The 119,189-nt window shown below is 38.2% G+C and overlaps 7 protein-coding genes and 1 long non-coding RNA gene across 8 annotated transcripts; 6 read left to right on the forward strand and 2 right to left on the reverse strand.

The window, feature by feature from the left end:
• The first annotated feature begins 1,655 nt into the window (after positions 1 to 1,655).
• Positions 1,656 to 3,302, forward strand: LOC139735776 (ileal sodium/bile acid cotransporter-like). Its single transcript, XM_071646530.1, has one exon. The coding sequence runs from the start codon at positions 1,656 to 1,658 to the stop codon at positions 3,300 to 3,302; it is 1,647 nt and encodes a 548-aa protein (XP_071502631.1).
• Positions 3,303 to 9,315: 6,013 nt separating this feature from the next.
• On the forward strand, positions 9,316 to 13,248 carry LOC139735787 (sodium-dependent organic anion transporter-like). The gene is made up of 5 exons (XM_071646541.1): positions 9,316 to 9,898; positions 10,167 to 10,458; positions 11,141 to 11,255; positions 11,833 to 12,092; positions 13,059 to 13,248. Exons 1-5 carry the CDS (start codon positions 9,316 to 9,318, stop codon positions 13,246 to 13,248), a joined length of 1,440 nt encoding a protein of 479 aa, XP_071502642.1.
• A 4,621-nt stretch (positions 13,249 to 17,869) lies between these two features.
• Positions 17,870 to 19,355, forward strand: LOC139735798 (ileal sodium/bile acid cotransporter-like). Its single transcript, XM_071646552.1, has 2 exons — positions 17,870 to 19,171; positions 19,248 to 19,355. Exons 1-2 carry the CDS (start codon positions 17,870 to 17,872, stop codon positions 19,353 to 19,355), a joined length of 1,410 nt encoding a protein of 469 aa, XP_071502653.1.
• A 13,169-nt stretch (positions 19,356 to 32,524) lies between these two features.
• On the forward strand, positions 32,525 to 33,844 carry LOC139735809 (ileal sodium/bile acid cotransporter-like). Its single transcript, XM_071646561.1, has one exon. It carries the CDS (start codon positions 32,525 to 32,527, stop codon positions 33,842 to 33,844), a length of 1,320 nt encoding a protein of 439 aa, XP_071502662.1.
• A 13,701-nt stretch (positions 33,845 to 47,545) lies between these two features.
• On the reverse strand, positions 47,546 to 53,344 carry LOC139735820 (ileal sodium/bile acid cotransporter-like). The gene is made up of 5 exons (XM_071646571.1): positions 52,744 to 53,344; positions 51,353 to 51,647; positions 49,816 to 49,930; positions 48,501 to 48,760; positions 47,546 to 47,693 (listed from the first exon to the last, which is right to left on the reverse strand). Exons 1-5 carry the CDS (start codon positions 53,342 to 53,344, stop codon positions 47,546 to 47,548), a joined length of 1,419 nt encoding a protein of 472 aa, XP_071502672.1.
• A 5,950-nt stretch (positions 53,345 to 59,294) lies between these two features.
• On the forward strand, positions 59,295 to 69,542 carry LOC139735829 (ileal sodium/bile acid cotransporter-like). Its single transcript, XM_071646582.1, has 4 exons — positions 59,295 to 59,901; positions 60,612 to 60,906; positions 67,650 to 67,764; positions 69,066 to 69,542. The coding sequence occupies exons 1-4, from the start codon at positions 59,295 to 59,297 to the stop codon at positions 69,540 to 69,542; spliced, it is 1,494 nt and encodes a 497-aa protein (XP_071502683.1).
• Positions 69,543 to 73,841: 4,299 nt separating this feature from the next.
• Positions 73,842 to 92,210, reverse strand: LOC139736659 (2,4-dienoyl-CoA reductase [(3E)-enoyl-CoA-producing], mitochondrial-like). Its single transcript, XM_071647411.1, has 7 exons — positions 92,084 to 92,210; positions 90,792 to 91,000; positions 84,236 to 84,531; positions 83,492 to 83,591; positions 82,175 to 82,247; positions 79,215 to 79,424; positions 73,842 to 73,944 (listed from the first exon to the last, which is right to left on the reverse strand). The coding sequence occupies exons 1-7, from the start codon at positions 92,192 to 92,194 to the stop codon at positions 73,885 to 73,887; spliced, it is 1,059 nt and encodes a 352-aa protein (XP_071503512.1). The 5' UTR covers positions 92,195 to 92,210; the 3' UTR covers positions 73,842 to 73,884.
• An 11,314-nt stretch (positions 92,211 to 103,524) lies between these two features.
• On the forward strand, positions 103,525 to 105,626 carry LOC139736669 (uncharacterized). The gene is made up of 3 exons (XR_011711269.1): positions 103,525 to 103,598; positions 104,573 to 104,598; positions 105,531 to 105,626. It is a non-coding gene; the product is annotated as an uncharacterized lncRNA (long non-coding RNA).
• The last annotated feature ends 13,563 nt before the right edge of the window (positions 105,627 to 119,189 follow it).

Consider the following 119,189-nt stretch of genomic DNA (forward strand, 5'->3'; position numbering starts at 1 on the left):
TGTTTCACCACCTGCAACGTACCGCGTACTACTGGAACGAGCCAATCACGGTGTAACAGATCTCAACTAATTTTGCTACGAATGAGAAATTGGCGTATTTTGATACATTCAACACAATTGACGGTGGGCTGAACCTTTTATTTCTCTTTTTAATACACGATGAATACTCATGATATCCCTTCCCATTCATTGAATGTCATTGTGAAATTCTTTCTTTACTCTGTTCGTGTCGGAATTTGCGAATCATCAGGAATGTTTGTTCTTCCGCAATGAAACTTGGAAAACTGAAAAAATAGCCCCAATTGACACTTTTTGATTATATTGATGAATTTTAACAAAAAGTGAATAAGATGCAAAATGCGACTTTCGTTCTTATGAGTGCCTTATATTTCCCAGAAGTTATGCATGGGTAATATAAATTCTGGGGGACGACGCTAACTCTATATCATATAGTTACTGACAATTTGTCCGTTTAAGAATGATATGCGGTCTGCGATATAGTGCCTTGGTAAGATGCCAGCCTTGATGCTACAATCTTCCGGCGAGCCCAGAAAACAACAACAAACAAAAACAGTAAGAGTCCGAGACACGGTTCGAGGATTTCAGAGAAAAAAAAATCGTCAGCCCTTTTTGAACAAAACATCAAGAGGCATGTATTATTGCTTCTATTTCCTTCTCCCTTTCTACGGCAAGCACATTTTCACAATAGCATTCCGTGGGGCTAAGCCGCCAATGGAACAGCCCAAATACCTACATCCCACCGCACTATGAGCGTAGCATATCCTGCTTCTGAACGGTGGTTAAGAGTTCGTTTGGAGGGATTCACCCGATGAAAACTGCCTCTTTCACTGGCTCTAAAACCTACGAGTTTCAGCAGTTATCGATCCGAGATACTTCAGTGAGGATTTGCACCGTGTGTAACCATCCTCAGCCTTGCGTTTTGTGTGGTACATTTTCAGTCATCGTCGTATAGGACTAAAATATACACGTGCACGAAGCAGACACTGGATAAATACATGCTATACGACGAATATGATGACCTATAGGTGGCAAACAGGTGTGCAACGTACTCGACTGTGGCTTAGTTGTTATACTTTTTCTGATTACCAGAGTTTTTCGCACGCGTGGATATAGAATTTATTGTGACCTGGTAAATGTTATCCTGGATATCACGCAAAGGAACAGTTAACACTCTTTCATTCATTTCCAGTCCACAAGGATGTGTGTGAAATTTGTGTACGTTTCCCATTGGCACAGGAAGAGTTAATAAAACTGTAGACTATCTTCGCATCGTAGCTTCTCACAGGCGCTTAAATGAGTATTGCTCGACAGGATTCAGAGGACCTGCGCATGGTAGATGTTACTGATTGATGCATGGAGAAAGATTGAAGCACAATTTGATTCATCGAAAAAATAACAACTGTGTACTTATATTGTCTTCTACTTGGAGATTACTGGACCGAACGAAGGAGAGCTACAGCAGTGAAGCATGAATGACAGGACTTTGTCTGCGTCATAATCAATCATTCATTTGATAGGAAACGACTTTTTTAGTATTGTCGGACGAGACAAGTCTTTGATGTCGTCTGTTTCCTATTTTAATGACAATCTACCTAGCTGTTGATGGACGCAATCATCCAAACATCATGAATTCGATGCAGGTAAATCTTGGTACGATAATGCTTCTTGTGCTAGCGGGGGTCAGTTCTGCCGAATTTAACTACACAACTCTGCCAAAAGACTTCTTGTTGATTTCAAATGGAAAAGTCGACACATTGCAGGTGAATCTGACAGGAGTGACGCAGCCGCTAACTGTTGAAGTTTCCAGCAGTAATACACGTATATTTACCTTGGATCAGGATGTTTTCGAACTAGATGTGGTGGCTTTGCAGACTATAGCGATTCCCGTTCGGGGAATTTCCCTTGGTATCGATGCCATTCAATTTACAGTACGTGGGAGCACTGGCTTGATCGATCCAAGATTCGATATTCAGCCCTTCGTCGTGAAAGTGAAGCGAAATGCCGGCCCCATAAACACCATCTTTACATACGTGCTGTTGATCTGGCTTATGGTAAGCTATGTTACCATGGGCGTGAAGCTGGAATGGAACCTGATACGGGGAAAGCTAAAAAGACCATTTGGCGTCGCTATCGGAGCCCTTTGCCAGTTCATCATCATGCCCGGCTGTGCGGCTCTCTTGGCCAGGGCCTTGAGACTCGACGCCCCTACGGCTGTGGCATTGATTATCGTGGGTTCATGTCCCGGAGGATGGTTAAGTAATGTCTTCACGCTCCTTCTCGACTGCGATCTCATATTGAGTCTGACGATGACTTTTTGCTCCACCGTGATCGCCCTAGGACTCATGCCACTAAATCTTTTCATCTACGCCAGACCTTACACCAGCGGTAATAGCAGCATCCGTATACCTTTCCTCCAGATTTTCCTTCAGCTCATCACCCTGGTCGCTCCACTCTCAATCGGCACTTACGTCGCCCATCGTTACCCTAAGGCTGCAAAGTGGTTCCGTCGCCTGCTCAAACCCTTGGCTTTCATTCTCATCGTTCTTGGTTTTGCTGCAGGTTTGTGGGCAAACTACTACGCATTCGCATCTCCGGTCGAAGTCTATCTTTGCGCCATCCTTCTGCCAGTAATCGGAGCTGTCCTCGGTCTGCTTGTTTCAAAAATGACTTGTCTCTCAAACCACTCCGCCATCACAATCTGCATAGAAACAGGTGCTCAGAACGCCCTCCTGGCAACCTCTGTCATTGCTCTGTCGCTTCCGCAACCCGAAGCCGACCTTATGACTAGGGTCCCGGTATTATTCGTCGTTATGACATTTGTTTTTCTACTCACCATGACCGGCATCTATGTCATCATGAAGCGATATCCTGGTCGATACGAATTGCCCGAACACGAAGAAAACGGCAAAGACGTAGCCGTCAATGGAGTCGAGGCTACTACTGAATCTTCAGGAGGCGCCATCACCAGTTTGTCGGCCAGGATCCAGGGAATAGGTCCGGCGAAACTTCAGACTAAATCTCAGAGAAAAAAAGGAGCTCCGCCGAAGGGAATGTTTTCGAAGTCTACGCAGGTCGATTTCGAAGAGGTGCGACGGTCTAACCGGGATGTTTCGTTGGTCAATTACGGTTTCGTTGCCGACTCGGGTAGATCCAACATACGACGATCTGACATTGTAAGACAGATGCGATCAAGTCAGTCGTCTATTGGTACTTTTGACTCCTTGGGAAGACCAGACGGTGTCGATGTTAGAAACCCAGCTGCGAGGCAGGTTTATTTATGAGGACGTATACATGAGCATGACAGTGTGGAGCTTACGCCTTTACACTAATGACTCTTTGAACCAACATAATTGAGAAACTCCAATCTCCTTTGCAGCTGATATCATCAATATAGCCGTGTTTCTGCAGATGATGCGCGTTTAGTGTGCATGTCTTTTTCATTGTCTCATCTCGTCATTCGTTTGTAGCAGGTTTAAAGCAAGATAAATCCATTTAAATGTGAGATCTATGCCATGCTTTCGGAAGATAAAACTTTTAGACAAAGAAATGAGTCTGATGTCATTTGGTTCATATACATCTGATATTTAGTACAACCTGCGTGCTTTGTATACTCTCACCATTCGCTTGCTCACGAGTTTTGAAAAAGTAGCATGTATAACTTAACCATTTTTTCTTTTTCCTTTCACCTAAGTACTGTGAATATATCTCTGATAATTTTTTATATGATTACTCATCAAGTAATTTTGTTTGGTCACGATATATTTCAAATCTATAACTGGATAATTAGGTGTGAAGTTCATATGGCTCTATTGATATTTTGTACATGCCCTCACGTGAAATGTGTAGATTACCGCGTACGTTTTACTAAAGAAGCAGTTCACTGTCACTGGTGTTGGTATTTATGCTGATACTTCTACTTCGCAAACAGTGACTTACATTATTTTTTTTTTTCAGGACGAATACTCAACAAATATTTCTTGTATACTGAGTCTACGAGACAGTAATAGGCAGTCTCAGTCAGAGAATACAGCTGTACTTCTTTATGGGTTATGATAACAAAGTCGTGATTGGTTGTCAAGTCACAGTGAGCTGTGTGACAATGAGTTGGACGGTCAGCATATCCGAATCAAAGAGAATTAAATATTTTACATAACGTTTGGTTTCGCTTAACTAAATAGAATAGCATATGGTATCTTTACGCAGCGTGAGGCTTCATCTAAACCAGACTTGCGATAAGAAAGGTATATGGAATTGTACAAGTTTACATGAATGCACATCTCATTCGAATGGTATTATTTGTCTCAAGCACAACCATTCTTTTGGATTTTTGGCAAATGATGATAAAGCAGCTGTGTTTCATTTCATTTCATTTCACTTCATTTGTTTTCAATGCCAACAAAGAAACGTGTACAAAACATACCATGCCCCCCCCCACACAAAAACAAAACAAAACAAATCAAAACAAAACAAAACAAAACGAAGCAATGTACGGATTCTACATTGCTCGAAACAATGATATAAATGCATAACAATGCATGATATTTATTAAAGAACTGTTGAAAATGGAGGGGAAGCTAAAAAGTTCCATTTCTCCCTAACATGAAGTTTTTGCGAGATCATCACCAGCCTACAATAATTCAATCCAAAAGCTGCAATTTATTCTTATTATTGTAAGTAAAAATAAAGGAAATTTTATCATCAAACTCTGTGTACATGTTAACAGGTCAATGGTAGACAAGTGAGATGATGATTTTTATGTAATCTGTTAATTCTGACTATTCTTCATAAGACCATAAATAATTTGTCTATCAGAGGATTGAACTAAGTGAGCATACTATCACTGAAGGTAACTGATCTGTCAGACATCCTTTATTGTCAACCATAATTCTCATCTTTAACTCTCTAATTCAATGCAGCTTCGCCAACAGATACTGTACATATAAAACTTGGAAATATAGTACCTAGCAATGTATATATAAATCTTTCCTTTTGTGACCATTAAAGGTTTAACTTATGAATATAATTCTATTCTGTCGTACAAATTTTTGTGCACTACTACTTTATCAGAATGTTTAAGATTGTCGCTCATTCTCAAACATGATGACCGGCACATTACAAGCATATTCCAGTTACGCCGATGATTTAGAATACGAATTACTGATGTAATCTCAATAAATAATAGAACCATGTCAATAGATAACATGAAATCAAGAAAAGGTAATATTTTTATTACTTTTTCAATTTTATGAACTTTTTATGTTTTAATGAAACATTATCATTTGTCGCAATGGCATTTGTATGATTAATGATACAATGGTATAATCTATATATTTTCCCACACACAAACCATCATTAAATTAAATGTAATTATGAGCGATGAATTCAATCACTTTCCGTTAAATTACATAAGAGCAGTCCATTACTTATTGAGAAAAAGCACCGTTTTCAACACCACCTTCTCAAAGAAAAAAATGAGATAGTTAAGAGGCGATGATGAAATCATCTCATTTATTTCACATTTGAGATTGCGATCAATCTCACTGCTCCATGACAACTTGGAAACCTTTAGAAAGTTTATAACTTTCATTCAGATTGACAGATTTTTATGACTCTGCAAAGATAGCATACTGTGTAGCTGATCTACTTTGGTTATTCATAGTCAAGTCAAACTTGGGGAGTTATTTTACTATAGTAAGTTCTAGGAAACACAATAAAAGTCACATCGACGTTGTATAGTCTGTGCACAAGTAGTACAATCATCAATCGTCAGCCAAAATTTACTTTATTTGACGATATGTATGTTAAGATAACATTATGTATACAGAAATAAAGCATTTTTGTGTGTAGCATGATTTCTAAGCCGATATATATTTTCTTTGTATTATGGGACCACCATCCTTTAGTTAGAATCTGTTTTATGGTGGCGGTTATTTGAATAATTTTTCTCTCCCTTCGCTGTAATGTGGAAGTTCCCTTGTGATTTTGGACTGTGGTCACCATGGCAACCGATGTTACGAAAGTGGCAATTCCTGTATTGTTTTGTATCGTCTGCTTCACTTTGGTTATGGATTATTCTCTCTCTATTTGTTACGGAACGTGAAAGATAAAAATGAAATTATACCAAACTGAACCAAAACCAAACCAAAGCTATAACCAATCATTCCTGATCGGAGGGTCTTGCTCAGTGCATGACAGTGAGATTACAATGAGAGAAAAGAGTTTGCGTACGTCATGAAAAATTCTAGATCAAAATGCTTCGAATGAAAATAGGGAGCGTGATGATTATGAATAATCTAAAACACGCTTAAAATTGACAACGGAGACAGTCTTGAACAAGACAATAGTATGCTAATTTGTGTGTGTGTGTTTGTGTTTGTCTGTGTCTGAGTGAAAAAAAAATCTTGCGAGGTCATAGGCTAATTACTGATGAACACATCAGACACTAGAATAACTTTTGCTCATACAGCGCATGACTGTTTACAAAAACTGAGTAAGTCAATATTTGACGCAGACGCCGAAAATTACGTGATAATAATGATGCACTAATTTAGCGGGGGGTGGGGTAGGGGGAAGGCGGGAGATGGGGTAGATACCGTCTTCCTAAATTACAAGCAAACATTAGAATGAATTGCTTGTTTTTAATTTGATAAGCAACACATTTTTAAGTAGGCCTATACTTCATCTGTTTTGCTGAAATCGTCTATCCTTAAATCAATCATTGGGAAATAACATATTATGACGTTGACGTTATACTAAAAGCCGACTATTGAAAGGGCCGACTTTCATAACCCTACTGTCGATCACAATTGTTGACACAATATCCTGAAATAGCACATCGGCAAAACGTGTGATCATCGTTTTGATGCTGGAATTAATTTAGAACATGCAGTCCTTGCGACCAAAATTAGATATGACGCAAGACACCTTGAAAATAACGAATGTGCCAAACATGATTACGTAATGCATGGAAAAAATCAAACAGGGCGTGTTTGACATGTTCACAGCGTCTTTGATTACATTTGAAAATGAGAATCAACATTATGATCTCCTAGAGTCTAGACCGCATCGAACCGACGGCAGACGAATCTGTCCTCATGAATAAAGACAGAGTAAACAAATACATGTCTTTGTGCAAATTTACATAGTCCGTCATAAGCTGGCTAACACCTTTCGCCTATTTGCCGATACTTTCTCACAAGATAATGAGTTGCCCTCAGTGGGAGCCATCGTAGCTCACAGGACAGACGTGATTCACGGGGTCTTACCACGACGGCGCATCTTTCGTGCATGACAATGTATTTTGTACACGGACATCATGCAAATGGTACCCATGTGTTACAAATGGAGCCTACATAATACACCCCACACACAGACACACACACAGACACACAGACACACACACACACACACACACACACACACACACACACACACACACACACATATATATATATATATATATATATATATATATATATATATATTTGTTTTAATCACGTCTTTATTCATAAAAAAAACAAAGAACATGTAAACATAATATGCAAGGTCCATGGTCCTATTCTGGACACATGACAGGTAATGACAGACTTATTTAAAAATAGTGAGCAAGTTGTAATAAAGTTATATGTACAACAAATTTTGGTTAATTTTTTGACAAAACTACCAGACAATAATCTATTTGATCATACATATATACATATATATATATATATATATATATATATATATATATATGTGTGTGTGTGTGTGTGTGTGTGTGTGTGTGTGTGTGTGTGTGTGTGTGTGTGTGTGTGTTCATATATGTAAGCCTACAATGTATATGATGGATTGGGCAGTCGGAATGGCTTTTCATAAAAGGCACGTTTTCAAACTTTATTGAACTTTGAATTTTCCGTGGAGAGGTTTTCCAGATTCATTTAACCATCAATACATCACTACGATGAAGGAATTCATTGCTACCTTGTCGACTACCGAAATTGTCTCGTGTCGATAGTACTCATAAGGCTGCGTATGAAAAACGAATATTGCAGGTCATTAAGACTTTCTTAAATGCTTCGAACCTCAACACTTATGCATAAGGCGTGAGGCCTCAGGGGTTCTTTGTCATACTTACACGGGTAAGGATGACGAGTTTTTTTTTTTCAGGTCTTACAAATGATAACCACAATGGATTTTCAACCATCAAAAAGTCTCATTTAGGATCATTTCTTTTTTGTTTTAACTGGAATAAGTCAGATATTATTTTAAGCAAGCTCCAGATCACACGATGTTCAACTAAAATATGTTAAAGCTTCGTGCTTCACATCGTCTCCATTGACCCTCAAGATGTAGGCGCAATGAGTGGGTCCCTGCATCGTCCTTTCCCTCCGGCTGTTGGGCACGGACCAGACAGGTTCAAACTGCACCTCAAACAAATGCAAAATTTGGCAGTCACAGCGTTTATACATGTATATGCTCATCAGCCGAATAAAGCTTGCAATGTGTATGCGATAATATTACCGTTGACCATGGCAGACAAAACTAAACGGCGGTATCATACATAGTACTTTTCTACACCTATACTGTTACTGATCAGAAGCCCATTAGTTTCTTACAAAGGCAATTGATTGCTTAAGGTTTGGACCTTTGTCAATTACTTATTAGAATCATCCCCAACCCCCTAAAAAGTACACGCGAACTCGTTATCTACTTATCAATTCTAAATTCGCTGAAGCTTTAAATTATTTGTAATCACTGTGAAGAGTTCATGCAGAAAAACCTATACAATGTAGGCCGTGATAAATACTTGGCAGAGATTTTCGTTACCTATGGTCGGTCTATCACATATCCTCACTTTCTTCATGGTAGGTGGAACGAAAGCAGCTTAGTTCATATGACAGGAGAGTGTCAAACAAGAATGTGGGAAATCCCCGAATGCAATGACACCTTTCTGCCTATAACACAAATGCCATGCTGAGTTTACAAGCATCCAGCATCCAGTTGGAAGCACGGAAAATATAACAAGGACACATGACTGTGCAATTGATCTTAGACTGTTAAGCTTTTGCCGTCACTTATTCAGCTGGGCTCGGACGCACGACAAGCAGAGACTGTTTAAACATTCTCATCATTAATAATGTGTCTTACATGAAATGACAACATTTTTAAAATTTCAGTCTGGAAAGTCATAACATTTTGACATTCTTCGTAGTACTTGATGCGTTATACAATTATATAACAATCATTTGTTAATGTTTGCTACCTGATGAAATATATTTTTGTAACTTGTGCAGAAATATGGCTTCCCAAGGTGTGATGAGGACAGTCGTCATCCTGACATCGCTGATGGTCCTATTTTCGACTGTCAGCGGTCAATGCGGCACGTCAACCTCCGTCAACATCACCTACGCCGAGGATACCGTCTATGTGTACGAGGGCTCCGAAGCCAACGTGACCTTGTTTGTCACAGAAGTCACGGAAAACGGAATTTTGACCATGCGTTCAGAAAAGCCGCGGAACTTCGATCTGGTGGACACCGACTTCAGCGAAAACCTTACGACGGGGGACATCTATCCGCGCAACATTAGTGTAACCATCGCGGGGAAGTTTATTGACATTGGTGATCTGGAAATTCTGTTCACGACCGAGGGCGGCCAGGACGCCCTCTCCGTCGGATCTCAGACAATTGGGGTCAGGCGCGTGCCTCGCCTCATTCAGGTGGTCTATATCTGGGTGATCCTCGCTTGGGTAGTTATCAGCTACATCTCTATGGGCGGCAGTATGGACCTCAAAGCGATTTGGGAGAAGGTCCGGCGTCCATGGGGCGTCCTCATTGGCATATTCTGTCAGTTCATCATCATGCCAGCTATGACCTACGCTATTGCCATCCTTGTCACAGGTAACACCTTCATCCTTTCTGTCTTTTAGTATGTCATTCCCAAAAATCTTTGGAAACAAGAATATATTGAAATATATTCTTTAATTAATGAATCCATTTTCATATGTCTGAGATTAGAAAACCTTCGACTTCTAGCCTTTTTTTTTACTTTAGAGAAACATAATGATTATCTTTACCTTCCGACATTAAATGAACCTAACAATGGTCACTTCTATTATGAAAATAAACTGTCAAGAGATTACAAGCAAATATTTTCCTTTCCCTATAGATGAGCCGACGGCGGCTATCGGCATCGTTCTCGTCGGCACCTGCCCAGGCGGCTGGCTCAGCAACATCTTCAGCGTCCTCCTCGACGTCGATTTCGTACTAAGTGTGACGATGACCTTCTTCTCCTCCATCATCGCCCTGGGAATGATGCCGCTGAACCTCTTTATCTACTCGACGCCGTTCACGCGGGGAGACTCTCGGCTGAGCACGCCATACGTCGAACTCGTCCAGCAGCTCGTTATCCTTGTGCTACCCGTGTTCATTGGCATCGCCTTATCCTACAAGTTTCCAAAGCAAGTCCAAACACCACTAATAAACTAAGCACTCAGTGATTAGCTTGCGAGAATGCATTTATATCTTCATTTCTGTATGCCTCCTAGATTTCGTAATAGACAAAGCGTAAAGTACATACAACAGGTAAAACGTGCCATCGCATATTAGTATTGGACATTAATAACGTAGCGATGAAAGCCGTTAATTAAGATATAGTATGATGAATCTCAAGAGTTAGGTGATAATTTTTATAATCAATAGCACCGTCGAGATACACCACTAGATAGGTCTACAAGACTTGAGATGTATGAGAGCAGTTATAATCTTCTACTCTCAGAAATATGCACGATGTTGATAGGCCCCCTTTTTGGATGAAGCCAGGTTCCCGCTATTGTAGATGGTATCTTGTAATTTTTACCTTATCCCATTTCATCGATGAGACGACACGACTTACATTCTTTTCCTCTGACACCAGCATGTAATTTCCTAGCTGCTACGCTTAAAACAGGCCAAGTAAAAGCAAAACACCAATTAGAACAACAACCCCACACAAATGAAAGAAATCACTTTAGTTACACATTTGGTTAAAGTTGTATACAGTGACGTCCTATCATTATGCATGGTAAATATAAAGTTTGCAACTTGATGTCCTTTATTTTTCCATCATCTTTAATGTCTACTCATCTCTATTTGTTCATAAAGGTTCAAGAAATTTTGCGCCAAGGTGATCAAACCGGTGTCAGCCCTCCTCATCATAGTCGGTCTCTCGCTCGGCATCCCGGCCGATCTCTACGCCTACACAACCTCTCCTCTCAGGGTAGGTCGATCTAAATACTCAAGTCTTACTGCATGGCCCGCTGCCAAATCTTTCATAGTTATCACGGCTATCTAAAAAGATTGCAATGATGTTAAAAATATATCAATGTTTTCAGAACCGAAGAAGCACTGCGTTGCCACCATGAGTGAGATCATAGAGATTGCGGGCATTTTTATTCTTTCGTCTACATATTTGTGAATTTATTCATCTTACTTTTCTATGTTTTTCGTAATGAATCATTATATACCTATAGATCAAACCCAACTGGTTTTTTTTTTCTACTTACCTGATGTATGCAACGTTGAAACGGCAAATATAAGGGCAACAGCAGCTCTTGTAAACTAAAAGCCCTACATTTATTGTGGCTTAAATGCCGACTGTTATCAGGCTCATTAAGCCATCTTCAAATATATCATATCCTCTCCTATTCCTATCCACCCCTAGAGAGTGAAACAATAGAAAAATATGACATGCAAGTTTGAATATGCAAAAATATGCAAATGAGACAGCTATTGAGCAGACTAAGAAGCGTGCGAATACCCGGAGGTTGCTAAATCATCTTTTTATCTTTTTGTAGAACTGGATAGCGAGCATCATCACGCCTGCCTGTGGTGCCTTCTTCGGGCTTGCCTTCGCGCGGATCTTCGGCCGAAACGTGCGCACCTCAATCACCATCGCTCTGGAGACCGGTGTGCAAAACGCCCTTCTCGGCCGCACCATCGTGGCGCTATTCTACCCGCAACCCGAGGCCGACCTGATTGCACGCGTCCAGCTCACCGTTGTCCTGGTAACGCTCATCGAAGGCACTCTGGCATCCATCCTCTATTCATGTTTCAGGTATGACGTCAGGGAGTTTGCTTCATGGCAGAGATATCGAGACCTGCATTGCAGCTCTTCCTGTATTTTTTGTCATCTCTTTTCGAAGTCACAATAAGACGAAGCTCATTTATCTATTTTTACATGTGCTCTGCTATCATTAACAATAGATCTCTCTTTCTCTCTCTCCCTCTCTCTGACACATCCTTTCAGTATAAAACATATTATAATGCGACATATCATATTTGCATGTGTAACATACACAAGCATCAAATTAGAATACACTCGGATATATAAACTTTGAATTAGGTATATACAAGCTTTAAATTAGAATACATTCGAGCAAGCTTAGCATAATCGTTAGAGTTTTACTTTTTTTAGTTTGTTTTAGGATGAGACCACTCTAGGAAAAATAAAAGAAAATGGTCGATCGCAAACTTGATATCACTGCGTCAGCCATGGCGAGATTTATCATGATGCTCGATCGTGTGACTGTTAAAGTTTCTTCATTTCTACAATCAAAATCAACAACACTTTGGTTTTTTTTTAACCTGATGGTGAGTTTTTAGGCTAAACAGAGTGCAATATGTTTATTTCTATGACAACAGGAACTGGCACCCCATTAGTTTTGTTGTCGCATTTGTATTTTTTTTCTCTCTCTTTCTGTTTTTTTTTAAGGGGTGTAAGTTTGAATGTATATAATCTTGAATGTTACATATTCTCTATTTTTGTTGTCAGGTTTATATTGTGTACTTTTGCTTTGATTGCAGTTTTGTGTAATTGAATATATGTTTGTGCAATTTTTTATTTTTTCTTGCAGGGCCCCTCGGTAGAGCAATTTTGTAACTGTAAGGACTGCCCTGTTGAAATAGAACGGAAATAAATAAATAAGCGAATAAATGAATAAATAAGGATATAAATAAATACATAAATACATTATTTAATCAATTTACTGATTAATCAATTAATAAACATTCAATCATTCAGGTACCTCATGTGTCGTAGTTGCTGCGAGAAGATGATGGCGCCAGAAGAGGACGAGAAGCAGGAAGAAGCCGCCGTGGCAGTCGATGATGTCGAACCAAAGATGAACTACGAGAGCAACGGGAATACCGGTCATCCGATGTCCGACACCCCTGGGACGGACAACCCGGGTTTCGAGCTCAAAGAAGCATGAGGAAATGTTGACAAATTGACTAGCTGGACATCGCCCTCACGTTTGGCCATTCTGGTGTCCACTGACAAAACTCGCTAGTTTCTGAAGACTCGCTAGTTTCTGAAGACTCTTAAAAAGTCCCGTACGCACTCATGATGGCTAGTAGTGACAGAATGTGACTATTGCAGTATTCAGTATATAATAGGCAGATTCAGTATTGCAGCACCACAATCCTGGAATAGTCTCTCCCCAAATATCCAATCAGCAGTTAACAGAGATCAATGAAAAAATGTTGGAAACTTATTTGCTCCAAACTTTAGACCTCAATGATAGTTTGTACTAAATTGAACTGCTGGTGATCTAACAGGTTTAAGGTCACTGTTAATTTGTTTTGTCTTGTAAATATTGTCGATATCTTGCATTTTGTTGAAATTGTTTAAGCGCTTTGAGTCTGTACACAAAAGGCACTATATAGATATTGGTTATTATCATTATTATTATCATTATTATTATTATTATCATTATTATTATTATTATTATTATTACAATTATGGCAGATGACATCCAACATTAGCAAGCCGTGAGTTTAATTAACCCCAGATTTTTAGAAAAAAAAAAAACATATTTCGCCAAATTGAACCATCAAAGCCAGTGAGAGTATCTTGAAAACTTGAACGGGTGTTTTCTTTATCACTGTTTTATGGATTCCACATTATTTTGTATGCGTGTGTCATACCAATCATAAGTTTGAATTGTTACCATGTGTGCCTGGGTTCAAGACTTTGTTTGAGTTGGATATAGTTTGTAAGACAGTCACTGTTTGCTAAACGTTTCATCAGGTTAATTGTTGACCACTTTACCTCATTCAACGATAACTACGATATAATTCATAACCGGAAAATATGTAGATAGTGATGTGTGTGTATCTGTGTATTTGTGCTTGTTCCCTGATGTCTATGTACAATTTTTGTAGAAAAGAACGTCCAATGGCATTTTTTATACCATTAAGGTTTTTTATAACTGAGTAAACGCATCTATATCTCATTCTTGGTTTAAAAAAAAGTACCTTACTGTTACTCTACGTAGGACCTATGTTCAAAGTCGTCTTTATTACATACGTGTCAGCACCTTCATTTGTCAGAGAATAAATAAACAAGACTTTTTGTTGCACTTTATATAAAGGGCAACAGAGAAGTGTTGTTGTGTCTCATTACAGAGACCATCATTTTCAGGATACACAAAAAGCATTTCGATATGTTTTGCTCAGATTTGGGTTTTTGTATGTATTTGCTGCTTCACCCTCTAACACAAAGCGATCTGTTCGTTTGTTTGTTTGTTTTCAATCACATGACCTCCTTTGGGCTCTCATTGAATTGAATTGAATGCATCAATACCTTAAGAAGGAGGAGAACATTGATATGAATGGTCTTTCTTGTGTAGACTGATGGCATGATGCGTTCTAAATCGTACATGTGGTAACACCGGCCATTACTTTAAGAAATTATAGTTTATGAAATGATGGTTCACGAAATGCTGGGATTCGATTAAGTCCTCTTTACGTCATGACATCCTTGGACGATCCTTGGTTAATATTAGGACGCCAATTTACCTAGAGCTTCGAGTTGAATATTGTGAGATTTATTTGCTATGCCAACAGTTATGTCATAGTAGCATGTGTTAAGTAGAAACAAACGAAATCTTCCATTATCATCATGTTCATACGATTGTCAAATGCCTCTGTTGTAAAATATTACTGACGCATATATTGAAAATGTAGAGGTATGTAAAGTAGGTCGATTTTTTTTTTACAATAATGACTTCATGAGGAAGAATTGTAATAAATTATATGATGAATGTTCATCTCAGTATATCCATCAGCTCATAAAGCTTGATTTTAATGCATCTTTTATCAGATTGCCTTATGAAAAGTACAAACTAATGACAATTTTTCTTTCATATTTTGTCATTGATTTTGTATCAAGAATGCATCATCTTTCCTTCTATATAGATTAATCTATAATCAGCTCAGACATCAAATTACTCATTACGAATTAAGAATTATGCCATGATATTATTCGCATGTTCTCACATACTAGTATAGACAGCGGGGAAGGGAGTTTTATGATCTGAGAAACAATGAAAAAATAGGGGAAAAACACCAAATACATATAATGTACTGAATATTGCATTAATTAAACAATTCAAAATACTTTGAAATACGTTCCATACGCTAGAAGACTGATTGCTTGCTTACTATAATCCTACATAATACTGCACAAACCAACATTCGTAGTTACACACGTGATACCTACGGCTAAAGACAGGGATCACCCCCATTATCCCTTCCTGGTCCTTGTAGGGTCCGCAAGAGAGGGTATTAATGCGCCTCATTTTTAGTTATCAACAACAGATGGTTAGCGGAATGCCTTGGAATGAAAGTAGGTAGTTTCTTTTTTAATCCGTTTCTGATTTATGCAATATCGTGAAAGATTATTTATTCTATTTATCTATTCACTTTGTTTTCAGTAGGGTTTTGCTCTGTCAGTGGCTACAGACAAAATAATGTGCAAGTTATCCGTTTCTTCTAGTTTCTTTTTTTTTGAACAAAAAAAAAACAAAGCACCAGTTTTCTGTAAGCTGCCCATTTCCCTGTCAATTCCTTGTCAATTTATTATATATATATATATATATATATATATATATATGACATTTCGCTTTGCAGTAAGGCAGGGTATGTCAGTGTCACGTCTTTTTTTCCTTTGTATTTTACGGTTGCTTAAGATTGTCTTTTCATTACTCTGTTAAATGGTAAATCTTTCTTATTTCTATAATTTTAAAAGTGCTGTATAAATTGTATTTATCCTGTTCATGACCTTAAAAATACCCTAATGACTGAGAACCATTCGTTCGATGAACCAACATTCACACCCACAAGCACACACACTTTTTGCAGACAGTGCCTTTTTTTTACAATTAATCGAAATTTACATGATGATGGAAAATGTCGCTAAGCACGGAGAGAAATCCCAGGTTAAAAGATTAAGATATAATAGGCCTATCAAGATGCGATTCATTTGCTTTTTGAGCAGAACAATTAACACTTTCAATCACGATCGCAAATGTCGGCAGAACGAACTTGACTAATCTTCTGCTTAGAATTATAAACAGTGTTTCCACTAAACTATCATATGAATATTGTTTTATAACAGGTGAATAGTTTGCATTGATTTGATGAATAACTAGTATAAACTGTGAATATAAGCACGCTTTGGTGAGTTATGTAAACTTGGTGTTTCAAGCATGTTATCATAATTCTTTCTGCAACGTGACTAGAATGTCCAGAATGCTACAAATTACTCTCTAACAAACAATCGTGGTGATTCAACTGCAAATCTGCATTGAGGATATAAACCCAGTTTGTACTAACCCCTGAATATGCTTAATAACCATGTGGTTTAATGATAAATCTGTTGAGATGATTTAGGTGTTTGTTTTTCTAGTTCAAAAGAAAGAAGAATAAATGTGAAAGGGCAATGAGGATCGCTAGCATTGCTGTAACCGTCACCTCTTTTCTTCGTCATGCCCCCCCCCCCTCTCGTTGCGTAAGGCCATGAGACCGAGGTTTTTATTATTTCCCTCCACGCTATGAATACTCAGGATAATTCTTTTAAATCAGTGAACGTTGGCAGCATTTAAATTCTATCATTAGTTGCAAATCTGCAGTGATCATCTTTCTCTACAAAAAGAAAATATGGTAGAGCCTTGAAAAGATTATGGATATTACGACAGGTAACTGTTATTCAGGACATTCAGACCAATACTCTTTAATATTTTTTGATTTGATTTGATTTGATTTATTGGTTTCTGTATCATCATTGTACATATACACATTCATGTACAAACATAAATATGATAATATATATACGTATTTTCTTGTTCATTGCCTGTGTACAATGTACAGCAAAAGTACAACAAAACATACTACAATGAATAATACAGAGGGGCTACAGCATAAGCGTAGCTTGATTTGCGTGCAGCCCCCGTAGCATAACATAATATAATGTACATCGGAAGGAGAATAGGAGGGAGGGATGACTTGCATAGAGATAGGATAGTTGAAAGGAGAAAGGGAAGGGAGAGGCTTGTCTGCTTTCACTAAAGGTTTATACAAAATAAAATCACCTGTATCACTGATTAGCAAGACATGACAAAATATTTCTTCAACGTATATCTTCGCATCGTATAAGCTTCTTCACAGGTGCTTAGATACCGTGGTAATTGGTTTCAAGAACTTGCATAGATTGATGGAGAGTGATTAAAGCCCTATAAGAGGAGGGTGATTGACTACGTAGTATTATTCATCGATAAAAGAATCAAAGTCTTCTGGTTGAAGATTACTGAGCTACGGGAAGGACAGTGTAATATGAATAACACGTCATTGTCGCCATCAGCACTCAGCCAGTCGGTCAGTCATCGGCAGTCTCTCGGGAGGGTGAGTTATAACTAACGTCGGACCAAGCAAATGAAGCATCGCACTTCGATATCCTCTATATATGCTTCTCATATCAATAATATTCTACCGAGCTGGTGATCGACACATCCCAACGTCATGTCTTCCATGCAAATAATTCTTAAAACGATTATGCTTCTTGTGTTGGCAGTTGGTAGTTCGGCTGAATTGAACTATACAACCCTGCCGGAACACTTCTTGTTACTTTCACAAGGAGACATCGACATTTTGCAGGTGAATCTGGCAGGAGTGACAGAGCCGCTCACCGTCGAGGTTTCCAGCAGTAATTCACGTATATTTACCTTGGATCAAACTGTTTTCCAGCTGGATGCTGCAGATTTGCAGACTATAGTGATACCCGTTCGGGGGGTTTCTCTTGGTATTGATACCATTCAATTTACAGTACGTGGGAACACTGGCTTGATCGATCCAAGATTCGATATTCAGCCCTTCATCGTGAAAGTGAAGCGAAAGACCAACCTCATACAGAAAATCTTCGCGTACGTGATGTTGGTCTGGCTAATAGTGAACTATGTTACCATGGGCGTGAAGCTGGAATGGAACCTGATACGGGGAAAGCTAAAAAGACCATTTGGCGTTGTTATCGGAGCTCTCTGCCAGTTCATCATCATGCCCGGCTGTGCGGCTCTTTTGGCCAGGGCCTTAAGACTCGACTCTACCACTGCTGTAGCATTGATCATCGTGGGCTCATGTCCCGGAGGATGGTTGAGTAATGTCTTCACTCTCCTTCTCGACTGCGATCTCATATTGAGTCTGACGATGACTTTTTGCTCCACCGTGATCGCCCTAGGACTCATGCCACTAAATCTTTTCATCTACGCCAGACCTTACACCAGCGGTAATAGCAGCATCCGCATACCCTTCCTCCAGATTTTCCTTCAGCTCATCACCTTGGTCGTTCCACTCACTATCGGCACTTACGTCGCCAATCGTTACCCCAAGGCTGCAAAGTGGTTCCGTCGCCTGCTCAAACCCCTGGCTGTCATCGTCGTTATTATTGGTTTCGCTACAAGTGTGTGGGTAAAATACTACGCATTTGTATCTCCGGTCGAAGTCTATCTTTGCGCCATCCTTCTGCCAGTTATTGGGGCGGTCCTTGGTCTTCTTGTTTCAAAAATGACTTGTCTCTCAAACCGCGCAGCCATCACAATCTGCATAGAAACAGGTTCTCAGAACGCTCTCTTGGCAACCTCCGTCATTGCTCTCTCGCTTTCGCAACCCGAAGCCGACCTTATGACTAGGGTCCCGGTCCTACTCGTTGCTATGACATTTGGTTTTCTACTCACCATGACCGGCATTTACGCCATCATGAAGCGATATCCTGGTCGATACGAATTACCCGAACGTGAGGAAATAGGCAAAAACGTGGCGACCGATGAAAACGAAGGTACCGCTGGCTCCTCCGAACGCGCTGTTTGCGGCCTGTAGGCTAGGATCCACAGAAATATCCAAACGATAGTCCAAGCTCCTGGCCATTTTTTTTTTTGAGAAAAGAAAGCTCCTCCGAATGTTTCCAAAGTCCTCGCAGGTCGATTTCGAAGAGGCGCGATGGACTAACAGAGATGCTTCAGCCACGGTTTCGTTGTCGACTTGGTAAGAACAACATACGGCGATCTATATCAAGATGTAACCACGTCAGTTGTCCTTGGTTACTCTTGACTCCATGTGAGCTGCCGGTATTGATGTCAGGAGTTCTGATGTTAGGGCAGATTAATTTGTGGGGACACAAATATGACAAAAGGGGACTTGTGATCACTCATTATTCATTTCGCTTTGGAGCAACATTCATGAACAGAGAACTCTGATTTCACAAGTAAAGCAGCCCACTGCTGTTAGCAATGTTGCTGATTATGATTTGCGGTATATGTGCATTTCATTTGCATCTTTGCATCTTGTCATTTGTGGCAGATCTTAATGCGATATTCATTTGTTTATCAGAAAATGTAACTTGTACACAGAGAAAAGAGCCTATAGCATGTAATGCTTTGATATCATTTTGCTGTATAGTCGTAATATTTTGATATAATTTTACTGTATAGTCTAATAAAGTCGAGTACAACTGCATGCATAATGTATGATTAGATCATTGTTGACCGCTTAAAGAGTCACGATTCAAGGCAATTTATGGTCATGTAGAAAATATACATAAATATGTTTTTCATATGTTGACACAGTGCAGGTGCACACTGCAAAGGTGCATAGACGTGCTTGCTCACAAGCTTATATCAACTACTAACATCCTTTTCAGTTCAACTTATGAATACATTACATTGTTGCATACATTTCTGTATTGCTTTATTCGAATTTCTAATGTTTTTTATTCTTCGTTTTATTTAAACCAACACATTACAGACATAATTATATCAGATACAATATTACTTTAGAATTGGGATTAATGCTTGCTAATTTTGTGCCGAGCACACCAGTTTGTTTTGTATATCATTTAATGATACAATTAATTGTATAGCTAATAACATAGAATTGAAAAGAAAGTAGTAGAAGTTTCAATCATATACGTAGCTGGTGATGAGCTAAGAAATTTATGGAATTATAAAGTATTTCATATTTAAAACAAAAATTTCATTCACAGTGATCATATCTAAAGATGATGTTATGATATAATAGCCTGACAAGTCTTTCAGTTGTGAGTTTCTGCAATCGCGTCACTGCCGGCAACCAGGGACAGCCTGGTGGTAGTGCCGCTGCCCGGAAAGCAGTAAATGACTGGTTCTTGTCCCACCGGTTCCTTTTTTTTCCCCGACATGTTTGATTTTTTTAATTCGACACGTTGATTTACATATCAGCAGTTGCGATCTTAACAAATTTGATTTGTATAGGGAGACAAAACTCGCACCTGAACCTCCACACCTCTGTTTATCTTTCTTTGATTTAATAAGTCTTCTATTTATCAATGCACGAACCATAAGTAAACGTCATCATTTGATAACATTTCCGTTAGAATGTCAAAGAGCAGTCGTTAAATCATTGACCAAAGCATCACTTTAATCAATTTTGTTTGAACAAGTATGGAGGCAATGCAAACATAGGGCCACTATCCTCGTCAAGCGTGTGCTTGTGATCATTGTCTCCTGGATTTCTCTCAGTCCCTACATTTAGAGTTGCTTAATTTTTTGTGTTTTTTTTTAACTGCAGGTGCATGAAATTTTCTAGCTTGATGTGTATACAAAAAATAACACCTGCCCGTCTTCATTTTGTATTAACATAGAATACTTTCATAGACTTCAGTTAATCACTTATCTGTTTCCACTTTTAGAATCAAACAATTCCATAATTTTGTTCAATTGGCTTTGTACTTTCATGTATGAAAACGAAATAAAGAAATGAATTCACTTAATCATCAATTAACATCTACAGTAAAACAACAACATCTACATCTGCAATACAATACAACGCAATAAATACAATAAATTGAGAGTTAGAAAATATTGCCTAATGGATAAGAGCAAATATTAAGTTATCTGTCAATCTTCAAAAAAGGATGATTATATGCTTTTAGCAATTCTACATTACTGTTGATAATGGCTTTCATGGTACTCCACTCGAAAATGTTTCCCATGCAAAATTTCTTGGAATAACAGTCCATAATAAGCTTTCATCGAAATTTTATATTGAGAGTACAAACCGTATATGTAAAACTATTTCACGTAGCATTGGTATAATAATAATAAGCATACATTTTGCTTTCCTTTATCGTCCCTGCTCACATTATATTCATCCCTAATATTGCCATATCTTGATTATGGTTTTTTCGAGTGGAGAAATACATAATAAATACTCTTAGATAAACTACTTTTACTACAAAAGAAATCACTCCGTATCATATGTCATACTGGATTTTTGTTACATACTGACCCGCCCTTTTTTAGCACAAAATATTGAAAATTGAAGATTTGTATCTTTTCAATTTAGGAAAATTTATATACAATTGTAACAAAAACACTCTCCCAAATACATTTGAACCAATGCTTCGAAGAAATCAATCCGTTCACAATTATCCAACAAGGCGATCGAATGATTTATATTTGCCAAAGAACAAATTACGTCGAACAAATTGCGTCGAACGAAGAGACGTGGCGCCTGTAACAACAGAAAATAAAGAAGAACTGTTACATTGAAAACGGAGTCAGTCCTGAACCTTTATGTGTACATGTGTGTGTGTGTGTGTGTGTGTGTGTGTGTGTGTGTGTGTGTTGGCTCGTTCACGTGTAGTCTTTGAGAAAACGTCGGTTTCGCTTTCCTTTTTCATTACGTGTATTAAAGTTTTTTGGAGTTGGTCCTTCATTCTCCTCTTGGATAAAGATGATTTATACTGATTACTGATAAATAGATATTTAATAAATGGGGGTCCGGATGTTTCAAAATGGGACGAATGAAATGAGTTCGTCGAAAATACTGATAATATAGCACGGTTGCAATTCAGGAGTGTAGTGACAAATATACAGATTTTTTAGGGATTATTTTTTTTTCATTAGATAGGAAAAGGCGTGATGAATTTTATCACAAGGAATGTTTAGTAAAGTCAGAAAATATAACAACAACAACAAACAAACAAACCCGGATGCTGGAAGCAAAGAAACCTTACAATTATTGGAAAATGTATTTACTTTAAAAGGATGCATTATCTAAACTGAATTTTATGTATCTTCGTCATCAGCTGCACTTCTGAAATGGCTCTTTGCTGAAATTCAAAAGATCAGATTTCATTTTCATTTCAATGAAAGATGAAATGTGCCTTTCAGTCATTACCTTGATAATCTTATATTTCCTATTGCGGAAAATTTATTTTTTGTTACGATGTACATCAATACCAAATTGAATTTTGTTTCTTTATGATCATGTTTGAATGGAGATTAATGAAATAGTATGAGGGAAGTTGAAATGCTTGTGTGCTGGAAAAATCTTGTGTGGTTATAAATGGTAGCATCACATAGTCCAGATGGCGAAGTTAACACAAAATGGCTATATACAAATATGGAATTTTCAATTCGTGGGACGTTGACCCGGGTAACATGGTAAAAACAACAACAACAACCAAAAAAAAAAAAAAAAAACTCAATCAATAGCCGAAACAAGATGACACACACACGATGCAAGAAGACTACACGAAGATGATCGTTATTAAGAAGCTTACTCGAAGGACGTACGAAGGGAACACAATGAAGGTTTTGCATCCGGTCAGGAGATGGCTGCTGAAGTCTGAAAATCCACCTGTGGTAGTATGGTAGCTTAAGATGCTCTCATGAATGACTCCATGTCTTCTAATACGATTAGCTGCCGGATTAGAACTATTTCTTTTATTTCTTGTCTATCTTCGTTCAATTCCGGGACAGAGTGGCGTCTGCTTAAAGGGATCGACATTCCCAATCAAAATCATTTACATAATCTTTTACATTACGTAGCACATAAATCATAGTGCCATGAAGAGACCTGTAGAATTTATTGTGTTCCGAGAGCAGACGAATCATATATAATGAAAGCCCCCAAAGAAATCACACTGAACAAGGATGATGATGTAGGAGACTGTCACATTCCGGTAATGTAGCATGCATATTCCATTGCAATACCACTTGCCTAACAAGTTCACCCTTAACCCTCCATGAACCGTAATAGAGGTCCCTGGATCTGTTCCCCACTGGGCCTGACAGTTCACCTTATACACTATAGAGCTGGTTTTATATAGGACCTAGTACCAGCATTTTAATCATGTATATATCATTTTATAAAGTTTTCAACGTTCATTCGATAGTATTGCTGATCGCGCTCCTCAACGACAAAGCCTAACGGCGAAATCGCTCGAACATTTTTCTTCCATCTATAGGGCCTACTCATAAAGAGACTCTAGCCCGAGGTAGAGTCCCTTTTGGGAGTAGCCATGACACCCTCCATAGGTTATTGATTAGAATTATTAATGCATGCCTCGCCGTGGAGTTCAGTGCCCTTGCCTTATTACACACAGAGAAATTAGGGTTCTATAAGGGTTCTTATTTTCACCCTACGAGCAAATCTAACTACGTGGCACCTTATAGGGTTCGGGATGGATGTAGGGGTGCAAATCCGAACCCTAAAGGGATCCAAGTCTTAAGGGTTCGAATTTGGAACCATTCCATAGTCTTTCCCGAAAGCTGACATGTGGGTGTTGAATGGTGTTTGCTTAAAATGCCACACTATTTTTGGATATTATCGTATATTTTTATTTGAAAATATGACTACACGTTGTTAAAGATTAACAGTGTCATCAGTAATACTGTACTCAAAAAATTACTACTTGAATTAAACATTTGTTTTTTCTTCTCGCACCGGGATCAAGAATATCATTTCAATGACGTTATCATAGAGAGAAAGCAAACGAGTACAAGTACACGTATTATGCGTGCACGCGTGGACCGTTGAGCACTTGGTCAATGGCAAAGCTAAAATTGCATGCGCACGCCACGCCGTAGGTCGCGCGGTATACGTACGTGCATACTACTAAAGTTCCTCGTTTGGAACGGACAGACGACCGTGAGGTTGGGGTGATGAATTAATCTTTTTGATGAGCCAAACGTTGTGAGTAGATAATTGTACTGTAATTCCGTTGAAAATATTTCACAGTAATCGATGATGATATGTGTGAATTATGCTCATAGAATGCTGAGTGGTGAAAACTGATGCGAAAGAGTTGTATCGAGGTACATGTGTACTAACATGTCAGAAGTGCGATCATACCTACAGTAAAGCATAGCGAATAAGTCAATGAAAGTGCACGGTAATACGGAAAGCCTCAACCAAGGTACTAACTACGACCAACAGCCCCAAACGCATAGCGTAATTACGCTATGCGTATGGGGCTGCTGGACGCAGTTACCAAGGTATGTACGTAAATAGGTGACCGGATATAGTCGCATCATTTTCGTTAATGGGAATTATTACGTTTGAGCCGAGTTGAGGCTCAGTTGGATATTGGTTTCTGTGAAGTTGACAGAAAGAACGATGTATGCATGTATGGTGTGCCTAATGAAGAAAAATAGTGTTCCTGGTTCATTTAGGAGAATTTAAGACATGTATGAAGATTGAAGTCAGAAAATTTAGGTTGGCCTTAACTCCTTGTTGTCTATCAATGAAACTAGAATGTGTGTTATAAATTAGCAATGCCATAGTCACAGAGCATAAGCAATGATACACGATATGTGAATTTAGATAATATCCACTGGAGAAGTTGCATGTGCTAGACATGACATAAAATAAGTCACACAAACAAGGTATGTAATGTAAACGGTAAATCACTTCAGAAGTACAACCACTTGATCCCATACTTTAGCAGGTAGATACATGTAGGCCTATCCCAATATTGATTGTATGTTGAACTTTGTTTTATTCAATTACAGGTTGAACCTTGCTGATCCATGCTGATGCATGGTGTTAGCTTGGTCTCATACTGGGCCAAAGGGACCTGTGTTTGATTGATTATTTATCATCGAGTTCACTATGCATCAAGTTCAATAATGGTCTTCAGGATGAGTGATGCAGGTCAACCTCGAGAGACTGGTGAGCCATATAGGATGCCAGAGCTGGAGATGGAAGATGTTCAGGATGTCAATCCTGGTTCCTCGTTGAGTCAGTGTGGAAGCCATGCCAGTTCTTCTGAGAGTGATGGCCTGAAGGGCATACTATTTGGCAGCTGAAGCAGCTGCTATAGAAACGCATCAAAAACTAGAGCTCGAGGAGTTTCGACTTATGCAGCGTAAGATGAGATTAGCTATGAGACCAAGCTGCAGGTTGCTGAAGCAGAGGAGCAGATATACCTTGACTACGAGAACAAGAAGTTGGGAGTCGGCTTTCCTGTGAAAGCAGAGGATGAAACCTTGCTGTACCCAACTGAATGTGCCAACCAACCAGTACACACGAGTACACCGATTTCCCTGACAAGAGAAGTAGCAAAAAAGTTATTTTCAAATTTTTTTGACTTTTAGCAGATATAGTCCAAAAGCCAATAAGATCATCAGCATCATGTAGTATCCCTGAACCAGGTTTGATGAAAGCCCATCAATTTTTCCGTAGATACATCCGTACAGACCGGGAGACAGACAGGCAACCAGAAAACATATGTCTCCGGCACCATTCAGGGCGGAGGCATAATAATGAGACTCCTATAATATGTCATGTATGTTTAAACCATATAAAATTTGAGATGGGTCACATTGAATCTCCCCCCTCCCCCCCCCCCCCCCCCCATTAGAATTGCTAAACACCACGGCTCTAGAAACATCTTTCCATTTTAATCCAGAAAGTAATCAACTCCCTGTTTTTAGCCGAGGGTGAGCATGAAGCCACTCCATGAAATGAAGATTAGCATTTTTTCTTTTGTAAAATGTATGTGAAAATGTTTAATTTCATAGATAATGATAACTATTTATTCTGTCTTTTAAACTGTTGTCAGGTTATTCCCTTTCTTAGAATGCAGTGGCCTTGAATATTTACAAGAATACTCTAAAGAAATATATAATAGAAAAATACAAGAGAACGAACTTAAGAGAACTTGACTTCTATTCACTTTTATCTTCTTTTTTTTTGGGGGGGGGGAGGGTGGATTATGGATGAAAATATGAATCTGCTAATGGATATAAAATACTCAAAGTATGCTTTCCATTATATTTCATACTACATGGGGTTAGTTTGTATTGTTCATATTTTAGATATTTCTTCACCATCGATAGCCTCAGTGCTTCAACAACACCTGCACACTTTGAATTGATTGTTTAAGTAGAGAACAAAAAAAAATAAGTCGCCTGATGTTTTTTGTAGTAGACAGCCACACAATGTATGTCAATTTTGGGCAATCTCTGGCAATGCAATGTCATAAGTGGAGTAGCTTTGTGACACTTGACAAAAGCATGATTTTCTCACAAACCCTTTATGTATAATATAAGGATTGAAAAATAGACTTTGTTCCAAAACCTGAGAAAACTCAACATATCATATCTACTTTTTTTTGCATATAAAAGAACACTGGACTTCACTCTTTAAGAAGGCAGAAACTATTATCATTGCCCTTACGTCCGTGACTTGTCGAGGAAATGTGCATGTTTTTCCTAAGAGAAAAGAAATGTGAAATTCTCTTTAGGTTTTCCTTGAATTGTTCTACGCATGCGACTGCACAAATGATTTAAAGATTATTAACTTTTGAATTGAATGTCCGCTTTTCAATTTTTTTACTGATGTGTTCTAATCGTATAAGCCAGTTCGGGGTACCAGTTTGAGCATGTGCGAAAAAAAGGTTATTTGTACCGAGAGACAGGTTGTTTTTTTAATTTCACTGAGATAAGCATCTGTAATGCTAGGATTATTCATGGAATCCTTATAAATGGTGCCTGCCAGTACATCCACTTGACAGCAAGCCTGGTATTTGGCAATGTTAACACACAAAAAAAGTTTGTTAACATATTCAAAACAGCACTTGATAAAATAGATGATTCCCTAAGTGTTGATTGACGAACCATACTGGTCACTTCATCTACACTGGTTAGGTTCATTCTTTCTTTGAATATGAGTTCCATAAATGGCTATGGTGGGCAAGCTGCTGCATTATGTCACTTTGAGTTGAGTGAAGTGCCTAACCAACTGAGAAAAATGAAAGGTCATTTGTACCTTTGTGCACATGAGCTATCTCCGGACTGGCTTATTGCAGCGCATTCACTCAATCCACATGTAGGTCTATATGAAGGTGGACTTGCCCTCTAACTCTGATTATAATTTTAAGCTTTCTTTAAGTAGGTTGTATAAAGTGCTGATATATTTGTGTAAGGTTTGGTGAAAATTAAGTGTTAAAATGATTGGAAGAGTTGTGAGACTGTATACATCAACACTTGAGGTATTTCTCATGCATGATCATAAATCTGTAAAATATTAATGGTAATAGTAATAATGATAATAATGATGATAATAATAATAATAGTAATAATAATATATTTTGCTCCTGATCATTATGCTTGTGATGGTGCCAATACCAATACCTGCTTTATGAATGTGAAAAATCGACTGCTCTTTACAATATTTTGAATGTTGGGGCTAAACTGCATACATTGTGTAATTATATTTATGGTCTACTGAGTACAATGTGCTTCTTGTTTCCATCGCTTGAAAAAAAAAAAACCACAATGTATCAAAAAATTTGTTTTTAAACTTGTCTCACAAGACATATTCCTTCCTCTTTATGTCCAGTTTGTAATACCACTGATTGGTTAACCTTATTTTCCCTTTCTGAGTTAACATTTTCTGTGGAATTGTTACTGTTAATTTGATGCAATGAAAAGTGTTTTCAGATGTGCTATTCTGCCCAAGATTTATAGCTGGGACATATCTTTAGCTGTGTGCATAAAAAAGTAACCAAATTTAGATGTGCATTCTTCATTTTTTCATTCTTTTTTTCACCTTTCCTATCATTGGTGTAATTATATATGAAAAACAAAATGTGAAGTATACTAATTGTATAATGGGGCACATTTGCAAGCTCTCAAGCTTGGAATTGGATAGAATATGTCAGTACAAGTAGTGAGTTTCAAATATATATGACAGAACTTTGCCATACCCTTCATTGTTTTGGCAATAACTTGTGTACCAGAAATCAGAGTTGACATATCGCTGTTAATGTCTAAGAGCGTCATAAAGGTGCTTTTGATTACCGTAAGATGTACCGGTAAATTCAAGGTGCATATCTATGATCCATTCTAGAAGTAGAAGGACAATGTGAAAGATATTTGTCACATAGTTTACTATTACTCTGCGCAAGCTTCAGGGATTTTTTGAATAAAAAGAATTAGTGCTTTTTGTCAATGTGGTAACTTCCTTTAAAAGAAGAAAAGGTAATCATGTGATGGAAAGAACGAATATTATTTTTCTTATTCAATGCACTGACCAAATTTCATACATTTTTGATTTACATTGCCCTTTTTATGACAAAATATGCATCTCGTATTAGAATTTGTAGAAATACAATGTATATTTCATGTTCAATTTAAAGTAAACCATGAAAAAGAAAATCGCTGTTAACTTGTCCCTCTTCCATGAGACATATATTAAAATGTTAATAATCTATATGTAAGTATGCACTGTATTCATGTTTATGTTCTATTTGTTGTTGAATTGAAGTCTCTGACTTCAGTTTTCGAAAGATTGTGGATTTAATTGACTGAGAAACTGTGTGTAAATCTACTGTATGCATGCTATTTTGCTTCATGTCTGGAGTGTTACCTTAGTTAATTGTGAAGTCAGTGAAGGCATCCAGTAGACCTTAGGTAATTGTTTGTGAAGTTAGTGAAGGCATCCAGTATATAATTATTTTGGTTTTAACAAAAAGGTTATAATTTTCACCATATGGGGTGCAGAAAGGTAACCCTATATAGAGACGTGTGCAAATTGTATTGCATCCTATATTGCGGTGACTTTATCACCCCATAGGGTGCAAAATTACAACAATAACAGTATGAACCATAATGGGTGCAGGTATGAGGTGTAGAAGAGGAACCCTGTATAGAGGTCTATATTTGCACCTTTTTGGGTGTTGAATATAGGGTGCTAAATAAGAACCCCCAAAAATAGAACCCTAAATGGAGCCGCTGGTGTTACAACGATATGAACCAGAAAGGGTGCAAATTTGCACCTGAATTTTTGTTCACCCTATGGGGTGCAGAAAGGGAACCCAATGGAGGGGTGCAAATATGCACCCCAAAAAATAGAACCCTAAATGGAGCCGCTGGTGTTACAACGATATGAACCCTATTGGGTGCAGAAAGGGAACCCAATGGAGGGGTGCAAATATGCACCATATATGGTGTTAAATATAGGGTGCTAAATAAGCACCCCCAAAAATAGAACCCTAAATGGAGCCGCTGGTGTTACAACGATATGCACCCTCTAGGGTGCAAATTAGAACCGTAATTTCTCTGTGTGTAAGAAGAATTATATTATATATCTGAGTGGTCCTGCTTGTATGTATACGGCCCTGGCGCACTTGTTGGAGACGACCCCGGTGCAAGCTCTTCCGTTGACACTACTACAGATTCGAAACACGCCAGTGCCTTCGACTAGAGGATAACAGTATGTGGGCGCCGCGGCATTCATGATCTAGGATATACGCCATTATTAGTCAATCTCGTTACGGGATAATACACGTACATCCCTTCATCCCTTTATGATTATAGCCCCCTTTCGTAAGGTGTCTTGTTTGTTTGTTTGTGTGTTTGTATGTGTGTGCGTGTGTGTGTGTGTGTGTGTGTGTGTGTGTGTGTCTGTGTGTCTGTGTGTGTTTTGATATCACTTTCTCGTCGATCATGGAATCCTGTAGTGGTAAAGACTCCCGACTCCCAGTCGGAGGACCCGAGTTCGATTCCCGCCCAGTGCTTATACGTCCTTGGACAAGATGTTTTTACCCACCATGTCCCTCTCGACCTAGGTGTATAATTCATGATGCATAAAAGAAAGGAAAGAAAGAAAGGAGGGGAAAATTATGCGACACGACCAAGGTCTTACTAGAAGTGGAAGGAAAAACACCGATGGCAAGGAATTTGAGAGAGCATGCAACTAAAATGTATATGCATGAGTCTGTTCACATGGCAACAACCGAGTATCGTATAACAGAGCAGCCATCAGCATAATAAAAAGGAATTTTAGTGCACTTGTGTGTTGTAGCTATTCAATACATGCTGTCTGAGTTTACGCTTAAAGGATGATAATGACAGACAGCTTTTAACCTCTGTTGGGAGATCATTCCAATATTTAGGACCTGTATACATAATTGTGTTTTTAGCAAAAACTGTTCGAGTTCGTGGAAGGTGATAAGCGTCACTCTGGCGAGTTGGATAGTGGTGGTCAGAATTTTTTCTTATGAACATCTGTAAAAAGACACCAGGAAGATCTTTTGAGGAAAATTTATACATAAAAATACCTAAATTATAACCAAACAAATCTATCAGTTTTGAAATCTTATTTTTCTGAAATAAGGCGTTAGTGTGAGATAAATACCCAGCATGGTTAATAATTCTGATCGGTCCGTTAAGGACCATACATCATCATGCCATGAGAATCTTCGAATATTATTGTACATAGAGGAAGAGGGGTTTTCACGATCTAGGAAAATTGAAGAAATAGAAAAACAAGAAACACATACTGAACATTTACATTCATTAATCAAACCTTTCATACTTTGAAATGCATTCCATACGCTGGAAGAATGTAAATTCACTTCAGCGTGACGTGCTGACAGGATAGGTGTGTCAACTAACTCGAAGGGGTTGCAGGTGGACAAATCTGTGACAATCATCATCCACACGATCTTTGACGACTCATCTGGAAATTAAAAAATGTATAATTTAATACAATTTTACAGGGCTAATATTCTCTGTTAGAAATGCCTAGACGCGCCGATGGATAAACTGTCTACAGGGGAATGACGGTCATCATAATGATTAATTCACGTCCAAAGAAGAATGGTGGAGGCCGAGTATTGGCAGAAAATGTGCATTATCATCCGTTTCTTCTGGTATTTTTTTTTAAAGCAAAACATGTCAACACCAGTTCTCCGCAATATACGTTTCAGTCCAACAGTGCTATTTATTCAGACCAAATTTTCGACGAATACATTCATCTTCCTCAGGGTCGACAATGACAATTCTGAAAGAATTGTCATTGTCAAGTATCATTATATATATACAAATATATATTTACATGTATATATGATATATAATATGTATTGGTTGATGTATGATATATATATATATACAGTGTATATACATATATATATATATATATACATACATAATATGCAGTGTATTTCATTTGACTATTCAATAAGGCACGGTACATCAATGTCACCGTCAGTTTTCCTTTGCATCTTTCCTAATTCCATAATTTCGAATATGCTGTATACATTCTATTACAACTGTAATTCGAATGATTTAGGAAAAGATAAAGTATGATCGAGATCCATTCGTTCGATGAATCGACACATACACCCCCCACATACACACACACACACTCACACACAAAGAATACTTACACAAACATGCACACACACGCACACACAAGCACACACACACGTTTTGCAGACACTGTTTTTTTTTATTAAAATTCGCGTGTCTCCAGTTTTCGTTTAGATGTTGATGGAAAATATCGCTAAGCACGGATAGAAATCCCAGGTTAAAAGATTAAGATATAATAGGCCTGTCAAGCTGCCATTCATTTGCTTTTTGAACAGAACAACATATAGATTTTCAAACACGATCACAAATCCCAGCCGAATAAACCTCTACTAATCGCTTTAGAATTATAAGCACATATTGTTGCTACTAAACTTTCAAAATTATCTCGAGGCTTGAGGATTGTGATTCCCCATTACCGCGGAAGTTAGTTCTTTACATTTTTCAAGGACCTGCATGGATTGGTAGGGAGTGTATTAAAGCCCTAAGGAGAGTGATTGAGTACTTAAGTGTACGATTCACCGACAAAAAAAAAAAAAATCTTCAATGTCTTCTGGTTGAAGATTACTGAGCTACGGGAAGGACAGTGTAACATGAATAACACGTCATTGTCGCCATCAACAGTCGGCCATCGACAGTCTCTCAGGAGGGTGAGTTATAACTAACGTTGGACTAGGCAAAGGAAGCATCGCACTTCGATATCCTCTATGCTATTCATTTCAATGATATTCTACCAAGCTGGTGATCGACACATCCCAACATCATGCCTTCCATGCAAATAATTCTTGAGACAATTATGCTTCTTGTGTTGGCGGGTGGCAGTTCGGCTGAATTGAACTATACAACCCTGCCGGAACACTTCTTGTTACTTTCACAAGGAGACACCGACATTTTGCAGGTGAATCTGGCAGGAGTGACAGAGCCGCTCACCGTCGAGGTTTCCAGCAGTAATTCACGTATATTTACCTTGGATCAAAATATTTTCCAACTGGATCCTGCAGATTTGCAGACTATAGCGATACCCGTTCGGGGAGTTTCTCTTGGTATCGATACCATTCAATTTACGGTACGTGGGAACACTGGCTTGATCGATCCAAGATTCGATATTCAGCCCTTCGTCGTGAAAGTGAAGCGAAAGACCAACCCCTTACAGAACATCTTCACATACGTGCTGTTGATCTGGCTAATGGTGAACTATGTTACCATGGGCGTGAAGCTGGAATGGAACCTGATACGGGGAAAGCTAAAGAGACCATTCGGCGTTGTTATCGGAGCTCTCTGCCAATTCATCATCATGCCCGGCTGTGCGGCTCTTTTGGCCAGGGCCTTTAGACTCGACGCCCCCACGGCTGTAGCATTGATCATCGTGGGCTCATGTCCAGGAGGATGGTTGAGTAATGTCTTCACACTCCTTCTCGACTGCGATCTCATATTGAGTCTGACGATGACTTTTTGCTCCACCGTGATCGCACTAGGACTCATGCCACTAAATCTTTTCATCTACGCCAGATCTTACACCAGCGGTAATAGCAGCATCCGAATACCCTTCCTCAAGATTTTCCTTCAGCTCATCACCCTCGTCGTGCCACTCTTTATGGGCACTTATGTCTCCCAGCGTTATCCTAAGGCTACAAAGTGGTTCCGTCGCCTGCTCAAACATCTGGCTGCCGTCGTCATTATCATTGGTTTCGCTACGAGTGTGTGGGCATACTACTACGCATTTGTTATATCTCCGGTCGAAGTCTATCTTTGCGCCATCCTTCTGCCAGTAATCGGAGCTGTCCTCGGTCTGCTTGTTTCAAAAATGTCTTGTCTCTCAAACCGCGCCGCCATCACAATCTGCATAGAAACGGGTGCTCAGAACGCCCTCCTGGCAACCTCTGTCATTGCTCTGTCGCTTCCGCAACCCGAAGCCGACCTTATGACTAGGGTCCCGGTCCTACTCGTCGCTATGACATTCGCTTGTCTACTCACCATGACCTTCATTTACGTCATCATGAAGCGATATCCTGGTCGATACGAATTGCCCGAACATGACGACATAGGCAGAAACGTGGTTGCCAATGAAGACGAAGGTACCGCTGACTCTTCCGAACGTGCTGTCAGCATCCTGTAGGCTAGGATCAAGGGAAAATCCAAACTATATTCAAACTCCAGACTAGATCTCGAGAGAAGAAAGCTCCTCAGAAGAGAATGTTTCCAAAGTCATTTGAAAACATGACATTTGTTTTCGGACATGATTATTACAGATGCATACCACATAGCTAACAAATTTATATTAACTACCAACTACTGAGTATATTATCCTTTTTCAGTTCAATTTATGAATACATTACACTATTGTATAAGTGTCTGTGTATTGCTACTTTATTCAAAATTTTAAAGACTGGCTCTCGTTCTTCATTCTATTGGGACCAAGACATTACAATTTAGTATACATCGTATTTCAGATACACTGTTGTTGTTTTTTAGAATTGGTGTTGATGGTCGTTTATGTCGAACACAACAGTTTGTTGTAAATAAAATTTCACTTCATGATCAAACTGATTTCAAGTAACATTAGATCGAAAAGAAGATGGTATAAGTTTCATTAAATGTCGACATGAAATAAGAAATCTACGGAATTCTAAAATATTCTATGTTTTCAAAGAAACATTTCGTAGCGATCGCCTTTGTAGGGGAGACCGGGTCTAGTTGTTACAATTTTCACATTTTTAGGTCTGTACAAAAAACGAATGGAGGAATCGGCTTCATTTTTGTTTTGAGGATACCCTATTTCCCCCTTTAATTAAAAACAGTACAAACTTTGGAAGTCCAGATAATATAAACAAGATATTACGTAATCAATAAACACAAAATTTTGTAACAACTTTCCCCGATGTTGGGGTAAGTTGTTACAGCACATGGGGTACTTTGTTACACCGTAGAAAGTCAACTCAAATCGGGTAATGCAGATCTGACGTGTTAGGTAATTCTTAATATTAACCTGTCTGGGTGTGCATGTTAGCCTATGCTGGGGTGTATGAGTGTGTTGGGTGTGTGTGTGTGTGTGTGTGTGTGTGTGTGTGTGTGTGTTTGTGTGTGTGTGTGTGTGTGTGTGTGTATATAACCATAAATTCAATTGAAAGTGCGTTAGGGTAAGTTGTTACACCACTCGATTCTCCAGACGGGTCAAGTTGTTGTAACAACTTGACCCAGTGCGTTTTCAAAAACTTTTCACACGTGTGGCCAATAAACAATCAAACATCACGTGTTGCTACTTTCACCAAAAGACAGCCAAAAGACGGTTCTTTCAACTACATACTCATCACTTACTGGAGAAGAATGGATTTGGTGTAATAAAGAAAAATCGAATTTTTCAAAATCTTACTCAGAGAGGTAAAAAAGTGTTTTTTGGACCTGCCTTCTACATGTGACGTCCAGGCAACGCCAGATTTCGCATGCAGAGATCGTTGGCTATACGTTTTGATTAGTGATATTACTTGTAACGCCCTCTTTTGATCAAAATAGAGAAAATGACAGTGTAACAACTTGCCAGTGTAACAACTAGACCCGGTCTCCCCTATGTTTGATGATGTAATGATAATCATAATCGCTTTACAAGTCTTATCTATACACACAGGAAATATCAGTAAACGCTCCCTTTGAAGATAAGATAATGTAGAATAGATTTGATTACCTTACCGTTAGATTGTCGAAGAGCAGTCATTAAATCATTGGCCAAAAGCATCACTGTAATACTACTGTAATCAATAATTTGTTTGAACAAGTTTGGAGGCAATGCAAACATCTGGGGCCAATGATTAATAATATAATATAAATTAATAAATAATTATAATCATGGTCTCCTGGATTTTCTTAGGCCCTATATTTAGAGTTGCTTTATTTTTTCTTTAACTGCAGGTGCATGTAATTCTAAAGCTTGCGTATACATTACACCTGCTCGTCTTGACTTTGTATTGACATGGAATACTATCGTAGACTTCAGTTAATCACTTATCTGTTTCAACTGTTAGAATGAAATAATACTCCATAACTTTGTTCAATTGACTTTGTATTACATTCATGTGTGAAACGAAACACAGAAATAAATTCACTTAATCAATCATCAGTCAACACCTCTTCATCTAATTTGCATTTGAGATTGTGGTCGATCTCACTGCTCCATGGCAACTTATAAACCTTTGGGTAGTTTAAAGCTTTCATCCAGTTTAATCGATTTCATTTAAACTTTTAAGATGCCATGCTATTTCACTCTCTGTATGTTGATTAACATACAGAGATTAACTCTCTGTGTGTTGATTAACTCTGTATATGTATTATAGTCAAGCTGAGTGTTACTTCGCATCTATTATATATATATCTGTCTGTTTATACTTTGCATATTCTGCCGCTCATTGTCATGGTACTTGGAGAGAAATAAAACGACACGGAAATAACACCAAGCCAAACCAAAGAAAACAAAGGTAATTAATCTGCGCAGAAAAAAAAAAAATCAGATTTTTGGTTCCAGGGCTCAGCTCAGAAAGACTGACATCAATTGCATTTCGTTTTCTGGTCACACTATTTAGCTGTCCTAGACTTGGCGCAACCTTCGTGTGATTTTTTTACTTACAAATGACTACGTCTAAGTAAATTTCTATTAGTGCAGGTCAGATAGGTGTCAATTACACAATATTGGTTTCACTTGGAAATATCTGTCTAAGTTTGGCACCGTGAAATTAGTTCACGCTCTAATCGTTTGGAAAAAAACTCTTTTGTACAATGATTTACCTCAGAATCTTTTGTCACAGCTTCAAAAACGTCAAAATTCACAAATTCGCAAAGTGATCACACTGTCAGCCACCAAACGATCCACATAATACTTGTCTTGAAGTGGCTGCAATGAGTCCCCAATAATATGATCGAATCGTTTTTTTTACAGTTTTATTGCTTGCTCTTCATTGTGTTCATGGTTCCGGCCAATGTTACAATACCTCTCAAGTCAAAGTGACATCCCCACAACATTGTTGCGGTCTTCTGCTTCTGGTTCCCATGTTCTCCCTAAAGTCACTAAAATCATGGGGAGAAAGAATTTTTACTTACGCTTGCATGCCCCAAATTTTGGAATAGCCTTCCTGACGACATCAAAGCGTTTATGACGTGTGACTCCTTCAAAAGCTTGTCTGTATTTGCTCTGTATTTATGCGACTTGAGCACTTTACAGAATGGATTTGGCGCAATATAAGTCCTATTATCATGATTATCATTATTTAATATTATTATTATTATTATTATTATTATCATTATCATTATTATTACTATTATTATCATTATCATTATTATTATTACTACTGTTTTTTATTACAATTATTATTAGCATCATTAGCATTATTTTTCCTGGGAACCTTGCTCGGTGGCAGTGAGGCTTCTTGTGAGAAAGAAAAGTTTGCTTCGGAAATGAGAAAGAACAAATGACTTCGAATGAAAAGACATGGCGCCAAAAACAGCAGCATATCAGAGAATAACATTGAAAACGGAGTCAGTCCTGAACCTTTGTGTGTGCATCTGTGTGTGTGTGTGTGTGTGTGTGTGTGTGTGTGTGTGTTGGCTCGTTCGTGTGTAGACTTTGAGAAAGCGTCTAACTCGGTTTCGCTTTCCTTTTTTTCTTAAGTGTATAAAAGCTTTTTGGAGTTGGTCCTTCATTCTGCTCTTGGATACAGATAATTCATACTGATTACCGATAAGAAGATGTGTAATAAATGGGGGTCCTTCACCGGATATTTCAAGATGGGGCGAGTGAATTGAGTTCGTCAAGATGACCCACTTTTATCGTATTTTTTGTAGTTATCGAAACTTTTGCAAATGCTTTAAGAATGGAGGAAATTTTAAAGGTAATTAATTTTGGTGATTACAAAGCAAATATTGTATGCTGATGATACATAATTTATCTTAAGAGATAAAGTCTAAATTATGATGTTGAAAAGTATGTTTCAATTTTTTCTGAAATTTATGTTTTAAAGATAATAAAATATTTCAAAAAAATCTTAGTTGCTAAGAATATAGAGAATTCAAGAGTGTATTAACAGAAATTTAGATTTTAGGGTCATTTTTTTTCATTATATAGGAAAAAAAGTTCGGAATTTTATTATAAGGACAAATCGTGTAAAGTAACAAAAAAAAATGTGGGATGATGGAAGCAAAATATCAGACCTTACAATTTTGGGTATATATATTTACTTTTATATAAAAGGATGCATTGCTAAACTGAAGTATGCATCTTCGTCATCACCTGTACCTTTGAAATGGCCTTTTGCTGAAATTCCAAACATCAGATGTGCTTTTTATTTCGATGAAAAATGAAACGTGTCTTTGAGTCGATACCGTGTTAACCGTATGATTTTCTTTTTCTTACGATGTAAAATAATACGAAATCGATTGTTGTTTCTTTGTAAAATAGTAATGGGGGAAAATACATGTGTACTTGGAAAATCTTGTGTGGTAATACAGGTTGGCATCACATTGTCCAGATTACGAAGTTTACACAAGATGGCAATACGAATATGGAATTTTCAATTCGTGGGACGTTGACCCCGCTAACATGGTCAACTAACAATCAATAACTGAAGCAAGTACAGAAGGCAGAAACTAGATCACTCGATGACACCAGCACCATGGAAGAAGACTACACGAAGATGTTAATCTTTATTTAGAAGTTTACTCGAAGGACGCAAGAAGGAAACACAATGAAGGGTTTTGCATCCGGTCACGAAATTGCTGCTTGAGTCTGAAAAATCTACCTGCTGTAAGATAGTATCGTAGCTTAAGATGCTCTCATGAATAACTCGATGTCTTTCTAATACGATTAGCTGAGGGACTAGAACTATTTCTTTTATTGTGCGTCCATCTTCGTTCAATTTCAGAACAGCGTGACACCTGCTTAAAGGGACATTCCAAACGATTTACATAATCTTTTACATCACGTAGTACACAAATCAAGTGCCACGGAGAGACTTGATGAATGTATTGTGGTCCTTGAGCAGACAAACCATTTGACCGAAAGCAGTGGCGTATCTAGGGGGGGGGGGCAAGGGGGGCACGTGCCCCGGGCGCCACTCCCCGGGGGCGCAAAAAAACGAAGAAGAAGAAGAAAAAGGGGAAAAAAAAACGAAGAAGAAGAAAAAAAAAAAGAAAAGAAAAAAAAAGAGAAGAAGAAGAAGAAGAAGAAGAAAAAAAAAACTCGCCCGGAAAAGGGGGGGGGGGGCAGAAAACCAAATCAAACAAGACCAAAAAAAAAAAAAATGATGCCGCCGACAAAATGACAATGTTTATTGTGTTCACACAAGAATTCCATGTTCTGTAAGTAAGCTGAAGTACAAAAATTTTCGGCTCGCTCGATGCGCTCGCTCGCCAAAATTTGTATAAAAAAGAAGGTAAGAACAAAGCGTGATGATGACATGGACAAAATGACAATGTCTATTGTGTTCACACATGTCACTTTATATTTAGCAGGCAAATGTTTCACGGAGCAGCGGCTGCCATTTCTTTCGTTCTGAAGCGATCGCCAATTGGATCAAAAGAAGGCGCCAACGGTTTCGAACATACGGGGGGGGGGGGTTGGGGCGCAAAAAACCCCCCAAACAACCCAAAACAAACAAGATAAGAACAAAACGTAATGATGACGCGGATATATACAAATTTCGGCTCACTCGCTCGTACTAATTTAGAGTATTTTTTAAAGTCTTCAGTTTGGGTCGTCACTATATCTCGTAAGAATTGTAAGATTTAATAAGCAAAAAATGACAAATATTTCATGTTTTGTAAGCTGAAATACAAAGTTTTTCGGCTCGCTCGCTGCGCTCGCTCGCGCCAAAATTCATCCCCAAAAAAGAGATAAGAACAAAACGTGATGATGACGCAGAAATATACAAATTTCGACTCACTCGCGCGTACTAATTTAGAGTATTTTTTAAAGTCTTCAGTTTAGGTCGTCACTATATCTCGTAAGAATTGTAAGATTTAATAAGCAAAAAATGACAAGAATTTCATGTTTTGTAAGCTGAAATACAAAGTTTTTCGGCTCGCTCGCTGCGCTCGCTCGCGCCAAAATTCATCCCCAAAAAAGAGATAAGAACAAAACGTGATGATGACGCAGAAATATACAAATTTCGACTCACTCGCGCGTTCTAATTTAGAGTATTTTTTAAAGTCCTCAGTTTGTTGGTATAAATCGTTATCGTCGTCACTATATCTTGATTAGAATAGTAAGATTTGATAAGCAAAAAAATGACAAGAATTCCATGTTTTGTTAGCTGAAATACAAAAATTTTCGGCTCGCTCGCTGCGCTCGCTCGCCAAAATTTATTAAAAAAAGAGATAAGAACAAATCGTGATTATGCCGCGGAAATATACACATTTCGGCTCACTCGCGCGTACTAATTTAGAGTAGTTTTTCTAAGTCCTCAGTTTGTTGGTATTAATCGTTATCTATAAGGCCGTCACTATATCTTTATTAGAATTGTAAAATTTGATAAGCAAAAAATGACAAGAATTCCATGTTTTGTTAGTTGAAATACAAATTTTTCGGCTCGCTCGCTGCGCTCTCTCGCCAAAATGTATAAAAAAAGAGTTAAGAACAAATCGTGATGATGCCGCGGAAATATACAAATTTCAGCTCACTCGCACTTACTAATTTAGAGTATTTTTAAAGTCCTCAGTTTGTTGGTATAAATCGTTATCGTCGTCACTATATCTTGATTAGAATTGTAAGATTTAATAAGCAAAAAGTGACAAGAATTCCATGTTTTGTTAGCTGAAATACAAAAATTTTCGGCTCGCTCGCTGCGCTCTCTCGCCAAAATTTATCAACATTCATTACATTTAAATCACCCTCAAAAAGACCCCTTTTAAGTGCTTGAAAAACTACATCATGTGGACTGTGTTTAAAGTCCCTACTGGGATGGGGTTGGGGTGGAACACTTTTTCAGAAATTAGGGGCGCAATTTTCGCGCTTGCCCCGGGCGCCGTTTTCCCTAGATACGCCACTGACCGAAAGATCGGTCTGTATCTGGTCGTCGGGGATAATGTTCCGCGGAGATTGCGTCTGGCTTCACGGTTCCCCTCCTAGAGGAGAGTGATAACGTCAATAAAAAGAAAAGACTCCTCCGGACAGACGGATCTTGCATTCTAACAAACCATATAACTGAAAGCCCCGAAAGATATCACACTTATGAACCTGTGCTACCTCTTGGTTCTTTTAGCAACCTCATTGTGTACAACATTGCCATATTGTAGCTCTTTTTAGATTAATAGTTTTAGATTACATAATCATTTATCAATTTTATATCATAGATTATATTCAATATGTTTTGTTTAGATCGGTTAGACAGTTACATGTGCTATGTATTGATATTGATGTATGAACATGTATTCAAACTTTCCTGTACATATGTTGTTGTTATAAATAAACTCAAAAATAAAATGATGTCTGAGGCTATTATATTCCGGTAATGTAGCATACATATTCCATTGCATTACAAGTTCACCCTGCTTAACAAGTTCACCCAGAACCCTCCTGGAGCCATAATACAGGCCCCTGGATCTCTTCCTCACTGGGCCGGACAGTTCCCTTACACTTAAATGGGGATTTCGTAATAGGACCTAGTCCCAGCGTTTTAAAAATGTACATGTCAGGAAAAATAAAAGCTTTTAACTTTCATTCGATAGTATTGTTGATCGCTCCTCAACGACAAAGCATAAGGCGAATTCACTCAAAACGTTTTTCTTCCATCTATACTCATAAAGAGACTCTAGCCTGAGGTAGAGTCGCTTTGGGAGTAGCCATGACGCCCTCTATAGGTTGCTGATTAAATGCATGCCTCGCCCACTGAACTCTACAAGAGTTCAGGGACCTCGCCTCATTCAGGAGAATCATATAGGTCTATATCTGGGTGGTCCTATTTTAGTGTAAACGGCCCTGGCGCAGTTGTTGGAGTCGACCTCGGTGCAAGCTCTTCCGTTGACCAGGGAGGTACACTACAACGGACTCGAAAAACGCCAGGGCAGGGAGCCTAGCTATAGAGGCTATCACTTGCATTCATGATCTGAGATATACGCCATTGTCAATCTTAATTGTCACAGGATAATACATGCACATCTTCTATATCCCTTCATCCCTTGATGATTATGGCCACCTTTCGTAATATGTCTTGTTTGTTTGTATGTGTGTTGGGCGTTTGTTTGTGTGTGTGTGTGTGTATGTGAGAGTGTGTATGTGTCTATGTTTAATATCACTTTCTCGTCAATCATAAAGGGATCCTGTGGGATAGTGGGAAGACTCCCAGTCGGAAAGACTCCCAGTCGGAGGACTCGAATTCGATTCCCGCCCAGTGCTTACGTCCTTGGACAAGATGTTTTTACCCACCATGCTCCTTTTGACCCAGGTGTTTCAATGGGTAGGCCCTACCTGGCAACGCTAGGGTAAAAATAATGGCAGGGCCCTCGGGTAATAATAATGGCAGGGCCCTCTGGTAGAGCAGTGGCAAGACTGATGATGCTGCCCTGGATAAAGAAAACCTCTTATGTATGGTTATCATTATTATTATTATTATTATTATCATTATTATTATTATTATTATTATTATTATTATTATTATACCAATTGTCATTACGATAATTATCAACATTATTATTGTTATTACCATTAATATTAATGTTATTTAATTAGTTTTATTATTATTATCATCATTATCATTTTAATTATTACTATTAGGTGTAAATGGTGATATGACATAATTCCTGCGACAATTGCTTCGGTCTTATTTTCTCCAAGGAGTCAGGGTAAGAGTTGTGATAGGGGTTTAGATTTAGTTTTATGTGAGGATTAGGATCAGGGTTGGGGTTATATTTCAGGATAGAATTTATGTTTGGTCGTGCAGACATATCATGGGAGCAATTGTTGCAGAAAACCACACACAATATTCATGAGTTGCGAAGATAACAGATTCCTTCTTCCCAACGAAAAAAAAAACCCGAAAAACAAAACAAAAGCAAAACAAAACAAAACAAAACAAAAAAGAAACACCAAAAGACACATGATTTGAAAGGGATTGTGACTAAATCAAACCGGAGCCAGAGTTCAAGGTTTTGATACCTATGAGATGTGTCATAAAAAGTTTATAGTTCATAAAAGAACCACATATTTGAACTTAGGCGGGGAAAGCGAGGGTTCAGAGAAACAATATAATGACCAATTATTTGTTTAGATCAATATAACTGCACAAAAAAAAATCTTCATAAATTCACCTAAAGGACCATTTTTGTCTTTGATCATTTCTTTTCAGATATGATCACATCTATTCCTGAATCAATATCGGCCTGGCTTAGCTCTACCAACACCACAACAAATTACTGTCATCTTTATACCAAGCTGAATGGGTACCTTTACGTTTCGTTTATTATCAATATCATAATGGTATTACACCGTTACCTTTTATGATGAAAGACAAATGCAACGTCGAGTTCATCCTACAGGCTGACAGAAAGTTACTATTTTCCTGTCAAGATTATACTTTCATTCATATAAATATAAAACTAAACAATTTATCACTCATCCAATGTCTAGGAATCACGATCATCTTATTATTTCAAACTTCTCTATCCTAAAACAGCTTCTGGCAACAATGTTCCCCTACCAAAAATGCAGTGTACGCCGAAAGAAAAGTATACAACTTATTTTTGATAGAGCTTCACACACACGAACGCACACGCGCTTACAAACAAATACACATCCGCATATGTTCATTAAATATTTTATATGTATATATATATATATTTATATATATATATATATATTTCATATTCTAATATGATAATCCCAATATTGAGATATATATAAAAATTATATATATATGCATATATGTATAATATATATATAGCACATGTATATGTATATATATATATATGTATATATATTGTAGTTTTGTATTTATATTGCACTCATAAGCGCACAACATGCGTTTGTTGTTATTATCTATTATTTTTTTGTTTTGGTTACACATATTGCGCGCGCTAGCAGGGTAGTAACACCAACACCTCACTCTTAATAATCATTGTGAATATTCGCACTGTCATGCCTGAAGAAGAGGAAGGATCCTCGAAAATTCGGATTATTCATTAAATCAAGATTGGCTATTAATGCATTCCCTGCATTCCTCTGTTGTGACTTTGTTATTGCTATATGTATGTATATATATATATATATATATATATATATATATGAAGGGGTCGGTTCAATATAGTGCTATAAACCCACACTTTTGTCAAAATTGAGTTACATGCATTTTCATAATCCTTATCCTTCACTCTAACCTCCGTGAAAATATCACATTTGAATTCAACCAATAAGATGGTAAAAAATGCATGCATTCATGTTTTATTAATGTACAATGTATGGACTTTCCAAACATTCAACAGCGATTATCTCAAAATGACTATTGTGTGGGTTAGCACTATATTGCACCGACCCCTTCATATAATATATATATATATATATATATACATATATATATATATATAGATAGATAGTATTCTTTTTTTGTAACAACCTGCATCCGAAAATAGAAACTCTTTGATAAAGTTTTGGTAAAACTTCGGAACCTGGCTGACAAAATCGTATGGAAAACGTTGGTGAGATGGCCTACTTTGGCATTTATTTTGCAATGCCAGCAATCTTTCGTTACTCTTTATATTGTCCCTGCCTGTCTATACTACTGGCCATTCTTCATATAGCCTGCTAAAATCCCTGGTCTATAGCAATGGCTAGTCTTCAACCTCAATGTGTTTGGACAAATCTCACAAGACTTTCACATTAACATAATACATACACACACGTACAAACCTAAAAATGATACGTGTACAAATATGTTGAAAATGTAACCAAAATGCAACACGATTTGGCGTGATGCAAATCTTTGCGTCATGGTCTAACGGGAATATGTCGTGTCAAAATTCAAGAAAGACATTGTGATTATTTCAGCCATTGCCGCAGTTATATCTTCCGAAACGTAATGCCAGTTCGCATGTGAGATAAGTTATGGTGTGATATCGGACATTTAAATAACAATTCCAAATTTCACAATAGTGTGTGCATGAATATACAATCTGTTGCCTCAACACTGTGATTACTTTCAGCACAAACTTTGATCTAACTTCGCGTCATGCTGTAAAATTGTCGACATGTGTACATGATGAGTTCTTATAAATAGAAGGCAACTGCTATTTGCATAACCCATCTGTGAACAAATATCATTTGACGAAATTAACCCCGCTCGATATCTGTGACGGTTTTGCTCTGTGGGTGGTGCAAACTTGTCTGCTGATAATATTTCAAAAGAGAATTTTATAGCCGCCGCCCAGATAAGAAACGTTTAAGGAAATATCTAACCCAGTAACCCTTTGGTATATTATAGCTTACAGACTGCTCGCATGTGCGTACCTACAAAATGTACACAATTCATGTATCCGCGTGTACTTTCAGACGTATGTCGTCTGCTAGAAAATGAATCTATGAAAAAAAATGAATAGATCATGAATAGATTTTTTTATGATTATATACCACGCACAATGCACCCATCAAAGAGGAAGGAGTTGTAAAGATCAATTGTTGTCATAACTGAGAAGTGAATACTATGGTGGCAACGTACTATGATATAGCTCACAACTGATGGTTGATGGTCATATCAGTTTCTAACATGTTTTCATAATTCAGCTGTATGATAGATATCACTACACAAGTATACTATTTTCCTTTTAATCACAAATGTCTTGGACTCTATAGTGCTTAGTGTCAAAACTGACACAGTCATCCACTCTTTCTTTCTTTTTTGATAGCTACAAATGGATTGATCTGAAACCTATCTCAGTTGCAACAAAAGTCACCTAAAAATCTCTTCCAGTTTTGTATCTCAATGGACAGTATGTGGACAGATCGTGGGTACAAGTTTGTTATTTTGGCAAGTGAGCCTGTCTATTGCTTACCAAGGTCTCAGTTGTTTTCTTGGGCTCGGAAGGATAAGAACTGAAGTTCTTTGGCATGATTGTGTTATAAATTTCAAAAGAGTGTCATGATCAGAATCGCGAATCTTATGATGCAGATGAAATGTGGCACATAAATTCACAATCACAAAATATGGTAGTACCAGTACTGACGGCAAGAATTTAACTACGGGGTATTTCATTGAAGTGTAAAGGTTCAGAACTTGAAACTGACAGTTAAAATCGCGGTGAAAAAGTACTCACAATGTTGATTTTGGGGTAGATCTTTTGATCAATGGAACACAATTTATTTATTTGACTACTAAATGACTTCCCAGAACTGTATCTATAACGATGTGGTGATGATTAACCATCTAATTCTGATCAGAGACGGAACAGATAATTCTATATTATATTTTAGAACGTGTATATAGCTTACGTAAAGTAAAATGAATGTGTAGAGCTCATACCTTGCGTGAAAAGTGCGAAGTAAGCCAAAAATATGAGTATCCGCATTTTTATCTGGTTTTATTAGTTTTCAGTCATTCAGCATATCCTGCAATGTAGAATTTGAAAACAGATCAAAATAGCAAAATAGAAGATAAACGGTAATTATTTAGACAGAGAAATATACAGACAATGACAGAAATCATCCACAAATACATAATAAGCAGATATATCTTTCCCATCGTTTCAGTGGATCTACCAATCTACTATTACGAAACAAAGTACGTGTCATGACCAGAACATTGTAGTTTGGAACAAACTGTTGTATTAGACCTTATCTCTCCACGAACTTCGATAAAGATATTAGATTCAACCAGTATAATAGTGTAAGGAACCCAACAACCACAGAAATACATACATACATACGGGTATAGTATACAGCTGCCTTCTCCAGCACTCATGCATAATTATGGATAACTTTCAAAATGTTATATCCTGTACGATTTTGATAATTTTATTTTATTTTTTTTTACAAAACCAGAACTTGGAGAATCAAATTTTGAGAATCGGGTGATTGTGAAAAGAACAAAGACTTTTTCATATGAGTTGTGTAAACATTCCAGGTGATTAGGCTCACTTCTGAGCAAATACATTCGAGAAGAGATAGAATTTCCTGTTAAAAGTTTTTTTTTCCTAAAATAGATCTATCCAGCATACTAAGCATATCACACGCTATAATCACAGCCGCATCCTTATTTGAAACACTATTTTTTTTTGTCCATATGAAAGACGAAAGACAAACAGCATCGACTTAGCACCAATAAATTTCAAACAACAAAAGCATGAAGAGCAGTGGTAGTCTTGAAAACTGAAATCAAAAATGTCATGGCAAAAATTACGAAAGAAAATGATTAAGATAATATGATAATATCTTTGTACCAATAATATAGAAATAAAAGCCATTAACAAATGCCTGTATTCGTGAATGAATACTAGTACAATGATTAGAATGATCAAATGCAAATAATATGATGAATTATGTCAATGCATTTCGAAAAGGAATAGTATTAAGGACTAATATCAAATCATGACAAACTTATCTGATTTGCACAGCTTAATGGTGCAATTATCAGTACTTAGTTAGACAGTGTGAAATTTTTGAACTATATTCTTATTCTTTTATCCACACTTGATAAAAACATTTTACATTTCCGTCTATATGTTTTCACACCAGTATTTACTGTACAGTTCATTGAAACACGAATTGAAAACCCTTTCAAGATATTTTAACATCCCATTTCTGCTCCTCAAGAATCTTTCTAGAGCTTTCGCAAACTCTCGACGGGTTTCCCGGAGTCTATGAAATTTCGAAAGCTACGTTTGTGGCGCCATTGCGAGGCAGGACATCGTCTTCCACCGCGGTGCTGCCACCACGCCCGTCCTTTCTCACGCCTTCTTCTCCTCCCGCAGAGATCTGCGCCAGCCTCTTACGGCACAGCCAGTACCTGTATAGGAGAGATGATATTCACATCTTCTGTTGATGTTGAGGATATAATGTGCGTGTTCCGTCTCTATGCTACCAAGAAACTTGCCTTATGAGTAAGTCTCTTACAGTGTTCGTTGTCAGTATATCAATACCATAATGAAAAAGACACGATATCTACATGAGTGCAATATCTTGCCCCAAAGGCTTATCTAGATACAATGACAATAAAAAAAATGCTAGATAGATTACCACAAAAGGAATCTAACCACACAGATTGTTTGATTTCTCATTGCATGTGAACACATTTTGTCACATTATAGGTTCATTTTTTTTCTTTTTCTACATCTCAACATAATGAATACTCTGAGTAACATGAATACGCACAATGTATACGTGGAAGTAAAGAAATATTAACATAAGTAATCAACATAAGTAATATGAACATATATATTTATATATGATATACATATTTTTCTAATTTAACGACTTTATTCGGAATCTTCTGCATTGAGCATATATTACAAATGATATACAGTCATGTCTTTTTCCAACACAATTACAAGGCATACAGTGTACATCCGAACATAACTGAAGTCTATACGCATACAATGGGTTGTTAATAGACTAAAGAAAAGGAAAAGAAAAAATTGGGAGCTGCATAGGACAATGAAACAAATGATCTGACTGAATTATGGTACATGATATATTGGGAATGTGAATGCAGAAGACTGTCGTCAAATAAGCATATAGCTCGAAGATACGACAGCCTTGAAAGAAAAAAAAAAACGAATAAGGAAAAAGGAATAAATCGCTCACATGACTTTACCTGAAGATGGAGTAGATGAAGACTGCGGCAGACCCTTCGCAGATGGTGACCAGGGCGATGGTGAGGATGACGCGCGCCAGGAGGTCCGCCTCGGGCTGCGGATAGAAGAGCGCTACAATGGTGAGGCCGAGAAGTCCGTTTTGGATGCCGGTCTCGAGGGCGATGGTGACAGAGGTTCGCACGTCTCGGCCGAAGATGCGGGAGACTGACAGGCCAAGGAAGGCTCCAAATCCGGGGACAACGATACTCGCCATCCAGTTCTGTCACAAGATGGGAAAGCAATGCAAATAAACAAAACAAACTTAAATTTGTTTGGCGAGCCATCAAATTCAAATTCAATTTCAATTTCAATTTATTTTCATATTTTTCACAAATAGCACAGAAAAAAATATGATTGTACCATACGAAAATTTTACAGGGCATGAATCAGATGAAACTTCACTGGAATATGCAACAGTTTGTCTCAGTATAAACACAAATGTCTGTATACATTAGAGTTGAGCTATGGTCATATTGCGAGAAATATGATGGGGGCTGCGTAAAATCAAGCTTCTACAGCCGCAGGTCTCGTGTATAAGTCTCCGTAAGAACAATCATATTCAGGTAATTTTATGCCGGCAGGGCTCGACACCCAACTTCTTTACTGGTGGTCCGTTCGGGCCTATGAAAGTTTTAAATCTGAAATTTTGGTGGCCCGAAATAGATATGGTGTGGCCCGAAATAAAAGCAAAAGTAACGATCCATTTTAAATCTTAGTTGCCCAATCGAGCCACCAAAAAGATAAATTTGATTGCCTGACACAATTTTTAAGTGACCCTTGCTAAGATGTAGAGCCCAGATATACGCATGTTTGAATAATCATTGAGCAAGTTTTGCACACTACGATCGCATGAAATGAAATGGATGAAATTTTATACACAGCAGACAACTTGTTTAAGAATAATCCCATAAACTTACCTAGGCTATATGGATACGCGGCTTTAATGCATAGATTTGATGTAGGAAAAGTTGTTGTTTTGTTAATCTCCGAGCATGATGTGCAGATGTCTGCTTTGATATTAATCGTTAAAGAAAAGGATAACTTAACTTTATTTTTCTGATGACGCTTGATATCATATTCGGGTTTCCAGAACCAAACATCATCCTTGATTACGAACATTGCATGAGGTGTATTGCAAAGGAAGATCGAAATAGTTCATGTCAACTATTTTCTATTTCGCGATATCCCTTAATGGCAAATTAGCAGGAAAATAGAATTGCAAATAGAGTACATATTTTGTTTTAACCATCCATTCGTCAAGAAACGTTTTCTTACATTGAACGGCGATCGGGCGAAAGCGTAGAAGTCGCTTGGCACCGCAAGACCAATCGCAATAATAATCAGCAGGATCGCAATTGGTTTGATAACCAGTCGAGATAACTTCTTGAATCTGCAAACACATGAAAAACAAACAAACTTAAGTTATATTTCCAGATATGCTGTGGAGAAGATGCAGCTCTGGCGTACGAAATGATTAAAACGACGAATTCAAAGAGAGGACAAAATGAATTTGAACAGACAGTCAGTTTCTTACGATTCCCTGAAAACAAATCCTGATTTTTTAAGTATGTATTTTACTTCAAAGTACTACCTTGCTCCACATCAACGAGGATTTAATGGGTGAATCATGATACTTAACATTCCAAGTAAAGGCTTGTTACTCAAAAGGATATCACACCAAAATAATCTCATCAAGGCATCAGATATATTATATCAATACAATTAAGCATAGGAATACCACAACCCCTCAAAAGCATACGACTTGTAATATGTCACTTTGGCTGCCTCTGTGTGTCAAAATACCATCGCCTGCCATGCAAAGACTGCACTAAATGCTCGCTCTACGGATATCACACCTAAATTACCTGTTTGGACTGTTTAAACATTTTAATATCCCTTTTTCGTCTGAATAATAATTGTATCAAATTTTCTTCGTTTGAAATCAGTGATGGAATTAAAATTTGAAAGAAGCATGAAACAGAATAAGATAATTCTACATTTTTTAAAAGCATTGCTTAAGACTCCTATCTTGCACCCTTTATCATCTGTAAAAATTAGTTCATTTAAACATTTGGTGAAGAGAATAATGGACAATTACATGGCGTATCAATCTTTAAAGACAATTTGTTTCAACTATATTTCTTCTTTCTACCACGTTTTCCCGCTTCTACTATGTTTCACGGAAAATTAAATTTAGTGTTTAAACACAAGTGATAATTATGCAATGAAAATGGTTGACCTTGACACAGAATACCATTATCAGGAAAAGCAAATTGGTAGTTAGTCTCTGCATGCTTCTAAACACAGTATATTCGATGGCCAGTCTACACTTGTCATTATCAGTAAACATGGTATATAATGAAATCAACGTAAATTCAAGCACATATTTTCCTGGGTTCATTCAATGTTTGTTCCTTATTTATATATTTTCCCCTTCATTTAGTTGAATTATTCATGTATTTCATCAAAGTACAATACATATTGACACAGGAGAAAAAACTGAGTATTAAAGTCATCAAAGCATGGAAATGAATTACAAATGTAGGTGCAATGGCGCATGATAGGAACATAACAAAAGGCATATTCTCTTTTAAGGAATAACAGAACCAAGACATTCCCTCGATAACGAGGGAACAGTGTAATATGACGGAAAAAAACAAAATCACTTCATGTGAATACTAGTCGGTTTCAAGGTGAAGTGCGTCGTTGCTTTCTACGAAACAAGATTCTTTAAAACATACATAAACACTAAGTACTTAATGTCCATGGCAGTGACATGAATTACAGATGTTTAACAGTAATTCATATTTACTTTTGAAATTTGTGAGAGAGTGCCATGCCGACGAAACAGGGAACGACGAGGTATAGGATCTGCTGGGCGAGGTCCCTGAAAGGAGTTTGCAGGCGGGAGCTGCCGGCGATGAACGGAGTCGCGTAGATGTACAGGTTCAGCGGCATCATGGCCAGGGCGAGCACGGTGGAGCAAAAGGTCATTGTGATGCTGAGAACGAGATCGACGTCGAGGAGGACGCTGAATATGTTGCTAAGCCAGCCACCAGGGCTGGTTCCCACCAGCACAATACCAAGAGCTGTTGGAGCATCATCTCCTGGGTTTTTGTTGTTTAAATCGTCGGGAATTTTCCCAGCCAGGAATGAAGAGGATGAAGACAGCTTTGTATATAAGATTACTCCTAAGTAGGCCTATACTTTGTTTCATAAAAATTGCACTGTCTGATGACGCATAATAATTGTTAGATCGTACGACAGTCGATGACAAGTACATTCAATGATATAATTTTGTTTCATGTGATTTACTTTACAAATCTTTACAGGTCTTACAGGTCAGATCAACCAACTATTTGATTACATATCTAACAAAAATGATTTTCAATCCAATAGACAAACAACAAAGTTATTAGTACCATAAACAAACAGAATTCAAAATGATTACCATTGATAAGAGATTGTGCTGATATTGCTGAATTGATTAAACTGGAAACTAAACAGGCTCCCCCCGTGCGGGGAAAAATCTACATTGTCACGCTACGCATATCGTGGGTAGTACAACACACTTATATTGTTAATTTATCAAAATATCAAGTTATGTACACTATGAGCTCCATTATTTGATATATACGTTGTATATATATATATATATATATATATATATATATATATATATATATATATATATACAGGTCTCGACACTAACGGTGGCCCGGTGGCCCGGGGCCACCAAAAATGAAAGTCGGGCCACCAAATTTCAAAACAGTTCAAATTTGGTGGCCCTCCTTGGGCCCTCAACATTTTTTGAAAAGTAGGGGCCTATGTCAATAAATTCGTAACTTTTTGTGCCGGAAATGCATAAATGCATGCAGTGAGTGTGTCATTGATTAAAGGAAAAAAAAAAGGACTTTTAATGTTTTTTATTGGGTTTTTTTCGGGCCACCAAAAATTTGAAATTGAAGATAGGTAGTTAGTGTGGAGCCCTGATATATATATATATATATATATGATATACGTATCACCGTGAAATCGGCAATGTGCAGGATACCTATTGCTCGGGATATAATTCTGCATTTCAAATAATCTCAATTACTATCAAATAGAACTGTTTTATGACATATCACCATGACAACGTAACATTTCTCATTGCTTTCGTAAAATTATGTGACTTCTTTTGCCGGTGTGCCTGATACGTACTTGCCAGAAGGAGAGCGATGACGAAAGTCGATGCCGGCATAATGACGAACTGGCAGACGAGCCCGATTAGTATTCCCCACGGACGACGAACTCGCCGCCAAATGTCGCCGACCTCCATGCCTCCTCCCATCGAGAGGTAGCTCAGAATGAGCCATATCAGCAGCACGTAGACATAGATCTGTCGGATAAGCGTCGGCACACGTTTCACGCCGATCTTCTGCGAGCCTACCATCACGGCTCGCCCGTCGCCATCGACGTCGAACAGGACGTCAAGTGTCGCCAGTGAAATGAACTTGCCCTCGATCGTCACCGTCACGTTCATGGGGAAATCATCGCTCCGTGACAAGGGAATGATGGTGTTGGTTTCCTTTAGAATGAAATCACTGACGCTCGATGACCGGAAAGTTAGAACGCCGTCTTCTATGATGCCGTGAACGGTTACGGTCACGTTGGCTTCATGCCCTTCGAAGACATAGACAGTGTCTTCAATGTAGGAGATGTTAACCGCACTTGCTGCACCGCTCTGTGCATGAACACCTCCCCCAAAGACGAGCAAGAGGATCAGTGCAGCTTCAAGGATACTGTTTTCCAATGGCACCATTGTGTTAAGCTCTCAAAAGCCTATAGTGACCTAGATAAAATTTCAGAGAATAAAGAACTCGTAGTAAAGATGCCATCTTGTATTTATACGCTGCGTATACATAACTATGATATTAGTATACGCTATCATAGTCAAATATAAATCTTTGAAAGACATGTGCTCAAGGAAAATTCCCAGTCAGCGCATACATTGTAGGACTTGATATTACATGATATTATGGAAAACATAACAAAAATAAAACAATTTTACAAATCAAGATAATTATGATACAAACTGATTCAAAATAGGTAAAAGAGCTGAACACCTAATCAAGCGGCATATACTGTGACGAGATATTACACAAGTGATAAACACTGAAGGACATAACATGCTAACATTACTTAAGAAACAATAGTGACTTTATAAAATACATACAGCATTATATAATGTGACCTTGAGCCCTTCAGCACGGGATGCAAAGATTTCCACATGTCATTATACTCCATTTCACGATGTGATAATTTCATCAATAATACACACAAATTTTACAAGATCATAAACGTTTTTACAGTAAAACTTCATTTACGTAATTATATACGACTAAAAGTGCTTTTCTGTTTGAGATGAAATCACGAATAATAGAAAGTGACAAACGAATAATGAACTTACTGTGTGTTTGAAACTCTACCTTGTGGTGCGCAACCGGCCAAGGACTAATTTTCGAAACACATCAAGGGCTCAGATTAAGTAAAATGCACAGGTTTACTGGGAATCTGAGCTTTTAAAGCTATAAGCCAATTGTTCAGTAAAACGATGCAATCGACTGTTTTCTCTTTGATCAGATGTACCTGGAGTGTTACAAGTTTTCTTGACAACATCTAGGTGCCAATAATCTTTCTAACAAGTGTTACCATTATATTTGTTCTTCATGTCTAACAAAAGTCTTCCCTCAAATGCTCCTTTCGTGAAAACAAGAGCGGGCAAAGTAATCCAACAAAAAGAGACTTTTTCGAGATTCAAAGCAGAAATGATCATAAACGTAAATTATATACCGCACAATACTATTTTCACGTTTCTTGCACTGGCGCCGCTTGAGGAAATTTATTCAGAAAGCTGTGAAAATGAACGCCAGGAGTTTGGTGTAAGGCGTTGTAGCACATGTTTGTCCACAGAGGTACCTTTTCCAAAAAAAAAAAAAATATCACAACATTTTGTTGTAAAAGCTGTGAAAACGAACGCCAGGAGTATGGTGTCATAAGGCGTTGTAGGACACGTTTGTCCTAAGAGGTATTTCTTTAATTTTTTCAAACCTATCATAACATTTTGATCTGAGGGAAAAATAGACATACTTGCTGTTGTGCAACTCCCGATTTTTGCTACAAAGTGTCAAAGGACTATGCCCCAGCGGTCACGACCGGAAAAGCATTCGTCACTTTGTATTAAAAAGCAGTATCCTTTGAGTATATTTTAACATAATCACGCAGGAAAAAAAAACACTGCAGGTTGTTGTTGCTGCTGCCGTCGTTGTTGTTGTTGTTGTTTTTAATTATTAGTTTGTAGGAGGTTGTGTAAGCTTATGGTAATGCGCTAAATCGTTTACTCACGCATAGATTGTTTGTTCGTGTTTTTTTGCCATGATATGAACCATTCAGACATAATGTTTAAGCTGCGAGAAAGGTTCGTTACCCATTTCATTACACTGTAATATTACTGCGTTGATCTGAAATGATCAACAACATTTTGTTGGATTGAAGTCAACATTTGAACTCTTGCCTGTCCTGTAAATGCATTGGGAGCTTCATTCGAAAACAGCTGTGGTATAAATTTTTAGCTTCATATTTCTTAGTTATAAAATACCATGGAAATCATGGATGTGGTAAGATTTTAGTATTTCTCATTGCCACTTGAGTGGTCAATTGCGTATAAACTTTATGGATGTATCATGGCAGGTTTAGTCATCTCACATTCCACAAGGCTGACTACCGGACTTTGATCCACGATGAATATAGTTCGCCGAACCAGCCTTATTAAACTCCATTCCAGAGAGTCCTGTGTTGCATAGGCAACCAAATTAGGCGTGTCACGACTTTAAGGTGAGAGCTCTAAATCTCGTTTCTGCGCAGAAGGTACCAGTTTGGCGTAAAAACGCCCAGTTTTATGGCAACAGGCGCCAGCAGTCTTTCCATCAGGTGCTTGAAAAAAAGACCAAAAATAGTCCCGCCATTCCCATTGTTCGATGGAAGCATGCGCTCTAATCGGCGCCTAATGGCTTTGTTGCAATGGCACAAGGAACATAGATTGTGCAATTGGGAGGAAATAATGTGTTTACATATTCAAGGTGTTTGGAATATGAATATCACGGATGCAAAAATAGGAGTATCGGGTCATCGACCTGCGCTAACAGGGGATCTGATAGAAGAGGAAAATCGTTATAACATGATACGATAGTCAAACAATAAGAGCCGACCTAAAACAGGTAGCTGATCCTTCGATATTACCGAACTAATGACCTATAGTGAAAAAAAAAAAAGAGGTCATTCTTGACGGAACAATCATAAAATTGCGTCATCATTGAACGAAATGGTCTTGATGCGAATACTATAGCTATTCAGATTTCGGGTTTACATCGCTTTTCGATTTTAACTGTAATTCATCTATGATTCAAGTGTTCTAGAAGTCTATGACATAGTGCGGATGAACTTTCCATTGTTTCAAATCACCATGCCAAAAATATACGCTCGTGGTGTATCAATGTTTCATATATAGCTGTTGTCATAATGCGCAAGCACAATGGTTGTTGATTTGATTTATCCAATCATTTCTTGAAAGTGTGTTTACTTTGATGTTTGAGTGTTTACATAAATGCATCACAATATCTTTCAGGCATAAGCATTGGACACATGGCCTTTATCTTTATGTGTATTGAGATTCTGCTGTATTGTATTTTGCTCATTTGCTAATTTTGAAAGCTTTATTTTACAACTACAATTTGACAAAACATAATCGTGCAGTCCTCATTCACACAAAACAGCAGATATTCTTTCATTCGGGTTCAGTATTACGATGTTACTCTGTGAACATTGTATCCTAATTTCTTTGTATGGACACGCTCAAATTCTTCATAACGATAGCAGTCTGACATAAATTGATTGCATGTTGATCGTTTCTTATCGGAGGAGTAGCTCCTGGTTTATTAAATATCAAATAAACTTTTATCACTTTATGGCCCCTTCATCACGTCCGTACTTTGAACTCCAGGGCTGTGTTGGATTAGACCATTGGGCTTGAAGTCCTCCACCCTATTTTCTTCTCTTTTTCCTTAACTTTTGTTTTTCAATTTATTTAATTTCATTTCATTTTTCCTTAAAAAGATTTTATGGTGGAAATTGAGGGGGAATCAATGGTATATTGCAGTGGTTATCATGGTAATGACGTTCGAAATTTAGCATTCGTTTCTAATTTAGCTTATTGTGAAACAACATTTTACTCAAGTACCGTTATTTTGTCACTTAACACAAAAACCCTTCTTATTTCTTTTCTTCCATGCATATGATACTTTTTCAATCAATTCTTATTGTGAGTGTTTTTTCATGTTAATTTTGTTTTGCTTGTTTTATATCCGTGTGAAAACCAATGCATATTTTACGTGATTATTAATAGGTTTGGAGTAATCATAACAACACTGTAAAAATCATGTGAAATGGATTTCGGTTCTGTTTAATCTGAACTTTAAAAAGCAGAGGATAAGGGGAAAGTTGTCGAAAATAATCAGATGTGTCATTATAAGCTGCTGCAGCTCTGTATGAGAATGATCTCTTACAATAATTTGTTTTAGACTGTGGTAGCTGTAAATCGTTTTGATTACGATGAGAGAAGGGCGATGTCTTGTTCTTGAACATTATCTTTCTTACATTCCGGGACCACGTCATTCATAATCTTATTTATGAATGAAAGCAAATGAATCTTTTGTCTTTTGGTTACTGTTTAAAAGAGTGAGTGAGAGAGACAGAATTACAAGATATCATATCACCCCGAGGCCGTCATCCCAGTCAAGCAGACTACCTGTTGATGATGGTCTCCTCCGCTTGTTCCTTAAGATACAATAGAAAATGAAGGGGACCTTGTAGACACGTAATGATATAAACTTCCGTTTAAGTACGTACTCTTTAAGGACTATACCTTTTTGATGAAAACGCATTTTCGATTTGGTATGATTATGATTTAATGTGCACAAATGGGGAAGTAAAACAGATGAAACAGTCAGATAATATGTAGTTTAGTCCCATCGTTTATAGCATTCCAGATTTAAAAAAAAAAACAACAAAAGTTGTTCACCGAAGAAACTTTCGTTCTTAAGCAAACAGTAGTAGAATAGTAATTGCTAAAAGACGATCAGTAATGTATACATTTTGACATAAAAACTGTTCTCCTCCAGGAAACAACACCCCCCCCCCAAAAAAAAGGCAACGTCTACAAACTTAAGGAAAATAATTCTTGTGTCCCATCTACATTGCAAGGCCAAAGGAAACGGATTAGGTAAATAACGGTGGCATATTGCTGAGTTTAATGAGATTTTGCAATGTTGCTAGGTGATCGAAATATGTTTTTTATGGGGTTTTTTTTTGCACTCGTGCGTGCGTGAGTGTGTGTGTGTGTGTGTGTGTGTGTGTGTGTGTGTGCCTGTGTCTCTGTCTCGCGCGCAAAATTTGTGCTCGTTTGTTGGAGAGTAGGAATGCAATATTTAGTGAATTGACACTATAAAAGTAGATTTAATCTTGCCGCCTATTTACTTTTCTTGCCACAAGACAAAGCCATAGAAACTCAGCACTTTTAAGAGCCACCTAAAATATCTCTCGAGTAAACAAGAAAAAAAAATCAACTACACAGCTGACAAATCTTATTACCATGAATATCATATAAAGGAGCAAACTTCACCAAGGCGGTCATATTGTGTGAGATACGGCTTTCCCATTCAACATTAACTTTAACTGAGAAACTTATACTCTGGAGAATAATCATAGTTAGGGGTTGACATCCTCTCAAGTTCTTTGCATCGGAGAAATCGAGTGGCAAATAAAGTTCTTGTTTCCTTGGCGATATTTCTAGTAATGTTCAAATTTCGGTGACGAAAAGTGGTTTCTGGTGCTCTAATTTCACCTGGAGTTCTCATCATTCATGAGAATATTTACTTGAAAGGTACAGTGATGTGACACCTTGTTATGGGTATGATTTCTTTCATTCGTGTTGCTTTTAATGGTAAGATGTTTGTATCGAGGTACACATATCGTTTCATAGTGTGATGATGCATGTAACTATCAGTAACAGATTACAGTATTGGTGTCTGTTTAGTCAAGGGAATTCGTTTTTAGTGTTGAAGGTGTCAACAATTTTGCAACATTTGAACCGCTTCCAACGTATCCATGTCTTCATGATCATCCTAAGTTATTTGCCTTCCATAATATTTTGCAGATACGATGCTTTCAGATAATTCATTCCCGACGTGAAGAAAATGAAGTCTAGATGGCTATTAGATATGTGATGGAAAGCTATATGTATGGCTGAGCATAATCATTCTGGTATGAGATTAAAATATCTCGTATCTGGGTATACCCCCTCCCCCCAGCATACAGATAGGTAGTGTTTTATTCAATCATGTTGAGAAAGAAGGTGTCTGTCATATTAATACAGTCAAACCTGTCCATAGCGTCATCCAAGGGAGACGAAAAAAGTGGCCCTTATTGACTGGCAGCCGCTGTATACGGGGTTTCCAGCATGTCTTCCTCTCGGAGGGAATTGTTTTTAGGGGCCACATACGGCAGGTGGCCGCTAAAACAGGTTTGACTGTGCTCTAATTCGTGGCATTTATAATTGCTATATAGGTACAAGAGTTAGTGATGAATATGATCAAGATTTCTTTTTTTTTTCTGTCATATTTCAATGCAGGGCAGTTCTGTTGCAAAATTTGGCAGACATGACGACTCGATTATCTTTTACCATCGTGACAATCTTCCTAGTCGTGATCGCCCTTTTACCAACTACGACCCGTGGGCAATGTGACAGTGATGGGTTGGTAAATATCACCTACTTCGAAGACACTGTGTACGTATTCGAGGGCGAGGAGATAAACGTCACGATTTTGGTTAACGATGTGAAAACGGACGGCAGACTCTCCTTTTCGGCACAAAATGATGGCTACTTTGAGGTGGTTGTCGACCGAGATTACCAGGTCGAGACCTCGGATGATTTTGAACCGTTCAACATAACGGTGCCCTTGCTGGGTAAGGCGATCTCCATCAGCGATCTCCTTATCGAGTTCCGGACGACTCCGGACGTCAGCACACCCTTACTAGTTGGTGCGCAGACGATTGGGGTCAAGCGAGTGCCCGTGATATTGCAGACGATCTACATCTACGTGCTGATGGCGTGGGTAGTCCTCAGCTACCTGTCCATGGGCGGGAGCATGGACGTCCCAGCGATCTGGCAGCGAGTGCGCAGACCATGGGGCGTCATCATTGGAATCTTTTCCCAGTTCATCGTGATGCCAGCAATGACTTACTTCATAGCAAGGCTGTTGCCAGGTATAGAGTGACAAGCAGCATCTATACAGTGTACTATGACAACTAAAGCGTATGTGTATGTGTGCGTGTGTGTGTGTTTATGGCGGGTGTGCTCGGATAATTGTTTTTGAATCGCATATTATGATAACAGTATTATGATTCTGCTGGCGAGAAAAAGAAAACACACTCAACATACCCACGGCAATGAAAGTAGCAATGACACATACTTCCTGTCATCTCCAAGAAATAATAATTAAGAGTATTCATTCCATTACTAATAATCATCGCAGCATCACCTACTTCCCAGCTAGTTCTGACATTTGCCACCAATGAAGAAGGTACTAAAATTACTGGTCATGATTATCATGGCAATAGTAGAAATTGTTATGATGATAATGATGATGAATTACTCTGTCCATCAAAAATGTTCAGATGCACAACTAATATGTCCCGAGGACCATCGTGCCAGATCTTAAAAGCATTATCACATAACCATCACGATATGAAGCACGATATGAAGTTGTCCAAAGGCATACAACTTTCCTTCGTTTAGGTATTCTTTAAAAATAATTATTGTCAGATACTTGTCTTCGAATACCAGGCACTTTTCACAAGTTAAACCCATCAGCAGTAAGAACTTGTCATCAGCTATCATTAGTTGCAGAAATATCACGCAAGCAACTCTTCAGTCATCAGTGACGACGGATTTTGTGATTGTTTTACCCACCCAGGCGATGATGCCAGCATAGCCATCGGCATCGTGCTTGTCGGCACCTGTCCTGGAGGCTGGCTCAGCAACATCTTCAGCGTCCTCCTCGACGTCGATTTCATCCTGAGCGTGACGATGACGTTCTTCTCCTCCATCATCGCCTTGGGAATGATGCCGCTCAACCTCTTCATCTACTCCACGCCGTTCACGGACGAAAACTCTCGCCTGAGTACTCCGTACCAAGACTTGGCGATTCAGCTCATCCTCCTGATCATACCGTGCTTTCTCGGGATAGGAATATCGTATAAATATCCAAAGTAAGTGGATATTTTCTTCTTTGTTTTTCAACCCCTTTCGTTGTTGTTATCTTATATTTCATTAGAATTCCCAGTTTCTATCATCTAATACATTATTTTCGCTCAAATTAGAGTTAGACATTTTGGAGGGAATCGTTTCAATGAATGAAGGATCTTACTGCGATCGTTATGATCGTGAGAACATTCAAGCGCAATTGCATTTCGAAATAGTTACGACGATTTAGTAAGGCGGTCGTAAGATAGGTGTTGCCGTCGTGCGCAACTGTAAATGACATTTCCAGTCAATTCATTTTCAATTCATTTTCCATAGAACAAAGTGTAGGCAGTGGCGTATCTAGGGGGGGGGGCAAGGGGGGCACGTGCCCCGGGCGCCACTCCTTGGGGGCGCAAAAAAAAAAACGAAGAAGAAGAAAAAAAAACGAAGAAGAAGAAAAAAAAAGAAAAAAAAAGAAAAAAGAAAAGAAGAAGAAGAAGAAGAAGAAGAAACTCACCGGAAAGGGGGGGGGGCAGAAAACCAAATCAAAAAAAGATAAAAACAAAACATAACGATGACTCGGACAAAATGACAATGTTTATTGTGTTCACACAAGAATTCCATGTTATGTAAGCTGAAATACAATTTTCGGCTCGCTCGCTGCGCTCGCTCTCTAAATTTTATATAGAAGAAGAAGGTAAGAACAAAATGTGATGATGAAGCGGACAAAATGACAATTTCTATTGTGTTCACACATGTAATTTTATATTTAGCAGGCAAAATGTTTCACTGAGCAGCGGCTGCAATTTCTTTCGTTCTGAAGCGATCGCCAATTGGATCAAAAGAAGGCGCCAACGGTTTCGAACATACGGGGGGGGGGGGCGCCAAAAAAATCAAACAAGATAAGAACAAAACGTAATGATGACGTGGAAATATACAAATTTCGGCTCACTCGCTCGTACTAATTCAGAGTATTTCTTCAAGCCCTCAGTTTGTTGGTAAAAATCGTTATCTATAAGGCCGTCACTATATTTTGATTAGAATTGTAAGATTTGATAAGCAAAAAATGACAAGAGTTCCATGTTTTGTAAGCTGAAATACAAAAATTTTCGGCTCGCTCGCTGCGCTCGCTCGCCAAAATTTATCAAAACAAAAAGGAGATAAGAACAAAACGTGATGATGACGCGGAAATATACAAATTTCGGCTCACTGGCTCGTACTAATTCAGAGTATTTTTTCAAGTCTTCAGTTTGTTGGTAAAAATTGTTATCTATAAGACCGTCACTATACATTGTATCTTGATTAGAATTGTAAGATTTGATAAGCAAAAAATGACAAGAGTTCCATGTTTTGTAAGCTGAAATACAAAAATTTTCGGCTCGCTCGCTGCGCTCGCTCGCCAAAATTTATCAAAACAAAAAGGAGATAAGAACAAAACGTGATGATGACGCGGAAATATACAAATTTCGGCTCACTCGCTCGTACTAATTCAGAGTATTTTTTCAAGTCTTCAGTTTGTTGGTAAAAATTGTTATCTATAAGACCGTCACTATACATTGTATCTTGATTAGAATTGTAAGATTTGATAAGCAAAAAATGACAAGAGTTCCATGTTTTGTAAGCTGAAATACAAAAATTTTCGGCTCGCTCGCTGCGCTCGCTCGCCAAAATTTATCAAAATTAAAAAGGAGATAAGAACAAAACGTGATGATGACGCAGAAATATACAAATTTCGGCTCACTCGCGCGTACATGGGGGGGGGGGGGCATTTCATGAAGCAATTCGTCAGATATTTCGTCTGACAAACTGTTAAAAGCTACTGAAATCCTTGCTTCTGATTGGCTGAAAGCAAATTTTGTCCGACAAGTTGTCGGACAAAATGCTTCATGAAATGCCCCTCTGATTTAGAATATTTTTTAAAGTACTCAGTTTGTTGGTATAGATAAATCGTTATCTATAAGGCCGTCACTATCTTGATTAGAATTGTAAGATTTGGTAACAAAAAATGACAAGAATTCCATGTTTTGTCAGCTGAAATACACAAATTTTCGGCTCGCTCGCTGCGCTCGCTCGCCAAAATTTATCAAAATTCATTACATTTAAATCACCCTCAAAAGACCCCTTTTAAGGGCTTGAAAAGCATATCATGTGGACTTTGCTTAAAGTCCCTACCGGGATGGGGTTGGGGTTGAACAATAGTCTTTTTCTGAAATTACGGGCGCAATTTTCGCGCTTGCCCCGGGCGCCGTTTTCCCTAGATACGCCACTGAGTGTAGGTCAATCACAAATAATCCTAAACTTTGGATGACAGTAAGATGAAAATGACACGTTAATAACGAATTGAAAGCATACATACGTATATACTTTCAGACCAAATTTGTTGCATTGTCAATGTTCTGAGAATAACAAACTGAAGGGTCTATTACAAAACAGCACTATAGTATCCTATGGACAACCCATGCAATCGAAGCAAAAACTTAGACTTTCTTAAATGCACAAATAAAGTATACGTAAGCCAGACAGGAGAAACATGACAGAACAGACAAAAAAACCCATTAACAATATGACATGCTTCTTTGAATCACTCCGAGTTTTATGCGCAAGAAATGTTGTAAAAATAACGTTTCATTTTCTAGGGAAACAAAGACTCTATTCATGCATCAAGTACATTTTTCATACATATTTCTTCACATCCTAACAGGAAGGCTATTACATCCTTCCTATGATATTCCTGGTAATCATTTCAGTCATTTAGTACATCTCAATTTGACGTCATCTTATTTTAAGTGACGTCATGGCGACTTTGCCAAAGAGCTATTCTGAGGCCCGTTCAAATTAAATAATCACTGAAATTACATGGAACGATCGTATATGATTATGTCATGTAATTCATGCAATTTGATTAAATGTTTACCGGTGTCAGTTGTCTAGTTTTATAGCATTATGTCAAAGTGTCTTTAATTGAATGAAAAAAAAAGAAGCTGATTGCGGTTTCACTCCGAGGACTTGCTCCCAATCTCTACTCTAGAAGTAACATTTTATCATTATCGTCATTCTTCTCATCACTATATTATTATCTTCCTCATCATCATGATAACCACTAAATTCCGAAAATATTATCGAACATGTATAAAAGACATAGACAAAGACAATAACAAGGATACATGTTTAATGGAAGTTTGACAGAAGTTTGATATTTCTTGGCTTGCAAATGTTTCTCTAATTAATTTTACCTTGAGTTTGGTTGTATTTGGATTTTTTTCTGTTGCGCATACCTTTCCACATAGCGCGTGGCCTCATGCTCTGATTGTGTTTTTATAGAGTAGAAACGTCTCGTCGTTAGCTCAAACTTCAACAGCTGTTCAAGCCATGATAATGTTGAGTATTTCACTATATGTCAGAGGCGTAAATAACAAAGGTCATGGTCATATTTGCTCTATTGTTACAACGTTTGAATGCACATTTACAATGCACAATGCACATTGTTTTTCAGCCATCAAACACACTACACCCCTAGCTCCTTTCCCTATTAGGTCTACCATTTACACAGATTTTATGGTATAGGCCTTTACACCAGCAGTGCAACTGCAAATCAAATTGAACCATAAGAAATACGACAGAGCAGAGGACATAATTTACAGATTAAAAGATCCATGACAAGCATCGATGATACAGAAAAGAAGTCCAAAATCGACCGCAAGATTGAACTGAATGACATAATATACTGAGTATTAGAATATTGATTCTGTGTGATTATGCGTCTAGTGTCTTTATACATTATGCAGAGTAAGATTATATAATATGACATGACGCACAAAAGCATTCATAGTTTAAAGATTGAAAGATCCATGACAAGCATTGATGATACAGAAAAGAGGTCTCAAATCGGCCGCAAGATTGAACTGAATGACTTTATACTGAGTATTTTAGTATTGATTCTATATGCTTATGCGTAATCACAAAGCATTTATATATATTATGCAGAGTAAGATGAAATCATATTGTGACATAAACGCACAAAAGCATTCATCTTGAGTTCCTCTATCAACATAATCCTTGTCACACAAGGAGTCGGGGATTGTACGTTGGCATAAATGACCTAATACAGTATTTCCGTAGATTATTGACTGAGCATGAAATGAAAGAAACATGTATTAAATTGTAATGCTTTTATGAGAAACAGAGACAACGAGAAAAAAAAAAAGGCAAGATCCGCTTGGTCCCGTGATCCGATGTGCTTTGTAACGGCCCCGTTTGGAGGGCCTCTTATTACTTCTTGGAGTGACACATATTTGGTCAATAGGCCTGTTTATCATCTTCTTGTGTATCCTTTATCATCATGTATGAAATACCTAAGAAACATCGAACCTCAAATAAGTCAACATCTGTTCTCTTAAAACTTAGCACGAAACTATATAATCATAAACAGGGAATTATGACCTGCTTAATCATTTCAGAGGTGTGAACTAAATGGACATGTGCTCTCTGGTTGCGCCCGCTACTATATACTAGGCTTGGTTTGAGATACATGGCCAGACGTTCCCTATAACCGTCTTAAAAGAGGAACAACAAGAACACACAGACAATTAAAAGCTATGTAGTAATACCACATCATGACTCATCCATACAATTACGGTCGTATGAAAACCTAGAAAAAAAGACACATGCAAATAGTTTCTTTCGTTATGCAACTCTTCACAATATGGCGTGCAAAAACAGCGTTATGGTGTGATGGCGCCTAAAAGATGACTTACACCCAAACACGGTCGACAGCGCAAGCAATGCGAAAGATCAAACGGAATAATGAAGCTAACCAGTGGCGTATCTAGGGGGGGGGCAAGGGGGGCACGTGCCCCGGGCGCCACTCCTTGGGGGCGCAAAAAAAAAAACGAAGAAGAAGAAAAAAAAACGAAGAAGAAGAAAAAAAAAGAAAAAAAAAAGAAAAAAGAAAAGAAGAAGAAGAAGAAGAAGAAGAAACTCACCGGAAAGGGGGGGGGGGGCAGAAAACCAAATCAAAAAAAGATAAAAACAAAACATAACGATGACTCGGACAAAATGACAATGTTTATTGTGTTCACACAAGAATTCCATGTTATGTAAGCTGAAATACAATTTTCGGCTCGCTCGCTGCGCTCGCTCTCTAAATTTTATATAGAAGAAGAAGGTAAGAACAAAATGTGATGATGAAGCGGACAAAATGACAATTTCTATTGTGTTCACACATGTAATTTTATATTTAGCAGGCAAAATGTTTCACTGAGCAGCGGCTGCAATTTCTTTCGTTCTGAAGCGATCGCCAATTGGATCAAAAGAAGGCGCCAACGGTTTCGAACATACGGGGGGGGGGGGGGCGCCAAAAAAATCAAACAAGATAAGAACAAAACGTAATGATGACGTGGAAATATACAAATTTCGGCTCACTCGCTCGTACTAATTCAGAGTATTTCTTCAAGCCCTCAGTTTGTTGGTAAAAATCGTTATCTATAAGGCCGTCACTATATTTTGATTAGAATTGTAAGATTTGATAAGCAAAAAATGACAAGAGTTCCATGTTTTGTAAGCTGAAATACAAAAATTTTCGGCTCGCTCGCTGCGCTCGCTCGCCAAAATTTATCAAAACAAAAAGGAGATAAGAACAAAACGTGATGATGACGCGGAAATATACAAATTTCGGCTCACTGGCTCGTACTAATTCAGAGTATTTTTTCAAGTCTTCAGTTTGTTGGTAAAAATTGTTATCTATAAGACCGTCACTATACATTGTATCTTGATTAGAATTGTAAGATTTGATAAGCAAAAAATGACAAGAGTTCCATGTTTTGTAAGCTGAAATACAAAAATTTTCGGCTCGCTCGCTGCGCTCGCTCGCCAAAATTTATCAAAACAAAAAGGAGATAAGAACAAAACGTGATGATGACGCGGAAATATACAAATTTCGGCTCACTCGCTCGTACTAATTCAGAGTATTTTTTCAAGTCTTCAGTTTGTTGGTAAAAATTGTTATCTATAAGACCGTCACTATACATTGTATCTTGATTAGAATTGTAAGATTTGATAAGCAAAAAATGACAAGAGTTCCATGTTTTGTAAGCTGAAATACAAAAATTTTCGGCTCGCTCGCTGCGCTCGCTCGCCAAAATTTATCAAAATTAAAAAGGAGATAAGAACAAAACGTGATGATGACGCAGAAATATACAAATTTCGGCTCACTCGCGCGTACATGGGGGGGGGGGGCATTTCATGAAGCAATTCGTCAGATATTTCGTCTGACAAACTGTTAAAAGCTACTGAAATCCTTGCTTCTGATTGGCTGAAAGCAAATTTTGTCCGACAAGTTGTCGGACAAAATGCTTCATGAAATGCCCCTCTGATTTAGAATATTTTTTAAAGTACTCAGTTTGTTGGTATAGATAAATCGTTATCTATAAGGCCGTCACTATCTTGATTAGAATTGTAAGATTTGGTAACAAAAAATGACAAGAATTCCATGTTTTGTCAGCTGAAATACACAAATTTTCGGCTCGCTCGCTGCGCTCGCTCGCCAAAATTTATCAAAATTCATTACATTTAAATCACCCTCAAAAGACCCCTTTTAAGGGCTTGAAAAGCATATCATGTGGACTTTGCTTAAAGTCCCTACCGGGATGGGGTTGGGGTTGAACAATAGTCTTTTTCTGAAATTACGGGCGCAATTTTCGCGCTTGCCCCGGGCGCCGTTTTCCCTAGATACGCCACTGAAGCTAACTTCCGGTCTATTATCCCCGCCCAGGTTCAAGGATTACAGCGGGAAGGGGATGAAACCAATATCTGCTCTACTCATTATTGTCGCCATTTCACTCGCCGTACCAGCCGATCTCTACGCCTTTACGACATCTCCTGTAGAGGTAAAGGAGTGTATTTATTTTGCTCATATCACTTTGCTCATCACAATAATTTCTTTGACGTCTTTGATGTCATAATGTTATAGGTCCGCACCAGATTTATATCAAAATAAGATAATGAGGATATACAATCACATGCACAAACAGAACAAGGTAAATTGTAATATATTGATATATTTGAGAGCCATAGAAAATTTAATGTTTTACATGCTTTCTCAAAAATATAGTATTGTAAAAATACATGTAATATGTGATTTGATGATGTGATGATTTCACTGCCTTATCTGGCTATTGATATTGTTGTTGTATACAAGACTTCAGGACGGAGAAATAAGATATTATGTCCTGCACATCAAAATTAACTGTATGATAACATTGGAATGTCACAACAAAGAAATAAGCGTTAACCTATCTTTATATTTGACTGGCTATAGCTTTTGTCTCCACTACATGTGGGCTGCCTCAAGCCGAATCATTCCTTTAAATCTTCGCTGTCTGATTAAAATTATGATGATTTGGGATTGATCGCTGAGCAAGTCAAATATAAAGGTTGACTGAAGCTAAATTTTGTTGTGGTATTTGTATCTACCATTTTTCCCCAACCGATGGAAGTTTTCTCGTCAGAGACATTATTGTGATTAAGCGATGGTACATTTTTACAGTGAAAGAATTGGTAGGGTTGGATTTGTGTGAATGGTTTCGTTGGTAACATGGACCCCTGTGAAAATCAGCTTTTAGCTGACCAGGGCAATCCATCCCATGAGTGGAGAATAAATACATAAAATAAAATAAATAAACAAGCCAATCGGGAGTGCTGTGGGGGATTACACCAATGCCCTATCTTATTTGCATACGTCATGATATTATACTCAAAATGGAAATGCCATAATCTTCTTATTTGTTGTTCGCGTAGAATTAAACTTTTTAAAACTCTTCCGTTTCTTCAACTTCAGTCTTCTTACTATTCTCAACTTGAACTTAAAGATTTCTTGCAAGGCAATACCTCACAGAAATGGGAGTGATCTATTCGAAGCGAAACGCTGAAGGACAAAATATGATATTATCACAATTAAGCGTGTGTAAAGGTCATACTTATCATTCAGAGGTTTTATGTAACCAAGTATGGTTGTGATTTAAAGAAAAAAGGTTTTTTTCCGTTGTTGTAACATACAGCACAAGTAGTTAAAAAATCCTCCTTCTTTAGTGCGTCAACCTCAAAAGAATACAAAATAATTGTCACAGACTGAACATTCCGATATCTTCGATCACTTTCTTATTTCTCTGCCTGCCTTTCTTTCCAAAAGATATGGGTAATTGCCATAGTAACACCGACACTGGGGGCGTTTTTCGGCCTGTCCCTCGCCCGCATCTTCGGGCGTGACATTCGGACCTCCATCACCATCTCACTAGAGACGGGCATCCAGAACGCGCTCCTCGGACGCACCATCGTCGGTCTGTACTACCCGCAGCCCGAGGCGGACCTCATCTCCCGAGTCACGCTGGTCACGGTCCTCGTCACGCTAATAGAAGGCACGGTCGCCTCATTGGTATACTACGTGGTGCGGTACTTCCTCTGTCGATCACGCTGCGACAGCATTCTCGGCGTCGAGGCTCCGGAAGACGAAGAGAAGCTCTCCGTCGTCGAAATGGGACAGAAGTACCTCTCAACCGCGGACGTGAGCAATAACAACGGTCACATCGACAACGGCCTGGACAATCCCGCCTTAGAAATGACCTCTGAATCTACCGATGGCCGTGTAAATGCTGTGTCAGCAGAGTGATAGCGACTAGCAGAAAATCGTAGTGGCTAAGAATGTTTTATGCATAGGCAATGATAGTAGTAAAACTTCGAATACTGACATTTTTTAGAAACTAGACAATTCGTAATATGACAAAAAAGACCAAAAGCGAGGGCTGAGTTGAAAGTGAAGGGTTTTGGCAAAATTTCTTGAATGAATTATCATTCCATAAAATCAGTTTAATCGTGTACCGCATCTCGGATTGATTTTGCTTCTGAACATTATTTGCTGGACGTCAAATGAAAAAGGAGTACAACAGGAGAAAAGAGCATGCGAATAACCACTCTGAAAATGTCACTTGTTTGGATACATTGGCATGATATCAAATTTAAGGGAATTGTCAATCCATATTATTCTCATAGTCTACGAGTGTTCTACGAGGATGGTCTCCCTTTTTAAATGTCATAGCTTTCAAACATAACAGGGAACAACCAAATGTTATTCAAATCCATGAATTCGAATAAAAAAAAAATACGCAGTACCCGCTGCATGCTATAAGGATTTAGAACCAACACTTGCTGTCGGGGGGAAGCTCTGTGGTCTAGTGGAGATGACGCCTGTCCCGAGATTAGGAGATCGTAGGTTCGACTCCTGCTCGAGTAGGTAAGCCCATCATTTTTTTTTATCATGGCTACTACTAAAACAATTCAGTGCTTATTTACGTCGATGTAGGGCAATTTGTCAATCAGTTGCAAACCAAATGTTACTACACAACGCTGTTTATCTTTATGCTGCTTTTTACAGAGTTTAAATCCACTCTTGTCATCTATTATAAAGTGTATAAAAGAGTAGATGTTATCATCTTTATTCTGTAGCCTTCTACAATAGTTGGACTGATGTTTTATGCATACACGCATGCAATATACATGCCGGTTTACCAATATATTGAAATTTGTTATTTTTTCTTCGGATGTATAGCTAACAAAATAATTATTCCATTCACCTGTAGTTCATATTTGACTCATTTTCATGTTGTGAATCCATATTGTAAGCATTCGTTGTTGCCTAATCGTCGGCAATCCTCGGGCAAGATATCCGTGGTTGCCAATTGATATTTTATCATAAATCTCATCTGTATCATATAAGATGTGCATATAGATTTGAGCTAGTAAACCAGTTGACTAACATGTAACACAATAGGCGTTTTCACATCAGCCCGATGTTTCGAAATAGCGCGCCATTTACTGACTTGGGAAATAGGAAAATATCTCGAGGTTGGATTTTTATCGGGCTGATGTGAAAACGCTACGATTTTTATTTGCAGAAAACGTATGTCATACATAACGTAAGCCTTTAAGTCCAAAACATGTATGTGATTTGATTTATGAATTTGCATGATCGGATGAGTAGGTGTGTTTGCATGGGTGCTGGTTGTGCAGTGTGTGTGTGTATTATGCGTGTGTGTGCGTTTCTTTTCTTTCCGCGTGTAGTGTGTGTGTGTGTGTCTATCGGATGTTTGTGTATAGAAAGCGAGGTGGGGTCGACAGGTGCAGGGGAGGGGAAGAGAGGGGATCATGCATGGCGACTAGGAAAAACACCCAATAGATTACGGAGTCGGGAGGAGCAGCTGCAGAGAGCTGCAGGGAAAGTGGATTTCTTTGGGCAATTTACAAGATACTATTAAGACATTCTATTTTGATGATCAGATGACATTCTGTTTCGCTGTACAAATGTGTTTGTGGGGTTTTTTCTTTCTCTCTCTCTTTTGCAATGATCATTTTTTGATGATTGGAACGCCAGGTGTTGAAATATTAAGTTTAATTTCAATTTCTAAGCATTATTTGAGCATAAAAGGTAGTACCTCCTGTGTACAACAATGTTATTATTTGCATTAAAAAAAGGTGTGATTTTTTTTTTTTTTTGTACAGCGACATCAGCTGATAATATTTGCATTGATTTGAATGTTAATAAATAAAGATTATTGAAAAAAAATGTGTGAGGTGCACGTGTGTGTGTAAGAAATCAAATTTGAGGCGGACGTTGCTCTCTACTTTTCCCTTACATCAATATATATATATATATACATATTTAAAAATATATATATATATACATGTATATATATATACATGTATATATATATATATATATACATGTATATATATATATACTCATTGTATATATATATATATATATATATATATATATATATATACATTCACGCCCGTGTCCATCAAACACGTACACAAACACCATTCCTCATACACAAAACTCTTTCTGCGTTTGAATTGCACTGAAACAAAAATATGTACTGCATCAAAAAAGTTTTATAGGAGTACTGTACCTAATGACTAACAATTTATAGGTTCAAGGTTTAAGAATAAAAGTGCAAGTGTAGTGAAAGAATAAATTTCAAATTGGATCATGTATGGAAATGTTGCAATGAAAGCCTTGAGTAAAACATTTTCCTTGGGCAATTAGAATTTCTTTTAATTCATGAATAAAGATAAGATAGAAATCTTGCATATCCGCTGAGCTGAAAAATTTACTTAAACATCATTGCTTAACACAATGCATCATGTGACGTACATGCTGTCTACAGCATTCCACTGCCATGTCCCTGAAGTTCTTGTTCAGTGAAAAAATAAAATTTAACAGAAATCTGTGATACTGATCAAATCGAAATAATATGCTTCAGCTGGCACTTTATCGTCAAAAAGCAAACAGTTAAGAGAGATTTTTGAAAGAAAAAACAACAACAACTACCGGATTACTTGTCAGGAAAATAGAGCAAATATACAAATGGCTGAAAAAACCCCCCAGTTTTTTAAGCAAATATGACGCTCTTCATGGATTTTTTCTTCGTTGACTACAAATAATATAACATTACACTCCTGTTATAACGAACACAGTTATTACAAAATTTCATTAGAATGAAGTAATCATCTAGATATTGTACATTATTTATTCGTCCATAACAAAATTTTAATACAAAGAAAGAAAACTGCCAGTTCCATGGACTTTGTTATAACAGTAGTTGCCTGTTTTCTCCTTGTCAGACAGAAAAACACTTCCTTTCTCCTCATATGGCAAATACCAAGTTTAAAAATTAAAACTCAAATCCCAGAGAGCAATGCTTGCCTTTTCCATTTCTAACGATGTTTGTGTAACAATTACTTGGAAGGGTCTAAATGAATACAATATTGAGAATACTATTTCTCAGCAAACATACAGAGATCGGCCAGAGGGCAGGGAAAAGGAAAGCAATTTGTAAAGTGAAAGACAAATAAACAGAATAGAACAGAGCAAAACAACAAAACTCATCAATCAAATGGCTTAAACTGTACTTAACGCATTCACCACTGGCTTAACACGCACACTTCTGACTAAAAATGATCTGCATGTCAACAAGACAAAATTTTTTCTTACGATCACTGATAAAAATATGAACTCCATAGGAAAGGTCACTTTGGCTTGAAACTTGAGTCTACGTCACAGCATATCACATGCACTTTCGACAGACGTATTGATACTTTTCAAGATGTACTGTCACTGCCCCTAGTCTCCATAATCAAGAAAAAAAAATCATAAGCAATGTTTGCCTCAGCAGGGATGATCTCTAATTGACAAAATAAGAGCAATCTTTTCCTCTTCTGCATCTCTGACACCATCAACTTCAGCAAGTTTATCCATTATTAGTGATCACCACACTGCCCTATTGCAAGATGTACTGAATAAAAAAATAACCCAGAAATTTTGTGTATGAAATTTTTTTGTGAATTTTGCGAGAAGCCAAGATTTGTGCAAAGAAACTGCAGTCTACATTGAACACACTAGTACCAGACTGCTTGGCATGTCAATCATGACAACCGTATCAGATTTGATTAACACTGTTCAAGGGCAGAGAGAGAAGCTCAAAAAGTGATCAGTAACAGATGGAATGTGGGCGTACACAACGAAAATACAGATAGAGCAATCTGGGCCCTGTTGCATAAAAATCTGAAATCCAACGTAAGTCAGAGAATCAACTTTAAAAGTCTCTGAACACTTAATTCTGATTGGTTGAGACCCTTACCTGAGCTTCATTTTCTGACTTATGTTTGATTGTATCTCTTTATACAACGAGGTACTGATCAACCAAGAAATACTACATCTTTGTCACTGGGGCTCTTGAAAGTGACCAGACCAAAGCAAATTAAATAAACCATATTTCATCACTGTCCTTCATTTCCTCTCCACATCATTCTCCACTGCTGTCCTTTCAGTCATGACAGGAAAGGAGGAAAACAAGACTTGCTCCACGTGCAGTCTCCATGACATCAGAGGATGTAAGCAGTCATGTGACAGTCATGTGACAGTCATGTGACAGCCATGTGACTTCACCATTCTACGATCCTTTGGTCTTCCTGATGAGAGATTCAGCCAAGTCCCAGTGCTCTTTGCTCAGCTAGACACACGGAGAGAGAATGAAATTAAAAGTACATTTATAATCACTGATAACAAATCAATTTCACATAAAATAAGAATACAAATTTGCACAAATGAAATGTACCAGGAGACAATCAAATTGATGTTTCAAATTACTTCAGTAATGCTTTGTCTTTTTTTTTTTTGCCTGAGAAAAGACCAATACCTTTAGTAGTCTATCTGAGGATTGATTTTCCAAATCGTCATCAAAAGAAATGAGAGACTTATCTTAACCCTAACTAGGCCGGGGGGGCCTCCGAGGCCCCCCCCCCCCACGTTCCGCGCGATGTATAGCTAACGAGAAAAGCCATCGCCGCGACGTTTCATGACTTTTTTCTTTCGAGTCTCCCGCATCGTTTGACACCAAATTTGTGATGCCCGGGCGCACGGTTGAGCAGTTGTGCATAAATATGTACATGCATGTCAGACCAAAAATTGCTCAAAAATGTGAATTCATGTACAATTTCAATGCAAACTGTGCTTACAGGCAAATGTCATAAAAGCATGATTATTTTGGGGTTTTATTGATTAAAATCAAATGATAACATATTTTCTTGTTCGGAACAATGTCGCGGACAAGTTTCGTTGAAAAAACAATGAAATACATAAAGTCAAAATAACAAAGAAATACATTAAAAATTCAAAAAACAATGAAATTCTTAAGAAATTTTTTTCTGATGGCACAATTTTTTTCTCTTATATTTGCTCAGGACACTACAAACAAAATATGGGCCCATTTTGAGCTTTATTTACTGATTTATACCAAATTGTCTGATTTCATGCATCATTATGCATAAATTAGAATAAATTAGCATAAATGATAATTTCTTTTTAAATTTATTTTTGCAGTACTTAAGCTGTTTACCTTTGAAAGCAGTGATAAAAAAGTATTCGAGTTATCAAATTTCATCCATATGTATAATTCGATTGTATCACAAAACATCATACAAGTAACATATACAACTTTTGAAATACAGACACAAATAAAAGGAGATATCATTAACTTTCTCATTAAACCATAAATGCACTGGCGTAGCCAGGGGGGGGGCGATGGGGGCGGTCGCCCCCCCTAAGATTTGGACCGGGGATTTGGGAGGCGGAAAAAAAAATGCGTGTATACTGTATCCACGCACATGAAGCGGGTCTCCTTTGCAACCTTTCATCAAATAAGATTTTTTTTTTTGAATATTTCACTCAAAGTGTGCACCAGATCGTTGAATTTCAATTCAAAATATGCAAAATCTCTCGTGCTTGGGAGGGGGTATCCCCCTCCCAAACCCTCCCCCCTCTGTGCCTCTTTCCCTAGCTAAGTACACTTTTTAGATTTACAAAAAAATTCTGAATAATTCTGGGTGCAGAAGACTTATATTCCGAAAACTGAAGGTTCCCTCATGTATAAGGGGAATTTCCCCTTTTAATCGACCCTTTCCTCCCTCAGCCCACCCCCCATCAGTTTGTGTGTGTGTGTGTGTGTGTGTGTGTGTGTGTGTGTGTGTGTGATTTCCCAAATGTTGCTTCCATCAAATATGCGTTTGCGAGATATCTCAATTTCAACCTTAAAAAGATAAAAGCTCCATCGGAAGGGAAGGGTGGAGATAATACTCGCCCATGCCTTCTCCCTGCTCGCCCCCCCCCCCCCCCCCCCCCGCCATGCAAAGAAGTAGACTGTGGCTATACCCAGATCGCTTTATTTCAATTCTAAAAACGCAAAAGCTCCGCGAGCGGGAGGGGGAATCCCCCTTCCCCTAAGCTCTACCTCACTAGACTTTATACATACGCACAGATGGTGCACATTCGGAATAAGAGTTAAATTCCGTGATTTTAACACTTTGATGAAAAAGTATTGCACCAAAAATTTGCACCAGATCGCTGAATTTCAGGTCTGAAAACACAAAATCACCTTCGTGTGGGAGGGGATATGCCCCTATCTACACCCTCGTGTGCATGCTTTTTCTGTTTGATTGCTGAACAGACAGCGTTCATGATATTCAGTGTAAGAATTAATACAAGAAGACTAGTGTATTTAAATTATACCATTTTATAGGCAAATTGTTCAATAATAATCTACACTAAAATATACTGCAACCTTATTAAACAAGTGGGACTGTTTCAACTCGTTAAAACACGCAAAAACATGCATCAAATTGCACCATTTGCAACATCAAAATGCAAAAAGTTCTTACCGTGGGAGGGGGACCCTCCCCCTCCCACACCCTCCCCTACCCCCTCGTTCGCTCCACTCGCTCGGGATAAGTCGCGTTCATGATATTCAGAGAAAAGAATTAATACAAGAAGTGTATCTCAATTATACCATTTTATAGGCAAATCGTTCAATAATAATCTACACTAAAATATACTGCAACCTTCAACAAGTGGGACTGTTTCACATCAATAAAACGCGCAAAACATGCTTCAAATTGCACCATTTGCAAAATCAAAATGCAAAAAGTTCTTACCGTGGGAGGGGGGACACCCCCTCCCACACCCTCCCCTCCCCCCTCGCTCGCTCCGCTCGCTCGGGTTCAGTCGCGTTCATGATATTCAGTGAACAGAATTAATACAAGAAGTGTATTTGAATTATACCATTTTATAGGCAAATTGGTCAATAATAATCTACACTAAAATATACTGCTACCTTAAACAAATGGGACTGTTTCACGTCGATAAAACGCGCAAAAACATGCATCAAATTGCACCATTTGCAACATCAAAATGCAAATAGTTCTTACCGTGGGAGGGGGGATACCCCCCTCCCACACCTTCCCCTCCCCCTCGCTCGCTATGCTCGCTCGGGTTCAGTCGCGTTCATGATATTCAGTGAAAAGAATTAATACAAGAAGTGCATCTAAATTATATCATTTTATATAGGCAAATTATTCAATAATAATCTACACTAAAATATACTGCTACCTTAAACAAGTGGGACTGTTTCACGTCGATAAAAAGCGCAAAAACATGCATCAAATTGCACCATTTGCAACATCAAAATGCAAAAAGTTCTTACTGTGGGAGGGGGGATACCCCCCTCCCACACCCTCCCCTACCCCCTCGCTCGCTCCGCTCGCCCGGGTTCAGTCGCGTTCATGATATTCAGTGAAAAGAATTAATACAAGAAGTGTATCTAAATTATATCATTTTATAGGCAAATTGTTCAATGATAATCTACATCAAAATAAACTGCTACCATAAACAAGTGGGACTTCTTTCACGTCGATAAAACGCGCAAAAACATGCATCAAATTGCACCATTTACAACATCCAAATGCAAAAAGTTCTTACCGTGGGAGGGGGGACACCCCCCTCCCACACCCTCCTCCCCTCGCTCGCTCCGCTCGCTCGGGCTCGGTCGCTTCGCTCCCTCGCAGACTAACCGCCCCCCCTAAGATGAAATCCTGGCTACGCCGTTGCATAAATGTATATATCAGTCAGAACGCAGCACGTATGCTAATGAGCCGATCCGGCAAGATTTATTCAGCACTCTCGTTGACGATCTTTGCGCTTGAAAGGTGTCTCGTACGTGTGAGATTTTGCGAGAGTTTGACAGGGCTATGGTTTTCACAGTGTAGCGACTTGTACAAACATTCATCATGGCTATAAGTCACGGTAAATTGTTTTCCAGACTTTGATCTTTATTTTGATACCAAATTTGCGTATGATATCGGTTCTTATCATGACGATATAATCAGTTGAATTTGTGTAAATTCTACCTCCTTTTCATGAAAGATTTTGTCGTCTAAAGTTCGTTTTTGGTTCCTGACCGGATTAATAAACTATTGTTTCTGATTTTGGCTTTTTCGTAGAGAGGAAACTTAGATGCTCATCATATATTTGAGTCAAGGAGACGCAAGCATGATTTATACTAGTTTTTCCGTTTTGAAATGTCTGTAAAATTCACTCCTAAGCCGGAAGTATGCTCCACACAAAGTGTACAGTGGCGCGAAAGAGCTCTCTCATTGGACAGTGCTTTCATTCAGTGCTTGAACTTGGCTTGAACTACATGCGTGCCTGTATGCAAGCCTGCGCTATGCACGCATGTGGCATGAAACCGTAGTAGCGTAATGACGTAATGCAAGAGTTGAATGCAAGCGCTGTCCAATGAGAGAGCTTACTCTTGAAATTGCACGGTTTCAAGCTGACCAGCACTGACATCGATGTATATTTTACTGGTTCCTGACCAGATTAAGCAATAAATTGTCAAGATATTTACATAGATGATTTATACAAAGATTAAGAGATGGACTACAAAATAATGCATTTTCATTGAGACACAAGGTGAATTTGGTACTCTTTTGACGTCTTGAACATGTACTACATGAATTACTTTTTTCATCATTTTTCAAGTTCAAAATACGCTATAATATTTTTCATTTACAATAATTTGAGTAACATGTGACGAAAGCTTACATATTTTCCTTGAATTTGATACTAAATTTGTAAATATAAGGTGCATTTTTGTTGCCGAAAGCCCAAGGACAAAATCCCCTTATGCAGCTCATTACGTATGCAAGCCTTGAGCGGGCTTGCATACGAGTTGAATAAATACGAGCGAATAATCGGGTGCTGCGGTCTGACTGATATGGTTTATAATAGAAATTATTTAAACGATACTATTGTTTACACTGTGCATATCTAACAACACTTCACAGTGATTATACTGATTAACATTTTTACAGTGGTTGTTTCTATCCCCTAAGTCACATTTTAGAACTATTTTGAAGCACTAAAGCTGGCTTTGGTTTTTGTTATTTTGTTGGTTTTTTTTTTCCATCTGCAAGTATGGATAAGAGGCTTTGATCATTTCCATGCCAACAGGCAGCAGATGAGAGATGATATCATAGGACCATCATCCTCACATTTATAAATCTTCACATGACAGCTGATCAAACATTCCCTCCATGACCTGGTGCTTACAGGTCTTTTCACTCCAAATGGGGATATTTTACACAATGATGATACTTTAAAAGGGAATTTTATCTCCTATAAGAGCTTTCATGAAAACAATAAAATACATAAGAACATAAATGATTTTTGGAGGTTTTTATGATGTACACTTGATGAATATATTTAAACAGATATACTACCCCCCCCCCCCCCCCCATAGACTCTAAAATTAGTGTTTAACAGGCTAAAATAATATACTTGGCCTAATTTTCATATTCAATTGACTAAAATTAGAAACTGATAATTTGCCAAATTTTGTCGCGATCGCGCCAGTACCACTGATGGCTCGGGGTGGGGGGGCACACGTACCTGGAGGTAACCACTGAACATGCCGGATGCCTGGAGCACCTGTCCCCCGTCAAAGTGCATGATCTCGCCGTTGAACCAGCTGCCGTAGTCACTGACAAGGTACGCGGCCAGATTGGCCAGCTCTTCCATCTCACCAAAGCGGCCGGTGGGTGTGCTGTCCAGCAGGTTCTTTGAAAACTCCCCTGTGGGGTCTAGCCGTTCGAAAGCACCCTGCAGGGACCACAAACAGACAAACATTCATCAGCGACTGGTTATTTTCACAAACTGGCAGCAGCCATGGCAATTATTCATTTCATCCTCAACTCAATCAATGAAAATGACAACAACAACTACAATAATAACGCTAAAAATAATATAATAATAATAATAATTTTTATATTTCACATACTAAATATCTTGCTACAGGATTGGTCAAGAGCTGATCATGTGATAAAGCATAGTTTTGCCCATCACATCACCAGAGAAGAAAAGTTCGTTCCACTCTATGATGAGAGTCATTTTGTTTCGCTGATCTCTTAGTCCACACAGTCGTAACGCCTGATATAACTTACAATTTTGAGTAGGCCTACGCGCGAAATAAAAGTGCGTTGCACTGCAGTCTATCATTTGACCTGGATCAAGTGATAGACCACAGTACGACGCACTTTTATTTCGGTGCCCCGCGCGGGCCGCGGAGTAAATTTGCTGTTTTGTCATCTGAGCGCATATGTCTAAAGTAAACTACGTAGCCTAAGCTCTGAGGATATCCTAAGACAGCTAAAATGGTTTCAGATGTGGAATAAAATTGGAATATGACCCTAAATGTGGAATATAAAGCAAATAATCAACTTTTAGTTTCAGGCAATGAGACAAACTATCACTTCCTCGGCGATCTTAATGTGTACGCTATCTTTCCACAGCTGCGCTTCGGAAAGATAGCTACATCCAGATCGCCTTGGAAGTGACAGTTTGTCCCATCATCTTCACCAACGTTGATTATTTGCTTAATATTGTGCCAAATCTACTATGTAGGAGTGCTCAAAGTACAAATTATATTCCACATACTAAGAATCTTGCTATAGGATTGGTCAAGAGCTGATCAAATGATAAAGCGTAGTTTTGCCCATCACATCACTTGAGAAGAAAAGTTTGTTACATTCTATGTTTATACAGTCAATCCTGTCTATAGCGGACACCCAAGGGAAAAAAAAAAAGTGGCCGTTATAGACAGGTGGTCACTTATAGACAGGTTATCCAACTTTGTGTGCATTGCATACATGTTATATACTTCTGTAAGTATGTTTGCACACGTGTGATTCCTGCATTGAACAACAATGCTGGTGTTTATATAAATTGTTGCACAGTATAGCATGTGAATAGTCATGAAGAATTGGGACATTATTATGACTGAATGAGTGGTGAATGCAGCAGTGGCAATCACTGAACGTTGCCCATGAATGAACGGTACGGCTTCTAAGCAGAAAAACATCTATCTGGTCTATGGCCGCTATAGACTGGTTAAAATCTTCCACGGGACACAAAATTTGTGGCTGCTGGCCGCGTTAGACAGGTGGTGGCTATACACAGGTTCTTTAACGCGGCTTTTCTCTCTGGGGAATTTTTCAGTAGCCGCTATAGAGCTAATCAACTTTTAGTTTCAGGCAATGAGACAAACTATCACTAACTCAGCGATCTGTGTACACTATCTTTCCTCAGCTGCGCTTTGGACAGATAGCTACATCCAGATCGCCTCGGAAGTGATAGTTTGTCCCATCACCTGCACCAACGTTGATTACTTGTTTACTATTATTACCCTGGTATCTGGATACATTATTTCCTACCAGCACTGACAGTGTTCAATCTCCATTCCTTGGGGAGCATTCCAGCCAGTCGCCATTTTACAGGTGTACAGATGCTGATCAACCAACATAGACATTCTCATCCTACCGAGGACCCATTTTACTCCTGGGTGGAGAGCAGCAATGTGGATAAAGTGCCTTGCTGAAGGGCAAACATGTCGGGCTTTGTGGGGCTCAAACCCACAAACCCAAACCACGCTGATGTGATTCAGAAACGTGTGCTCTTATCCACTTGGCCACGACACCTCCACAAAGTCAAAACATGAGAGCATGACTCTCCCCATGGACCCTTAGTATTAGTCTTTTCACAGAATTTAATCTCAGCTATTTGAGCGGCTGATCAACAATCATGAAAATGTTCCAGACTGCAGTCTCAGTTTTGGATCTAGTCCACTCCATTTATTGAACAAAAAAAGGGGTGAAAGTGAATGCTGTCATGATAGACCGACATATCTGTCATTTAATTTGTGAATTTCACATTTTTGTGTCACAAGGAATATGTCATTATCCCTCAAGTCCTTTGATGAAGTCCATAATTCAGAAATTTGAAGTTCACGAATTGTAACACCCTAACTGTATTGATTCCAATGAAATCTGTGCGACATTCAGACAAGTCATGCCAAAGCTATGGATGAAGTGAATATAATGGCTATATACTGGTTCCATGTATAAAACTACTTTTGGAGTGACCATACACTAGTAACACATTCATTTGTGCATTCCAACTTGTCTTTCCAGTGACAAACAGTTTTTTCTTTATCCCAAAACAACATCTGACTAAAGCTACTCTACATCACACACACATTCAAGAGCTACCTGTATTACAGCAGCAAAACACCATGACCACGAATCTTACAATCACCATTACACTTACAGAGAAAAATACACACCTCTTCCAGCATACTGCACTACATGTGCATCCCTATAGTTAAGAATGCCACATCATCTCAAAATTATCACTTTTAATGACTAAAACCTTGTGAGTAACTTATGCTTGTCTGCTGCTTAGTTATGATCGCTGCAAACAAAAAGGCCACATAAATTGGATTCATAGCCCACAGACATACAAGAATATGACAAAACATGACCTTTCAAACCCACACTCAGTCCTTCCAAACATACCTTTGTGTAGATGCCGCCAGGAGCGATTGCATTGAATCGTAATCCATACCGTCCCCACTCCACTGCAAGACACCTGAGGGGAAGGTAAGATTGGAAGGAGATGCATTTGATGACCATGATAGAATAAATAAATGAATGGATGTGGTTTATAGGTACAGAGCTAGTTGCCTATGAGGAAAATTTCATCTGTGAGTTGGTATTACAGCAAAATAAGCTCAAATGAAGTAAACCAAAGCCCAAATATAAATGAGGATTAAGAGAAAGCAGCAATATCAGTAGAAAATACATGTATCAGTGAAAGTTTGATGTAAATTGTAAAAATGAAATTCTTAAAATTTAAAAACCATTAAGCATTACTGTGCCTTGTTTACCAATTGGCACACATGCTGGAATGCTGTCTCTACTGACTGCCACAAATGTCTGGAAACTAACTACCAATGAAAAGAGATTACCTAATTCCCCGACCCCTATTGTGTCACCGTGACCTTGCTGTTGGAGCAAGGCACATTGCTGCACCCGAGTATAATCACTTTCACTACCACCTTATTTCTACCATTCTGTAACACAGTGCAGAAACATACAGTTTTCATTTTGAGCCTTTTTCTTTCTTTCTTTCTTTCTTTTTTAACACAAACACCTGAGTGGGCTTGCTGACTTTGCAACTAGTTCAGACTTGGATGTATTTTTGAATGCTGATGAAAAAGCTTGACAAATCAAGCCAAGTGCCTACAATATGTAGGCACATAAAGGGCTTACTGTAATCTGGTTCAACACAATGAAATTTCAGTGATGCTTAAATTTCTGGAGATCTTCATCTTTATCATCACTTACATCATGCCCTATATATAGCTAGTAGATTGTGAAAATCGTCAATACACTTGTATTGAAATAACCCTTTTCAACATTCTTTGTTTTGTTTTGTTTTTCTTTTCCAAAAATGGAATTGGCAGTTGATACTCCCATCAATGCCAAATGTAAAAAAAATCATCAACCACTACTACACTTCTTGTCAGTAATAGTATAAACTTTGGCTCTCTTCACAATATAACACTGTTAAAATGCACAGGAATCAACACTTACGTGTACAGCCGTACACAAGTCGTGTTGTTGACTTGAACGTGAAAATGTGTTTACACAATCTGAAAGGGTCTCATTGAAGTATAGTTACAGAGATGCCAAAAATTCATATTTTTCAAGAGTCCCCTATGAATTGCTATTCATGGGTACATTAATAATACTGTAAGTGGAAAGAACAACATATCAAGTGTGCAGTAAATTTTCCTTTCACATATATATCACACAATTGACTTTGCATACCTTGTCATCATTTCTATTGCACTCTTGGCGGTGGCACTTGGCAGGACGAATGGCGAGCCCAACTTGGCATATGTGGTGCTGATGGTTAAGAAATTTGCCCCTACAAAACAGGAGACACAATCATTAGTTGTTGTTGTTGTGTTGTTATTGTTGTTTTTTTCGGGGGGGGGGGGGATGCATTCCATGTGACGCTGCTTTTAATTCAGACATACGTATGAAATAATTTCTAATCAAATTGATTAATCTAATTTTCTTGTGGGCATGGCTGTTGACACCAAAACATTAATGTCCTCTGAGACCACTCAACCCCTGAATATATCCAACTTTCTGTGGGCAACCAGCAGAGAAAACACCTAGGCTCTTCTTGTTTCATAACCACAAGATTTTATGTACAGATGGAGAAACTGCACAGCTTGTATGACTCATTGCTATTTTGCATGTACATGGCAACATTCATCTCAATCATCATACATAAACAATCACTTCTGGTACGGTACATTGTTCTTGCTACCAAAACCAACTTTTCATATGATTATGGTGACAACTCACAGTGTCTTTGAACAATTAATGAAAGCTGGCACTCCCCTACTAAATGGGTCTATTACACCAGCTTGGTACAAAAGAAAATAATGTACTCAGCTAACTCTCCTTTGTGTCTAAAGTTCCCCTTTAAAAAAGAGCACTTTAAAAAGAATGACTGGTATGCTGGAGAAATAAAAGCACTTGTGACCAGTAATAATTTACCTTTGTTTTCTTTGATCAACCTTTTCCCAATTTCTATTGTCACATACGCCGTTCCGTTGAGCACCACATCCGTGATGGTTTTCCACGCATTCGGTGAGAGTCGCTCGGCGGGCGCGACAAAGTTGGCGGCTGCGTTGTTCACGACTACGTCGGGGAGCGTCCCGCAAAGCTCGACAAACTTGTCCACTGAGGCCTTGACAGCATCTGGGTCCTTGACGTTGGCCGGGATAGCATGCACAGGGTTGCCTGTCTCGCCACTGATCTCTTCAGCAGTCTTCTTCAAGACATCCTCTGACCTGTGCTCCACAAATCAGTCAGCAGTGAAAGATAGAAGGTGATGTACCAATCTTGTTAGGTGATACGCTATCAGCGTATCACCTATTGTGATTGTCAAAATTTCTCTTTTTTTTTATTAGGTGATACGCTATCAGCGTATCACCTATTGTGATTGTCAAAATTTCTCTTTTTTTTTATTCTTCTTTCTTTCTGCCACATTTTGTGTCGTCAATATCTCAACAATGACATTACGGAATAACATAACATTTTCAGTCAACATGTCTCATAACAATATCTAGCCACAATAAGGTTTTCATGACAGTAACATATCTATGACGTCATCTAGGCGCCATTTTGTGATTTTCGGACCTTGTCACATGATCGATCATAACTTCATAACTAGATATCATTTCTGTATCATTTTCGGTGGACATAAAGTTCAGGTCAGGCTCTATCTTACGTTTTAACGCTAGTTACCAAGGTCATCATTACGCGCGCGTTTGCGCGCGTCAAAATTTTAAAAGGCTCAAAACGACTTCCCAATGGGAAATCTCGAAGTTTCAGACAATTCTAAGCGTTTCAAACATTTTCTCGCGTGCGCGTCCGTCCGCGCAATTTCGCGCGCAGAGGGCGTAACCAACATGAAAATGCAATTTTTTTGACTGATTTGGATTTCTGATACTTTGAGTAACAATATCCATTGATTTCCGATCGATTTTGACCTATAACAAAGGAATGCACTGGCGTCAAAGTTGAAATTCCGCGCGCGCGTCTTTCTGCAAATATAGTGAAAAAACATGTTTTTGTTTATGTCGCCATAGCTCTTTAAATCGTCCATTGACCCTATATTTCTATTGCATATTACAAAAGCATATGAATTGGAAATAACGTTTCAAGTACCAATATTGCCAGGAAAACTCATGACGTCATCATATCATCATCTGAAATCAAAAAAGTGGAATTAATTTTTTTGAGGTACTCTTTCTGACATTCATTTACTCGTATCTCTATTGTTTAAGCTTAATATCACCCCAAATTCAGATATGTTTTACTTTGAACATTTGCCTTTCAAGTCCATGTCATGGTTTTGAAATTTGATGACGTCATCATACTTTAAATTGTGATTAAAGGTAAAGACGCAAAATCGGACAAGTTTACGTGTTATGTCTATGGGAGGTGATTTTTTTAAAAACCATACATTGACTTGACAACGTTTAAGCACCTTTATCTCAGATGATTTTGCTTCATTTCCTCTGAAAATTAAGTATGTTGTAGCTGTGACAATAAGCTGCAGTAATCATGCATTTTATTCTTTGAAATCTCCTCATCAGGTTGACAATTTTGCAATTTAAAACTGAAAATGAGAATGGAATGCGGACGAAACGATTCCTGATTCATCTTTCACGTACATAAGTTTACGTTCCTCTAATTTTCTCGTCGAGACATATGGCCGAGTGGTTAGAGGTGTCGTCACAGAATCGTGAGGTTGCACACGTACGGGTTCGAACCTCACAAGAGCACGAAAGAAAATAATAATTTTTTTTTTACTTTTTTTCTTCATTGGAGTACTACACCTTCGTCCATGTAGAAGTCACGTTCGCATGTAAACACACCTATACGCACACACTCACACAGTATCCCTTTGTTTATCGTTGGAGACTGCATTGCTTCGACTGCTGCAAAATATTGCAGGCTGGGCTTTTCAAGCTGATCATGGTATATTGTAACAAAATGAAATTTGTTCATATCAATTCAGTAACACAATGTAGTCGTGGTTACTTTGTGCTGATTTTATACATGTAAGAAGCTATACATTGTAAAAAAAGGTATTTGAATTGTTCCTTTAAGTCAGTCTTCTGTATTGATGATTATTTGTCAATTAGTGGTTTTTGTGGAGTTTCAGATAATGATAAAAAGTATGTATGATAAGTGCAGCGATACTTTCTACAGTTAGTTCAAAGTTGTGTTACAGAGGTTTGATACATACATTTAGCATTGTGTTTGTGTGTCCACGTGTGTATACAGGTTGGTCATATGGCACATTCTAGACAATAAATCTTAATTAATTAGCAAACGCGATCAGCTATGGAACTGAATATGGTACTAATGTATGATGTTCATGATTCTCATTAAACTGTGACGAGTTTAAAGAGATAGCTTAACTGTGTGTAAAAATAAAGCAATAATAAGGAAATTTTAAGGGAATTTGATAACCATGACTATAATAATTTCATACAGGTACTAATAGCTGCCTCATATTCTTGTGACTGATCGTCATGTCAATAGCAAACTGACAACGTACGATTAATATATTATACATTAAACGACTGTCTTTCAAATCCATATCGATGTTTTCTAGTTTGATGACGTCATCATACTTTAAATTGTGATAAAAGTGAAGACACAAAATCGGACAAGTTTACGTGTTATGTCTATGGGAGGTGATTTTTTTTAAAACCATGCATTGACTTGACAACGTTTAAGCACCTCTATCTCAGCTGATTTTGCTTCATTTCCTCTGAAACTTTAGTATGTTGTAGCTGAGACAATAAGCTGCAGTAATCATGCATTTTATTCTTTGAAATCTCCTCATCAGATTGACAATTTTGCAGTTTAAAACTGAAAATGAAAATGGAATGTGGACAAAACGATTCCTCATGTATCTTTCACATACATAAGTTTACGTTCCCCATATTTTCTCGTCGAGACGTATGGCCGAGTGGCTAAAGGCGACGTCTCAGAGACGTAAGGTTGCGGGTTGGAACCCCACAAGATCACGAAACAAAATACTTAGCTATTTTACTTTTTTTTCTTCAATTTTGTATTACATATTCGTCCATGTAGAAATCACGTACGTATATAAACGCACCTATACACACACACACACACACACACACACACACGCCATATCCCTCTTTTTTGTGTGTTGGAGACCACATTGCTTCGACTGCAGCACAATTTTGCAGGTTGACTTTGTCAAACCGATCATAGTATGTAATGACGACGACTGAGGTGTTGTACTTTGAACAATTGTCTTTCAAGACGATGTCATTGTTTTATAATTTGATGACGTCATTACACTGAAAATTGTGATTAAAGGCAAGGTATCAAAACCAGCCGATTATAGGTTTTATGTCTGCGGGACGTATTTTTCCCAAGTTGCCAGAAATGGCATAGCGACCTCAATCGTTACAAGGCCGCTTTTCCGTCTAGCAATGCAATAGATGTTCACACGGCCACGTTGGTTGAGTGGGCATTGACTTTCCCCCTGTTATATCTATACATTGTTTTTTTTTTTGTCTTACCATTTCCGTGGATGACCCGTGGCCGAGTGGTTACAGAAACGGTTTCGCATGTACGCTCAATATAACTTCAAGGTGCCTATATCACATTCTTTTCTTTGTCGATCACAGATGACTGTCATCTGATGACCACAAGCGTATCACCTAACTCGTCCTCAATGTGACGAGTTTTCATGTCTCGTTCTTCTTTCTTTCTGCCACATTTTGTGTCGTCAATATCTCAACAATGACATTACTGAATAACATGACATTTTCAGTCAACATGTCTCATAACAATATCTAGCCACAATAAGGTTTTCATGACAGTAACATATCTATGACGTCATCTAGGCGCCATTTTGTGATTTTCGGACCTTGTCACATGATCGATCATAACTTCATAACTAGATATCATTTCTGTATCATTTTCGTTGGACATAAAGTTCAGGTCACGCTCTATCTTACATTTTAACGCTAGTTACCCAGGTCATCATTACGCGCGCGTTTGCGCGCGTCAAAATTTTAAAAGGCTCAAAACGACTTCCCAATGGGAAATCTCGAAGTTTCAGACAATTTTAAGCATTTCAAACATTTTCTCACGTGCGCGTCCGTCCGCGCAATTTCGCGCGCAGAGGGCGTAACTAACATGAAAATGCAATTTTTTTGACTGATTTGGATTTCTGATACTTTGAGTAACAATAATCATTGATTTCCGATCGATTTTGACCTATAACAAAGGAATGCACTGCCGTCAAAGTTGAAATTCCGCACGCGCTTCTTTCTGCAAATATAGTGAAAAAACATGTCTTTGTTTATTTCGCCATAGCTCTTTAAATCGTCCTTTGACCCTATATTTCTATTGCATATTACAAAAGCATATGAATTGGAAATAACGTTTCAAGTACCGATTTTGCCAGGAAAACTCATGACGTCATCATATCATCATCTGAAATCAAAAAAGTGGAATTAATTTTTTTGAGGTACTGTTTCTGACATTCATTTGCTCGTATCTCTAATGTTTAAGCTTAATATTACCCCAAATTGAGATATGTTTTGCTTTGAACATTTGCCTTTCAAGTCCATGTCATGGTTTTGAAATTTGATGACGTCATCATACTTTAAATTGTGATTAAAAGTAAAGACACAAAATCGGACAAGTTTACGTGTTATGCCTATGGGAGGTGATTTTTTTTAAAACCATGCATTGACTTAACAACGTTTAAGCACCTTTATCTCAGCTGATTTTGCTTCATTTCCTCTGAAACTTTAGTATGTTGTAGCTGAGACAATAAGCTGCAGTAATCATGCATTTTATCCTTTGAAATCTCCTCATCAGATTGACAATTTTGCAGTTTAAAACTGAAAATGAAAATGGAATGTGGACAAAACGATTCCTCATGTATCTTTCACATACATAAGTTTACGTTCCCCATATTTTCTCGTCGAGACGTATGGCCGAGTGGCTAAAGGCGACGTCTCAGAGACGTAAGGTTGCGGGTTCGAACCCCACAAGATCACGAAACAAAATACTTAGCTATTTTACTTTTTTTTCTTCAATTTTGTATTACATATTCGTCCATGTAGAAATCACGTTCGTATATAAACGCACCTATACACACACACAGACACACACACACGCCATATCCCTCTTTTTTGTTTGTTGGAGACCACATTGCTTCGACTGCAGCAAAATTTTGCAGGTTGACTTTGTCAAACCGATCATAGTATGTAATGATGACGACTGAGGTGTTGTACTTTGAACAATTGTCTTTCAAGACGATGTCATTGTTTTGTAATTTGATGACGTCATTACACTGAAAATTGTGATTAAAGGCAAGGTATGAAAACCAGCCGATTATAGGTTTTATGTCTGTGGGACGTATTTTTCCCAAGTTGCCAGAAATGGCATAGCGACCTCAGTCGTTACAAGGCCGCTTTTCCGTCTAGCAATGCAATAGATGTTCACACGGCCACGTTGGTTGAGTGGGCATTCACTTTCCCCCTGTTATATCTATACATTGTTGTTTTTTTTTTGTCTTACCATTTCCGTGGATGACCCGTGGCCGAGTGGTTACAGAAACGGTTTCACATGCAGGCTCAATATAACTTCAAGGTGCCTATATCACATTCTTTTCTTTGTCGATCACAGATGACTGTCATCTGATGACCACAAGCATATCACCTAACTCGTCCTCAATGTGACGAGTTTTCATGTCTTGTTGAAATAGAAATCATTTTATGCATCACTACATCCAAAACAATGATTTTATAGCCACTAGAAAATTGACAATACTTTGATACTTTGTCACTATAATTTTCATCAATATGTCTACAAATCAATAGTACAATTGAAGACCTGAATATATATAAGAACGACCCAAGTCCAATTTTTGGCCAAATTCAGTTTGACATGGGGAATTGTAGCTTATGCATGGACTCATCTTGTGTATAAATGGTAAATCTTAATTACCCCCGGAAGTGCAGAAATGAATGAGTGAAATCTTACATGAATGTAAGAATGACCCAAGTCCAGGACTTGGGTCATTTTTACATTCAAATTATAGCGCCCTCTCTGGTCGCTTCTCTCATCTCATATAGCAGCCTATATATGATTCAGTTAAATAGAATGTTATTGGACAAATAAAAAAGATATTAAGTTTTTTTAAGTTTACTCAAAATAGCCTTCCATGGACTTGGGTCGTTCTTATATTCAGATACTCAATTGTAAGATGTTACTGTATCATCACCATTATCATAGCTATTACTACAACCCGTAGGTACTAACTACTACAAAGTACTGCTACTGCTACTGTTGGGTGTATTTCAGATAATCTAGGTAGTGTGTTCATACAAATTCAAAATTCAGCAAAATTGAGCATCTTCTGAACAAATACCAATGACAAAATGAAAGGGCTGTGAAAGAGACATAGTGAAATGACAGAAAATAAAAACAAAGGAAAAATTAAACAAAAACTTTAAAAAAAAAAATGTCATATCACCTGCTAACAATGGCAACTTCAGCTCCAAGTCGGGACAGCATGTGGGTCATCCCTTTCCCAAGCCCCGTCCCACCCCCGGTCATGTATACCGTCTTGCCCTTGAAGGTGTCCGGTGGCAGCATCATACTTTTCACTGGTTTCAAGTTCTCATACTTCTCACACGGGTATTCATGGAGGCACTGGCTGGTTGAAAGAGCTCTGCTAGAATGCTAGAGAGACACAAAACAATAATATAAAATTAAAATTTTACAAGGTACATTCAATTAAATTCAATTATTTTCTGGATGTATTAATGTATCAATTAATGTTTAATATACAAATGATGCACAGGATAGAGTGCATTAGTGGAGATGTAGCGCACTCGAGGGTATTTACAATTGTGAAACATGCACGAAACGCCACGAAATAATCCTGTGCATAATTTGTTTTATAAAATGGGTCGAAAAATAACAGCATTTTTCACGTACCTTTGTGGGTCAATACCAGTCAGCTACATGTAGCACTCGCTCAAGAATCGATCGCCGATGTCCGAAGATGTTCGTCCCAAACATTTACGCACGTCGCACTCGGAAATCCCGCACATATAAGTACTGTACGTATAAGAGTATACGTACGCCACACATGTTATGCACACAAGAAAGGCCGGTCGGCAGCCCAAACTAGAAGTTGTTTACAGGATTGACAGCGCGTATAGTAGCACGCAACGCACTTGTAACAACTGATTGAGTGCGCACTGCTAGTGTAAACATTGTGACGTCAGGCCGTGCATGTTAGTAAGAAATTAATGCACGCACACGTGACTCATTTCAGTGCTTCCAATTGGCTACATTCTTGAACCCATTTTATCCATATAAAACATTATTTATAGAAATCTTTGCTTCATGGAAGTTAACTTCATCATAATGAGACTAAAAATTCTGTTCATATGCATTAGAAAATACATTTTTGATCTTACCTAGAGATAGGTACTTTCTTAAAGATTGTGCAAACATGTAGGAATGCATTGCCATTATATTTGACAAGATATAGAGTCTAGGCTATAGTCTACGCCAGGTTAGATTGATACTGTCTTGATCATAATTATCATTGATTATGCACACATTTCACTAACGTAATTAAAATTTACCCCATTTAACACAATGTCAGATCTTGTCATTTTTTACTTTTTAATTTCCAAATGACAAAATGGTTATCAATTCAAATTAAAAAATCCTCACTGGCTTGAGTGGTTCTATGGTATTCTTAATAGAGCCCTAACATGTTACACATGTATTAGTTAAACCAAAACAAACCTTGAGCACCAAGTTGCCAACGAATCCTGTTGTTGTCTTCCTTGGAACAAAGGCACATCTCGATCTCGCAGAGCACCGTAGAAGAGCGCGGAAGTTAAACGTTGACGCCATTAATACTGTTTTCTTTATGATATAGATTTAGGAGGTGAATGTCCGTATCTTCAGATCTCTGATGTTGTTTTTTAGGCTGAGGAGTCTCACTTGCCCTACCTGTATAGAGCTCTATACCCACACCTTTCTCTCAAAGTCACCTAGTGCCGTACTCGTACTGGAGTAGTACGCGGCCGCGCCGGCCAGCCGGCGTATGACAAGGTTTGTTCATTCCCCATCGATCCAGGGATACTACAACATTTACTGTAGTACGTTTAATCCATGGAATGCCATTGAAACTTTTTTCCCCTTAATGAAAAAAAAAAAAATCTTAATGAGTAAAAGTTTTACTCTGAGCACGAAAAAAAAAATTAATGGGCATGGTGAAATAATTCTCAGTTAATTGTTTTATTTGACTTTTTGTGGGTTTCTTTCTTGTCATTAACCTGTCGTGTATTTACACTCATGTATATCGAAAGGCTTTCCATAAACATAACCTAAAGTTCATACGTGTCCGAAGCAGCATACTTTTCTGAACGAATACTTCTCTCCAAATTGTAAGAAAATGTCGCGATCTAAGAGTGATAAATACTCCATTCTACTTCCGACCTATAACGAAAAAGATAATCTACCTCTGATTATGTGGCTTATCGTCAAGTCGTTCGAAGAAAGGTAAGAAACTATGTGCCTTTCATATTGGACTGAGAACCAAGATCTAATCTGCTAATGGAGTAGAGCGGGCGGGCCGTGGACCAGGCACGGCCTAGCTCCGGCAGGGACTGGCTACGAAGCTTCGCTGTTACTGTGACTGCACACGTGCACTTCAGGGGTGTATCCAGGATTTTTTCTGGGGGGGGGGGGGGGGGGGGTCGTAATCAAAATTTTTGGACCTTTACCTTTGCGAGGGAGCGGAGCGACCGAGCGGGGGAGGGTGTGGGAGGGCGGTGTCCCCCCTCCCACGGTAGGGAGTTTTTGAATTTTATATCTTAAAATGGGGCCATTTTGTGCATACAAAAGTGACTTTTTCTGCAAGGCAGTGCGGCTTAAAAATAAGGTATGGCATATTAAAACTAAGTTACGAAATTTACGAGATTTTGACAATTTGCTGGAACACCACCAGGTCCACTGGCGTAGCCAGGGGGGGGGGGGGGGGCGATGGGGGCGGTCGCCCCCCCCCCCCCCCCCCCCCCCCTAACGTTAAGATTTGGACCGGGGTCCGCGGGGATTTGGGAGGCGGAAAAAAAAAATGTGTGTATATTGTATGCATGCACATGAAGCGGGTCTCCTTTTGAACCTTTCATCAAATAAGATATTTTTTGAATATTTCACTCAAAGTGTGCACCAGATCGTTGAATTTCAATTCAAAATATGCAAAATTTCTCGTGCTTGGGAGGGGTATCCCCCTCCCAAACCCTCCCCCTCTGTGCCTCTTTCCCTAGCTTAGTACACTTTTTAGATTGAAAAAAAAAAATATGAATAATTCTGAGTGCACAAGACTTATCACTTATATTCCGAAAAACTCAAGGTTCCCTCATGTATAAGGGGAATTTCCCCTTTTAATCGACCCTTTCCTCCCTCAGTCCCCCCGCCCCATCAGTTTTTTTTTTGTTTTGTTTTTTGATTTCCCAAATGTTGGTTCCATCAAATATGCGTAGAATTATACGAGATATCTCAATTTCAACCTTAAAAAGGCAAAAGCTCCATCGGAAGAGAAGGGTGGAGATAACACTCGCCCACGCCTTCTCCCTGCTCGCCCGCCCCTCCCCCCCCCCTTCCGCCATGCATAGAAAAAGACTGTGGCTATGCCCAGATCGCTTTATTTCAATTCTAAAAACGCAAAAACTCCGCGAGCGGGAGGGGGAATCCCCCTTCCCCTAAGCTCTACCTCACTAGACTTTATACATACAGATGGTGTACATTCGGAATAAGAGCTAAATTCCGTGATTTCACTTCGATGAAAAAGTATTGCACCAAAAATTTACACATGATCGCTGAATTTCAGGTCTGAAAACGCAAAATCACCTTCGTGTGGGAGGGGATATGCCCCTATCTACACCCTGTGCTTTTTCTGTTTGATTGCTGAACAGACAGCGTTCATGATATTCAGTGTAAGAATTGTTTAATACAAGAAGATTATTTAAATGATACCATTTTATAGGCAAATTGTTCAATAATAATCTACACTAAAATATACTGCAACCTTAAACAAGTGGGACTGTTTCATGTCGATAAAACGCGCAAAAACATGCATCAAATTGCACCATTTGCAACATCAAAATGCAAAAAGTTCTCACCATGGGAGGGGGGAAACCCCCTCCCACGCCCTCCCCCTCCCCCCCTCGCTCACTCCGCTCGCTCGGGTTCAGTCGCGTTCACGATATTCAGTGAAAAGAATTAATACAAGAAGATTATTTAAATGATACCATTTTATAGGCAAATTGTTCAATGATAACCTACATCAAAATATACTGCTACCTTAAACAAGTGTTACTGTTTCACGTCGATAAAACGCGCAAAAACATGCATCAAATTGCACCATTTGCAACGTCAAAATGCAAAAAGTTCTCACCGTGGGAGGGGGGTCACCCCCTCCCACGCCCTCCCCCCCCCCCCTCGCTCGCTCCGCTCGCTCGGGTTCAGTCGCGTTCATGATATTCAGTGAAAAGAATTAATACAAGAAAGGGCTTTTTACACTTGTAAAATTTTGCTTAGCCCCGGACCAACGGTGGGGCTAAGGGGGGGGGGGGGGGGGGGGCCTTAGCCCCACCGTTGGTACGGGACTATCCTTAGCCCACTTTCTGTTTACACTCGTTTTTGCCAAAGTGGGCTAGCCCCACCGATAGTACGGTACTATCTGGCCCTGCAAAATAGCAGGGGTTAGCACCGCAATTGCGGTGCCAAGCAAGTGAGTGTAAACAGAACGAAAAAATAATCCTGGGCTAAGCGACGGAGACGAAGTCCGACCCTCACTGACCAATCAGAAACGAGGCAATCAAGTGCTGCCGGTGCGTGCGTGTACGTGTACAGTACACAGCGTAATTATGAATATTCATGTAGTTTGGAAAGTCCGGGGCTAAGAAATACGAGTGTAAAAAGGTCAGTTTTCTCCTTAGCCCCGGACAAGAGATAGTACGGGACTAATTGGCGAGTGTAAAAAGCTGAAAAATTGGTACGGGACTAACGATAGTCCTGGGTCAGAGAAAGTCCGGGGTTAAGAAACACAAGTGTAAAAAGCCCTGAAGTGTATTTAAATCATACCATATTATAGGCAAATTGTTCAATGATAACCTACATCAAAATATACTGCAACCTTAAACAAGTGGGACTGTTTCAACTCGTTAAAACACGCAAAAACATGCATCAAATTGCACCATTTGCAACATCAAAATGCAAAAAGTTCTAACCGTGGGAGGGGGGACACCCCCCTCCCACACCCTCCCCTCCCCCCTCTCTCGCTCCGCTCACTCGGGTTCGATCGCGTTCATGATATTCAGTGAGGAGAATTAATACAAGAAGTTTATTTTAATTATACCATTTTATAGGCAAATTGTTCAATAATAATCTACATCAAAATAAACTGCTACCTTAAACGAGTGGGACTTTCACGTCGATAAAACGCGCGAAAACATGCATCAAATTGCACCATTTACAACATCAAAATGCAAAAAGTTCTTACCGTGGGAGGGGGGACACCCCCCTCCCACACCCTCCCCTCCCCCCTCGCTCGCTCCGCTCGCTCGGGTTCAGTCGCGTTCATGATATTCAGTGAAGAGAATTAATACAAGAAGTTTATTTAAATTATACCATTTTATAGGCAAATTGTTCAATGATAATCTACATCAAAATAAACTGCTACCTTAAAGGAGTGGGACTTTCACGTCGATAAAACGCACAAAAAATGCATCAAATTGCACCATTTGCAACATCAAAATGCAAAAAGTTCTTACCGTGGGAGGGGGGACACCCCCCTCCCACACCCTCCCCTCCCCCCTCGCTCGCTCCGCTCGCTCGGGTTCAGTCGCGTTCATGATATTCAGTGAAGAGAATTAATACAAGAAGTTTATTTAAATTATACCATTTTATAGGCAAATTGTTCAATGATAATCTACATCAAAATAAACTGCTACCTTAAACGAGTGGGACTTTCACGTCGATAAAACGCGCAAAAAATGCATCAAATTGCACCATTTGCAACATCAAAATGCAAAAAGTTCTTACCGTGGGAGGGGGGACACCCCCCTCCCACACCCTCCCCTCCCCCTAGCTCGCTCCGCTCGCTCGGGTTCAGTCGCGTTCATGATATTCAGTGAAAAGAATTAATACAAGAAGTGTATTTAAATTATACCATTTTATAAGCAAATTGTTCAATGATAATCTACATCAAAATAAACTGCTACCTTAAACAAGTGGAACTGTTTCACGTCGATAAAACGCGCAAAAACATGCATCAAATTGCACCATTTACAACATCAAAATGCAAAAAGTTCTCACCGTGGCAGGGGGGACACACCCTCCCCCCCTCGCTCGCTCCGCTCGCTCGGGCTCGGTCGCTTCGCTCCCTCGCACACTAACCGCCCCCCCTAAGATGAAATCCTGGCTACGCCGTTGACCAGATCACTTTTTTTCCTGTTGTATATAGGGCAAAAAGCCCTCAAAAAACAAAAATGTCTTTTACAAAAAGTGGACCTTTTTAAAATTTGGGGGGGTCGTACGACCCTCCCGACCCCCCCTTGCATACACCCATGCACTTATACCGGTAGTTGTACAGACTACAGAAAATTGCATCATTGTTTGTTAGATTGTGTTTGCGTGATGAAGAATTTGGATGAGAAAACTAGAAGGGTGTATTCATTTGGGCAAAATCGTGAAATAGGCCCCACCGCAGTGCGCGTGCACCCGTGCGATGCTATGCTGTGGAAATCGGCCCCACCGCCGTATGCATCTCGCGTAAACGCCGTTTGGTGGGGCCGTATTCACGATTATTACCTATACGAGGTAGTTTTGCGAGGCAATTACAGTTGGTATTTTGCAGGGTCGGGAGTTCAGCAGGCGACATTAGAGCATATCACGAGCATCCGGGGGTTTTACATATACAGTGGACTCCTGTTATAATGAAATCCTCGGGACCGGTAATTTTCTTTCGTTAAATCGGAATGTTGTTATAACTGAACAAATAAATAATAGAAATACATATAGTGGATGACATTGCAGCTCAAATTTTTACTTCTTTATAACCAGAATTTTGTTATAACCGTGGTCGTTATAATAGGAGTGCACTGTAAAACAGGGAGGTGGGAAGAGAAAGAGTCTCTCTCCCCACCTCCCTTCTTAAACATTCCGATCGACCACAAGAAGAAAACATTCCAGGACGTCCAGGGTGTCAGTTACACGCACCGCAGAAGAACGCTGATAAATCAACTCATACAAGGTCGACCACTTACAGCAGCACTAGGCGTCAAACAATGACTAGTCCATTTGTGCTCAGTAATTGCACAGTGACCATTAGTTTTACAACTCTCCAACTTTAAACAGAGAAGTAAAAATAAAGTGTAAGAGCGTTCAGATGTTTGAAGTTTGCCTGTTACAACTACATATATGTATCTTTGAAGTTGGAGCTGAATGATTTTTTTTTTTTTTTGATTTTATTCGACTCTTCCGACCCCATTCCGGGGTATGAGAGTACAACACATAAATACAAGATATGGTTATAACAATATCAAAGAATACATGTTTGTGATATATTACAATGATGTATATAAAATAGTCTATACCTACTAAACATATATACAGTGGTATATACAAATTGGCAAGCAAGGTTAACTAATCGTATGAACCATACGACCAAACAATCGTGACATACAACTACAAAATATGTACTAGAGATCGAGTATCACTGGATGCTTAATGATATACATTGATGAACAATTTTGCAATTATTCAACATGTTGATGGTCTACTACAGGTAGTCAAATGTGGCTTGATCTGTATCATACTGTATAGCCGTATTCACATAATTCTTAATTTACCTAGGGGATAGGTAATAATTATGATATTGACTGGCCTTTCTTTCGGGAGGTACCAGATAAATATTGCCCGCACTGAAAACATATTGCCCGAGTCTTCGACTCGGGCAATATGCTTTTAGTTTGGGCAATATTTTCTGGTACCTCCCTCAGGGCCAGTCAATATTATATAAGTATTATACTGTGGAAGAAAGCCCCACCGCCGTGCTTATCTACCGATGAACGCCACACGGTGGGGCTGAAATCACGAGTATAAACAGGCGAGCCGCCGTAGTATTTGTACGGATACGCAGTGGTGGGGCCTATTTCACGAGTATGCCTTCATTTGCAACGGTGATCCAGATGGAAGAGTAACAAAATTCGGAGAATTCTTTAGACCCTACATGTAGAGAGTATCAGAGACTCCAACTCTCCTGTTTTCGACGGGAGATCTCCCGCCGAAAGCCCATTTTTGCAAAATCTCCCATTCTCCCGCTTGAGATTTGATTTCTCCCGCCCTGGTTCTGTGTCTCCCGTTGGAAAGGATTTCTTATTATTGCCATCGTATGTTGAAAAAATAAGCCTTAGATAGCACCAGAGTGAGAGTCAAGAGAACATCTAAACCCTAGGAACTTCGCGCTTCGCACACATCAACTTGGAGTCTCCCGTTTGCTAGGGGTTTCAGGCGGGAGAATCTCCAGATCAGAAGGTGCATGGGGTTGGAGTCTCTGGAGTATGTCTCACACGCCGCCTCTGGGGCCCCCCTCCGCCCCTCACACGCCGCCCCCAGTCCCCCGCCCCCCACTCATTATGATTATATGGATCAGCATCTCCTACCATTCAATTAACGTTAGTTGCTCTGCTTAGTGCTTATACCACTTGTCAAATGTGTGAGGGATTGTAAAGGTCTAGTGTGAGTGCATTGCCTTGATTCAAGTGTAAGCTAGTATAGTAAGTAGCAAGTAGCAAGTAGCAAAAAAAAAAAAAAAAAAAAAGTGGGTAAGGTAGTGTACAATCAATGGTAGGCCCCTAGTCTAGACCTAATTGAAAAATTACGGGGGGGGGGGGGGGGGGGGGGGGGGGAGGGGGGACATGAATTCTAACCGTGCCTTGCTTGGCTTGGGCCACACCTCATTTCACAAGCAAAACACATGGTTTTTGTTAATGTTATTTTGTAACTGAATTTCTAGCAAAACTGTTCTTGGCATAATCTTGGCAAAGTCATCCAAATGTAGTATGCACGTAGGTCACACATCGCCCATTGTGTTAGGGATATGATCCTCAAGAGAAGTGAGTGCTGTGTGAAAGAGAAATGAAAAGAATTACTTTTTTTTTTTGGGGGGGGGTTTCAGGAACTTATTACAGGTACTATTTTACTCTAGATCCACCTAAGTATAGGCCTACAGATTTCAGGAACGCTTTCGTAAATGAACGAGCACACAGATGGTTTGTAGGATATGCCCTGAAGAAGACTATATTTTATAATTGAACTTGAATTATTTGAAGTAACTAAAGCTACTCTTTCTTATCCTGTACAATTTTTTTCCTGTCTTGTTTTTGTTAATGTTTGATGATGTTCTGCTAAACTGCCTTGTCTTACTGATTTTGGACATATTTGCATTCTCATTGTCATTCACGGTTATCTATGTGCAGAATTTTTCGTCCTGCTAGGGAAGTTGCTGACACGTGATAGTTTCTTGCTTTGATGCCAACTATAGTCTATGGAGATATCTGATATGACTTGCTTATGGATTGATCTTGCTGCTATAAGAGGTTACCCTTGGTATCTGTAAAGCATTAAGGTTTGCCTGCTGCGTATTGCATGCAGTATTTATTCAGATTTTGAGAATCTGTGCCTGCTCATCGATCAGTGGTTGGTATTGAAGTTATTTAGCTGTATTCTTGTTAACATGACTATAGTCTGTCATACTTCGGGTATGATTTACAAAACCCTACATTGTAGTAAAAACAACAATGGCTTAGAAAACATAGGAAATTTTACAGCCTCCCTTTAATTAAGTTGACCTTGTGATTAAAGTTAAATTTCTGGTTTTGTTTTGTGTCTACATGTGTGTAGATCTGTTTGTAAAATAATATGTATCTGAGGAAATGTCATACACTGTGCAAGTAATGAAATCATACATTTTCTGCAGTGGCCATGACTTCGAGGTGATTGTCATTGATGATGGGAGTCCAGATGGGACACTAGAAGTGGCCAAGCAGTTGCAGGACATCTATGGTGGTAATAAAATTGTAAGTTTTGAGTAAATTGCAGTACATGGAACATTGTTTATGTACATGTTTATGTACATGTATAGTAAAGTATTTTGTTTGTGTTTGTATTTCATTTGTTCTGATAAGTTACCTTATTTGATTAACGTATGGTTGTATTATGTACTGTTCATGCTGGTTATGTAAGAGCGCCATGAGCATAATTCTTGATGGACTTCAGCGCATTATAAGAGGCCACTATTATAATTATTATTATTACCGGTAATATGCAAAAGCTCGGGCAGCAAATTTTGCAACCACTTTGCCCAGGGCCGTTATGTTGCACTTTTGTTGTCATCTTGAATGAAATCATTTGTATTACCAATGCATTGAGAATTACAAATTATGTTGTACATCTCGCTTGGGGTGAATGGTCATTGAAATTATGTTTGCCAGAATGTTATGTATCTTATGTTTTCAATGCACACATGGAAATGAATGAATGTAGACTGCTGTTACAGTTACTACAAAAACTGAAGAACAGTTTTGTTGTACTGGTAAAATAATGCCATTTGTAGTCTGAAAAAATTATTACATTTGATCACCATACACACCTTCACATTGTGATAAAGAATGGTGCTTACATGCAGTGTTCAATGCACAGCAGTAGCAGGTAAGTATAATTATGATCAAATATCATTCCATTTTGTTCTTTTGAAATAAGTAGAATCTTGATCCTGTGAATGTAAAATGTTTAATCATCTTTTTCATGCAGGTGCTGAGACCAAGAGCTAAAAAGCTTGGACTCGGTATGTACTTTGTGTCTTACACAGGAATGTGCATTTTAACTTTTTTATGCCTCCGCAACGAAGTGGCCGGAGGCATTATGTTTTCGGGTCGTCCGTCCGTCCGTCCGTCCGTCCGTCCGTACGTCCGTCCGTACGTCCGTCCGTCCCGTTTTGTTTTTGTCGATATCTCAAGAACCGTGTAATGGTTTTACATCAAACTTGGTATGAGGGTATATCCTTGGGGGATAATACTTTGTGTGGATTTTAGGGTCACAGGGTCAAAGGTCAAAGGTCACAGGTTATTTTGTGAAAAAAAGATTGAAATTTCATGTTTTTCACCATATCTCGCAAATGGTTCAAGGTATCTTCATGGAACTTAGTATATATGCTTGTACCAATGGGCAGTGATTATCTAGGGAAGTTGGGGGTCATGGGTCAAAGGTCGGGGGTCAAAGGTCAAGGTCAACTTCTCAAAATATCACTACTTTCCTTAAAATGCAATATGCCTGAAGGGTATTTTTTTTTTAACTTGATGTATGGCATGTATTACCCAATATATATTTTTGGGGAAGTTTCTTGCCAAAAGGTCAAAGGTCAAAAGGTCGAAGGTCAAGTGAAAGTGCTAAATTGCACTTTTTCCTCCATATCTCGAAAGTAACTCAAGGTATCATCATGAACATATTTATGCATGTTCAACCTAACAGTGATTCTCTTTGGAACTGTGAGGTCAAAGGTCAAAGGCCAGGTTTAGATAATGCTATTTTCCCATTTGATACTGAAATTATACTTTTTCTCAATACCTTGAAAATTGCTCAATGCATAAACTTATAAAAGGGTCAAAAGTCAAGTAAAAATCATCAGTTCCCCAAATACCTGCACTCTGACATTTTAATCATTCATCCAATTGAACCTAGTTCTAGGAAAGTGAACATTCAGCACATTTGTGTCAAACCTGTCATTTTAATATTTTGCCAATTGTGTGAAACTGTCATCACACATTGTCAAGACATTGTACTATAGACCTATTAGGAGAACCATGCATTATGGCGGAGGCATATCAGTAGCCGTAGCGATATATCTAGTTTCTTCTTTTTTTTTTTTAAAGCGTAACAACAGGACATGGAGAAATAATGACCTTCTTAACCCATTCCGTACTGGAACCAGTGGCCTGTGTATTAAGTCTATGGGAATTTTAGAGTACAGTATGGAACGTGTTAACAAGCTTGAAGGTACAATTAACGTGACAGAAATTAACTGTTAAAAAAAGTAAAGTTTATCAAAGATGTTGAAGTCAAACAGCAAAAAAATAAAAAGATAAAAAGGAAAAGAAAACAAAGATCTGTTATGTCAAATTCCTAAAATTTGATTTACATTGAGGCACTGTTTTGCTTTGTATATAATGACAGTTAGTCATTATCATGTTAAATGCTGAGACAGGATCAAGTTTCAAATTCGATATTGGTAGTAGGGATATACTGTATCTCGTGATAAAGGCAAAGGAAATACCTGCTTCAGTATTGAAGAAGTAATGAGGATTTTTTAAAAAACATTTTTGAAACCCCTTTTCCTCTTTTTTGTGCATAATTTGCCAATAATGGTAATAGTTGGAAGCTACCCCACCAACCAACATGATCCATTTTTAAAACCATAATTATGTACATTTTAACCCTATGTGTGCTGTGTTTGCTGATTGGTGCAGAAATCCCACAGCCTTGTATGCTCTGTCAGGGTTCCCACAGTCATGGAAAATCCTGGAAAATCCTGGAAAAATTTGTGGTCATGGAAAGTCAGGGAAAAGTCAGGGAATTTGGAAAATTTGTGAAAAGTCATGGAAAAGTCATGGAATTGCATTTACCTCTTGGCTATGGCAGCTTTCCAGTTTGTCGTGTCTCGCAACTCTCATACTCTGTGATCATACTCTGCTATTATAATTGGTGTTCATGATTTCCATTTTTCCCAGTTTTGTGACGTCCCAAATTCTACATAACTCCCGCGACATATACTATTGATAATAGATGTACATGTACATGTCATGAGTAAGATAGTGGGAGAAACGGATGGCTGTGAGGCTGGGGAGGTGGAGGCCATCATAACGTGTCTGATTTTGGAAACCGTGCCAGAAAGGAAGTCATGGAAAGCAGCAATTTAGTCATGGAAAAGTCATGGAAAAGTCATGGAATTCTGTTTTCAAATTTAGGTGGGAACCCTGTCTGTCCGCAGTCCCAGGCACAGAAAGGGTTCTAAAGCTAAAACTCCTTATTGGCAGACCAAGAGAAAACATCAGATTACCATCTCAAAATGCTGCATTTTGTTACAATGGGATTGTCTCAACTCCTCAATACTCTAGGTACTGCTTACATCCATGGCATCAAGCATGCAACAGGGAACTTCATTATCATCATGGATGCCGACCTCTCACACCATGTGAGTTCCTAAGATATATATATTATCTATGATTTGATTGTTAAGTTTATGAGGCCTTCAATTCCTTCTGTTCTCTCTTAATGGAGAAGGTGAAGGGATGTCCTCTTTTAAAGATTTAGTTTTAGATTTTAAATTGATATAAATGAACCACACCATATCAGTCTACATATTCAAACATGTCAGGCAAAGATTTGTAGTTGAATAAGACACAATGTACACCTTGGTAAGTTTAAACAGGTTACTGGTATGACTACCATTTACATTTTGCAACTCTCACATCAGTTCACAGAAGTCTGTCAGTGACTACTGTACAAGTGGATATTTTCGCGCGACTAATTTTTTCGCGCTTGGCCGGGTAAGAAGAGTTTCGCGTGTTTTTAATTCTGTGGAATCAAGACATCAACAACTGGAACATATGGTATGCCAAAATATTCACGCGCTTTTATTTTCACGCTAGCTTCTGGTTGTGCGAAATGTGTGAAAATTTCAACACCGCGAAAATTTCCACTTTTACAGTATATATTGTTTCTGAGTATGTTTCAAACAATTACACTGGAGTGGATAGTCATTTATCACTATACTGTAAATGCCTATGTTTTGCCGGGTCTTTATTGTTTTGGTTGTTTGTTTTTTTTTGCCAATTTCGCAAGTCAGTTGCCATTCACAAATTGTTAAACTTGCAATAATACTAACTCTGATCCTAACATGAATGTGATGTACACATGTCCATTTCTCTGTCCATTGTTGTATTCCCCTTCAGGAATTTTACCACTCACAAAATTGTTAGGGAGTCACTAAATATATGGCATGTACACTTCACTCTTTCTTTTTTTTAGTAGAATGTGTGTGACAATAGGTTGATGGTACATTATATTTTCATGTCTTGTTTGAGAATGTATTTCCATCAGCATTACAAAATGTGATTGGCACAGTGTTTCCTTTTTTTTTTTTTTCTTTCTTTCTTTCTTTTGCAGCCAAAGTTTATTCCAGAATTTATCAGGTAAGCTACGTTTATTTCAATTACATTGTTTGGTTTGGCTCATTGTGCATTTGCACAAATGTTAAATGTTTGAATTTGGATATTAGTTAGTCATTTCTTTTCTGCGTCATCATTTCAACATGACAAGCTGGTACACTGGTTCTGCTTCACCCATTTGGTAAATTCTTCCCTATACTCATATCAGAGTCAACCATGAGACTTTTTACTTTATGTACATTGAACCTTTCAACTGAAGGTTATTGAGGAAAATCAAGAAATTCTATGAAAACCCTGCCAAGCACCCTTTTTGCATAGGCCTTAAAGCTCTATGAGCAGCACTATGATAGCTTTTTTTGTATAATGCCTAGTAGATACCTGTGAATATATAGTGTCTAAAATAACCACATGTAACCTCATCACCATGATGTACCAAGGTTGAAAAACCTTTGAAATGTCTGAAAAGTACACTAAAAGCCTTTCAAAGATATACACATTGTACTAAGTTAAGCAAAATTGTGAATTTTTCATGCTATTTGCAAATGAGGGTTGAAAGCTTTGAAATTCTGATCACTGCATACATGGACTATATTGCAGAATAGAGGAATATGTGTATACATGTATATGAGAAATGTAGAGCTTTGTATTTGAAATGCTCATATTAGCAGAATTTTAAGCAGTTGCAGTTCTCAATGCAATACTACTACTACTACTACTACTACTTCTGATGATGATGGAGATGATAGTAATAATAATAATAGATAATAATAATAATAATAATTATTATTATTATTATTATAATAACAATAATAACAATAATAATAATAATAATAATAATAATAATAATAATAATGATAATAATAATAATAATAATAATAATAATAATAATGATAATAGTAATAATAATGATGCAAAAGTTTCCATGTTTGTGTATTCTTGTACCCACACTCCCACAGAGTTCAGAAAGAGCAGCAGTGTGATGTAGTGTCTGGTACAAGATATGTCGGCAGCGGGGGAGTGTATGGCTGGGATTTCAAGAGGAAGCTAATCAGGTGAGCTTTTCATGGATATCGTCATTATGGTATTGTAGCATCATTACCTCCGCCAAAAGGAGGAGGTTATGTTTTCATCGGTGTTGGTTTGTTGGTTTGTCCATGTGCAAAATAACTGAAAAAGTTGTAAAACTAATTTAGATGAAACTTACAGGAAAGGTTGAGAATGACACAAAGAACAGGTAATCAAGTTTTGGTAGTGATGTGGGGATTTTTGTGGATTTTATGAAGGATTTTCGATATTTTGGCAGGTAGGGTCAATGAACGAGGGAGTTCAGGCTGTGCATTTTTTAGGTTTTCATAAGTGCACTAAAGTGGGTGCTCTAGGATTAGTGTCTGCTAGGGCAAGGCGTGCCGCGCAACTGGATATTGATGACGTAACAAAAGTCTTCTATATTGGGAATTCTTGGTATCGCCAATACCTAGGTGCCATGCGCAGAGCAGCATTTTAGATGCATTATGGGATAGCTCATGGGACAAACTTGCCCAGGTTTTGGCTGCACATGCACTCAGATCACGCTCTGTCTTTATCCAGAGGCATTTTTTGTTGAAGATTTCTTCGCTTTCCATCATGTGACCAGCACATCTTGCAGTAGGAAACATGACTCTAGTGACCGCAAATCAGTAAAACTTGGGAAACTTTAAACTCTTTTAAGCTGAATTATAAGCCAAGAAAAAAGGGGTAACAACGGAAAATCAGACAAATAAGTCCATTGAATCGTGTGGGAACTGTGACTCGCGTGAGACAACCGGAAGCGAACAAGGGCATGGAGGAATCCCACAGTGCATTTGTGACAGAGCACTTCAGCGTGCGCAGAAGTTTTCTGCACATTGGCGATACCGAGAATTCGGGTGGAAATTACTGATCTCTATGAAAGAACAAGATCAGTGGTGGAAATGAGCTGCTTGGCAGAGGACTGCGCTCTCAGAGTGCTTCTCCAATTTCATACTGTGTCCAAGTTGACTTTGATAGAATCGGATGAACAGCTTGTGGAAATTATTTCATTATCTCATCTTTGATGAGAAAGTTATGAAATGTATGAATTTTCACATGTTTTCACCAAATAATGATATGGGTCACCACATGTGGAATTAGCTGAGGTTGTGGTGCCATGTGCTCACATACCTACGTTGTATTGTTTATTGTCCTCTCTCTATCAATCCCACATTGCAAGTGTAAAAGCCATGATACTTTCAAATCTGAATTGAAGACCTATTTTTTGTTTTCCAGCAACTTGTTGAATGATGTGTGGCATTGTTGGAGCTGGGGGCCATTGAATGTTCTACAGATAAATGGTGCTATATGATTGCTGTTCATCATCATCATCATCATTTACAAAAAGAAGAGAAATCCTCTAAATTTTTTGAAGAATTCTTTCTCATTTGCTTTTCTCCTGGTGTTCTACAGCCGTGGTGCCAACTTCTTAGCCCAGGTGCTGCTGCGGCCTGGTGCCTCAGACCTGACAGGGAGCTTCCGGCTCTACAAGAAGGATGTCCTCGAGCGCCTCATCGATGCGTGTGTCTCCAAGGGCTACGTCTTCCAGATGGAGATGATTGTCCGGGCGCGGCAGCTGGGATACAAGATAGGGGAGGTGAGGACAGGATGGGATTGTGGATGCATTCACTGGCTGTCAGAGGATGCAATTATACTCATTTGTCGCCAAAGACAAGTTTGTATTCTATCGCAACTGATTGTATTGATAACTTGTCCTTCATCAATATTAATAAGCACTGATTATTCAGTGTTTTAGTAATAACCATGATAGAAAATCATAAGCATACATGCTCGGATTGGACTTGGATTGGACTACCAGACCACATAGCTACTGTCAACCCCTGTCATATGTAATATCATTCACATGTGTTTATTTGAAATTGTTTGTTCTCTGGGTGCAAACATATATTTACTCTAAATTTTGGGGCATTCCTTTTTGATGTAAAGATGATTGTGATAAGAAGAATGAATGACATTAGTAGCACATGTATTATCATTTTAAATAAATAAGCCATGTGCCTCCCTATTTTTTCTTTCAACTGCTTTCTTTTGTGTGGCATCCACTGAAGTCATGTAAATCAATCATCAAAAAGTGTTGTAAAGAAGATCATAAGTGTAGAATATTACAGTTGGCAGTGCAGTGTGGTTTTGTGAATGAGAGAGACCAAAAAATGAAAAATAAATAAGTAGAATAAGAAAAAGATTACCCTTTGTACACTTATCCTTCCCCCAGGCATGTAATGGGTATTATGTGTTTGTCTTCTAGGTACCTATAACATTTGTGGACCGATTCTATGGCGAGTCCAAGCTGGGCGGATCGGAAATTGTCAGCTACGCCAAGGGACTGCTTTACTTGTTTGCAACAACGTAACACAGAATGGGCTGCACTGCTGCCACTCATCCAACTCACAGCTCACATCAAGGGTGCAGTGTAATCTTGCCGTCTAATATCAAAAGACTGATAATTTCTGTGAAAAAGATGGCAGGCATCAGAAGATACAATATTCAGGAATCATGCTTGCAAACTCAAGAGTACGAGATATCAGTTAAGACAAAATAAACCAGTTTGATGTACAATGATGATGCAGAAGAAATTTTAGGGCCTTAAGCTCTCTCTTCCTGTTTTATGCTAGAGCGTCTTCTCTTTTTGGAATGGCATGATGTCTTTGATGCCATTTGCTGATTATTGCTAGTCACCAGGGGCAAAGCATGAGGGGTCGGCATCAGTGGCCTGTGTTTCATGTGTTAGTAGGTACAGTAGGTGGACCATTTTATGCTGCTAGCACCCTGCTCTTTGCGAATAATGAATGAAGTGGGAACTTTTACGTGCATGAGATGCATGTACCTCAGACATGGGAAGCATTTAAAAGCATTGTTTGCCATTGGGAGCAGTGATTTAAAAAATGTTAGAGTTATCACATTTGATGCGTATTTGAAGGTAGGTGGTATCACAAAATATCCTACCATATAGAAATTTTGCAATAAAGCCTAAAATATAGGGAGATATAACTATTTTTCTCAATAAACCATAACTGCAGACGGTTTAGTCTAGAAACAGTTTTATTACAACTTGTTCACATTTTGTAAATTTAACATTACTTAACATAATTATACTGATTAAAATTTTTACGGTGGTTGTTTCTATCCCTAAGTCACATTTTAGAACTACACATGTATTTTGGAGCACCAAGGCCAGGTTTTTGTTTCATCTACAAAGTGAATGGTAAATAATACCTTGACATCCTATCCGAGGGACAGAGTGTGTTGCCTCTTTAAACTAGAGGGGTTGGTATGATTACACACAACATTGCTCAGCTAGACTTTGGAATTGAACTCGGGCCCTTTGTTTCTGGAGGCACAAGGCAGAATGATGATACAAGATTTGATGACATATTTTAACAAGAATGTACCACATTTCCCTAATGTTTGGAGAGCTCCCAGATGAGGTTGTGGTGTGAAAGGTGTCACAGTTTAACTCCCAAGGTGACACGTGACTGACCAGTCCGTCAACAACATCTAACGGGCAAGAAATTAACATTTTCCACTGCAGAGGAGCTGATGAGAGGAACTCAACCAGGAGCTCATTTGCTGGTATGAAAGAGAATGATTCTTCCCAGATGCTCCCTTTGTGATTCCCTGGTGAATTTCACAAGTGAACTCCTGAGTGATTAGTGTAGAGTGGGTGTAAGATGGAATTAGAAATTATTTTTGATATCGTTAATTGCTTTAATTATAAGCAAACAGTACAGTGTCACTCAGTGTCCATATTGACTCACTAGGCGTTTTCACATCAGCCTGATGTTTCGAAATAGCGTGCTATTTTCTGACTTTGGAAATTAACCTGATCACGAAATAGCGTGCTATTTGATAATGTGAATACAAATTAGCGCTCACTTTATCGCTCACTTTATCGCTCTGATCGAGAAAATTTCTCGAGTCCAACTCGGGAAATTTCCGAAATAACGGGATAATTTGCGAACTAGGCGCTATTTGATAATGTGAAATTGCCTCAAGAAATTAGCGCGATGCATCCCATCATGCCTAGCGTGTGTGACCCGAATGATTGAGGCAAACTGCACACAAATCATGAGTAATTTTTGAAAGTGCACACTTTACTGATGCTGTTTGCACATGCTCAGCTGTTGAATTAGCCCAAATTAGCCCTCTTCAGGCTGATGTGAATAGGAAATGAAATAGCGCGCTAATTTGCGATCATGAAAATTATCTCAAGCTTGGATTTTTATCAGGCCGATGTGAAAATGCCTACTGTAAAGTACATGTAGTATCCAAAACAGTGGAACCAATGATTTGCACAGTAAATCTCGTCGTGTACACGATTGGTAATAATCTTCATCGGGTGATTCTCAGTCGTTTATTGTTGTGAAAGATTTTTGTTTAGGTTTTTAGTAAAAATTATGCTGAAAGGAACGCATTTACTGTCCCAAAGGTATTCATAATAAAATTACGTTAAACATTCCTGACTATTGATTATACAAAAGTACAAGTACATATCTTGTACTACTTGTTGCCTATTGATGTGTATTTTCACAACCAATAGAGCTTTAATTTAAAAAAAAAATTCTAAGTAGGCTACTTCTAGCAATTTATTTTGAATGAAGGAGTGTGAGATAGTACTGACTTAAGTTTTATACTCTCCACAAGACCAATGGTCACACTTTTTTTTTCCAGAGTCAAAGTCTGTTTTTGTCCGTTTCGAAGTGTTTTTCATATTAGACATCTCCATATTTTCTTGTACAGTGTACTCCTGTCATAATGAAGTACTTTGGACTGGCAGTTTGTTTGTTTGTTTGTTTTAATAAGATATTCTAGTATAACCGAACAGTGTAGTATATATAAAAGATATGTAGATGATAATTTTAGGACCCAAATTCTGATTTTATTGAAACAGGAATTTCATTATGACAGGAGTATACTGTAATATGGATTCAAGTACCCAGTTACTTATGCTTAGTGATAATTCAGGAATTTGTTCCATGTGTAAAGAATCCTAATGTGCAAAAAAAAAAAATAATAATAAGTACATATACCTATAGATGCACATTAGATAAGATGATGTTTACCTTACTTTACCTTATGTTAAAGGGATGGTATAGTATTGGTAGAAATGAGGATTGGGCTTTTAACTTTTTGCAAGATACCAATAACCACTTACGAAAATTGTAGTACCGAGCATACCATTCTATGAGGAATTCAAAGTTTATTTGATGAAAATTGGTGTTGAAATGGCTGAGACATCCAAAATCAAACTAAACAAGTGACTATAATAAAAGATGGGTTCCATTATTAGGATTGCTCTGCTTTCGATATCTCAGCCATTTCAAGACCAATTTTCATCAAATAAATGTTGGATTTCTGGAATATCATGGTCTTTCATATTTCATAACAGCTTTCCCATTATCTCACCAGAAAATGTTGGAAACCTGAAGTTTAGTCTCAACCAATACTAGATGATAAATTTAACCTTATGTTACACTACCCTGCAACAGAAAGATTCAAGTTCTGGAAAAGTATTTTTGTTGTGTAACAAATGCACAGTATATGCCCTCATTATGTATCGAGGTATAATATACTGTGCATGTAAGTTAGTGATAGACTTTTATCATCGTATTGTTTGCTGAAAACTTAAACAGTGTACAATGTATATGTGCAGTTGATATGCTATGATTTTAATCAAATGTGAACTAAAATAAATTCGAATAATTTGATGAACTGTGTTCAGAAGTCGGCTTCTCAGATTTCTGTATGTTTCTACCTTAGATCCTCGGAGGCTAGTACAAGTGTGTATAGAGACATTTTGGCTATGATTCTTATTGACTAGTGTGTTTGAGTACTGTATGCTAATACATGCTGATAAACTTTACTGATAGGAGGATTATCTTATGAACATTGGTGTTCAAAGTTGATTCAGTAAGTGTGAATGGATTTTGTAGTCTTTTGCTCATGCAGCCAACCACTAGGATCTTTCAGAATGCATGTCATGGCATCACTTCTTAAAGAGGAAATCCACCCCAAAAATAAATAAGCTTCAAAAGAAAGAGAAAAATATTTCCTACAGAACGATACAAAAATGACAAAAATCGGATAAGAATTAAGGAAGATATGACGTTTTGAAATTTCACATTTTTTTCGGAAAACATTTCTTGACCATTTGTCATTTTTGTATCATTCTATTGGGAATATTTTTCTCTTTCTTTTGAAGCTTATTTATTTTTTGGGTGGATTTCTTCTTTAAAGGTATAGCACAATACAGCACAAATTAGTGTTGTAGACAGACGCAACATGACTTTAGGCAACACGGCAGGGTCGGAACAACTTCAGAGAATTTGCAGTTAGAAAGATGGACATAAGGTAACCTGTGCCCACAATGTCTTGTCATCATCACTGTGTGTGTGTGTGTGTGTGTGTTGTGTGTGTGTGTGTGTGTGTGTGTGTGTGTGTGTAAGTGTATGTGTGTGTGTGTGTGTTGTGTGTGTACATATACAGTGGACTCCCGTTATAAGGAAGTCCTGGAAACTGGCAATTTTCTTTCATTATAGTGAAATTTCATCATAACCGTTATATTGAAATTTCATTATAACTGAACAAAGAAACGGTAAAAATACATAGAGTGGATGATGTTGCTGCCTGAATATTTGCTTCGATGTAACCGGAATTTCGTTATAACCGTGTTCGTTATAACATGAGTGCACTGTATGCCAATTTGCATTGAGGAATACTCGTGTGTATTTCGAGACATTAACACAGAGCTTGTAATGTATGTAATATATATATATATATATATATATATATATATATATATATATATATATATATATATACCTGTATATATATATATATATATATATATATATATACCTGTATATGTATGTGTGTGTGTGTGTGTATGTGTGTGTGTATGTATGTGTGTGTGTGTGTGTGTGTGTGTGTATGTGTGTGTGTGTGTGTGTGTGTGTGTGTGTTCTTGTTTGCGCCTTGGCTTAAGGTTGTGTGTCCAGCAAAAGCACGTAACATATTTCACCAGCTCATTTTAGAGCCATATCGTACAGTGTTGAAAGTATGATTGTGTCTGCACCTGTTCCCAATGCTAAAAGGTTAGTGTGAGCAAAAAAAATCCTTATAATGATTCCCTGGGTCTTTTTCAATGATCACTTTCCCAAAAAAGTAAAACAGAAATACAGTATTGATTTACCTGGCTGTTGAATTATTTTGTACAACATACAACAAAACCTATTTTGAACGTAAACCAACATGGCTTTTGATTCAGTAACTTACAGAAGGGATGTGGTCTTATGATGATTATTTAGTAAATTTCCTGTTCCTCATCATTATGATATGATAATTCATATTTGGGGTAAATTTGGCGTACGGTAATCATTCATGCAAAAAGTTATTGATAATCGTAATCAAGGCACCACAGGGAAAGCGGAGCTTCATTTTCTCATCCATTTTAAACCGTGCCAATAGTACTAGTATTTCAATCGATACGTGTCAACTTCACTGCCCAGTGGTTTATATTTTGTCACGGTAATGTAGACTATACCGCAACATTGCGTCCATCTGGTATGTATACGGTTTTGTGAAAGATGGTCTAGTGTATCGCGGAAGTTGCTAATGTTTCCTATTAAAATGATTGTGGAGGGACGTTTCCAGGTAAAAGTGAAAATGAATATGAAAGGAAATCATCTGGGAAGGAAACAAACGTGTAGTAAATAACTTTTCTTCACTAAATTATCACATCACACATCGCATCGTGTTTACAGTCTTATAAAAATCACAGGTCATGCTACTCCAAATGTTCGAAGTTCCATTTATTTCTCCGTGAGAAATACATTACCAACATTAAGTACAAGTTATACGAAAAATTGCATGTTTATCCACGCACATGCATATGCCTGTGTAAATATAGCCTATCAACTTAACGTAAAAATATACGGGACCTATACACAACCTTACACATAGTACATGTGCTATTGTATCACTTAAGTATGTACATGGCACATGATCGAGATGGTAATAATGTATGTAGATTGCACGTCTAGACTATCGATTTAATTCATAACATAAAACAGTTGTGCCTTGAATATGCGCATCATACTCAAATAGGCTAGCTCAGACATAAAAGTAATAAATATACATCAGTGATATACAGTGTGTATAGATGAGTGCAATTCTAAAGATATCCTTTTGCATGAAAACATATCCTGTGAATTAACTAGCACCAGTGAGCATACAATCATGTCCGAACGCGTAGAGTATACATAGGGATGGTCTGCAAGACTTGGGGGAAAAAAGGTGGGCGTTGGCGTGACATGTCAATAGAAGGTTTATGAGATTATACGTCAGCACTTTGCTGCGTCTGATACCTCAAATGAAAACTTCGATTTAGTCAGATAGGCACACAAGGCATCTTTATCAAATTGCTGCGATATTATCTTGTGCTGGCGATCATCTGTGTCTGGTCAGGGTTTATAAAAAATGCAAATACACGGCATTACAGAAAGTAGGTTGTACAAGGTTGATGGTACACGTGTGTCAGCAGATAGATAGAAATCACGGGGTAGATTATACGGTATTTAAATCACTGATCATTTATTGGAATCAATAACGAAGGTGTCATGATATGAAAGAGAAAACGTATAATCGGATGGCGAGCAGCATGTGAACACATACGTGTACTAGTATATTATACATATCCACATTAGGCAGGTTTGAGGCAGGAGACAGGTTTAGGCACGTGATAAAAAGATTCAATGAGGTAATGATAGTGCTTTGTATTCACTTGACTCGTAACTCCTTCATTCAATTTTTTTTTTGCGTTTAAATCGGATTTATTGCTCTATGATAATACAGTGATGACAGCTGGTGCGACTACCACACATGTGTATTATAAATACACGAAATACGTTTACAAACACGACGTACTTTATATAGATAATTATTTCGTGTTTCAGTTATTTCACTTACGGTAAGACAAAATGATTCCGGAGTATGGTTCACAGTAAGAACACATCCTTCAGTGTTGCCTTATCTCAATATTTTGATGCCAAATTGAAGAATGCAGAATCGTGTTACATTGTTGTGATAGTGCATATAGTGTGAGTTATTATTTCATATAAGCGTAATCTCTCTTTAAGATCTGTTTACAGAATGTAGAATGTCTCATTCCAGGACACTGCACGCTGCCATAACCAATACCAGTTAAGGATATTGTAAAATTACTTTTTCAAACAAGATTTTAGAGTTTTCCGGTACCAGAAATGACGCCTATACCCTTGCGTTGATATCAGTGGTTCCACATAATAATATGAAAGAAATATCTATAACAAATATCAATTTTCATTATCACTCTAGTCCAAGATTCTCATGCTTTCAAATTTCTGAATAGAGCACAATGTTCCTATACTCATTATAATTATGTGCTTTGAAGACAATTATGATGCACACTTATTCACGAATTTCACACTTCATTGAGGGAATGTACGTTTGAATCAAAGATCAGGTGATTTTGTTCATAAGCTTCCACATTCAGAAATGTTGTTAATTTTTGTCGTACAATGATCTACAGTTGTTCATCAGACTTCAGACAAAACAATGTACAGTGTATAGTACATGTAATTGCCCAAAGAAAAGTGCAATGAGTCTCCATCTTACATGAAGAACAAAAACCACATATTGACAGGCCTAAAATCACCCAATACGTATATGTATGTAATATGTACAGATATGTCTAAAAAAAATATAAGCATATTGTTATGTCAATGTACCACTTACACTCATGTCTTTAACGTGCATAAAACACAGGCACACACAGGCACATATTCATACAAACACTCGCACGCAAATAAGTACACACACGCAAACACACACATGCACACACACACACACAACCATACAAAAGCAGGGATCTTCAACTCAGCCTTGTTTAGCCGTGTTCTCTAAATCGCCGTAATATTGGTAATGGAACTCATGAATTAGGAATGAAAAGTGGATTATCAATTCCAATGAGAGATATCCACGCCTTACGCGTTTACCACGTCACACACAACGTTTGTCACAGGCAGTCATATCGCACGCATTGCTGGTTTCATCTTCTTGTACAATGCCTGCTTGTGCGATTTGACATAAATATTTTCCTGTCGGCATACAGTATTAAACATACAAACGGAGGATCGGCTTCTAATTGGTCAGCGTTGCCGTCTACTTGCCAAAGCAACCCATCTGGTTGGCCTATATAAGTATGCAACGAGCAAGACCCATCTTAGCGATCAGTATGCGTGTTATATAGTTATATGCTGAGATAATGAACCTTATTCTATCTCGCTGTCTGTTAGGCACATAACGTTGCGCTTTTCATCTGAATAATTGAAGTGATTACACGTAAAATTTTAATTGCATCAGTACTTCATATTGTGCTGAGTATTCATACACTGCCAGCAAGACAGTTGCAAACTACAGCTTGATGTTCTGATTGTTGTAGGTCTACACATTGACCAGAAGCCCCCGGCACAGAAAGGGTTAATTCATGTAGGAGATTGCAAGAACAAAGTTCTTGTTTGTTTCCTTGTTTGCTTGCGTGGAAAAACAGTTCATCTGATTCGCGTCTAGGCCTACATATCGCACCTGCACACGTAACAAATTCAAGACATCACGTATTACTAACGACACTTGTAATGTCTTCATGTTTTGCACAAGAAATGTCTGGCTATTGTCAGCCGTCATACACACGGTCAAGATTTGATCTGCGCTTAAGCAGAGCTCTGCTCCGCGGGTCAAAATGGATTTGTTTAACGAATTTGTTCTTGATGGTTTCCATCTACGGTAGATATGAATGTATAAGTGGTGCGTATAGCAGGCGCCATTAGACACTACTTGGACTTTGTGACACCATCTCAAAAGAAGAAAAGAGAAAGAAATGTCGTTTGGAAAGAAAGGATCACAAAAACTATCGCTAAATAAATCTCCTGTTAGGATGTTTTTTTGAGTTTTTATTTTGACGGCAAGTTGACCGTTCTGGATTCGCGACCTTATTAACTGCTAATGGGGTATTGCACTTGTGGCGAAATCGATCGGTTTCATACAATTTTATTCCTTTTTATGAAGACTGTAGCACGCACATCGAGCCAAATGGGTTTCCCAGCTAATTAAAATTTTCTCAGGAAGTATCAGAGACATTCATCCCATCAATTCATGAAAAAAAAAGCATTTTCAGAAATCATTTGAAATGTCAATAATAGTGGTCGATCAATTATTCTTTGGCCATGAAAGTATTGTCGCTGATGCACGAGAACCCAGTACCATTCGGTGAAGTGAAAGATCAACTGGAACTCATCAAGCGTATATAACTGTAAGAATACATTTTATGAGCATGATCACTTTGTTGTTGTTAATTTTCATCAGATATTATCGCCATCACCTGTGGTGTTGTTTATAGATTTTAATTGATAATGTAGTATTCACATTCTTATTAACATTTCCTACAGAAAGTAGAATTATACATATTCATAGGAGTCCTGTTACTTTTCAAGTCGTGTTTTCTTCACCTTCAATAAGAGGTTGTAAAAAAAACAGAGACACGAGTATACCTGTTCTTGGTCGGAATTACAGACTTCCTCCATACAAGTAAGAGCTCATCTATTCATGCCTCCCAAAACGTCGTAGGAGAAACCGTTAGCTTCTCTCTTGTGTCTTTTTTGTTCCTTTGTCTCAGTTAAACCATCGTTTATCAAAGGTATGTATCCCATCCAGTATCCTTGTATTGCCTGTCTTTAGTGCGTCAACTGGCTTTTATTATTTTTAATTATTATCATCATCATAATCATTAATTTATGTCACGATAATCTCAATATCATTGTTGGCTTCTCATCACTTTGATTATTACCTTGATTACATTTTGAACCAGAATAATAAAAAAAAATGGTCTGACACAAAAATATATTTGAATCAGTTCAATGCTGCCTTAATTTGCAAAGTCAAAATCCAAGGAGTTGGTTCTATTCTCCATTCAATGCCGCATGGTAACGCACAGTGACTATCAAAAATGTAGAATATACCAGCTCGTATAGGATGCCACTGATACAGCACTTCATAATAATATTGATCGTTCCAGAATTTCGGTAATCTTACTTTCGTCTTCACAGCGAACAGGCCCCTAAAGAACGTAAAAAAAACTTATTCATCAGACGTCACAGATATGTATTTTTCAATCCAGTCCAATTTTCCCGTCCGTACACACTAATCATAACAAGAATTGTATCTATTGCATAAGGCGAAGTTACCTTCTTTTTTTTTTTCTTCTAACTAATGATAATGTCATATTTGCCTTCTCAAGACAGTGTTAAGTGTTTACGTGAAACCACACGAAGTTGAAGCATATGCGTCATCGAGTACTAAATGTCATTGACTGGCGGAATTTGAAATCTGTGCGAATTGTTTTTGTTTCAAAGAGTACGAGAAGAGTAATAGAAAATACATTGATCTCGCCTTGATGAAGAAAACTTATGCTTCCATGGAGATGAAGCCTAATAAAAGAGACTCACAGTACAGGTAATAAAAGCTCTCTCCGGGAAAAATGAAGCATGTAACTCTTACAGCGATTCCGAGGACCTTTAAGGTTTTCATTGTTGTGCAGGATGATGAATGAATTGTTTTGAACTGTAAAGCGAAGTCTATGAACGGTAATGGAGTGTGACCTATCTCAACATCTACAAGAAAGAGTGCTCGTGATGTTGAGAATTGATCAAAAGGCCATATTTTTTGTGAGTTGTGATCAGAAGTAAAATTTCTGCCACTTACTGACGGACACTGTCTATTCTTGATAAAATGACATTTTACTGATGAACAATACAATATACTTTGCAAAGGGTGCACATTCAACAAGGGTAGTCACGTGCGACCGTGCTCAAATATTCTCACGGCTTTTCTCTTCTTTGATATCTGTTATCGAAGGAAGCAAAATTTGACAAAGAAAAAAAAAACACAATTGATTGGTTTATTGATGACTGATAACTAAAAATTCTGAATAAAATCTTTTCTCTCAGCTTTCACGTCCATTTTCATCTCATCCTATAGGCCTATACCAAATGGTACCACCAAAATTAATATCTCCCATTTGTAATGTCCCTCTATTATCCAGGCAATTGGGCGAGCTTCCTATAAGTTATAGAAGTTAATAAGCCTTTTGTTAGCAAATTATGACGCCAATTGCCAATCGCGTCAATAGAAATAATTTCTGCAGTATGTGTCATGTGCACTTATGTTTGTATGTAGGTACGATATATATGCGTGTATTGGTGTATGTATGTATGTATGTATATAATGTATGTATATGTGTACGAATATAATTGATAATCAACTCAACACATGCCTCCCCAGCCCCCGGAAAAAAAAGCGCGATTTTGTGTTCAAGAAGCTGGCAACGACCCGTTGCCATGCTGAAAGATTTATTGAAGGTTGGATAAATACTAATGACTACAGTATGCCTCTGTCATCTGTAGACAATGCGAGCTGCAATCGCAAGACGTCAACATGTAGTAACGATGCCCTGAGGT

Source organism: Diadema antillarum, unplaced genomic scaffold (assembly GCF_040938485.1).
Source record: "Diadema antillarum isolate AM-2024a unplaced genomic scaffold, OU_Dant_1.0 scf00000028, whole genome shotgun sequence".
NCBI classification, from domain to species: Eukaryota; Metazoa; Echinodermata; class Echinoidea; order Diadematoida; family Diadematidae; genus Diadema; species Diadema antillarum.

Excerpts from the sequence above, each read along its gene's own strand:
- LOC139735776 (XM_071646530.1), top strand. The coding sequence starts at position 1,656 with ATGCAGGTAAATCTTGGTACGATAATGCTTCTTGTGCTAGCGGGGGTC.
- LOC139735787 (XM_071646541.1), top strand. The coding sequence starts at position 9,316 with ATGAGGACAGTCGTCATCCTGACATCGCTGATGGTCCTATTTTCGACT. Across the intron at positions 10,459-11,140 it reads TTATCCTACAAGTTTCCAAA|GTTCAAGAAATTTTGCGCCA; the intron begins GCAAGTCCAAAC and ends TTGTTCATAAAG. Across the intron at positions 12,093-13,058 it reads ATCCTCTATTCATGTTTCAG|GTACCTCATGTGTCGTAGTT; the intron begins GTATGACGTCAG and ends TCAATCATTCAG.
- LOC139735820 (XM_071646571.1), bottom strand. The coding sequence starts at position 53,344 with ATGGTGCCATTGGAAAACAGTATCCTTGAAGCTGCACTGATCCTCTTG. Across the intron at positions 49,931-51,352 it reads CTCTCTCACAAATTTCAAAA|ATTCAAGAAGTTATCTCGAC; the intron begins GTAAATATGAAT and ends ATGTGTTTGCAG. Across the intron at positions 47,694-48,500 it reads TTCATCTACTCCATCTTCAG|GTACTGGCTGTGCCGTAAGA; the intron begins GTAAAGTCATGT and ends TCTCCTATACAG.
- LOC139736659 (XM_071647411.1), bottom strand. The coding sequence starts at position 92,194 with ATGGCGTCAACGTTTAACTTCCGCGCTCTTCTACGGTGCTCTGCGAGA. Across the intron at positions 83,592-84,235 it reads GTTGATCAAAGAAAACAAAG|GGGCAAATTTCTTAACCATC; the intron begins GTAAATTATTAC and ends CCTGTTTTGTAG. Across the intron at positions 79,425-82,174 it reads CTGGCGGCATCTACACAAAG|GGTGCTTTCGAACGGCTAGA; the intron begins GTATGTTTGGAA and ends TGGTCCCTGCAG.
- LOC139735829 (XM_071646582.1), top strand. The coding sequence starts at position 59,295 with ATGACGACTCGATTATCTTTTACCATCGTGACAATCTTCCTAGTCGTG. Across the intron at positions 59,902-60,611 it reads CATAGCAAGGCTGTTGCCAG|GCGATGATGCCAGCATAGCC; the intron begins GTATAGAGTGAC and ends TTACCCACCCAG. Across the intron at positions 60,907-67,649 it reads ATATCGTATAAATATCCAAA|GTTCAAGGATTACAGCGGGA; the intron begins GTAAGTGGATAT and ends ATCCCCGCCCAG.
- LOC139735809 (XM_071646561.1), top strand. The coding sequence starts at position 32,525 with ATGCTTCTTGTGTTGGCGGGTGGCAGTTCGGCTGAATTGAACTATACA.
- LOC139735798 (XM_071646552.1), top strand. The coding sequence starts at position 17,870 with ATGCTTCTTGTGTTGGCAGTTGGTAGTTCGGCTGAATTGAACTATACA. Across the intron at positions 19,172-19,247 it reads CTGGCTCCTCCGAACGCGCT|AAAAGAAAGCTCCTCCGAAT; the intron begins GTTTGCGGCCTG and ends TTTTTTTTTGAG.